Source organism: Brachycentrus maculatus, unplaced genomic scaffold (assembly GCF_059751285.1).
Source record: "Brachycentrus maculatus isolate JH-2025_06_01 unplaced genomic scaffold, ASM5975128v1 h1tg000186l, whole genome shotgun sequence".
NCBI classification, from domain to species: Eukaryota; Metazoa; Arthropoda; class Insecta; order Trichoptera; family Brachycentridae; genus Brachycentrus; species Brachycentrus maculatus.
This window is the reverse complement of record NW_028280937.1, coordinates 1,133,885-1,243,868: the sequence shown is the minus strand read 5'-3', so window position 1 is coordinate 1,243,868 and position 109,984 is coordinate 1,133,885. Positions and strand designations below refer to the sequence as shown.

Genomic DNA, 109,984 nt, shown 5'->3' with positions numbered 1-109,984 from the left:
TATATTATACTGCCAAGTTTAAAATCGCTTTGGGATTTTTCAGGGCAACATTAACAACGTCTCTTTCTCCTGTATAGCTACGATATACACGATTTAGTTACTAGCTTATATATTTATCTATAAAATGACATTTTAAAATGAAAATTTAACGCTCTATGAAATCCATAAAAACCGGGACCTCTAGAACGTTAGCCGAGCGTCCATGGAAGGGGGTCAAATAAATGTAAGTGATTTATTCGCTTTAATGTTTATTCAATATTACCCTGGACTGGTACCTGAAGCGGAGGGCTGATCACCTTTCCTTCATGTATTAACGATCAAGATAGCACTGCGTTTATATTATGCAGTGCCCTATGCACCATAGGGTGCGGATAAGGGTTTGAATATGAAGTAGAAATCGTGTGACGTAGCAGTCATTGCGTTTTATTCACAACACTGTGTAAACTCCAGACAAACTTATACGACGATGTTTTATATGACGGGGTTATCCGTTTCTTTTAGTCAGTAGTTTCAGCATAGAACAAAATGACAAAAATTAAACATTCCGATAGCAATTCGTGTTGTATTTCCTTATTTTTAAATTAAAAAATCATTAATCAAAATTCAAGTATCATCGAGTTGTTAAAAATATTATATTAGTTAATAGTTATGCATTACATACGTGACACGTCTGATTGCAGTTCGATTTCCAGTTTCCGGTTGGGTTAACGCTAGTTAAAGTTATTCAAGCCGAAATTCCTCTCAAACCATGGTACTGGAGCTTATCTCTCTCTATATCTTCCATCTCTATGTAATGTCGCCTTACGTCTGGTCACTGCTCACTGCCTGTGCATCTCTACAAGATAAAGTGCGTTACATCACTATATTGCGAATGTGAACAAGATATAAGGGATGCTAACCATGCTTTATTGCAGTGTCCTCTCACAATAAAAAATGGGAACTTCCTTAATAGTTTAATACAGGCAGGAATTCAACTCGCCGCCTGAGTATCCACAATTTTTTCAGATCCTTATTCTAAAATTGCTGTCAAAATCTCTACGCACTCAAACTATGTTTTTTTTTATTAACTCTCATTTTTAAATATTTATTATTATTATTTTATTTTTAAAAAATTAATTGACACTGGCAGAAGCATCCTTTCACTGGATGACTTCCAAATAATAATTTTTTAAAAAACTTTAGTAAATGAGTATGACTTTATCGAGCTAAAAATCTACTTTTGTAGACAAAATTTTGTGTGGTTTCTGTTCATAGACTATGGAAATCGTAAGCAAAACAAGTCCCACAAACTATTGTAAAATATAAATACCTAACGTTTTACTAAAAACAACGTGAATAATTTTGTATTTCTTCTTCTTCTTCTTTTTAATGGCTTTTCACCCACCTTGGGTGTTATAGCCAGTGTCGAGTAATTTTTTATTTACACTTTTTACATTTGACTTTCAAGTGTTAGTATTCCTATTATTGGGGTTAGTTTTATTAGTAATGTTAGTTTGTTTAGTGAGTTATCATACACCTTTACAAATTTATACAATTAATTTTAAGATATTTTAATTAAATTAAACACTTGAATAATCCACTGAATTGAGTTTTATTTTTATTTACGACTAGTTTCGAAAACGACAATTGTTTTCATCTTCTGGTACAAATTAAAACTAACGAATAAAAATATATTTATGTGTATATATAGGTTAATAAATATAGGTAGGGGGGTTAAGGAACAACATTTTTTGTAAAAGGAAACATTGATAAAAATGGTGACGTATTTTGAAACAGTATATTATTAATTATTGTTTTATCTGAATTAAAATTTTTATGTATTTCTAAATTTTCTAAATTATTCATGACTTGGCCTTTATTTGTAACAGAGTGTAATAATTTAAGTGTATGAGAGTCAAATGAGTGATTAGTTTCCATGATATGATTTGCAAATTCCGAAAAATAATTACTTGTTAGTCCACGACGATGTTCTCTAATTCTAATTCTTAGACTTCTCGCAGTTTGGCCAGTATATTTTTTATCGCAGTCACCGCAAGAAATTTCATAAATACCGCTTCTATCTAATATGTTTACTTTTAATTTTAAGACATTTACAAATTATTTTATAAACAAGTTTGTTAAGGGAGGTTAATAAGGTTAAGATGTTAGTGGGAAATGGAACGTTTATGCTGGAGAGGTCTGAAAGGAAGCTCGGGTAGCCGTCATTCAACGGGCACCCAAAGTACATGTGATCTATTGTAGATCCTCTTCTTCAAGACGACATTCACACATGACAGCATCCCGGACATGTATTCTAAACAAGTAAGCACTGCAACAGCAGTGGCTTAATGGCATTCTGCATATAGATGTTGTCTCCAACTTCTTTAGACTTATCCGGGAGAACCATAATTTGTATTTGAAGAAGGACAAAATTAAACCACTATACTTTATGATAAGAATCAACCATAAACTAAAATTTCAATAAATTAAACACGGTCGCTTTTTATTTCTTAATTATTTTTAGTTATATTTAAATTTATTAACTCAGTTTGATTGAATTGTACAATAAGTTGTCCCAATATTTCCAAACACATTATTTTCAGAACGCACCTAATGAATACTTAATAAAGTTATTTTTAGTTTGGTTCAAAGTTTTTCAATTTCATGTTATGATCGAGTCTTGCATATCGATTCCACACGTTCAAAGTTTTCGCATAAAAGATGTCTGAAATTATGAAGTATACTCAACGGTAAACTCGGTGACAGAGTTAATTGAAATTTATAATTAAATTATGACAAAAGATCTCAAGCTACGTGTGTTTCTTTTGCTTAGGAAATATAAAATTAATTAGCATCGAAGACGAAGCTGTTTCCTTCCCCACAATTCTACATTATATTTAGGTTGTAATAAGGTATGTCCATACTGAAGGTCCCGGGTTCGATTCTCAAAGGGGAGTCAAATAAATATAGGTGATTTTTTCACTCTAATGTTTATTGAATATTACCCTGGACTGGTACCTGAAGTGGAGAGCGATCACCTTTCCTTCATGTGTTAACGATCAAAATAACAATGCGTTTATATGATGCAGTGCCCTATGCACCATCGACTGCGGATGAGGGTTGAAGAAGACATTATTTTAAAATTATTCAAAGAAAAATCACATAATTTGATTTTTCTCTTTCGCGATTATTATAAATATCGAGTTAACATATATTATGTATCATAATTGTTCGCCTCCATAATGTAGTAGTAAGCGTGTTTGGCTATCATGTTGGATGTCCCGGGTTCACTTTCCCTGACGGTCACAATAAGTATTTGTGATTTTTCATTATATTATTAAATATCACCTTGAACTGGTACCAGAAGCGTATGCCTTATCAATAATCAAGATATCTTAACTTCTGTCGAAATAAAACAGTGCTCTTTGCACCATTTTAAGATTAGGAAAAATTAAAATAATGTAGCCACCTATCTAGCATCCCCACTGGTGAATTATATTATGTAAGTACAATAATTAATGTAACAAAATTAATAATAATACAAAATCTGGATTATCCCCAATTACAGGAGTTATTTTCATATTACTTTTTGACATCTCATCAAAGATGAAGAAGAATATGGAAGTCTGGACATTTACGGGGTTGACGACCGACAAAGAAAAAAAACAAATAACAAAAAAAACATAAAACAAAATTAATGTTTTATCACTTACCATAAATATTGTATAAGAAAAATTGAAAGAATATTGTATAAGTACATTCAAGTAGGTTCCCATAAACATCATACTTACGACGAAAGTTGGTATACAGAAATATCCTTGATTCAAGGTACCGTAGTCTGTGTTCGTCTCTAAGGTGATTGATCATCAGTAAAATAATACACACAGTAAAAACGTGATCTCTTGAATTTTATTTCAACTCACACAGCCATTAATAATTTTTAATTTCATTGCAATTTCGTATTTAATGAGATTCATTTTTCATTTTCTTGAGCCGGCCCTGACAAATGTGACATTTGTGAAAACAGTTTTTAAACCGTAGTTTAAATTTGTATTATTTTTCATGCAAAGTTGTCACGAAAATGTTAGACATTTTTATTTATCGGAACAGGCTCGCTTTGAATACATTGAACACCAAATAAAAGTTCCATTTGATTTTTATTATTTGCCAACTATATATATTTCTAATGATCTATATATTATAAATGTTTTATAAGCATTTATGAAGGTTTTACAAAGATATGTTCACATAGAAAGCCAGTGGTCAATATACCAGGACTCTCAAAATTACACGTATCCTACAGTTTTTTTGACAGAATTTATGGAGTTAACCATGTGATATTACATCTGTTTTTTTTTTCTACATAAACATGAAAAAAGGAACCAGAACATGAAATATACATATTAATACGTAATCATAACAAAACATACAATTAATAAATAATCTCGAACAAGCTTAGGAAAAAATGATAAATATAATCTTGTTTACGGAATAAAATGTGTTTAATGAATACTTATACTATATAAAATATTAAATTTGAAAATAAATCAGGATTTCCTTTGGATTTTATTGAAACTTTAATAATTTAACTTAACCTAGGCTTAAAATTTGACACATCGATAGCTATAATTTGACATATATAATATTATTTAACGTTCCATTATTTTGATTTCATTAAAATAATTATTTGATGAATCTACATATTTCTGAAAGATTTATAAAAATAAATATATTTATTAATACTGAGAATTGGTTAAGTATTCGTTATCAAATGGAATGACTAGAAATATAATTTGAACGTTAACTACACAGATTAACTGAAAGAAACGTCAAAGCAGTACACTTAGCAGTTATTTATAGTTAGGGTATATAACCAGTGGTGGGATTCACCCGGTTCGCACCGGTTCGCTAGAACCGGTCCCTAAAAATTTAGAATAAAATTTTTAGAGAGAACGTCGAACCGGTTCTTCACCCTTTGTTGTCACACAATATTCCGATTGAGGTCATGTATCGGAGCACGCTCGGGTTACTTGGTCCGCCACGTAAAAATATTTGAACCTCACGAAGAGAATTTTTTTGGAAAGATGAAAAAAAATTGTGGCGAAATTCAGTTAAGTTATTGCACTTAGTAAAAAGAATATCGTGAAAGATATACACTTCAGCATTTGGAGCATTCTTAGTTGTTATGTGAATGTTCTGTTTATGTGCAGAATAAAAAACAAATAGATGTAAAAATTATTATTTCTAAAGGGGGGAGGGAGGCAGAAGTAGTACCTTAAGGGCGGACCGAATCTAGAAAATTTTGAATCCCATCACTGTATATACCGCAGAGACACTGAGAAGAAAATATTTTCAGTGTTTACAGAATTATGTTTTTTTGGACAGTAAAATTAAAAAAAAATGATATTTTTGTAGATTTTACAAGGTATTGTATCACAACGCCAATTTATCTTGTTAACAAGGTACCAGCCTACAAAAGGCGTGTGATTCAATTAAAAAAATTAAAATTAGCAATTAATTCCAAATGAATGGAATACATTTTTAAGTGCAATGAATGTATAACTTAACGAAATGTATACTCAATTCAAACCAAAATATAACAAAGCGATTCAAAAATTTATTTTTAAAATAATTATATCAATGGGATGAATAAATTGATGTAAATTCAAATAAATCACTACTCAATAAAAGAATAATAAATAAAAGATTAGGAAAAAAAAAACTGAAAGAATATAAAATAATTTATCTTGCTTATTTAAAAAAAAAACAATACATATATATATTTTTATTTTTGTAAATCGCCATGAATAATTAAATTATTCAAAACGATTTGAAGATAGGAAACATAATAAAAAAATGTTAAAAATTCAATATACTCGTAAGTTAAAAGTCGTATCTGAGATTCAGAATTTTAAAATTATTAGTAAACGACGAGATAACAGTTGAAAAACTTGGACATACATTTAAAATATACGAAAAGTTAGATAGGCTAAAATAAAATTTACATTTTTTATTTTTAAAGCAGATATAATGAAATATATTTTAAAAAAATAGTTTTTAAAATATGTGCATAATGGATTTAGTAAGCTAAAAACCAGTTTTTTAACCCAAAAAAATATTTCTTGAATACACTGAGAATATTGTCTTAATATATATTATAATATAAAGTTAATGTGACTTAGTCGGGAAGAGAGCCTATCCAATACATAATTTACTTAAACCTTTATACACGTTCCTTATTCTAAGCGTAGAATCCTTATTCTTCTGTGTCGTTATCCATTTCCTGGTTAGCCCTGAAGTCTCTCTCAGCTTGCTGAAAAATAAAAAATAAAATTAAGGGTAGTTAATATAAAATTCAGGTATAAGTGGTCAGTGGCGAACAGAAATATTTAAGGTAAATAATCTTATTTGAAGAAATAAAATAATGCACTTTTAATTCTTATTTTAAGATTATATTGCACGATTAGTATAATTATATCGAACGTTATAAAAACGAAAACAAAAAAATCAAATATTACATAAATGTATTTATATATATATATATATATATATATATATATATATATATATATATATATATATATATATATATAAATATATATATATATATATATATATATATATATATATATATATATATATATATATATATATATATATATATATATATATATATATATATATATATATATATATATATATATATATATATATATATATATATATATATATATATATTTATATATATATATATATATATATATATATATATATATATATATATATATATATATATATATATATATATATATATATATATATATATATATATATATTTATATATATATATATATATATATATATATATATATATATATATACATATATATATATATATATGTATATATATATATATATATATATATATATATATATATATATATATATATATATATATATATATAATCTGCACGTGTATGTGTCACCTAATATTGTGATATTAGAGTGTTATGCTAATATTTAAATTCATATACCTTAAAGGAAATTGTTAAAATACTCGTACTTTTGATTTTTAAGTGATTTCATTAGATATCATTCATATATTTCACTCATATCTTATAGATTTATTCCTAGGTATTTTATTATTATTTTAATTTTTTTATTATTTCAAAGTATAATAATTATTATTTTTTATTAATTTAGAGAAATATTTGTGTTTTTACTATGTATTTACAAAAATACTTCAATTTCATACTATTTATGTGAGCCTAAGCGGCTCATTATTAGAAATGGTATCAAATTGTGGTAGATTGGGTTCGAACCGAGGAACTCAGACTCAAGAGTTTGCGACACTAACCACGGGACAACAACCCAACATTATAAAGTATTTTGTGCAAGAAGATGGTTGTTGGTTTGTGTTTTAAGATTGTACTTTGTACTAACCTCATACGGTATCATGAAGAGGTCTGACCTCCTGCCGAAACGCAGCCTCATGGATGGAGTCCTGATCTCCTTCCTCAGCGGAGAGTTGTCTTCCACTTGGTCCTAAAATTGCAAATTGAGAACATATTAAATTAAAAATGAAAATGGGTTGAAACAATAACTTAAATTCAAAATATATAAATTAATGAAACATACAATTACTATTAAATTTATGAAACGGGATAAGAAGACCTGTATAGTTTTTAATTTATTTATTATTTATGAGTATTTATTATTTATATTTGGCTCAATTAATGCGTAGACTGACGTCGTAAAACAAAATGTACTATATTTAGAAGTAACATGTCTGGATATCCTTCAAAATATTCACCTCCCCAACGCACACACTTATTCCAACCGAGTTTCCACTTTTAGAAACAGTTCTAGAGCGTTTCTTTTGTGATGCCCTTCAGCTCCTTTGTAGCATTTGCCATAATCTCAGGAATCAAATTTTCTTCTCATCAAAGGTCTTTTGAGTTTGGGGAACAAGAAGAAGTGAGATCAAGAGAGTAGGGTGGGTTAGAAAGAACAGTAATCTAGTGTTTGACCAAAAGCGAGTTCTGAAATCTGAATGGGTTGAAGCCCATGAAACAACAACTCTCACGACAACGCTCTAGAACAGAGGTTCCCAAACTCTTTTATCTCGTAGACCCCTTGCCTTACCTGATATTGATTTTTATCAAATTCATTAACTTCAAATGTATTTTTGACAGCCGGTATATGTAGTGTTACTCACTTTGAATCACACATGTTAGGTTTTATACATTTATATTTTAAATTCAAATTAAAACATAGACCCCTTGCAAGTTGTCATAGACCCCTGGGGGTCGATATAGACCACTTTGGGAATCACTGCTCTAGAATCTAGAGGTCGTCTAAAGTCTAGATTATATTTTAATATATAAATATATATATATATATATATATATATATATATATATATATATATATATATATATATATATATATATATATATATATATATATATATATATATATATATATATATATATATATATATATATATATATATATATATATATATATATATATATATATATTTTACCGTCATCGGGAGGATGTGAGGTACAGCCATTTCCAAGGAGCGACGTCCAAAGCGCATGCGCACAGGGGCACGGATCTCCCTCTCCGGAAGTAGTTCCTCCTGCAGATCATCCAGGTCGCGCATTTCCTGAAATGTTAAAAACTTAAATGAGCATTTGAATTCTGTCAATACATCGCAGTCGATGGTACATGTCAAAAATATTTGACAAGTGATCAAAAAGTAGGCAGGCTTTTTAACACAAATTTTCCTTTATAGTGTTTTTAATTTATTGTAATACTTAATAAAATGGATATCTCTAATTAACAGAAGGAGTTATTGACTTCATTTGCAATTTGATACAATTTTGTCATTTAATACAGGGAATAAATTAATTTCTCGAAGAAATTCGTACTGATTTGTAATTTTCCTTCAATTACATGAATTTTTCTGCACATTTTTAAGCTTATGTTTTGAATTGATATTTCTTGATGAACTGCATTTTTCAACTAACTAACCATCACGCCGCTTCCCCTCGGGGGTAGGCAGAGAGAATAGAACGCCACACCACTCTGTCTTTGCAAACATTCTTCGCCTCTTCCACGTTCATGCGTCTCCTCATACGTACCCGCCGATTTTTAAATTATTTCAATTAAAAAATTACATAAAGACTATTAAGTAATTATTTTAAATAACAACTTAACAGTACAGTAAATAAAACCAATGTCGATAAAGCAAATATATGTTTATAATGAAACGATATCAGGTTTCAGTATGGATTGAATTTCTTTTTATGCGTGTTTTTAAATATCCTTGAGAAAAGTCTTGTACTAATGATACCTTCATAATGGTCTTGGTATATTAATAATCGATGGCTTGTGTAGCAACATGAGAGAAATTCCAGATTTAAGGGGAATTTCAATGATACGTCTGTATTTGTTTTCAGGCGTGTCCCAATATGTGAAAATAATCCGGGATTCTAATCATGCACACAAATAAAAAGGTGTCTGCTTGATAAAAGCTTTCCTTAAACACAAAGATGGCTGTATGTACTGTCTTATGAAATTGATTAATAAATCTAGGAGTTAAAATTTCAGTATGTAAAGCGACCACTTAACCAGCCTTAAACAGGTCATAAGCCATGTAAATACCCAGACTTCTATATTCTTCTGTATCCATGTTTAAATGTCAAAATATGAAATTTTCACATCAGTATTCACGTGCATAGGTTTTTTTTTTTTTTTTTATGTATTACATATTTTTTTGAGTCTACTAAGTGTATTTTATTTTTAAAAACACATAAAAATTAATATTGTGACAATTGTTTCGCCTAGTTCGCCATTTTTAAACGAAAATATGAATATCCGTTTGAAAATGCCATAACTAGTACAATTTAGTGGACTCAAAAAATCTGTGTTTGATTTAAAAAAAATAAATTAAAATGGAGTTCCAATTACAAACTAAACGCCAAATCAAGAAAGAATGTTATTTTTATAACTTAATGATTTTTATTAATTAATTATAACATAACTCTAAGTTAAATAAAACATCCTTCAAAACAAACAAAAAACAAAGAATGTTCTTAGTTTTTGAGCAAAATTATATGCAATGTAACAAAATATTAAAATTTTTATACAAAGAAAAATAATATTTAGAGGAGACAATAGATAATATTGATAGTTAGGGCAAGTTACGATGTCCGATAAGATGTTTTATGTCATACCATAAAGGGTAATCATAAACAACTCCATTATATTTATGGTTATTAGTCGCACCAATTTATCCTTCCTTCGCATCTTCATCCTAACCCTTTAGAGAACGACGGAATTAAAAAAAAGTCCCACCTTTTTGATACCTAACTATAACATAGTGAGATTTTGAGCCACCTCAAAAAAACAAAAACATTTTACAAAGCACAAACGGTATATTCTGGGCTTTTTTTCATGTAACGCGGTGGAACAGAGTTCCGGTACCTTTTTTCAAGGACATATTTTTTTTCAATTGTAATATCAATAAGATTAAACAATGTCTGTCCTTACGTTATTACAATCAATATTTATATAATTCATCAAAATGATAAAATATGGTATTGTAATGAATATTAAATGATATTTGAATTTTTTATGTGAATTCCGGGACCTTTTTTGTTTAAAAAATCCCTGGTTATATTTAAGTTAACTTAGTTTACCGATGAGTGTCGCTTTTCAAAGCCTTTAATTTGTCAGTGGACGATCATAGATTTGTCAAATTTCTAATAAATCATATTTCTATGTAACACAGTTTTTTTCTGTCTCAAATTTTTGTCATCAAAGGTGTTTCGAAAATATTTTGTCGGAGTGCCAACTAACTAACAGTAGGCAGAAACAATAGTGCGCCTCACCAACCTGTATATGTAGCACGTATGTCTGAATATAATGATAGATGTATGAAAAAGGTGCTTGACTGAAGGCCAAACATGACGCAGAAGCGTGGGTAAGCCCCAGACAAGATGGTCCGATGCCATTAGGAAGAGAGTCGCGTCCACCAGAGAACTGTGGAAGTCCAAGAGGGAGGCTTTTGTTCAACACCGGACACAAGAAGAAGGCTGAAGTAAGTTTGTATAGTAGAGAAGTGGTAGTGTACTTACCGGCTGGGGGGGCATGAGGGGGTCGGATCGCCTGCCGAACCGGAGCCGGCGGGACGGGGAGCGGGCGGACTTGCGGGCGAGCTGGTGACCTGCTTCCAGGGCGCCGTGGCGGGCCAGCACCTCCCACACTTCAGGGAGCGAGTCTGGAAGCGAAGCAAGACACTCAAATAGTGAACAAACCAAAAAATATTTTATTTATTTCTTTAAACTTCATGTACAGAAAAGAAATAAATACATTGGTGGGCTGATTACTAAAAAGCAATATCTTCCCACCAACCAAAAACAGACTAGTGATATTGGTCAAAAGTTTGATACCATATCGCTCACTGCTTTCAACAACGTCATATATCAAAAATATTTAGGCTAAGTCTGGTAAAATGAAAAAAAAGAAAGTAAACATTTAAAATATGTTCAATTTCACAATGCTCGTTAACTGATGATGTCGGTAACGACGTAACCTAGTCACTGGTCAAATAAAATAAAAGTAAAAAAAAAAACTAGTTGTTGTTTTATTATATATTGATATCAACAACTTTTCTTGGATTATTCTTAAATACCAAGAAAAATAAACGAATACTATCACAATCGAGGAACTGAAAATCTTATAAAATTGTTCATATTTATAAACTGTATAGTTGAGATAAAACTTCTGGACCCCATACTCAATAATGCATTAGACACTGCATCGCATCTAAGCAATTTTAACTTGATCATGATATCAAGGTAACGAGTCCTGCACTTCAGGGTGATAAAATTAATAATAACAATAAAAAAATAATTAAATCAAAAACACTCTCTTCGAGAATCGAACCTGCGTTACATACTGCAATATGAAGGTGGACAAAAAGTTACTTTATTACATAGAATTACCAAAAAATAGGCTATGAATTACTACGCATTTAGTCAATATTTAAAAAATAAATAAATCAAAATGTTGATTTATACTAAACCATTATATATGAAATGATATTTGACACGTTCGCGTATCGCATTGACGAGATTAGCGTTTTTTCAGTGGACCTCAAAGTTATCTCGTTTAAGGAATATGTCACATCTCCCAAAGTTTGAGACCTCCCTTAGGGCCCCTTTCCAACCCTTCCCGAACTTGGATTCAGGACTGTCTCTCTGGACGAGATCAGATAATCCACTAATAATAGTACACCGGGACTTAAGTCAACTGGGCAGTGACTTTTGCCAATATACTTATGTACCCTTCATTCCGTTTTCCTTTTGGGCTATCTCATTGGCTGATTTTATCTCGCTGACTTTTAAGCTTTTACGGCTTGAAAATTTTGTTAAAGAATATGTTTGTTCTGAACATATGCACTAAATCGTTGGTTTCAAAACAAACATAGACAAATCAACAAATCAGTACTATTTTGATAATATAATGCACAACATTTTAATTCTTAAATTATTTTTGGATTCGGCATTAACTTTGTGGACTAAGAAGTAATTATTTTTCGGAATTTGCAAATTATATCTTGAAGACTAACCACTCATTTGACTCTCATACACTTAAATTATAACACTCTGTTACAAATAGGTCAAGACACGAATAATTTAGAAAACTTAGAAATACATACAAATTTAAATTCAGATAAAATGTTAATTAATAATTTACTGTTTCGAAATACGTCACCATTATTATCTTTGTTTCATTTTACAAAAAAAAATGTTCCTTAACCCCCCCTTCAGTATATTTATTAACTTATATATACTCCTAAATAATTTTTGTTCGTGGGTTTTAATTTTTACCAGATGATGAAAACATCTATGAGTTTAAACATTTTGAGTGTGTCCAAATACTTGTTCACAAAATTTTGATTATCTCCAATTACAGGAGTCCAATTACTCCAATTACATCTCATCCAAGATGAAGGAGAATATGGAAGTCTGGCCATTTATATTTATGGTCGTCAGCCCCGTAAATGCCCAGACTTCCATATTCTTCTTCATCTTTGATGAGATGTCAAAAAATTATATGACATCTGTAAGTTTTCGAAACTAGTCGTTTATATAAATAAAATTCATTAAGTGGAATATTCATGTGTTTAATTTTTAAAAAAATATTTTAATTCTTATTGAATAATTTATTTAAATCACAGCACAGTTCAGTACTATTGTTATTAAAATCTAATTCTTTATAAATTAATTTTAAGATAATATTTTTTTCGATTTTTTCACTCTCATCGAAAGAAAATTGAATCAAGTTTAAAGACGTTGATTGTTTGTTTCGACAGTACGTCACAATCGTGAAACTTCCAACCCCTGTTACTGCTGTTACAAATGTGTTTTAAAATGGCCACCGCAGCTTTCAACATTAGATTTTCACATAGGTTTATTCACATAGATTTCAACTTTTGGCATATTTCATTGAATTGTCACATGAATTTTACATGAATATTTCAATCAACACGAAAACTGTGATAATTCAAATAATACAAAAATCCAAATCACCTGTCTAACGAAGTACCTACCTATATAATAATATTTTTAAAATATATATCGGAATATTTTTAGGGTTGTTAGACTAGGATATTACTGTCAACAATAACGTTTCAGGACGAATGGCAACTTTTATTATCATTGTAAGTATTTACAATACTTTTCTTTAAAGTTAATAGTAAAAACACTAAAATGATGGAAAATACACAAACATAATACAGCACTTAGTGGTCGCGTTGAGCTGGATTTATCCGAACAATCTGTGTCTTTAAAATAATTTTCCTTTTTATAAAACCCTTTACTGCAAAGGGTTTTTTCAATTATAATTTTAAAATTAAACCCTTTTCACGTAAGTTTAAATTTTAGTCGCTAGTTTTTTTTTACTGTTTATGCTTCCCGGTAACTTGAACCACTCAAACTATTTCTATTTCACTGAAAATTTTAAAAACCATAAAATTACTAAGTCATCATAAGAATAAAATATTTCTGACAGATTAATCTAAGATCGCGATTAATAGTCCGCCTCCGTAGTTTAATGGTCAGCAATCTCAGCTATCATTCTGTAGGTCCCAGGTTAGATTTCCAGGGGGGGGGGGTGTTCAAATAGATATAAGTGATTTTTCCAATCTAATATTTATTCAATATTATCCTGGACTGGTACCTGCAGCGGAGGGCTGATCACCTTTCCTTCATGTGTTAACGTCAAGAAAACATTGCGTTTATATGATGGAGGGCCTATGCATCGTTAGGTGAACATGAGGGTTTGAATTGATGAATTTTTTTTATCTAAGACATTTATGAAGAATAATATGAATTAGTCAAAACGATGATTTATTAGTGTATCTTCTAGGAAATCTTAATTCTTTTAACATTGTTACAAAAATTAACCAAACGTTAACTTTATCTTCTATTAAATAGACTTTCTTCTACAGATATTGGAAATTGTCGTTGACATTTAAGACAAACGAATCTGTAGCAAACTACAAACTTTTACCCTTTTTAGGTCTGGAAAACTTGAACCGGTTAATCAGGAGCTGAGCGTAATAGAGTTATTAGTTGGTACCTTCCTTAACTACATCAGCCTCCTTCTCCTCCTGCGAGCCCACCTGAGATAGCCGATAGTCATTCATCAATACGTCACACGGGACAGGCGAACCAGATATTCCGAGACGAACTTCAAATATGTGGAATAATCTTGTTAGCTTCACCAATTTCCCAATATGAAATATAATTTTATATTAACTAACTTTTTTCTCAACCGTTGCTTTATTTTTCTAAATGTCTTAAGAGGAAGATCCATGGCGATTGCCTGGTTTACAATATGTTCAGATTTTCTACGTCCTATATGCCCAAATTATCTCTATTGCTTTTCCTCTAGCGTATTATTGATGTCGGTTACACTCAGGCTGGGCGGAGAGCATAAAACGCCACACCAATCTGTCGCAAACAATCTTACATGACAGCCAATTATTTCGACTCCTGACCCGACCACTTTCTAGTTTTTTTTAAATACTTTTTAATGCCAAGTCTCCCTCTGCTCCTAGTTTCAACAACATTTGCTTCTTAAATTTATTTTACTGTTCTTGCTTCGCTCACTCGATTCACATGCTCAAATCGTCTCAACACATCTTTCTTAATTTTATCGATAAGGCTTACCTTAGCCTTACATTATTTCTTTATATTGCCATCCGAGCATCTATCATACATCGTTTTGCCGCACATCTGAGAGATTGCATTTCGACTGCGTTGAGTCTACTTTCATCTTTCTTTTGCACCTCTATGCTTCAATTCCATACATTAGGGTTGAAACCAGGACTCTAATTTTGAGAATCGATTAGTAATTGTGTACAAATTATATATACCACAGCACTTATAATGATTTAAATATAAGGTATTATTCGGAAATATGGAGGAAAAGTAAGGAAAACCAAAATTATTTAAACTCATTCTTATAAGTCTAAGTTTTACTATGTAAAAGCCGAATCAGACAATGAAACTATTTCAATACGTTGATCTTTTATTCGATGTTGATTATTATTATTTTATGCTTAATTTCTGCTTCAATATCGCACATAAAATAGGTGTTAGCTTTAAAAAATACTTAAGTGCTTGTTGGTCTTTGGGTCGACCAAAAATGGCATTAGTTGAACATTTTGTGTAGTTTTAAGTGTGTAAATGGTGCTATGCTGGTGAAGGGTGGTATTGTTTGCATGCTGTAGTAGTGAATTTCCTGACGAAGAGACGGGTACGTCTCGAAACCGGTAGACATAAAAATCTCGGTGAGTGGTTATATACTAATATTATTAACTTTTTTGAAAAAAAAATAAGTAAAATAAATAGTTTGCTTTCGATATAATTAACGTCCTGACAAACACTAATCGACAACTGGTTTTAAAAATTTAAAGTCGTTAGAAACAAAAGGCTAGAAGAAAAGCTAACGTTATCTTCACTACCTATGTGGTTCACACGTTATCTTTTCACTTCGGTCCCAGCCCTGGGGCCTCAGGACGATGTGTTAAAGAAATGTTTTCCTGTAAACAAACTTGAAAAGAATGAAGAAAAGCGGTCGCAAATCTATTGCAAGCAGGATGAAGTAAATCTCGGAATTGAATTCTGTAAACTTTGTAATGAACTTCGTAACAGAAATATTTTACAGAGCTTTGAACGCATATAATAATGTTTTGTAACAAGAGAACTTTAAAAGAAAAGTTTCGTCTGTAATCAGTAAGTTGATTAATTAAATGCAATATGTAATTTTGAAATATACTTTGATGTATACTTTGCAATGCTTGAAATAAACTTCTTCTTCTTCGTCTGCTTATTGTAGACCTTGTGGCCAGATTTTAAGAGGGCTAAGCCTACTGCGATGTTGATTCGCAGCTGTCAATTCAATTGAAATATACGAAAATATATTTTAAACAGACTCCTTTATTTATATTTTGTATATTAAAAGTATTGTTTCCTGTACTCATTTGTTTTAACATTAATTTATTGAAGTCGATTTTATAAATAGCTGTTTTTTTGTTGTTGATATTTCTCCAAAATCTTAGTGTTGGATCAAACGTTTATGGTTTGTTGGTGCGGATTTTGGATAACCTCATAAAAATGCGAAAGAAAGAAAAGAGCTCAAAATATAATAGGATAAAAAACTACTTTATTAATAACTTTTAAGGAGAATACCAGTGGAATTTGTGTCCAATGATGAAAGTTTTTAACTAGTGACCCTAGAAGATGACGCCCAATTTCGTATGTTATTATTTTATCAATTTTAGTATCTTATATCTACCATGAATCGAATAAAAGATTAATAAAATGATAAATGTATGTTCATGATATTATTAAAACAACTATTCGTCAATTAACTATTCGTAATTAATAGTAAATAATATTCACGAAAGAGATATTTTGATTCGTTTTTGAAAATTGTGTCTGAAATTATGATCGTTTTGATTAACTTTCTTTCACTTTCTACTTCATAGCTCCTAGAACATTGATAATTTACTAAAAAATATGATAAATAGATTACAATTGATATACGTATAAAGTGCTGTGATAGCCTTTATCTCATTTTTCAATAACTTTCATTCGAATATTGAAATTCAAAAAAAAGTTTTGTGAATTTTAGCATATGACGACTGATAATATCACAAAGTACACAAAACTTACCGTACCGTTTTACACCCGTCATTTTATTCACAACATTGTTTTGTTCGAACAATTTTCCATTCACCAATGCTAGATTTTTTCATGTTTCATGAGATGTCAATAAAAATCAATAGTTTATGTATTAATTTTAAATCAAACACAGATTTTTTGAGTCTACTAAGTTGTATTTTATTAACAAAAAACACATAAAAAATTATATTGGGACAATTGTTTCGCCTTGTTAGGGCATTATCAAACGAATGTGAAGATCAAATGGACTACGGTCCTTGATCTTCACATGTGTTTTTTGTTAATAAAATACAACTTAGTAGACTCAAAAAATCTGTGTTTGATTTAAAATTAATACATAAATTAAAATGGAGTTCTACAAATTAAACGCCAAGTCAATAAATAAAAATCAATAGTAATAACTCCTAACGTATATCTAGAAAACTAAAATTTCTACAAACTAATTTTTTATTATATTTTATTGTTATTAGATTTATCGTTTAAATAAGGAATTCCAGACCACTTGCTGGAGTCGTTCGTCTTTAGACCAAGTGCGGCTTTTGTAAATTGACAATTGAAATCAGACAAACGGGAGAAAGGGGTGAGATATTGTTTAATTTAATTGGTCAGTTTGAGAAAATCCATTTCGTTTTAAGACGAATGAATCCAGCATATTGGCTCAGCCCATTTTATTTTACAATAACAAATATTACTACTTTTTGACATCTCAACATAGATGAAGAGGAATAAAGAAGTTTGTGTACATGCTTACAGGGTTTATGATCTCTCCTAGTATGTAAAATAATCCAGTCAAGATCTTCCGTAAATCTAAAATAAAGGGTCTCTGCCAAATAAAAGCTTTCTCAAATCAACGATATAAATCCTCGAAAGCCACCGCAAAAATCTTAATTCTTATATGAATGTGATTATACTATAGTCAATGATAACTGCAAATCAATACCTAAACCATTTAATTTCCCACAATGAATCTAAACGGAAGTTCCCACGGATTGTTTTAATGACAGTTCTTCCCACACGTACCTTTAAAATAGCCTTTGTTTAATCAATTATATTGTTCTGAACAATGATTTTATCAGAGCCTGGTAATCCTTTCAGGAGCGTATTGGGAAAATGGTGATTTGGATTACCATTCAATAAGATACCATTAAATAATACCGGAATACTATGGTTTTTATTGTGAAACTGATCACCGAAATTCATGAAATTTTAAGCAGATATGTAAATTATGCCAAATGTTTCTGCGTACAGGAGCACTGGCAAAAAAAACATGTTGAATAGCTAACAGCTTCTTTATGTAATTTTATATATTATTACTAATATGTTTAATTTTTTGAAATATTTATAGTAGTTGGAATTACGTACTGCTCTTCACAGAGGAATATCTCTACCAACTTCATAAATGACTTGACGATGAACAGTTTTACATTGTTATTTTCGATTTCCTTATTTTGATGCCAATACTCAACCACATTTTGTATTTTTCGAAACTTCTAGATATATTATCAATCTCATGACATGGTCCATATGATTTAGGAAGCTTTTATTTAGAAGAGACCCTTTCATCTGAGTGCAAGATTGGCTTTCGATCATGGGTAGAAAGATGAAAATTGGAATTGTGTAAAAGGATCATATTATGATCAGCCCATGACTGGTCATAAACCCTGTAAATATTAAAGACTTCTATATTCTTCTTCATTTATGTTGAGAGGTAAAAATGTAAATATTTTTTGCATTAAATGTATCATTCATTAGTAAAAAAAAAATTGTCCGCCTCCGTAGAAAAATTGTCCGCCTAAAAAAAATTGTTAAAAAAATTGTTAAAAAAAAAAATTGTCCGCCTCCGTAGTGTAATGGTCAGCACGCTCGGCTACCATTCTGGAGGTCCCGGGTTCGATTCCCAAGGGGGGTAAAATAAATAAAAGTGATTTTTTCACTGTCATATTTATTCATTATTACCCTGGACTGGTACCTGAAGCGGAGGGCTGATCACCTTTCCTTCATTTGTAAACGATCAAGAGAACACTGCGTTTATATGACGCAGTGCCCTATGCACCATTGGGGCGCGGATAAGGGTTTTATTATTATTATTATTATTCATTAGTTAAGACTTTATGGTACTCTGTCTCGAGTGTTAAGAAAATGGACGTCAGCGTTATGCAATATCTGAGAAAATAAACGGCAGAGTCAGTTCTCTTGGATGATTAGCGAATAATGGATATTGGTCTTGCAAATGAAAAATGCATTTGACAAGTAGACAGCATTGTTCGGTATTGATTTCTCAAAAACACTGACGTAATATTGCTTATGCATTTCCGTGTTCTGAAAGTAGGTCTCATTTTTAAGTAACGGCTTTAAAAGTTTTTTTCTAGAAATAATTACGAGGGACATGTTTTTATTCTTCAGAAAACGATTTTCAACAAAAGCTAGAACAAAGAAATCAGTACATAAATGGTAAACGTTACCGGTTTTATAAGAGTGACTGGTTTCTATATTAACTTTTTGATTTATTTCAATTCTTTATTATTTATTTTTTAATATTTAAAATAACGAAAAGTATGCTTAAATAAAATATTTATCATTTTGAATTTAAATATCACTTGGTAATTACCACTATTTCTTAAAATATTCACATACTGTGTTTGAAAATGATGCGTCATGCATCGAAACTCGTGTCACAACAGATTATAGGAAAAACTGGTATTAACCAAGTGAAATTTTAAGTAAAAAAGGATAGATATTGCAACATAGTGACTACCGAACCAATCAAACAAAAACATGTTTTTCAATGACGTGGTTTCACGTAATCATACACTATTGTTTAAATTTAAAAAAAATATTTTATAATTAAAATGTAACTTTGTTTTAAAATCACTATAAATAGTGATTATAAAAAAAGTTACTTTTTAATTATAAAATAGAAAATCACAAAGTTAGTGATTCAAATATAAATTATAATTTTATTTCAAATTTTAATATTTTCCGGTAGTTTCGCTATTTTAGTAATAAAACCTTTGAATTAAAATAACCTATATGAAATATATTTCAGTTTTTTTTTAACATTGCGTGGCTGGTAACTGTATCATTATGAAGTTTTTTCTTTTAAATATGTGTGTTTTACAAATATTTTATATCCCATTTAAAATATTAAATTGATAAGTGCATACTAGATCTTCAAAAAAATGCATATTTATAAGTATTTGTATTGACGACTGACAATATTTTACGTAATTCTCTACGTAAATCGTTCTAACAGTGCAGCAGACAGAATTGACAAGTTGACAAGCAGAATTATTATTGAAACTTAAAAGGGTTTGAAAATTTCACGTTGCACGTTGTATAAAGGTTCCGTTATTTAGTTTGCGCATTTCATTTATTCATTTGTAACAAACATTCTGACAGTGGATGTTATGAATTGTAGTTCTGCTCTCTCGTTAGTTTTAAATTAATAATTAATAAATTCTCCCTGCTTAAATACGAGCAGTTGTGAGGTAACTCGTTCCTGTAAAACATAATTTAACGGATTATTTGCAAATGTCATATATATCCAAGTTAATAAAAACAAACTTTACGGATTTTTTAACAAAAGTCGAATATATCCAAGTAAATAAAAACTAAATTTTACGGATTATTTTCAAAAGTCATTTACATCCAAATTAATAAAAACATCATTTTACGAATTAATTTCAAAAGTCATATATAGAGAGGCACAGCGATACTAGTAAAAGACATCTTTTAAGTAGAAATGTCCACACACAATATAATATAAATAAATATATATATATATATATATATATATATATATATATATATATATATATATATATATATATATATATATATATATATATATATATATATATATATATATATATATATATATATATATATATATATATCTCCAAGTTTGTCAAAACATAATTTTACGGATTATTTGTAAAAGGCAGATAAAAATATCCATGTTTGTAAAAATATAATTTTACGGATTATTTGCAGAAGGCAGACAAAAATATCCAAATTTGTAAAAATATAATTTTACGGATCATTTGCAAAAATCAGAAATATTCCTGTTTGTTAAAAAATAATTTATCTGATTTATATACTTTATTAATGCGTGGCCTTATCAATATAGACTTATTATTATTACATAATGCTTGATATTATCATAATTGTGACCTTTGTCGTATTGTTTGAAGATTTAAAAAAAACATTCAAGGAAATCTCTGACGTATAGAATGAATTTACGTTTATTTTATACTTTGAGGGAAATTTTAATTGACTTGAGAGTTGAAGTATTATATTTCAAGATGAAATAGAAACCAAAATGTATATTTTTCACATTCGTATTCCATCAAATATAATCCAACTCAGTGGAGAACATGGTGTTTCAGAAGTGACATTACCGCGTTGACAATATATTTTTATTCAAATAAATTAAATCAGGACATCCAATCGGACATTTAAATATTTAGTATGTATAATGGTATATTTGCAAGTTAAAAAATAAAAATAAAAACATACATCTGGAATGTAGACAAATGTTATTTTTCTTAATTTCTAATTATCCAGGATTTACACGCTCGATTTATATGCTATAAACTACTATTTTATTATTTATTTAAAATCATTATCATAATTAGCAGAATGGTGAACGTTTCATCATTATGTAATACATCAGTAATATAATAATCAGTCTTATCTTTGATTCAAAGAATATATAATATTATTCTTCTTCAAACCCTTAGCCGCACCCTTAATGGTGCATAGGGCACTGCATCATACAAACGCTGTGTTATCTTGATGAAGGAAAGGTGATTATCCATCCGCTTCGGGTTCCTGTCCAGGGTTATATTGAATAAATATTAGAGTGAAAAAAATATTTTTTATGTGACCCCCTCCCTGGGAATCGAACCCGGAACCTCTAGTACGTTGCCGAAAGTGCTGACCATTACACTACGGAGGCGGAGAATAAATAATCATTAATGAAAAATAAAACTAAGGTTTGAATTACGACTCATTGATTTTACGAGTAGTATTTTCTTCAACAGACTTAATTTTGAATTCATTCATTCTACACTTTCTGCCAAAGATTTCTAAGACTTCAAACAACACTTTCTGCCCTGCAGCGGGTAAATATTTAGTTAAAAATATGCCTCTGCTGCTGGGATAAAGTACATTTTCTGGGAATTCCGAAAACATGCACAGCTGAAAATTGACGATTACGAGTGAGCGACATGTCTTGTATATTTTTACCTTCATCTCTTTGTTATTCGAATACATAAAAAATTTCTTCTTATACTTCATGTAATAATAAATGCTACATATTGAATAATTTTTTTTAGAAGTCCTGCATCACTTCTCCATCCGTCAAGTTCTCTGATCGCCACACGTTATGACGTCAAAGTGTGTATAAGGTGACATGAATTGTCATGATATTTTCGTCTGTTCACCATAGATTAATGTTGAAGTATTATATAAGTACCATATTCACCTACTGTACCTACTTAAATTTTTCCCGTGTGTATGTTTTCAATGATAAAAAATAAATTTCGAAATCAGTCGAGTGTGAAACTTTTAAATAACGCCGATGTACGTCCGCCTCCGTAGTTTAGTGGTCTGCACACTCGGATACCGTACTGGAGGTCCCGGGTTCGATTCTCAGGCAAGGATCAAATAAATAAAAGTGTTTATTTTTCACTTTAATATTTATTCAATATTACCCTGGACATATTACAATATTATTTTATTCAATATTACACGAAGCAGAGGACCGATCACCTTTCCTTCACGTGTTAACGTTTAAGATAACACTACGTTTATATGATGAAGTGCCCTATGCACCATCGGGTGCGGATAAGGGTTTTAAAAAAAAACACCCAAAATTTACGAAACTTAAATCCAACATTTTATTTTTCATTTTATCAAATTATTGAGTAATAAAATCTGCCATCTTTGTGATATAACGCTTGATTCTATGGCGCATTTAGAAAGCGTCGACCAATTATTTTTTAACTTCTCAAAATACCTTTTACATGATACTACCTGATCATACCTTTATTTGACGATTTCTAAGACTGGCCTCTCATGCATACCCGGAGCGTAGGATTATTTCATGAATCGATTGGGTAGTCACTTTGTGTTAATATCTATCAATTTTTAATGTAAAATTTAATAAATAATAAATCCCTTACCGCACCCCAATGGTGCATAGGGCACTGCTTCATATAAACGCAGTGTTATCTCGATCGTTTACACGTGAAGGAAAGGTGATCAGCCCTCTACTTCAGGTACCAGTGCAGTGTAATATTGAATAAATATTAGAGTGAAAAAATCACTTATATTTATTAAACCCCCCTGGGAATCGAACCCGGGACCTCCAGAACGGTAGCCGAGCATGCTGACCATTACACTGCGGAGGCGGAGGCTGAGAAATGTAAAATTTACTTGGTATATACTATTTTCTTCTTCAAATCCATTTTAGGTAATATGAGTTTATACGGTATTTGAAAATGATACAGAATGGATCGAAATACGTGCCACAATAGATTTGAACAAAAAAATATATCTACCAAGTAAAATTGATATTGAAAAATATGGGATTTTTATTTTTTACATTATATTGTGACATCTCAACATAGATGAAGAAGAATATGGAAGCCTGGGCATTTACAGAGCTTACGACCGTCATATGCTGTTTTAAGTGATCACTTTACAAAGTGTAGCAGTCACCAATTCTACCCATGATTGACAACCACACTATTCAAATTCTTGGAGCTTCTAGATATATCGATTAAACTCGAAACACAGTTCTTAAATTCGATAGACTTTTCTAGAGACATCTATTGGTGATATGAAAGAAGCTTTTTATTGAGCAGAAACTCCGAAGATCCGAATCCTGGATTATAATCATATAGGTGGGTCACTTTCATTTTATTATTTTAGCTTGTAATTTGACCAGTTAATTTATTTACAACATTTTGAGTGTCCAAATATTTGTTCGCAAATTTGGATTATCTCCATTTTTATTTTTATTTTATGTTGATTTCAACACTCGTATACATTTTAAATTCTTTAATATGCTTTTACCTCAATCGTTTTTGATGTGTTACATCCTCGTTATATCCAAAATATTTGGTAAATAATATTCCGCAGTGTATACGAAGACAACGGGGATATGCGAGGTATGTAACGTCAAGAGGCAACACATTCTACGTTGCTTTCTGACATGCCTCGGTAGATTCGGGAATGTTTAAGAACGTGCTCTCGATTTATATCGACATCTTGACTATTAATTCGCGGCTTTATTAACTGCGTCATGCTGGAAAACTTTGTGTTTATTAAAATCAATTTTTTAATTATTGATTTAGCTACATTTTCCTAGAATATAAGTTCTAGTCTATATTTTAATGAACACTCTAACATTACATTTATAATGTAACTGAGCTAATAATGTAATACAAGCTTATACTTTTCTAGCATTTGATACAAAAAATCACAATGCAGTATTTAAAAAAAATACTTGGGATTTCTTCTGTTTGAACAAGTGACGTGGCAGCAGAGTTATAATCACTGTTTTTTTTAAGATTCATTTTTAAACAGGACCACAGGAACGATAATAAAAAATATCCTAAATAATTAAAAGGACAAAAAAAAACAGGTTTAAAAGTCCTGGGCACTGAATGCCAGAGACTAATTGTCCCTTTTATAAATAGGTTAGGGAAGTACCTATGCAGAAGATAAACGTAACATATTTGTTCCTCACTTAACGTTATTTATACTAGACAGTCAAAGTACAACAGTTTGTTTATTTTGGTTGATTAGCTAATGCTAAAGGCATGCTCCAAGCTTAGATTGGTAGGTTGTACTAAGCTTTATTCGCAAAATCCAACTATGCTAACTCCAAAGGGAAATAAAAAATAATACACTTTCTGGAACATAAAACAATATCTAAAAACGACAGTTTTGATTTTGATATACAATTTGTAGTTGAATTCAGAGCATGCAATGGAATCCGAATAAAAAGTTGTTGAAGGAGAGGAAATAAACACGTTACATAGAAAATCTAAACATAAAAATACAAAACTTATATATGACCACTTTTATAATTTTATTAACGTGAACTAGACAAGTTTCGAGAATATCAGTAGTTATCGAAACTAGTCGTGTTTACATTTAAAAAAATATGGATTATATTTGGACTTATAAGATTTTTACATTTTTTTATATTTAAATCATAATGTAATTTCACAAAGTTGGATTATATTTGGGCTTATAAGATTTTTACATTTTTTATATTTAAATCATAATGTAATTTCACAAAGTTAATGCTTTATCGACAAGTAATATAATCATAATGATGACAGCAGACAGAATTTAGTCGAAATGCAAACACGAAGAATAATATTTGGTAAAAAGATGAACGAATATAACACATGGTCATATGGATCAATAAAGTAAGAACGCTTGACTGAGATAAGCATTATAGATCAAATTAAGAAAGGTAGGTATATCGAAATGGTTGTGGCAAGTTGAACGAATGAGCGAGAAAAACGGCAAAAAAATTATACAAGGCGAATGTAGTAAAAAATAAAGGTAGAAGAAGACTGAAGAAAAATAAGTATAATTAAGTGTATCAAATACATAAAATATATAAAGTGGATAGGTCGTTAAGGAATCGAGATATATGAATATAGAAAGGCGAAGTATATTTTACAAAAACACAGTGGTGTGGCATTCTATCCTTTCTGCCTACTCATGAGAAGAAATAGTCAGTTTTTAAGAAACATTAAAAAAAAATCAAATATGTACATAATACTCGTATTTCGAATTAAAATAATAAATATAGATATTTTACATTTCTTGAATAAAAACTAAACATCAAAAGTGTATAAGAACATATCTGAAAAAATACTTGCAATATAGAAACAGGTGTTCGTTATACTCGCATATTATTAATCTCAAAATATATGACGATGGTATCCTTTAGGCTTTATAAATACGTTACCGGAGAAAATTTCTCTAAACAGAAGTTCAATATACGAAAGTTCAACTTTATCCGACAGTCCTTAAACTCGACACGGTAGTGAATTTCAGTTGAAATTAGTTATACTAATTTACGTTTTTTTCTCTACTTTCTAATCAATATTCGGAAATCACTAAAATACCGTAGCAATTTTTCTCGTAAAATGCTAAATTTCTTTTTCATAAAACAAAAGAAAAAGTATTAATATAATAGTATTATTTGTGTCTCGTAATTTAAGTGAAACGTCAATAAATTCCACGGGATACTCAATTAATTTAATTAGGAATTTTAATAACCCTTTTCTACCTAAATATTCGCTTCCTGCCCAGAAATGTATTTAGGGGTTGAAAAAAAATCATTAAAATATAATGAATTATCTCAAATTACCGAGTTTGAGAGAAAAATAATTACCGCAAATTAATGTAAAGCGATAAATATGCGCCAGTTGAGAACGTTTGGCATTTATGCCCAAAATAAAATTGGGATGAATTATTTCATAATGAAATTTTTCTAAATAAAATATTGGTATCGAGTATTTTTTCTTTATTTCCTTACATATAAACATAATATTTTAATGATATTTCTTTATATTTATTATTATTAATAATTTATTTATTATTATTATTATTATTTTACCATATCCGCTCCCTAGGTGGAGCATATAGAGTCCAATTAAGTAATTAATTAAAAAAATATTAATTAATCAACATAACTAAATGATACATTTATTGATTTCAACATTGAAATGTCTTCCTCTATAATCATATTTACGTACTGCTAGTGTATTCTTGAATTACATCTAAGGACAGATTTTTGGCGTAGCGAAATTCTTTCAAACGCATCCACGTTTTGTCATTTTAGCAGTCTGCTGATCACAACAGCCGTCATTTTTCGTATATTGTATGGTGGCTACCAATAATTGATGTAAATATAAAAAAGCATCGACTATTGATTAGAGACAGAATTGAATAAACGATCATAGTACTATCAAAACGAAAATAAGGGTTAAAAGTATTATTTTAGGATTCAACCAGTCATAAGAAAGTTAATATAAACTCTGATAAATTGAAGTAAATAAATCGATTGATTTTTAGCAAAATTCACCTGAGACGATTCATAAAATAATTAACATGTAGGCAGATACAGATGACTTAAGTGAAGGAGCTTAGAGTGTAGATGACTGTTATATTTTTCGTAAAACTAGGGTGTATTTATTAATAAATATATATATATATATATATATATATATATATATATATATATATATATATATATATATATATACATAAATATATATATATATATATATATATATATATATATATATATATATATATATATATATATATATATATATATATACATAAATATATATATATATATATATATATATATATATATATATATATATATATATATATATATATATATATATATATATATATATATATATATATATATATATATATATATATATATAATTCTTGTGTTTGAAGAGGGAATTACACTCAATGTTTGTTGATTTTAAGTAAGTTTAATGCATATTTATTGAAACCTTATTAAGGATAGAATATGTACAGTCTTTTTCTTTGTTTATATTTATATATTTATTAATATTAAAGATGCTAGCATACATCATAACTTCAAAGTAGGTAGGTTATATCTTAATTAACGAGCAAGGCATTAATAAGATACATAATATCCTATCGGAAACCTAGATTCGTATTATTTTCTGATATAATGTCGACTTAGATCGTATTCTCTCGTGGTTTACATCAGGATAAACCAAGATATAATAATAAGTTACAACATTAAGGAGTGGAGACATTTTGAAATTGTAATCAAATTACGCAATAGTTAGGCACGAGCATATTAAGTTATATACTTACTTAATCGTCAATTGGTAAGTTCCGTAATATGCAAAAAGGCCCATCAATTTCTTTAAATAATAATAAACATTTGGACTTCATAATGTTCGTAGAAAAATACATTTACTTCAAAATACACTTCGCTTTAAAAATGAAATATAAAAATATATAAAGTCCGCCTTCGTAGTGTAATGGCAGCACCCTCGGCTACCGTACTGGAGGTCTCAGGGGGGGTCAATAATATTTATCGAATATTACCTGAAACGGGGGTGTGATCACCCTTTTTTCGTGTGTTAACGATCAAGATAATACTATGTTTATATGATGCAGTGCCATATGCACCATCGGGTGCGGATGAGGGTTAAATATACAGTTTTAATCGAATTTTATTAAGAAATTTCAACGAAAAACGTGTCTTAATCTTTAATTTAAAGATTTTTGTAAGTAATAAATAAAACAATTTGTTTTCCATTTTTCATTTAAACGGACAAAAATATTATTCTTGTGTGTCAAAATGACAGAAATAGTACAACGTTTGTTTATTTTTTACGAGGGAGATATTTCAATTTTTTAATAACAGACAACCTGTCGACGAGTGTGCAAACTTTGTATGGGTTGAATAAAAATTGGTTGATGTATTTGTATATTTTTAGAAGTGAAAAATTTTTTTCACTAGAAAAACAGAAAATATTTAATCCAGCCCCTAATATGTAGGAATTGGATGCTGAATAAGCTCATTCTGTTTCATTATCAATAATATAATAATCAACATTTTGAGTGTGTCCAAATACTTGTTCACAAAATCTGGATTATCTCCAATTACAGGAGTAATTTTCATATTATTTGTTAACATCTCATCAAAGATAATAGATGTCTAGTGAAGATCTCACCAATAGATGTCTAGTGAAGTTCTAGTGATTCAAGAACAAGGTTTCTAAATTGTTTCATATATATAGAACTTCCTTCATATATATATAGAAGAATTTGAATAGTGTGGTTGTCAATAATGGGTAGAATTGATGAATGTTACACGTGTGTCAAGTGATCACTTAAACCAGCCTATGACGGTCGTCAGCCCCGTAAATGCCCAGACTTCCATATTCTTCTTCATCTTTGATGAGATGTTAAAAAATAATATAATAATCAAAATGAGACCAGTATTTTCACCTATTGCTAAGAAAATCTGTAGTTTTCGAAACTAGTCGTATTAACATCAATGAATAAACTCAAAATACTGTCTTATACAAGTGTTTTATATATGTTATATTTGAATTCATGCAAGCTAGCCAGCCTAAACAACCTACTTACGTACCACTACTGTCAAACAAAATATATAATTAAAATAACCCATGTCAATGAACTCAGAATACAAAAGAAATATTGCAATAAATGTTTTGTATTATATTGTACATTGAATTGTGATACACCAAATATTATGAAGGTACCTATATAACGCGAAAAAGAGATCTGATTACAAAAATAAAAGATTTTTGCAATCGATACTTCATACACAGCTTTATTCCGAAAACAAATTCCATCCTGAAATGAAATGAAATGAAGGAAACGTAAATAATATGCTTCATTATATCGACGTGCACTACGTAAAGTGCTCTAACTACATTTTTGTCAATTTTGAGATATTTGGTGTACGTTATCAACTGACCATTATCTACAAATATAAATAAACAAAAAAATGTATAAAATAAATTACGCCTAGTATTCAGGAGTGTAAGACGCTATCTACATCGATGTTTCGAAATGAACTGAACTCCGAAAACGCTAACTACTTAATTTTGACAAAATATAAAGTTATAAAACGATTTAATACATTATTTTATCGTGTTTTTAATGTAAAATACTAGTTTAGAATTTCAGATAAAACCGTAAATTTTTTTTTTTAAACGTTGAAAAAATCTTCTTAGCTCTCTCCTGTAAAGTAACAGATTTGCAAAGAGAGAGTAGGGTAGACTGGGTACGGTTGAAACACAGGACGGTTGAAACAGAGCAAATATCTTGCAAACCGTATGCGGTAGGGTGAAGGGTCCAAGGGACGAACAAAGTGGACAACAAGTTCAAACACAAATATCAGTGTTGCATCGCTCGCCGCGTGTTGCAGTTGCTTGTAGGAGGTCCTATTGTATTTTGATAACCAAAAGTAAGTATTTTTGTTCTGAGAATTTTCCTTTTATTACGGTTTCTATTGAAACGATATTATTGAGTATGATTTCATGTTTGAAATGAAGCTTATAGAACAAGATATAGTGATTAGTTTTAATGTGCCATTATTGTTAACATTACTATTTTCTGTTTTTCACCTAAAAGAGGGGTTGGGGACGGTTGAAACATTTTTTGTGGGTACGGTTGAAACAACATATTTTTTCAGTTTTCCTGTTTTCTAGATGCCGAGAGTACGCGCAAGAAAGACTTCGAGAGGGAAGGTCGACTTGTCGAGGTATACATACGCTTATGAGGAGGTTAAAGCAGGAGATTCACGGCGTTCGCTCATTAGATATATACGAAAGCATCTGGTGAAGAAGAAAATGGGATATGAACCCCACAACGAAGTTTTTAATAAAGAGCAGGAGCAGGAGCTTGCAAAATACTTGCTACTAAAAAAACAGAGAAAGAAGAGATAAGAAAGGAGCATGAAATAAGGTTGAAACGGATGAAAACTAAATAAGTCAAGAAAAGATTGGATGGAGGAAAAAGTAGAAGGATCGTTAAAGGAAAAAATTATCATAATACGCAACAGGAATCATCATCAGAAGAGGACGAGTGCTATCGTCTTGTTTGTCTGTCACTATATTCAGAGAGCAGATCCGGTGAAAAGTGGATACAGTGCACCACTTATAAACTGTGGGCTCAAGAAGACTGCACAAAAGGTGGTCTTAGCTATGTTTTCCACAATTGCGACTCGGAATGATCCCAAAGCTAGATTTTCGCTTGATTTATGACTAATCAAAATGAAGGAAGTGTTTCCTTTTAGTTTATTCACAGATTATTTTCGTTCGATTTGTTTTTTTTTTTTTTTAAATGCCATTGTTTTTAGTTGTTTTTGTTCATTACATATCTGAAGACAGATTAATATTGTCATGCAGTGCCATAATTATTTATAAAACAAAAATAAATAATGAATAAAACGTCTTCCAATATTAAATATTGATTTATTTGCGTGTGTTTCAACTGACCCCAATCACTGTTTCAACTGCCCCTGGTATGGGGACGGTTGAAACAAATCGGATATATTTTTTAAATTTGATCTGCCACTTAATATAACACACCGGGTACTGAAATAATACTTCCCATTAGTAGACAGAAACACGCTTTTGTATTTAATGCATCTTCATCATCGCTTGACTTGTAAAGAGCAATACTATGGAGAATATAAGCAAAATTGTTTCAACCGTACCCAGTCTACCCTACTTTACGTAGGGGCCGTCAATAAAATGGTTAAGCTTGTCTTTTTTTCTTTAAATATTTCACAAATTCTTGATTTTACCGTCTCACTCTGAAAATCCTCAACGCATAGAATCCTGGTCTACTACTCCCTTATGTTTCTGATGCAGGACCTCCTATTATTGGCCATGCCTTTTCATTCTTGTACTTTTTCAAAATTAATTCATGAAAAAATTGCTACTAATTGCTTCTGAAAAGTTTCATACAATATTATATATTGATTTGATATCAACGTTGTGGAATAACATGATGATTTAAATACTTATTCAAATATGTAAAACACTTGTATAAGACCATTTTTGGCTTTATGGATGTGAACACGCCGAGTTTCGAAAACATCTGATGTTCTCGAAACTGGTCATGTTTACATTTATAAACTCTAAGTGGACTAATACAAATGATTTATTTTAATATGAAAATTTATCAGTTTTCCTTTGCTTTATTGAAGTTAGTAATTTTATAGTTTTCCTGACTACCATAACCAATTATTATTTTGCGTCCGAGCGTCCGGCTGGGCTGAGGGCTGGTCGCCACTTCACGTCCGTTTTTTTGTGTTGTAGAATAAATGTATAATGCAAAAAAATCAACTCCTCGAATTTCAATCACTATTATTTTCCAAACCATATATTTGTTTCGAGAAAAAACTTATGTTTTCAAAACAAAAACGGTGTTTTTAGAAAGAAAAAAATAATAACGTCAAATGTTTCCTGGGTCGAAAGAAAATTAAGTTGCGATTTCACGTATGATAGGCCTTAATATATTGGGAATATTATGTATTTACCAGGTATCCATTTTCACTATTTTACTTTTTTCAAATTTCCACCATTTTACAACAAACAGGTGTAGAATATTGAAATGATGAGACATGGCAGAGTAAAGGAAGGTACGCCCAAAATGCACATAAATCTACGTAATTTTCAATCTCCCAAAATAATAATAAAATCCTGTATTTTATGAAGCCAGAATTTTTTCCCTGTATTTCCTGCCTCAGAATCTATTTGTGAACGGAAAAATTCTCTTGAGATTTTTTCATAAATCAGAAAATACATTCCACTGCTAGTTTATTTTCAAACCCTTATTCATACCCGATGGTGCATAGGGCACTGCATTATATAAATGCAGTGTTATCTTGATTGTTTACACATGAAGGAAAGGTGATCAGCCCTCCACTTTAGGTAGTCCAGGATAATATATAATAAATATTAGAGTGAAAAAACACATATATTTATTTTACCCCCTTTGGGAATCGAACCCGGGACCTACATCACAGGAGCTAACAATTCCACTACAGAGACGACTAGAAAATCAATATATAATATATTAAATATTCGTATTTGTAAAACAATACTCTATAACATCATAACGTTGAGAAAAAAATTGTCTTCATTCTAATATATCATAACTACATTGAATGGTGCAAAAATCATTTAAATGAATTGCTGCAGTGATATTTGATCGTTAATTACACTAAAACACTAGTTCGCTTTCAAAATAGAATAATGGTTTAAAGTAAAAATAATCAAATTCTTTCAAAGAGTCTCCGTTCTATGGAGGCGAAGAAAAAATATTTAATGGACTCATTTTCTAAATTGAATTTTAGGCAGATTGAATCGATCGTTTAAAATAAAAACTATATAAGAGTTGAAGGTGAAAATTAGAAATACGATATGATTAAAAAATTATAAAAATTTATTGAATTCACCAAAGTTTCAGAATAGTGACCGTCACATTGGAATTTTTTAGAGTTAGGGTGAGTTTTGCATAGTTTCATTCTATGAAGTTTAAGCTGCTAGTTTTCATACGTATTTTTTTAATCTTTTTTTTCATACATTGATACAAAATATTGTGTTTATTTGTTGTATTAAAAATAATATTTTCTTCACTTCGAGTTTGATAATTGAAATTATTATTCGTAAATTATATATTATTTAAGATATAGACTGGTCCAGTCTGATGATGTCGGGTGCGACGAAACCCGGTTGCTGATCAAATAAAATTCGTGTGGAAAAAATTACAAAGTTGTTAATTTATTCTATAAAATTCAATTCCACCAAGAAATGTCAAAAAAACACAAAACGAGTCTAATACAATTTTTATATGTTAAGAATGTTAAATTACATATTTCTCCCGTCTGACAATGATCCATTATAGTGTATTTTTGTGTACTATAATTTTTACAGTACGATCCCCGTCACTACAATGTTTTCAGAGAGAGATAGGTTTCCAGCGGCATCGTATGTATGGCCATTTTTAAGACGGGCGGGAATTTTCAATCGAACACTGGACATTTTTATATCAATTTTATTTCTGACTTTTGGAGTAAATTTTTTGAAGAAAAAACTGCGTCTCAAAGTCCATAAAATATGATTCATATAAAAAAAAATTGGTCTCACCGCCTGTATCGTATATTTAGGCCCTATCGCAAATTGATTTTTTCTAAACCCAGGGCGTAACATTTGACGCAAATAATTTTTATTCTTAAAATACCGTTTTTATATTGAAAAAATATAGTTTTTCTACGAAATAAATATATGGTTTTGAAAAGAAAAGAGTTCTTCATAGGTAAGGAGTTAAAAAAAATCAAACATATTTCCAAAAAAATTAAATTCCAATATATTTTTTTTAAATGAGCGTGAGCCCTCAGCGCGACCGAACACGTGTGTTTTGAACGCCCGAGATCTAGACCTTGATCGAAACCAGGACTTGATTTCCGCTGTTATGCTTTTGTTTACTATAGCTGATTTCAGTTCACCATTCACTCTATTCATGGTATTTACTCTCCTTCCCATATAGATATCAATTTTCCCATCCCGAGAACCACACTGCAACAGTAGATTCAATTGCAATAATGGGTTTGTTACAATTAGGATAATGCGTAGCGATAATGTAGATTACAGCGATGCAATGTGCCACAGTCTCGTCACTGATTATTCGCTCACTCCTTTCAAGAACGTCATAAATCAAAAATCGTCAATATTCAGTTGTGCATGTTTTCGGACAGTCCAAAAAATGTACTATATCCCAGCAAAAGAGGCATATTTTTGACTTAATATTTACCCGCTACAGGGCAGAAAGTGATGTTTTTGCATTTTGAAGAAAATGTGTTGTTTTATTATTTTTTTTTTAATATACTTAATAGTTTTCAAATGGAGAAAAAACCTTCAGGTTTTACCTAAAAAGATCTGTTGCACAGTAAAAAGTTCAATAAGTGGCTTGATATTTATTTTTAATTCATTGTATTATATTTTTAAACTTTGAAAACGTTCTCCTGAAAAATCAAGTTTTTTTGATTTATGACGTTCTTGAAAGGAGTGAGCGAATTGTGAAATTTTGCGTTTGCACTAATGGTCACAGTGACCATTTCAGTGGGAGTATATCTATCAAAATCACTGGCACCCTCCCTGTGGTTTTTCAGTCACACGAAATAGATCGCATCGAGCTCGTTGCATTAGTGAAAATAATTAACGTCGTTCGATCAATTTCGAATGCACTTTCATCGCTTCTAAACGCAATCAACTGATTGAATACCGAAGTCGAAATGATAACATATCTAAATCTCTTTTTTACATTTTTAAAAATATTAATAATATTAGTAAATAACCACTCGCCGTTTTTTCCCATTGCTGAGGTTTGATTATAAAATTTATTATTAAGTTGAAAGTAATTTTGGTTTAAACAAATGTTAAAAAGACGACTTTACTCATAAGAAATGCTTTCAGGTAATTCTGAAGTATGCAGAATATCTTTTCATTTCTCATATTATTCAGAACCTTATCCGCATCCACTGGAGCATAAGGCATCGCATCAGATGAACAAATTTAAACCCCATTTTCATGTAATTTTAATACGGTATTAAAACGCTTGTTATTATGTCATTAATAACACACATTTTTCAGATGTACTTGATGTTTCTAACGTTGCTTTCTAAACACCCTTAGTTTAATAGAGTTTTGAAGTATCTTAACTTAAGATGTTTTTAGATCACACTCAAATATCACTTTGCGATCTTCTTCAAAATGAACTCTTTGGATGCTCTTAAAAAAAGGCCACAAGGCCTACACCAAGAAGAAGAAGAAGAATATAAAAATAATTTCCTTTATATACAATTTACCATTATTTCTTATTTTATTATTTAAAAATATACTATACACTACATACTTGTTGCTTCCCACCGTATGAAAAATGTAAGTTTGTAATAGTAGTTAATAGTATGTCTACGTTATAGGCGGCAGCCGTAACGTCTTTTTACTATGTCCCTGTAGTACATTGTAGGCTGCCTAACAGCACCAAATAAAGTCAACAAACGAACTTTGGTCGAGCTTTGAGCTAAGCTCTGAGCTCCGGTACCATCACGCTTATATGCGCTCGTTCAATCCTCTGGCGCCTAATGTCAAAAACATTAAAAATATTTTTTTAATACATATGAGCGTTAATTTTCACTAGCACAAATATTAATATATCATTATTACATTCATCGTCCAACGTTTCTGCTACAATTATGAGCCCTTTTCTTCAGGGTATAAAAATTAAATTGTAGGTACCCTTTTTAAACGACTCGTAATAAAGCCACTTTTTGAGTTAGTTCTCAAAATTAGTCGTGTATACATAAACTTATAAAATAGTCTTAAAGTGTTTTAAATTTTTTATATATTTAAATCAATACGTTATTTCACAAAGTTATGCCAAGTTAATAAATACTAGAATATCTAAAAAAATCTAGAACAACAAATAAAAATATTTAGAATATTTATTAGTGAATATCAACAGATGAAAGCACTTTCACATCGTAGCTCGAAACGAGAAGTGTTTTTATTGATAAACTCAAAAAGTGGGTTTTAAACAATTGTTTAAAATAAAAATTAATGCCTAATAAAAAAATTGGACGTTAACAAAATAAATATTTAGTTTTACCCAAAAATGTATTGATAACAAAGAAATTATTTTGTTTTTAAAACATGTTCAATGGCCATTTGATTTTAGAAACCTAATCATTTCAATATTTTTAATAACACCTTGTATAAACCATAGTAATTTTTAATAATAGCGTTAAGTTATGATATTAAAACTTGATAGGAAAATAAAATATTGCATTCACTTTAAAATATACTGCTCTTGAATATTTTATTAGTTTTGGAGTTAAAATGGCATAGTTATATTTTTAATTGTTTATTTTGTGGTTTATGAAGTAGTATTTTACGTTGCAAGGGGTTTAAGTCTCGAGGCACCTTTAACCATACTTATTCCCTTCATAAACAGGTCCTAACACATACATATTATGTGCGTCATAGAGAAGACTTCGCCTCTGACCACCATCTATTAGAATGTTTCTGTTTTGTATCGAAATAAAAAGAATATAGCTTAAAGCTTTACAGTTTCTTATATTGTGTTCAATGTTTACTTTTACGATATATTATCTTTTTAATGAAAGCAATATCTTTAAACTGGCAGTGATTTCATTCTCAAACTCATATAGACGTAATTGTTACTTTTGTATCGCTAAAACGACTTTTTAACATAGTAAAATTCTTTCTAACGCATTCACGTCGTATCATTTTATAGTCAGCAATTGATTGCAACAGCTATGCAGCTGTCATTTTTACATGTTGTGTGGTACTTTTCAATGTTTGATGTATTGAGAGAATAAACCGTTTTTAATCGAATATTGGTCGGAAAAAACTTTTTTATTTAATGTCAAAGCATCCAAAATTAAGTGATTCTTGAAAAAAAATTGTACTGTGCCATTTAAAACATAATTTGTGTTTTTACGTATTTTATTACGATTCACCAAGTCACAATTTTATATTTTTTCTTTCTTCCATCCCTTATTAGTTGCACTAGTGGTGAATTGGGCACTGCATCGTTTTGACGCAGTTTTATCAAGAAGTCAAGATGATCACTTTTCAGTGACCCCTTCAGGGTTTAGTCCAGGGTTATATTAAATAAATATTCGAGTGTAAAATCCTTCATATTTATTTTCACCCCCCTTGGACCCGGGACCTCTAGGATGATAGCTAAATACGCTAACCATTACACCACGAAGGCAAACAGAATACATTTAGAGATGAAAAATCTTAAAATAAAGATCTTGTCACATTCAAATTTGCTTAGATTTTTAATCGACTCATAGAGAAGTAAATACAGCGGAGAAAATTCATGAAATAATGCACAGGATGTAAATTATCCTTGATAATCTTGTTGTGCTAAAAATATAATTAATTACTCTGTTAATTTGTGTAACTTTTTGACACATTAATGGGACAAGTGTAACTCTTACTGGTGATATTAAGTTACATGTTGAACTTTCTTCATAATTTTCAATAATAATTATAAGACACCAGTAAGCAGGTGTGTCACGCCTGCCAGGGCCATGTGACACTTCCGCTGAAAACTCTGTTTTCAGTAACGCTTTCAGTTTTCGATTTTTGAGCGACGTTCCCAGTTTCATGCGTGTCATAATGACATTTTGTACTCGTACAAGTAACAACAAAACACTTTTGTACAAAATAAAAGGAGAAAAAAAACATTTTTAGCATATTTCTTGGTATAATTATAAAATGTTTATTTTTTTACCTACAAATAAATGTCTTTATGGATAATGAAGATACATTAACGAATTGTTCGGGTAATTTGAGCTCAAACTAGACTTTTTTAAGGATTTTAAAATATAACGATTTGTTTATTACCATAAAAAAAGTGACCTGTTTCAAATATTTTGGGAATCAGTTTGAAAATATTAACATTTAAATGGAATTTGGAGCGTAAAACCGATAATTCATTTATGTTGCACAGCATTTTTATGATATTCTGTGCATAATAAAAATAAAAATGTGTAAATTTACGCTAGTTTGTTGTCTACTTGTTTCAAAATTTCTTTCTATACTACTGTTTTCCATCCAGATCTCCATTCATTAAAATCGACAAAATTCCAATAATTTTTCGATAAAATGGATATTTATTTATTACAATCTTGTATTTCTTGGTTTTTGAGACTCTAATCTTGCTACCTTTAGCTTAAAAATAGTGTTTAATAACACTAATACCACTAATATAACCTTTCACATAAAAAATATCTACGAGTATGTATGTTATCAAAATATATATGTTATCATATCATAATATTAACAATCATAATATTATGATTGTCTGCCTTCATAGTGTAATGGTCAGCACGCTCAGCTACCGTTCTGGAGGTCCCGGATTCGATCACCAGGGGGGGGGTCAAATAAATATAAGTGATTTTTTCGCTCTAATACTTATTTAATAATACCCTGGATTGGTGCCTGAAGCTAGAGAGGGCTGATCACCTATCCTTCATGTGTTAACGATCAAGATAACACTGCGTTTATATGATGCAGTCTCCTATGCAGTATTTGATTACGCATTTTTTTTCGATTGTTGCGCGGTATGATCGATAATCCTGAAATTATCCGGAGCATTGGTCTGTATGTTCCCGATAGTCACCTAAGACAGCGTCGGCATAGATTGTTTCACATTCCTATACACAGGACCAACCTGCCGATGGTTATGCCTGTAAGAAGAGCTACCGCTGTGTTGAACAATATCACATTGGATATTGATCTGTTCCATGTGTTCGAAGGAGTCTTCCGAAGCGGGATTCTCCTACACATTTAACAAGAGTCTTCTTACTTACTTTTTAATTTGTTTTTTTTTTTATGTATACGCCTTAAATGTTAGTTTGTAATGTATATATTAATTATTGAATAAATTGAATTGAATTGAATTGAATTAGAGAGCGGATAAGGGCTTGAAGAGGATTTTTTTTTACCATAACCACAAAGTTAACAATGTTTTTAGTATACAAAATACAAAACAGTGTTAACCGAACTTGTAGAAGATTTAATTCTTTAATATTTTTTTTTGTAAAATCAAAATTTTTCGACTAAAAATGTAGTTGATTTTTTGTCCCCATAATACTCTGTTTACAATATGGCAAAATATTTTTTATATCATTTTATCTGTTTGATGAAGATTTTAAACCGTTTTTTTTCGCATAGACCATTTTTAATATAATTATATTACGCCAAATTAAAAATGATAAAGACTGGCGACTCCTGCGCTCGGCTGTGCGCGGAGGAGAGTATTATACAGTTTTATTGCAGCAATTAAGTTAAATTTAAATACCCAGTAAAAGTTTACGGCAGCTCTAAGAGAAAGTGTCAGTGTAAGCGGTAAGTGGTGAAGGGCGATATTTGAACAGATTTTCTTACATTTACCGACTTTTTATCGTGGTGTTTATTGACTCAGATCCTGAACTCCTAAGATAATATTCTTGATACTTAACATTTTACACCCCCGTTTCTAACACGATTCTATTACTCGTATTATGTTCAAAGGTATATAATTTAAATGTTGAGAATATGATATCGTCAAAACAATTGAAAGCTTTAATTAAAATAAGCAGTTAAGTTTTTCGTAAACCATTTTTATACGTAGAATGTGTTTTAATAAAATTTGATAGAGAAAAGCAAAGTGAATGGTGCACTGAAATCAGTTAAAGTAAATAAAACCTGTCAGCGGAAGCTAAACTGGCAGTACACAACCTGGAGTCCTGGTTCCAACTCTAATGTATGGAAGTGAAACATGGAGTTGGCAAAAGAAGGATGAAAGTGGACTGAATGCAGTCGAAATGCGATCTCTCTGCAGAATGTGCGACTAAACGATGTATGATAGATGTTCGAATAGTGAAATAAGGAAGGAATGCAAAGCTGAGGTAAGCATTTTCGATAAAATTAAGATAGGTGTGTTGAGATGGTTTGGACATGTAGAGCGAATGAGTGAGGAAAGAAAGGTAAAACAAATTTATGTGGCGAATGTAATTGGAGTTTTTTTTAAACAACACCTTTTTAATCGCAATATTTATCATTACTTGTGGCGAATAAATTGCTTCTTGACAACTGGTAAAGTATTGTGTATAAATAAGTTTTTAATATTTTAGTTATTATACAGACCTGAATGATGGAAGTTTAACTTCCGAAACTAGTAGTCTTCAATAAAACTCAAGTGGTATAAAACAAGTGTTTTCTTGAATCATTGTATAAACAAGCATTGTAAAATTGAACATATTATAAATGTTTGTTTTCTCTTTTTTTCCATTTAACCTGACTGAGCCACACGATAGTGCGTGACCTAGATGCAGCTAGTATTAAAATAATATTGGTTTCAATTTGGGTTAGTGCGAGTTGATCTAATGATTGAAAATAAACGCGTTTTCGCCTAGCACAAAATCGTAATTTGATAATTAAATGATACGCGTATAAAAGACCAATCAAATGACAGCCATACTGCGGCACTGCTTTGTGGGCGATCATTTAACTGAAATAAATTTCCTACAGTATTGTGGAAAATGCTAAACAGTAATAGTGCGCCATTACTATGAGCGATAGAGGTTTGTACTATTAATCAAAATACGAACAAAAGTTAATTTTGACTATAAACCGGGAAAAATATTTTCAACTATATTTATATGCATTTAAATAAGAGATGACTTTGTCCGCCTCCGTAGTGTAATGGTCAGCACGCTCTGCTGCCGTACTGGAGGTCCCGGGTTCGATTCCCAGGGAGGGTCAAAAAAATATAAGTGATTTTTTTCACTCTAATATTTATTCAATATTACCCTGGACTGGTACCTGAAGCGGAGGGCTGATCACTTTTCCTTCATGTGTTAATGATTAAGATAACACTGCGTTTATATGATGCAGTGCCTTATGCACCATTGGGGTGCAGATAAGGGTTTGAAATGAGAGAAGGATTAAGAAGAAAATATAGAAAAATATGTTAATTTTTTAAAACATGTAATATCCTGTAAATTTCACAAAATATCGGTTAAGGGGTAAAAATAATTATAATACTCATTCGTTTAAATTATTCGTTCGTATCTCACACTATTTCAGTCGGAAATAGGAAAATAAAGTTTGATTGAAGTGACCCTAATACGATGGGTAGTTAATGTACAAAGCTCATCGCGCCCCCAAAGTATGGCGCATCCCGTTGATATCATTAGCCTCATTATTAGCTTTGAATCGGAATTTAATTGCAACACCGCGGATATAATAGCCTCAACACACAGTGGGACATTGAAATAAATTTTTGGCCATATTTTTTCATGAAAATTACAAGTTGCTATAAAATATTTATAGTTCTATTACCAAAAAGAATAATAAATTATTCATATCAAGTTAAAATACCTATAATATTGACACACCATCCAAAGAGGGAATAATCCAGTGAAAACTAATAAATAATATTAATTTTGTAATAAACGATGGTTAAAACGCCCTAATTTAACAGGAGGGCTTACGAAAACATACCGGCATAAAACGTAGCATTGAAATAATGAAATAATTTGCAAATAAGCAATATTTTGTTAATAATAGGAGAATATTGACTTATCAAAGTCAAGTATTAATTGGTTTCTCAACATAGATGAAGAAAAATATGGATGTCTAGGTATTAACGAATGTCAACGAGATGTGAAAATGAGAAAACTTTTATTTGCAAGAATTTTTCTTAAAATTTATGTTTGGATGCAAGACGTTTTACCCATGCAAAAGAACGAATAAACCCATTTTTGAACGAACTAGGAGATTATTTTGACATATGGATGGAAGTTTATTTGCATTATTTTCTGAACACCATTTAAAAAAATAAATAAATATGACCAGAATGTTGTGAAAATTGGCCGCTTTGCGATGCAGAGCTAACGTCATCGCCAATTCAAACGAACTGCCACAGGTGTTGTGTTATTACATTTCGGATAACGTCGAATCACATTACCTGCTCTGATACCCAGTGACGTAAAACTTATAGTACCTACTTAATTTAGAATAGGTTCCCGTAATAATCCACACATATCGTAGGCATACAGGAGAAAGTGACCAAGTGCATTTTTTTACAAAACCGCGGTCATTAACTATTTGATATCTTACTTGCTTAATATTACCCTCAAAAAAATCCCAAAGGATTTTAAACTTGGAAGTAAAATAAATTGATTTGTTAAAAATGACTAACTGCATTAATGTTTATTTTCTTGCCAAGCAAAAGTGACTTCAATGGGGCCTCCTTTACGTTTTACGTTTTGGTAGTTGGTCACTTTCTCCTGTACGACTACGATATTATAACAACGACGTGAGTTTTTTATCGTAAGCAAAAGAAAAAAACTATTTATGTTTACTTATTTTTTAAGCTCACCACAGATGACTTGTTTCAATTCTCAATACTTTAATAATGAGTGTTTTGTTGCCATTTTCCATATTCTTTTTACAAAAAAATACTAAAGGCAACTGTTTATTTGGTGATTTGAAATGAACGCCACTAATTCGGTACATACATACTTATATCGATTTCAAAAAAATATAAATCGCGAGTGTTTTTCCATAGAATTTTCACTCATTCCGTGAAATTATAATATTTTTTTTTAACATAAAGAGTGAATTGAGTCACGAGAAGGTATAGACTAGAAAACTTATAAAGTTGAAGCCTTAACTAGAACCATGATATGCGGTATTGCTTAACCTGTAGCTAGATTTCAGAGTTACTTGGACATAAGGTAATAAAAAAAAATCGGAATGTTTATTCCAATCGATTTTAAAATATTATTAAGTCATTTGAAATAAATTTAAGGTTATATTATAATAGCTTTAACTTCTCTTTGAAGTTTCGAATGGGAGAGGTTTTTTTACTCATATTGAAAAATTAATAATTGCTTCGCTGATTCATTTAATAATTTAAAAGTATTAGTTTTTTTTTCGTCCGCCTCCGTAGTGTAATGGTCAGCATGCTCGGCTACCGTTCAGGAGGTCCCAGGTTCTATTCCCAAGAGGGGGTTAAATAAATATAAGTGATTTTTTCACTCTGATATTTATCCAATACTACCCTTGACTGTTACCTGAAGTGGAGGGCTGATCACCTTTTCTTTATGTGTTAACGATCAAGATAATACTACGTTTATATGATGCAGTACCCTATGCACCAGTAGGGTGCAGATAAGGGTTTGAAGAAGAAGTTATTTTAACATTTTACAAATGTAATCCAAACCTATGCTATTACGGTTATACTAGTAAAATAACGATACTCACAAAAATATATTATTAAAGAAACCATTAATTGTGAATTTATAAATATATTCTATTAAATCTTAAATGAACCTCTGTGCAAAGACAGTGCATTCTTGCCGACTTCTTATTAAGTGGGTGTTTAGCGGGAAAATATTTAAATTTGTTCAGCAGAAGGGTTGGTCTGGCACATTAACATTCTGACCACAGTTCCTTGAACTTAATGACTTTAGCCTTATTTGTATTTCACCTCCCCCCCCCTCACTTGGCACCCTTCCCCTTATCGCCATTCCAGCACAATTTGTAACATCTGGAGATGCAAATTAATTTTTATATTTTAAATATCCCTTATCCTTAGACACTTATCAGTACTGAACATAGATACAAACGATAAACACGTAAAAAAAACTTGCGAGCAATAAAATTTTATTGGGTTCCTGTATAATATTTAACGAATGAAGATTGCAAATAATATGGGTTTAGATTAACTGTATACTGTAACAGTATATAAAACGTATACAGTAAATCGTCATCTTTGAGATCAGGTTCTTACTTCAATAATGCAAAAAAAAATTATTGAAAAAATGTTTGATTTCCAATTTTCATAATTTCATGGTACACGCATCTATTTATGTATATGTATTTGTTTAAAAAACATGAACCACATAAAATCCTCATTTAAAAAAAAGCTTGTGCGTGGCAATACAATCTAATAAAACAATGGTTTGAAGCTCTTCTTCATCTTGTTGTAGGCCTTGTGGCCTGTTTTTAAGAGGGATTAGCCTCCTGCAATATCGATTCCCAGCTATCGACCCATCTCTTTGATAGTCTGCCCGGTAGTCGTCTACCGTGGGGTTGGCCGTACAGTGCGATGTGGGGGGGGGGGGGGACTCTGGATGGTTCCATTCTCCTCACATGCGCATACCCTTGTCTGTTTCGTTGCCTAATGACATCTTCGATCTCGCATATTTCCCTGATCCTGGCGATTATTTTTCTATCTCGAAGACCCTTGCCTGAAATGCTTCTTACGGTCTTCATTTCTGACACTCTAAGCGAATTTTTCGTGTTTTTTTGTGGTTTGAAGCTAATTGTAATAATTTTAAAGCCGAAAATGTGTCTTTACCTACTTTTATTTTACTAGTGACCAGACTGACAATATTGGTAACGATAAAACCCAATCACTGATTCAAAATCAAAAGAACTACAAGAAATACAGTCTCAAGAAAAATCAGAACAATTTTTTATCCAAAAAAGGTCTAAAAATAAGAGATAGATAAAAGTAAGAAAAAAAACTAAAAAAAAACGTAAAGTAACAAATGAAATTAAAAGTATAAAAAAAAATCAAAGTTTATGTGATTATATAAATTGAGTTTCTTTGAGAAATTAATTTATACACGGGATGAACTCGGTACCTCTTTATTTATGATATTTTCAAATCTCTTTCAGTCAATGATAAAACTATCAAACAACGATAAAAGGGAAAACATATGTTTTAATGTAAATCATTGCTTTTCTACAAGATCACATAATATGTCTCGCATATTTACGGTTTAGAAATAAGAATACTTATTATTATTTCCAAACGGAAAAATCAAGTTGCAATATGATTTTTGCTTATTGTACTCGTCTCAAAAGCTTTACAGGTTTTCTTGAATGCGTAATATACAAAATATCAAATACGGATTACCTTTTGTACTCAGATCACAATGCAAAGTAAACTTTTATAGAAACTTGTATATTGTCAGGACCTAATGAAATACTCGTTCAGGTACTACGTATAATACTGCTTCTATATAGGCAAAAGTCTATGAGGGGTAAAATAGACTATTTTATTAAATATATATTATAAACATATATGAAATACATTATGTTACATAATCGATGGGAAGGAAAAATCGTCCAATCCCTTTATGTTACTTTAACTGCCACATATAATAAAAGCTACTACATCTGTATTTTATTAAAATTAAACACTTGAATAATCCACTTTATCGAGTTTTATTTTTATTTACGACTAGTTTCGAAAACGACAATTGTTTTCATCTTCTGGTACAAATTAAAACTTAACAATTGTGTATGTATACATCTAAACTATCAACTAAACATCAACTGAAATCTTTATAATGGTAACTATAACGGTATATATTTAAACAAAATGTAGGTACAGTAAGTTAATTAATTACAACTCATTGAGATTTAAATCTATCGGTTTCGAGCGTACCTGTTTCTTCGTCAGGATAATCACTAAACTGTTACGACAACATTAGTTAAGTAAGATTTGTGACCACGTACTTAACTTTTTGTTGTTGTTTTTTCCACCTTTTATTCTATTTTATAATCAATTTCATTCAACATTGCATATTGTATTTTATTTTTTACCCATGTAAAGACTTGAGATTTCTTCGTTAATATTTTTATTTGATTTGTTTAGGTGCCGTGGCGTAATTGGGTAAAGACGCTTGACTGCGAAACTGGCATCGCGAATTCGATTCCTGTTAATTGTAATATAAATCCAAGACATATTTAAATTTGATAAATGTGGATATTTGACGTTTTTTATATCTACCTTCTCTACCCTTACTATCTTACCTGCAGACGATCTTTTTAATGTTAACATGTTTTGAAACAAAGTGACTTATACCTCAATGAAGACGATAAAAACTCACTTGTCCCGGTGGAGTATTATAGGTAACTTTGGAAAAAATACTTTTATCATTTTAAAATGTTATAGCAAAAATATGCTAATACATTCAGTGAATTTTGGCTTTGGGTATCGTTAATACTGTCTATCCAGATGATATTTTTTCCATTCTTAAAATAATGTTTAAAAAATTATACCATTTAGAAAGTAAAACATTACAAAATATTTATAAAATCATCCTTTATATTAAGCAAATATGACATATTAATTAATTAAATTTATGAGACGAATGTGGTTAGAAAAAGGAGCAGAGGTAGACCGAGGAAAACTTGAAAGCATGATCAGGTATGTCAAATACTCGAAAGCGATCGGATCAGGAGTCGAAATAATCAGCGGGTATGTTTGGAGAGATGCATGTGAAAGAGGCGAACCTCGGTGTTGCATACCCGTACTAGAACCAATTACTAATTTGTATTATTTATTGATTCAGCATTAACTTTGTGGAAAGATATGTTGATTTTTTAAAGATTAAACACTCTCATAAAACCACGAGTTTTATTTCATAACACACGACTCGTTTAAAAAACTTCAGATGTTTTCATCAACAGATGAAAAGTAAAACTACATTTTCACTTGTAGATAAAAAAATCTGTTTTCGAAACTAGTCGCGTGTAATGAAATAAAACAAATTATGTGGTATTATACAATTGTTTAATTTTTTTTAAATACTTCAAATTTGTACTTAAATCTCAGATTTACCTCAAGGATTCCGATCCGCTTTTACAAATTTTATGCACATTCAAAATCAGCTATGATGTTGGCTGATTATGGGTATTACTTTCCCACAGCAAAACTAAATAATGAACACAGGAATATATTGGCATATTTCTTCTGCTTGGTTAATTGGCCCTGAAAACTTTTTTGCACCCTTCGCAATGGCCTTAATTTCAGATGATGAAGTTGATGAAAGGTGGAGTTGATGGTGATGAAACATCACAAGTTGATGAAGTGGTGAAAACTTCTTAGGCAGGATTCATCAGGGCAGTGATGAGAGTGGAGATTTATAGATTAGTGAATCAGTTAATTTGAGAAAGTTCGCTTAAACAAACTTGATATATCGCTCACTCATTTCAACAACGTCATATATCAAAAATCGTCAATTTTCATTTGTGTATGTTTTTTGAAATGCCCAGAAAATTTACTATATCCCAGCAAAAGCGGCATATTTAACTTAATATTTACTTGCTACAGGGCAGAAAGTGTTTTGCATTTTGTGCATTTTGAAGAAAAGGTATTGTTTAATTATTTTTTTTTAAATATACTTAATATTTTTCAAATGGAGAAAAAACATTCAGGTTTTACCTTAAAAGATCTGTTGCACAGTAAAAAGTTCAATAAGTGGCTTGATATTTATTTTTAATACATTTTATTATATTTTTAAACTTTAAAAACGATCTCCAGAAAAATTGTGTTTTTTGATATACTATATGACGTTGTTGAAAGGAGTGCTCACTCCTTTCAACAACTTCCGGAATTTCTTGATTTAATTAGATATCGTCCCAAAAAATACCGAAGATTCCACTCAATGAGTAACAATGAGAAAACACTAAAATATTGTCGAGTTAGGATTGTAATTATAAGCATCGTTCAAGAAAAAATCAAATCAAATAAAAAATCAACATGAGATTTTTCCTAAAACTTACAACATACAATTTAGTTTATATTATTATTCTGAGTTGTATAAAGTATTTTAGTATTCATTAAAACAAAACCATGTTATTTATTGTTTCAGTTTGACAGCTGCTAAAATATTGTTAACACACAAACACTGTGAAATAAAACATTAGAAATATGTGCTTTCTCTATTGTTTCTATTCCATTTGACCAGACTAGGTCACAGCAACCCGTGACCAAGTCCAACTAGTAATTAAGGAGGAACTTGAAAACATATAATCCAGTAAGCGACCGGCTGCGTGAGGAACCAGACGTTTCTTCGCGCAAATTAAAAAAAAATAAATATTGGTTTTTTGTTAGAATAAATATTTTGATATGTTTTTTAAACTCTTCACCTTTTAATAACCATTTCTTTTTTTTATATATTTAGATTCATATTTTGACTTTATTTTTATTTCGAAGAAAAAAATATCATTGCAACACAAAAACGGTGTTTTAAAAGCAAACAATTGAATTATGTTAAATGTTACCAGAGTTTAACGAAAATAAAGATGCGGTCCATCGAATATCCCGCCTTAAAGAAATAAACAGAAGCAATACACAGGCTACCTTGATTGATACGAAACATGAAAATTATTTTAACCTCGATGGAATATTTAAAATTTAAATAATTATATTTATGATATACCGTAAAAGGTAACTTTTGTTTCTAAATTCGATAAAAGTAAACAAAATACTATTATCATTTCGTTACGTCCAAAAACTTGGTGAAACTTCCCGCAAATTTGGATTTTGGCAACTGCTACAAGTTCGGTTGAACTTTTCAGCGGGGAAAACAAGTGTTGCTTATTATATAACTAAACAAAATAAGTGAACTGTTCCGTTGATAAATGGGCCCGGGAAGGAGAACGACAGAATCGCTTACTAAGCGTTTAAATTTACGTCAATACAACGCACCACGGCAACAGGGGGTTAAGTTACACAAACCCTGAAAAGTTGTGATGACGTCGTCATCCTGAAACTTTCCGTTTTCAGACTGGCCTATAAATTGACTTATTTTGAATCAATCTTTGAAAGTTTAGAAGCAAAAATAGGAGTAAAATCAAAGTTTTCCTTAACACGATTTTTACTCGAAAATATATATAATAAGCGGTTATAATAACGGTATAAATTTTGAGTACATCGTACAGTGCGATTTTTATGCATAACGTTTTGATAAAACAGAAAAAAATTCAGTGATTATATAAAATTGTTGAAGATATTTTGCAAACAAATGAGTAACTATTTTTTTCTTTAGTAAATTTCACTCAGTCAGCAAAGCTTTACACGCTCGCAAAATTCAGAGACAATAACATCACTTTACACGCAATTATTCTAGCGTTCTAGCTAAGTCGACAGAATACAGCTAAGTCGTCGGAAGTAATCACCGTTCTGTACCCGTATTTGCATAGATTTAAAATTTAAAATAATATGCATCAATTATTTTATATTGACGTAATTAAATAAACGTATGTGTTTTCTTTGCCACTCTAAGCTGGAACTCAAAATAACTGATCAAAATTATTTATTGATCAATTATACATAAAACTGCCTCAATACAATGCTGTCGATGTGGAGAAGAGAATTGTAACTTTTAAGATTCATTTCGGGTAGGAGACAGATCTCCTGGTTCCGGAAGATACGAGATTGGACGGGGATCAGGACCTTTGAGGCACTGTTTAGAGCTGCCTAAGACAAGGTCAATTACTCTTAACTGATAGTTGACGTCAGGTGGACCTGACATGACACACAGAATAGAAAAAGATAACAAATTGCGTCAATTTATTACTCATAAAAATACATTTATGCCGACTTAAAATACGCCTGTCCTGTTTTGTCCACCTCCGTGGTGTAATGGTCAGCGTGTTTAGCTACCGTGCTGGAGGTCCTGGGTTCGATTCCCAGGGGGGGAGGTGAAAATAAATATTAGTGATTTAACACTGTAATATTTATTTAATATTACCCTGGACTGGTTCCTGAAGCGCAAGAGTGATCACCTTGCCTTCATGTAAGTAATGATCAAGATAACACTGCGTCAATTTGATGCAGTGCCCTATGCACCATTAGGTGCGGATAAGGGTTATAAAAAAAATTAAATACGCAATTTTCAAACAAATATGCGGACTTTACATATACTCGTATTAATTGCACAGTTTACAGCTCAATTCAACCGTAATATATTAATTTTAAAGGCAATAAAAAAATCGTACTTTCTCAGAAGCCATTGATCAAGTACTTCCCTAATTATACTTAATGTTCATGGCAAAAATTTTAATAAAACTTCACAACATTAGAATAAATTATGACAATACTTGTAGGAGATAAAGAGAGATGATACACAAAATGTTAAATTACTTTGTAAACTTTTCGCGTTACAAAACATGTTAAGGTGAAAAAAATTGTCAAGAAAATTTGTTTCTCAGCATAGACAATGCTTTATGTCCTTATTTATTATTAAGTTTGAAACAAAATTAAAATATACACAGCTACATTTTATCCTTTGCACAATGTTAAGGAAAACAGCTTTATTTAAAATGTTTCTTCTTCGATAAACTTTATTATTCATCATACTTACGTTGATAAACATAATTATTTTTTATACTTTATGTTCTTTTCCCAACATTGTTATGTAAGGGAGAGTTTAATCGGTTCAATCAGTTTAATTCATGAGACAAGACACAAGAGTAGACGGTTTTTTGTTGTTGTTGATAAGACGAGATCCTATTTTATAAATTGATCACCTCGCTCATTGACTCGCTAGAATTTCCGGAACGTTTTTGAGTTTCCAGTCAAATCACCAAGGCGAGTGGCACCTTAGCGCTTCCCACGAGTAGAACGAACTCTAAATAAAGTTGCTATATTTATCGTTTATAAAAATTTGTATGACAATGGTATGCGCATGTGAGGAGAATGGAACCATCCAGACTCCACTCCATTGCATTGTACGGCCAAACTCAAGGTAGAAGACTCCCTGGCTGACCACTAAAGAGATGGATTGACAGCTAGGAATCGCCATCGCAGGAAGCTTATTCCTCTTAAAATTAGGTCACAAGGTCTACACCAAGAAGTAGATAAAAATTAGTTGGCGACGAATATGGAGATTTTGATGTGTCAGCGGTGAGGTCATCTCACATGGATATCGTGGTGAATTCCTCGTTTTATACAAATGGTCTTTGACTTGCGCTTAGATCTTTCCCCCTTTATCTTTGCTTACCACCCGTCTCTCTTCCAGGTATTTTTACAAATGTGGAATTCTATAATAATAAGTTACATGTTGTGCAATACGAGTATAACTTGATGTAACTGTTCTGTTAAATTATCAAATAAATTATAATATGAAATGAATGAAATCAAAAATATTTACAAGAAGTTAAAAAAATTAACTATTTTTTTCACCTTTTTTCCTTGTGTTGAGGTGGATGAACAGTGTTACATAAATGCCCCAGTATTGTCTCGGCGGATAATTATTTGCTTACGATAAACTGTTTCTGCATTAATTATTCAAAGGTAGCACATTGTGTGGTGAATGCTTCGAATACTGTAGAGCGTTAATTATTATCTGATCTGAGCTTATAATTAATTAGTGCTGAACGCATAGGTGAGTGGATCGATATGGTTGCCTAATGAAGTAACTGCTTCGATGAAAATGTCATGGAAAAATCCTTAAATCCATACATTTAAAATAATCCTAGCGCACATTTGAATTGTGTCTCAAACACAAAGAGAATTAGTAGGTATACAAAACAATGTGTACTAGATAGTAAAAATATTAAACATGTTAAGTAATTTGTTTATTTGGGCAGCAAAATTACTCAGGATGGTCGATCAAAATCAGAAATATTTAGCCGGATAAAACAAGCAAGAATAGCATTCAATAAAAATGAAAACTATTTTTGTATAAGTTTAAAAATAAGAAACAATTAGATTAAATCTCTAGTCTGGGGCATACTGTTATATAGAACCGAAACGTGGACTATCGGGCAGGCAAAACGGGCGGCTAGAGTGCTTTAGGCGCATATGTAGGGGATTCATTGGTCGGAACACGTAGGGAACAACGAGGTTTTAAGCAGGGCTGGGAAGTCAAGATGCTTTCTAAATAAAGTAACACAACAGCGAGCCAAATGGATAGGTCATAATATAAGACACCCAGGCCTTCTTCTTACGATTGCGAAAGGCCTGTGAGTTCACTACAGACATCTTTGTAATTTTTTATTGAGAAATATTAGTGTTTTTTTATTATTTACAAAAATACATTAATTTCATACTATTTCTGTGAGCCTTAGCGGCTCCTTCATAGAAATAGGTATTAAATTGTGGTAGAATGGACTCAAAAATCCGAGATACTAACCATGGGACCACAACCCGACACGATTTCGATTGTTGGAATCTTGGATTGAGAAAACTTCTGTTTAGCAGAGACCCTTATATTTGGATGTATGCAAGTTCCTAACCGGATTTTTTTCACATTCTGGGAAACGCCTAAAAACATGATTTTCAATATTTTACGCAGCTTATAATTTGACCAAATCATTTAATTAATTAGAATAGACTTAAATCTACTTTTGATTTTTTTAAATTAAAAATTTCACAATTTATACCGACAATTATTTCCTGATCCAAACGTATTTAAACCTAATGTAATGCAGTTATTCGTTGGAATTCATAAATATCCTCAGTGCTTTTCAGCTACATAAAGTATTTCTAAGGACGAAATAGGCTTTAAAACGTTACAAATTATAAAATTTATTACAGGCAGTCCTTTCTCGATACAGAACAAAAGTACATCCTTAATTTTAAATGTCTCGTGTTAAGAGGAGGCATTGTTCACCTTTGTAACGGAACGTAATGGAAAGGCTACAAAACCTGTTTTACTCTTTAATACAACTTTGCAAATGTAATAGAAATTCGGATTGTTTATTCAATCGTATTAGCATACAAACGCTTTCAATTTTATAAGATTTATATCAGCCCTCTGACAAAGATTCGCCTAGCAAAGGACACCCTCATGAAATATTGCCATAGTAAAATTAGGCAAGATAGCCCGCCTATATTCTTAGACTATAACAAGTCGAGGAATAGCATTTTATGTCGAATAGATATAAAGTTGCAGGTCTTTATTTGCTTACACAAGCTTGTACGAGTATGCAACCCCGAGTACCGCAGCCATTGCTGTTATTTCGTTGTTCCTCTTCAGTCAATTTTACTTTATATTTCATCTCCATTTCTTTATCCTTATAATAGTGATATTCTTCACCTAATGTTATTTACTTAGTCATCTTAATTAAAGAATCTGAAGCGTGATGTTGATGGCCATGCCTTCATATAATCAGCGATCTGATACAATGCCCTTCGCACCTTTGAGAGCGTAAAGGGGATAAGTAGAAATTTGACATCTAAAAGTAGATTTTTCTTTTTCTTCTGTGCATGTCATGTCAGGCCATCTTTACGTCGACTATCACTTGACAGTAATTGTCCTTGTCTTGGGCAGCTCTGAACAGCGTTTCAACGGTTCATATCCCTGTCCAATCTAGTATATTCCGGAATCAGGAGATCTGTCTTCTGCCAACATCTCGTCAACCTTCTATTTGCCGTTTATGATTAGGTGCAATAGCTTATACTTCTACGTTTTAGTTTTTTTATGCCTGGGTCAAAGAATTGACTTCATACTTATGTATAATAGTTTAAAATTACAATGTGATGTCAGATAGTGCATAGAGCGTCTGATCGACAAGGTATTGACTTGATTTTTTATCAAAGCAGGGTGATCAGTCGTGCCTTTTTTATTATAGTGTATAGAAGTAGATTAGATGGGATATGTATCCCATGTCACCTGTGTGATGTCAATAAAGGGGCTAAAAATGAAGAACATTACTGATATATGGGTTAAGAAATGGAAGAGAAGTAGAACCAAACAAAAGTAGTTCAGCAGCAAGAGGCAAGAGCTCTTGGAATCGACTTGTACAAGTTTATGTTTGACAAGCTAAAATATACGAGTCTCTCGAAGAAGTAACATTTAGTTTACTTACAGTGGGAGACACGATTTACTAATCCACAAACTATTATTTGGTAAAACTCGAAACTAAACGTATACGCAATTTGTAACTGAAATATGAATGTGGAATTTGACATTTCATCATAATAGCCATGGCCGATATTTTTTATCACGTCATGAATTTTATCACATGAATTTATGATTAAAAGAATCGAATCATTAAAAGTTTAAGCAACCATTATTGGAAATTGCTTGAAACAAACGAAACGATTTTGATAACTGATTTACAAAGTATCGCCATCCGGAACGTTATAGTTTCCTTCTAATTTACCTAACATAAGATTTTATGGTGATTCGCAATATGTTAATTTTCATGCTTTTTAACTCTTAAATACGTAAATATAAATAAGGGAATTTACGACTATCATAATGAATCTTTTACATCAGAAATTTAGGTATTGTTAGTTAAGAGAAGGCACTTATTTTTAACATTTACTAATAAAAACAACGACATCTGCTGCTTTCTTTATGTGTTGCGTTAGTATTTAAAATTTTAATATAAAATCGCAAAAATGATACGTGAATATATGGATCCTCACTAGAAAACTAGAATACATTAAGTGAAATCACTTGCAAACGAGTGGAGGACTAAAAAAAATTTTAAGCGTTCGGCTCCTCTGAGAACCGGTCGACACTTTCACACCCGATTTTTAAAACAAAATATATAAATTAGATTTTTTGTTTTTGTTTTGTAGAATATACATATGTACCTACATTGAAAAAATATTTTTATAATTTTTAACTCCTTACCTTGCAATAACTCTTTTGTTTTCAAAACTATATATTTATTTCGAAGAAAAATTATTTAATACAAATACGGCGTTTTAAGAAAAATATATATATTTACTGATAAAGTCAGCGAAGAACGGTAACAATTTAGCCAAAATTTTAAAATACGATGAAAATATGTTTGAAGCATTATATGCCTTGTATTATAGCAAATACGTTTATTATTTGGAATCTAATCTACAGCCCATAAAAGTTTTTAAGAGTAGTCAATAAAATAAAATAAAAATCTAGGTACCAAATAAAATTTACAAATAATAATTGTATAAATATAGGTGATTGAAAGTGACTCACTGCGCATGTAGCTTGGTGCATTTCCGGAAGAAGATGGTAGAGGAGCCGGTTCGGCAGATGACTGGGAAGCAAGAGTCAGGAACATACCCAACGCACCCAGAAACAAGACACTTCCGGACACCATGTTGACACCTGTGGAAGAGACATCAAAAACTTTATAATAATCCAAAAAATCTGTTAAAAATATGAAATTTCATTAATTGATTCGGCAGTCACTTTGTGGTAAAATCTATCCATTTTTAATTAATGTTTTAATTATTAAATACCACTTTTTCTTAAAATCTACTCTGACACGTGTTTCGATGCATGCACCACATCACATACGGTGTTGCCCATTCTTAAGATGAAATTAAGAATGGGCGTCTGTGTTAAAAATGCGCATGACTACGTCGCTGACTTGTTGGGTCATAGAAAGACAGTGGTAGAACACTTGGTGTGTGGAAAAATGGTGACCATATCCAATTGCAGCCTAATAATACGTTTGCTTCATTTTTAATATTTCCTAACACTTTAAAGAGTAATATACTCCCAATATTATTCACAAACTAAATGAATCAATTTATCTTGCTGAAAACTTTGTGTATTCTTTTTTTTTAAAGAAATGATGCGCGAAGTCTATATTTTAGAAGCTTGTCGGCTGGTAGGACAGACAGGAAAATTACAAACACTCGAACTTGCTTCAACCCTTCACTTTCATCAGGGGGAAAAACTTTCTTATCAAATCATTATTCAGTAATTCATGCACTACGCAAGGTACTGCTTTTATTTGGAATTAACTCCCTTTTCCATTAAAATGAATGTTTTTTTACCTTCAAAATTAGTTAATGAAGTACAAATTTAAATGTAAAAAGATGAAATCAGTTTTTTTTAGATACAGGTTGATAATGCCCTCGGAGGGCGAAACAGCTATCACAAAGATAATTAAAAATAATAATTTAATGCAGTAGAACCATAAAACGTGATATTTTTTATAATGAAAAAAAAATAGTATACACATTAGCAAATATTGTTAATTAAATTAATTTTATTAACAAATAGCGTCATACCTTCTACTAAATTATTTTATTTTATTCGTTTGAAATATACACTCACTAGTAATTTATTTAAGTACTTACTATGAACTAGTGTTTAGTTATCCATTTTTTATGTTAAAATAATAAACTTCATGTTACTTTTAACTTTACACAAAACATGAAGATTTAAGCTCCGTTAGGTAAAGTGGTCGATAGTATAACCACCGCTCCGGGCGTCATTGTAGCTAACGTTATCAATCGACTAACCAACCGTTATAGGATGACCCACAGGTGGGAGAGGGAGGGGGTGCTTAAAATAAAGTGATAACCAATCAAGTGGAAGGGAGATAGCGAGCCCTACCACGAGACTATCGGACCCCTTTATTTGTGTTTGCTGAAAAATCGGCTGGGATTTGCGTTTCGACATTTTTGATCGACGCTATCAGCAAGACCATAAATTAACTTTGAAATTTTACGTTTTTTTTCGTTTGCGTCCTAATTTTACGGCTTCATTTGAATTTAAGGGCATCAACCTGCTGAAAATGAACGCTGATTTTGAGCAAAATGATCACATCACTAAACATGAGTGATCCATTGTTTTCTTGTGAACGAAGAGTATCCTAAAAATTTAAAAATCACTCCAAATAGTATTTTAAAAAAAATCTATTCCTCGTCCACATAAGCGGAACATCGCATTGATGTAGTATTATCTTGTTTGTTAATTATGTGAAGGCAATGTGATTATTAACACGTCCAGGGAGAAAAATCGCTGATTTTATTATTTTGACTCCTTAAGGCAGAGGTTCCAACCCCGTGCCCGCGGCTGCCATGGTGCCCGCGGAACGATTCGTATGTGCCCGCCACTATTCGACGCAGACATAATTTTTTCATAAACATTAATGAAAAATGTGGATTATTTTTATTAATATGATCATTTAAATTTTTTGAGTACCTAGGTTTATTAAATACGTTCGTATGTTTCCGATATTGTATGTATGAGTGGTTCCTTTGCTGAGTACTTAAAAATAAGTTGATTTAATAAAGGTGGCGCCTACCACCCTACCGATATTTTAGACTGTGCTCTAGAGTACAAAAAGGTTGCGAAACCCTCCCTTAAGGAATCGAACAGGTACCTCTAGAACCGTAGCCAAACGCGATAAAAATTATACTATGGAGACAGATTATAAGTTCAGTATTTTTTTATTATCTGTGTATTTCTTCTTGTAAAATAGAACAGATATTGGAAAACTTATTGCTATGATGCAATATCTTTCAGTCCACTAAAAAATAACATTACAAGGTGGAGTTTTTGACCGATCATGCTTATAGAAGAAGTAGACTGGGGCAAGTGTTTTATTTTTGTATTTAAGACAAGTATATATTCTCCTCGTTTATTCGACTGGATGAGAACTTTCATCCCTATAAAGCAGCGGTCGGGGAACTTTTTAAACCATTACCCCAAAATATTTTTGCGTCAGTCGATTTAACCCCCTCCCCCCTTTTCGAAAATAACACAATTAATGTGTATTTAAAATAAAACTCAAATTAATTTACACGAAAAACAAAAAAAAGTTGAAAATAGTAAATATGTAATAGACAAATAATAGATTTATATTATCCACTGACACTTCGTGATGGAATTGCATTTTTAATTTATTATTAGATTAAAACCAATATTTTTAGCTTTTCCACTTTTTTTATTTGACCAGCGACCGGGTTTCGTCGTTACCGACATCATCAGACTGGTCTGATGATGTCTGATGATGTCGGTAACGACGAAACCCGGTCGCTGGTCAAATAAAAAAAGTGGAAAAGCTAAAAATATTGGTTTTAATCTAATAATAAATTTAATAGACAAATAAAATAAAATTCTCAAATAGGATCAAACGAAAATTCAGGTTTTCAGGTTTCCTTTTCAGTTTTTGGAGACATGATGTTGCTTCATGTTCGATACAATTACTTAAAAATTGGGACTTTTTGATGTAAGAGCAATTCGAATAGTCTTCAGCGTTTAATCAATTTCTGAATTGTTAAAATTTGTAAAAACACTAACACGTTTATGAAATAGCAAATTACAAAAATTTCCTTTTTACCCCAAAAAAACATTTTACCCCATTCGGGGGTAATTTACCCCGGTTCCCCGAACGCTGCTATAAAGCATACAAATAAACTATAATTTACTTTTTCATACTTCCCCTCAAAAATGGGACTAAACTATTCGAGAGCTACGGTTTTGAGGTTATTTACTCGCCTTGTAATATATTGTAGTTTATTTTCGATTGATAGTCTCTTAAAAATATCTTCTCTCTTCCTTCTAACCTACTTACTTACATTCTGCTATCATCGTTTCTAAACTTTCTACCCTTTGACTTACAAAACTTTTTCTAGCGTCCCGCATTTCCTCATTTATTACTTCGTGTGTTATTCGGCAAGCTATTCGTATATTTACTTACTGCCTTATGACATACTTGTATATCCAAACATATACAGTATATACGATATAAAAACTAACTAACTAACTAACGATCACGCCGTTTCCCCGCAGGGGTAGGCAGAGAGAATAGAGCGCCACCCCACTCTGTCCTTGCAAACATTCTTCGCCTCTTCCACGTTCATGCATCTCCTCATATATACCCGCCGATTGTTACGACTCCTAACCTGACCACTTTCAAGTATTTGGCACACCTGATCGTGCCATGTTTTTCTCGGTCTTCCTCTGCTTCTTTTCCCACTAACATTCGCCTCATAAATTTGTTTTACCATTCTTTCCTCACTCATTCGTTCTACATGTCCAAACCATCTCAACACATCTTTCTTAATTTTATCGATAATGCTTATCTCAGCTTTGCATTCCTTCCTTATTTCACTATTCGAACATCTATCATACATCGTTTTGTCGCACATTCTTCTGAGAGATCGCATTTCGACTGCATTCAGTCTACTTTCTTCCTTCTTTTGCCAACTCCATGTTTCACTTCCATACATAAGAGTTGGAACCAGGACTCCATTGTACACTGCCAGTTTAGTTTCCACTGATAGGTATTTGCTATAACTGATTTTAGTGCACCATTCACTTTGTTCCATATACGATATAAATTTAAAAAAATCGATTTGAAGGAAATACAGTATGTATGGACGGAACTGATTTTTTTTCAACTAAACAAGCACGACCCATATTTTATTATTCACCAGGTAAATTTAATATTTTTACGGAAATATTCAATACGCATTCAACTTAACCGCTATGAAATATTGTCAAATAATAATTATGAATTCTATGTGATATTGTTTAATACTAAAAAGCCAGTTGTCTAAGCAAACTTTCTTTTCAACTTAACTTCAAGAGTCGTAAATAATTGAGTGTGAACGAAGTAAAGCCCTCAACATGGCTTTATTCTGTTTTATGTACCGAACACTTTTGATAAATGTATTTGACAAATAAACTTTAATATTACTAAATCATTTTCTCACTACTTTATATGAGATGCGTATTCTCTGTGTACTTAAATGGGTTAAAAAATTAACGAAAATCCATGTTTTATTTTTTATAATTTAGATGTACTTTAACGTATCAAAAATCGTTATTTTTGTAGTAAATTGCGTTTTTCACAAATCCAAACCAAATGCCATCTTTCAATATTTAATTCCACCTAGATTTCTTCCATGCTGGAGGTCCCGGGTTCAATTCCTATGGGGCGTCAAATGAATATAAGTGAGTTTTTCACTCAAATATTTGTTCAATATTGCCTTCGACTGGTGTCTGAAGCGGAGGGCTGACCACCTTTCCTTCATGTGTGAACGATCAAAATAACTCTGCATTTATTTTATGTAGTGCCCTATGCACCATCGGGTGCGGATGAGGGTTGAAAAAGACTTTTAGTTTTGCTTACCGAGATCTTCGATGATAAAGTGTATTAAAAAATATATATATTAGCGTCAGAGTTTTGTTCATTCTTAACAAATGAATAAATATACCCTTGGACCAACAGAAACAAGAAAAAGGTAAGTATTATTCCGACGGGTACTAATATAAGCCTTGCTTGAAACGTGTCTAAAGTATAATGAGTACTCGAGGAAAATTTTCAGGGGACACTTGTTCAATTCCCACAAACGTGGCTTTCAGCCATCTGAAACAACACGGAAAATAAATATAAAATTACACCGTCGAGCACGGTTCTACGAGTTGAAATGTCACCCTGCTTGAAATATTAATTATATGTATAATTCACAGCTAGAAGCATGTGAAGCTTTATGTGCTTGAGAGTTAAAAATAACAGAGTACGATACGTAGTGAAGGGAAGACTAGAAGCGGGAGAGCCTACAAAAGTTTTCGTTTTTCACATAGAAACTTTTTCATCTCTGGATAAAATGCTATTCTTCTTCTTCTTCTTCTTCTCTTATCTCAATGGTGCATAGGGCACTGCATCATGTAAACGCAGTGTTATCTTGATCATTAACATATGAAGGAAAGGTAATCAGACCTCCGCTTCAGCTACCAGTCCAGGGTAATATTGAATAAATATTAGTGTGAAAAATAACATGTATTTCCATTATTATATTTAAATATATTTAAATCCATATATATATATATATAAATATATATATATATATATATATATATATATATATATATATATATATATATATATATATATACATATATATATATTTATATATATATATATATATATATATATATATATATATATATATATATATATATATATATATATATATATATATATATATATATATATATATATATAATATTTTCGTTACATTATTGGAATTTTTTTTCATAACTCTTTGTCTCATATGATGCAATCCTTCGTCCTGTATCCATTAACATTTATTGATCCTTTATCTAGAACATTCTTTCAGTCCTTTGTCTCACCCAATATAAATGCGGCATGTGCACTAGATACACATCGCTATTTATTTCTGTTTTCGCTTAATATCACATGTTTTAGGCGTTCGTAATTTTAAATTCTGGAAATAGTTTTTTGCAATCCATTGATATTATTTTTTTATTTCTTTAGTTAGGTAATAATATTAAGAATTCCAGTTGTTTTTTCTCTGTTTTATAAAGAAATAATTTAGAAATTATGCCACAGTTTCTGATTTTTTACGTTATTACGGTTTAACCGATGTATTTTTAAAAGTTTGAATGAATCAAGGTACACATTTTTTAAATAATTTTTTGACAATATTTACTTTATTCTCTTGTGAACAATATTATTAGTTTGTAAAAACTGTATTTAAAATGCATATTTGATTTAATTTTTTTTACTGACATTTTTTGGAGGAACTGCATTTTTGTAACAATTTTTTAATCCACTGATATAAACCGAAAACTAAATAGCTCTTTAAAAAAATATTTCATAGCTATTAAGTCGTTATATTTTTTTTTGTTTGTTTAAATTTTACTTGGTAAATACCTCAATTTCTTAAAATCCTTTGTGCCGTGTTTCGATGCATTCCGTATCGCTTTTACCTACTATCGATAGTGCGGCGCGTTGTTTAGTGTTTGATAGTGATGATGAATGCATCGAAATACGCGACACAATAACCACTTTTTTTAAATACTTTTTTTTGGCATAAAAAATACAAATTATTAAAAAGTAACTACAAAATCCATTAATAAAATTGTTATTTCATGGTTATACGATTATACGTACATTCTTCTAAATATTCAGACACCAGTATCATTCATATGAATCACTTCCATTCTTCTCGATCTCATGAATGTTGTCAAACAATTATATTTTAAAAGAATCAAAATTCGTGTTTTGATTTAAAATAACATTCGTTAGTCATTTGATAATGTCTAGAAGTTAGATTTAAAAAGACTTGTTCAGTGATCATAAATTCATAATGCATGGCGTACTAAATCTGTTGTAGCTGCCTGCCGATGGTCTGGTCGACCTTTAAGGGAAGCTAATCGATAGCAACCCTTAATAGAAGGGTCGCATGAGTGCGCCTGCGAGACGACATCAAAGCGTAGCACAGGTGAAAGAACTAATATTACCCCAGCTTTACAAAAGACTAAGGGTAGGTTCTACACGGTATGCGATACAGCCTCTTTTTGAGTTTCCTGAAGTCTGTAGAACCTTTTCAATAACTCGTATGACATAATGACGTAAAATCAACCGTAATTACGGCGAGCAAAAGGAAACTGTTTTTCACAAATTTCCCAGATCAATGGGTATAATTTCTGTTATATTTTGTATTCACTATCCATCGTGAAAATAATTCGAGTAACTATTTATTTTCCCTTTTCGGTTGCTTTTTTGTACCCAAATTCAATCACCACACTAACTTTCTTTGACATACATAATAGTGGTTATACACAAATTTGTTTCATATTTGTTTTTAGGTAATCTTGAATTTTGATTCGTAAATGTTAATTTTTCCTACTAAATGAGACGACTTTTGTAGTTAAGTATTCATTTATTGCATTTTAAACGATACTGTTATATACTCATAAATGAAAGAACATTCTTATAATATTAAAACGCGCTGATTTATAATTAATATAAAGTATCTTCAGTTTCTAATCCGAACGACTTTAAACAGTAAAACATGTAAACAATTTTCTTTTTAAATACGAATGTGTATACTAAAAAAATACAATAGTTTTAAATATTAAATACATAAATACAGAAAAAAAACTATAACTGTATTCCATGAATTATATAATATTTATGTAATTAAACTTCAACATTGCGAAGCAGCAAAAAAACATCATAGAATATTATACTTAATAAATAGATATTATCAATTACTGTGTGTGTTGCCCTACACACACTAATGTAAAAAAAAAAACAATTCTTGAAGTAAAAAAAAAACATTGATACATTTATGTATATATATATATATATATATAAATAAATTATATATTTGATGTAAATAATTCACATTTTTAATTAATGTTGATGAAAAAATTATGTCTCTATCGAATAGTGGTGGGCACATACGAATCTTCCATGGTGCCCGCGGGCATGGGATTGGAAACCTCTGTCATAGAGCATGTTGAATCCGATATTCCTTCCCAGTGAAAATAACCCATTGTTTACATTTTCCTTTTCAGAAAACGGGAATCGGAATCATCGAGATAATATTTCGAAGCGATGGATGAGAAAACAAATATGTTGTATTTATTTGATAACAATCCTCAGTTTGCAGCTATCCTAAGTAAACATTCAGATTGTTATACATTATTCCAAACTCATATTATTTCAAATACTATTTTATTACATTTTACTCATTTCATTATGGATTCGGCGGTCACTTTGTAAATAAATACCATTATTTGACCATGACACGTGTTTCGATATATTCAGCATCATTATCGAACACCGTATGTGAAACCTGGTTTAATTTTTAGAGATTTGCCCTTGTATATAAGAAATTATTTCTTATATACGGTTAATTAAGAGGTTTGTTATTTTTCTCATTATACGTGTGTGTGACATTTTTTCGGCATCCGCCAAATATCATTTCGGGTGTCCGACCACGAATACGCGTAATGTGTTATTACAATTAATCGAATTATTAAATGTTGAAAGAATGATCAAATCAAAACTAAATGAAAAAAAATTATCAAATCGAATCATCGAATTGAACATTTACGACCATCGCATAATACGTACATATGGTAAATGACTGCTAAATGGCGTTATTATAAAACAGTGGTGCGCCTGTTAAAAGGTAGATTTCTCTTGAGGTTAAACGTTTAATGTCGAAAAGGTTTTAAGCATAGGGGAGTTATTTGTGGTGTACCTATTTTTAGAAAGCAAATGTTCACCTACGCAATATTGTTTTTATTCCAGTGATTCCAACCAACACTGATGTAAGTGATGTAAGTTCGGAACTGGGTCTATACGGGAGCTAACATTTAACTACATAATGTAACCTTATCTTTGATTTGGTAAAAATTAAAACAAATATTTTTTATCGTCAACCTTGATTTTTGACAATACGGATCGAAAACCGGTTTAAGAATGAGTAGGGGAGAGTGCCCACGAGTGGGACAGAGGATGAATGGGACAATCGTCCTCCAGCCCAAACTATTATTACAAAAAAAAAAAAAAAATTACCCAACATTAACGCTACGATATAAGACAGATTAATCCTCAAACCTTAGTTCTCGACTGACAGTAAAGCGAGTAAGACGTGTTACAATTTTTTTGCGTCAAAAAGTAAATTATATATTGCAATTTGATTTTGTTTGTACATATAGGTTATGATAAGTGCTGCAATTGATAAATACAATTATTTAAGTTGGTTCTCTCAGGATATTATAATGTATGTTTCATCAAATTTACTTTAGAATAAATGTATCGATTTATCTATTTTTCTAAAAATCACGCATTTCCTTGAATGGGACGCGCGCAGTGATCATGAATGGGACGGTCCCACTCAAGGGAAAATTGCCCCATTCATGGCGAATACTTTTAATTTATATTAAAAATCGTTTGTACTCGTTTGTATTACACGCATTGTAAACATTATATTGTTTTTAGGTTATAATGCCAAAAACACGGCATCGTTCACCAACCATCAATCACCAACGTTCTAATTGAAGCTGCTGTAGAAGAGGTTTTAAATAAAAGCAAAATATTAGGTCGGTTGCAAAGACATATGCAATAGGAAAATCTTCTCTTTTTGGACATGTCAAACAAGTAAAGGCTGATAGGAAATAAAAAAGCCTATCAGCGGAAGCTAAACTGGCAGTGCATAACGGAGTCCTGGTTCTAACTCTAATGTATGGAAGTGAAACATGGAGTTGGCAAAATAAGGATGAAAGTAGACTGAATGCAGTCGAAATGCGATCTCTCAGAAGAATGTGCGACAAAACGATGTATGATAGATGTTCGAATAGTGAAATAAGGAAGGAATGCAAAGCTGAGATAAGCATAATCAATAAAATTAAGAAAAATGTGTTGAGATGGTTTGGACATGTAGAACGAATGAGTGAGGATAAAACGGTTAAACAAATTTACTAGGCGAATGTTATTGGAAAAAGGAGCAGAGAAAGACTGAGAAAAACATGGCACGATCAGGTAAGCCAAATAGTTGCAAGTGGTCAGGTTGGAGTCGTAACAATCGGCGGGTATGAGTGAGGAGATGCATGAACGTGGAAGAGGCGAAAAGAATGTTTGCAAAGACAGAGTGGTGTGGCGTTATATTCTTTCTACCTATCCCTGCGGGGAAGCGGCGTGATAGTAAGTTAGTTTTTTTTGTTAGTTAGTTCAGTCTGAAGCGAGAAGAAATACTTTCCACGTATTTAAATTCAGCTGGAAGAATATGTTCTACAGTACAGAAATAAATCAGTAAGGGGAAATCAAGTATAATATCTGACACTTCAGAAAAGGACAAGTTTTTGAAAATACAATTATTGAAGAATGGAAAATGAAAACCCATAGATAGACCATAAAATAAGCCTAACGCTAAAAGAGTTTAAAAAAAAACTCAGTTTTCAACAAAATATTTCAATGAGTGATGACAGAGATCAGTTCAGATAAATCAGTTGAAATAGAAGGTGTATCACTGACAAAAACAAAAGGAAAGGAGGATAATAAGTGTCACATATGTGAAGGAGAATATCAATATAGTTTTATGCAATGGCTTAAATGTAAATTTTGTGGCCCATGAAAAAAAAAAATGCCAAAAATGTTGCAAAAATGTTAAATAAAATTTCTTTTACATGTGTCTACGTATTATACGAAAGTGTCTACAGATGATTTTTGTTTTAAAATAGAATTATTCCATCAATCTAGCATTTTAATTAATGTCCTATTCATGGTATACTGGTGTCCCTCTCATGGGAGGGTGTTTATGAATGGGACATTTTAGGACATGATTTGAAATCGATTTTTCAGGCAGTTAGGTTAATTTTTTTAGAAAACAAAGTATGGCATATTTGTAGCTAAAAGATTGAATAAAGAGAAACCACGTTTACTTTTTGTGATTTATTTTACAGAGAAGAACTAGAGAGGCAAAATCAAAAACGTCCCATCCATGGGCACTCTCCCCTAATAAGAAATAAAATAAAAACCCGTATTTTGGTTCATGTTAACTATACTACGTCGCCAGATAGTTAACTTAACTTTTATATAGAATCCCAGACCTAGCAAGCAAGTAGTATAATGATACTGCCAAATTGATTGAATTAATATGTGTTCTTTATATTATTATTCATTAAAATACTCTCCAACTCTTTTTATGCATTTTTATTATATATATTTTATTATACTCCCTCTTCGTAAACGGTCTGAAAATCATCTTTATTTGTACCCCAAGGACGGAGGATCAACTCCTTTATATCCAGTACCTACCTACAATCACATATTCGATTAATGGAAATAATATAAGGCTCACAGTTCAGAAATGACGTATAAAAACAAAAGAATGTAACATTCAAAATATAGCCCCTTTTTCATAATATTATCAACTTGTTGTGTTAAAAAAATATGAATTAAAAAATAAAATAATATTATAACAAGCTTTCCTTACAAAGAAATTTCCTTTAGAAAGCCTTTTCCTGTGCAAACTTTTGAACTTTGTAATTAATTACGAGTTCTCTCTCCGCGTAAGATGCACCTCCTTTTTTTACTTTTAAAACAGTTAAAACATTACGACACATATTTTATATCGTTAACTTTAAATGTAAGCCAATACGAGCCAATAATTTATTTAATGAATTTAGATTGTACTACAGGGAAAATTTATTTTAAATTCAATATGATAATTAAATTACTATTTGAATAACACAACAGGTGGAATTCAAAAATTTACAAGGTCGTCGAAAAAAATGAGACATATTTAAAGTCATTTTAAGATAAAAATGGGAGTGTTTGTAGACCAAAACATCATTAGATTAAAGCTGAAGGGACATCACCGCGAAACCATTAACACTAAATTTCATTCGAACTTCCAAAACAACTTAATAACAATACTGAACCCTCGTTAACCCTCTTAACAAATGATACCATTTGACATACATACTTTACGTCATTGCTCATTATCTTAAAAAACACTTATTTACTAACTAACCATCACGCCGCTTCGTAAATAAATACTAATTTATGTATTTTTTGCTGTGATTTTCACAGGGAACGTATAATTGATATTAAGAAAGCAAGATTATTGAATCATTGTTGATCATTATTGATCATCACAAGATATTCTTTATCTGGTGTTGGTATGTCCATTTTTTTCAATAAAGTTTTAAATAAGATACAGAATATGCGAAAGAAGGTATGTAGTTGACAGCATAAAGATCTATCAGATTAAGTGGTGTCTTATATAGATATATTATTTCGAGAAATAAAAATACTTTGTGTTTTGATTCACTCACATTTTTATAAACCAACTAGTTTCGGCAACAACCTGTTGCCCTCTTAAGGGTTTAATTTATGACTAAACCCTGAAGAGGGCAACAGGTTGTTGCCGAAACTAGCTGGTTAGTAAAAATGTGAGTGGATCAAAACACAGAGTATTTTTATTTCTCGAAATAATGTATCAATATGATCCACAAAGTTAATGCTTTCAATATTCAAAACATCTTATTTAGATAATGTAAAAGGACGAATAAAACAAATGAATGAACAAATCGAACGATTGTGTGACAAATCTTGATTAAAATAAGGTATTGTATCTATTGAATATATTGTATTGTTTTAATGGATCAACCTTATTCATTTTTTATTTTTACATTCACTTTCATTTTTAAGATATTTAAACTGAATATCCTATAAATCCTTCTACCTAAGACGCATGGAGAATTTTCTTAGAAAACAAAAAATATTATTAAAAAAAACGTAACTCGATGGTTTAACAAAGGAAATAAATGTATAATCACTTACTCACTTTAATAATTATTCTTCTCCAAATTCTATTATAATCCACACACCCAATAAATAAGTTTGAACGAATAATGAAATGGCTAAAAGAAAAGTTCTACACCAGAAAAACTTTCACAAAGGATAAATTTAATCAAATTATACTAAACGTGTGTGATTAATATCGAAGATTTTTTTCCTTTAAGTCCTTTAGAAATTAATACATTAACTCAGCGGTGGAGAAGAAGGATTGAACGAATTATAATAATTTCACGCCGACTGTCTTATATTAGGTAGATCTATTCACCCGACATCTATTCATTATATGTATATATATATATATATATATATATATATATATATATATATATATATATATATATATATATATATATATATATATATATATATATATATATATATATATATATATATATATATATATATATATATATATATATATATATATATATATATATTTATATTTATATATATATATATATATATATGTATATATATATATATATATATATATATATATATATATATATATATATATATATATATATATATATATATATATATATATATATATATATATATATATATATATATATATATATATATTATATATATATATATATATATATATATATATATATATATATATATATATATATATATATATATATATATATATATATATATAATTAAATATACATTTACAAAAATTTACAAGTCCCGATAAATTACACGTTGAATATTTTATCATCGGGTTCTTAGAATGTGTTCCAAATGACATGTCATAGAAAGATATAAATGCGGAAATGGAGATTGGAAATATTTAATTGGACATAATCATATAAACGATTTCATTTAGATAAATAATTCAACGTTTCTGATGTCTTTTTCCTCTTTTTTTGTAAGTTAAAGCCAGCTGAAATAATTCAGCATTTTGCAATGTTTTATAAAAATGGAAGCATTTTCCGTATCAATTATCACGTTTTCAACTTGATGTTTAAAATATTTTAATGATACGTTTACACATCATTAACAAACGCGTAACAAAAAAGTTTGATGCGAATTATATTCAAAACATTTTTTTATCTTCAAATTGTGTAATTTAAAAGCAAATGTTACGAAATATCAATTCGATTAAAATCAGAATAATCTCATTCATCTGAAAATATTACATTATTAGCAACGTATTTGTGTTGTTGTATTTTTCTTAAAAAACGGCAAAAGTATTTTATCGCAAAACTTTTTTTCTTTATTTATATGTATCAATTTTTGAACACATTGAAGGACATTAAAAATCCACTATATTATTTTTGTACATAATAAGCAAGGTAAATAATTAATTCAACTCCCATCTAAAATTAAAGGCCTGTAAATAAATATGCCTTCCATTTCCGCGAGTAGGAAAAATTGATGTCCGACTTTCTCTGGCTGTTTTTACATGAAAAAAATTTTTTTTCATGAAATCGATGTTTTATGAAGATAGAAATTATTTATAATTATATTTTTTAAAAACCTCATCGTAATATTTTTCAATTATAACAAAATTACACACCTTCATTGCTATACAAGTTACATTATACTAACTGACAGACGGACTTCGACGTTCATTAACGTCGATACTCTTTTAAGGAAAATTCGAATACTCCCGAAAAGGTTAAATTGTAATCTGAACCATAATCTTATTTTCATTTACCATTCATTTTGTGTAATAATACTTTTATAAACATTTATTCGTGACTACCGGTTTCGGAATAATCATTCCATCATACCGCCATTAAAATAAAATAATAATACGGTTTGACATTTCGCTCACTCCTTTCAAGAACGTCATAAATCAAAAATTGTCAATTTTCAGTTGTGCATGTTTTCAGAATGCCCAGAAAATGTACTTTATCCCAGCAAAAGAGGCATATTTTTAACTCAATATTCACTCGCTACAGGTCAGAAAATGTTGTTTTTGCATTTTGAAGAAAGCGTTTAGTTTAATTTTTTTTTTACTAAATATTTTTCAAATGGAGAAAAAACCTTCAGTTTTTACCTAAAAAGATGTGTTGTATAGTAAAAAGTTCAATAAGTGGCTTGATTTATATTTTAAATACATTCTGTTATATTTTTAAACTTTAAAAACGTTCTCCTGGAAAATCAAGTTTTTTGATTTATGACGTTCTTGAAAGGAGTGAGCGATTTGTACAAAAAAAAATTGAAAATAAAATTAAACAAAGTGAACGATGGATGACAAAGAGTATTTTATTACCATACCGCAAAGTTATTAATGCTTTTTTATATAAAATATGAATCTTAATAGTATGAAAATACGTGGTATGCAAAATCGAATGAAAAATATAAGGGTGGTTTAGCAAAACGCATATTTAAGTTATCTGGGTTATAAACATAAATATTTGCAAAGTGAGATTTGAGTTATTTTTAAGCGACTTCGTTTTGTCGGCACTACTTTTCTAATATTAACGGTGTTTTGCGGGTATACAGCTACTCTCAAAGACAAATAAGCAGCTTTGCTCTTGATGCCTCACAAATATTTGATTTCCATTTGGGTGACATTTATTCCAAAACGAGAACTAACTATAAAACAAATAAACCAGATTTGGAAACACCTTAAAATCTCGTGAATAAAATAATCTGGACAAACTGAAAGCTGCATATAATTAAATAGATTGCCTCGTAGTGTCAAATTCCAAAAATTCAAGTAGCCTAGTTGTCAATCATGGGTAGAATGGTGATTGTTACACGTCATCACTTAACCAGCCAGACAGGTCATTAGCCCTGTAAATACCCAGAGTTATATATTCTTCTTCGTATCTGTTGAAATAACTGAACAAGGATTTGGACACACCCAAAAATGTTGTAAATAAATAAACTGTTTGATTATTTTACATTATTCGTAATATTCTAATTTTCTGAAAAGTTGTCGATTCAATATATGTATATACATATATGTATATATATATATATATGTATATATATACAACGTGGTAATATTTTTCTTTATAAATTGGGTGTAAATAATATGTAAAGTGGGTGTATAATAATAAAATAAACAATGTGTTGCTTTGTAATTAAAGAAACGACAATAAAAGTTTATTCTTAATTAATCTTTACAATAATTTTTATATCTATATGATTCTGACAGTTAATAATATTATCGGAAGTCTTTTGTTTTCTTCTGAGCGACGCATGCGACATCTGGTGGTAGAACTGTTTTATGTAGGTACTATTTGTAGGTACTTAATAAAATGTATAGGTAGGTACCTAGTTATTTTATTACATATATATATATATATATATATATATATATATATATATATATATATATATATATATATATATATATATATATATACCAATAAACTATTGTATTTTCGATAATTCCTTATTATTTATTCATTTTAAAGAAAGTTCTACTGATCATTGAGAGAACTCGCATTGAAAAGTTTAATTGCTTTCCCCATAAAACTTTCCTTACACGATGTTAGAACAGTTAGTTCTGCGTTCATGTAACGAGATATTTGTATTAATATTCTTCTGGTGTGAAGCTTTTGGATAGTGATAGATTTGTAATGTTAATTATAAAAATGACTTCAAAATTCCCCTTTGTAATAAACTATAGCTATTTCTTTCGCTAGAGGAAGATGCTTTTATATTACGTATCTTACGACGCTGTATCATAGATACTCGTGCATATAATTTTATTGAAGTTCTTTCATAGATTCTGCTTTGTATAAGAAAGGAGTCCTTTGAAAAGCGATGCGAAAAATTTTATTGCGCTAAAATTCGGAATTCCATGTTATATGAAACCTCGAACAGGAAGACATTCAATTTAAAGAGAGATAATTAATGGTATGAAGGTAGATTTTACTTACCCTCCATAAAAATGCAGTTATCCCAAAAACTTTGTTCTGGTCAAGAGAATATAGTGCAAGATGTCCCAGATTTAAAAGTTGCACAAAATTTATTTTTATGAGTTATTTAATTGTAAAATAAAATTTAGTGGACTAAAAAAATCAGTGTTAGATTTTAAAATTTAATATATTAATTAAAAATGGAGTTCCAAAAATTAAACGCCAAATCTATAAATATAGGAAGAGAATATGGTAATTAAGTCTTTTGACATCAACAGGGTTTACGAAATGCAGTCGACTGACTTAAGTGATCACTAAAACACTTGTGTAACGTTAAAAATTCCTCAGTTAACGTTAGCAATTTAAACAGATAAGTTCTAGCAACCTCTCATTGCAAGTCATACATAATTGAATTTTCCCCTAGCAAAATATGTATTTCAGTTTTTTATGTTTACTATCTGGCTTTAAAGCGCCAAGTCAGTTTGATCTAAAATTATTTTCCGTGGTTATTAAAACCGACTCAATACACAACCTTAAATACGATGAATTTCAAAACCCAGCAATGAATTTTTTTTTTTTAATTTCAGCTCTTGAGTTCGTATGAAATATCTCATTCAGTATTCTCTTTTGGCGCTCGATTTGATCTGAATTGCAGTATCCTGATCAGAAAGCAAAACAGCTGTAATGAAAATAAAATCAAATGATCTATTTTATTTTAATAATAATAACACTGTTCCGTGTCTGTCTGCTGTGCTGGTCGGGGTTGTGGGCGTCTGTGTACCGGCCAGCGTTGGGTCGGAGTTGAATCTAGCTGACTAATTGAACTAAATACTAATCCCTTTCACTCCCTGCGCCGGGGTACCTACTTCTAGAAAATTTGGTGACGGATTTACAAACTTGTATTATTTAGATTGGCAGTGACAGGTATATTGAAAGCTTTTATTGTTTCACATTTTCAATAAATTTAGCAACTTATTATTTTTTTAATTGCTTTCGAAGAGCAGATTTGTCAGGAAGCCTAGATGTTTCTGTATCAGATCTGGGCATGCGGTGGGACAGCTTTCAATAATAATAATAGTAATAATAAATTACTGCTGGTAAACCGTGAAAATCATAATATTGTTTAAAAAATCTTAATAAATGTTTTTTTCTGTCTTATTTTTGCTGCGTATTATCACCAAATAGGTAGAGTATTCTAACACAAAAGACGTATGAAGTGCACTCGCCATGAAACATAATTTAATTTCTCCTCAGCCACATTTTAATCTAAAAATAATCCTCCTTCGACCATCCCCGTTTATACCATAGTACCCTCAATGACCTCAGAGCCTTTTGAAGTGTGGTAAACCACCTTTTGATACATTATGCGCTCCGGATATGAAATTTTCAAAGAACCAATCGGAACTTGTTAAAGACTGACTTCGTGGCTAAATTTTGGTCTTTTCGGCCAGTAACCCTGTTTCTCTCGAAAAATATTCGGTTCTTACATAGGTATATGAAATGTTTTTTACAGATAAGTGTCGTATATTCATTTTTTATTTTATTCATAAGGATTCATATGAAAGTTAACGAAGAAAAATTCATTTACAAATTTATAAAGTAGATTCTGTAGAGTGCTGAGTGAATTTATCTAGGGTATTTTTTTTATTTATTAACGGCATTACTGCCTTTTACAAATAATTTAAGAATATTACATAGAAAATAATAATACATGATATATTTCTAAAAAAATCAAAGATAATTATAAGTAATAAAAAATGCAAAACTTTAAAAAAAGGTTTAAAAAATTGGTACAAATTAGGGAAGCTAATAATCACTATAAAATTCATACCAAGAGATCCAAAAAGTGCTCTTTAAATTTTGAATATATAAATATTATAATGGATATACAATAGTGTACAATTCGGGGATATTGTGCAATCACATAAAAGTTTACTACATAATAAAAAAATCAGTCTCAGTTAATAACCTGTTGTACAAATTTGTACTTAAAAACTCATATTTGGTATGTCCAATACAATTTCATGATACCCTTGCATGACGAGACAAATTTCACGAAAACAAATAAATTGAAGAAACGTAAATTAACCATGAATTTCGCTTTGATTACATATAGTATGAATAATAATAGATCACGGAATACTAAAAAGTAAAAGATAAATAAATAAAATTTTAAAAAAAAACAAATATTAACATATTTATTTAATTAAAATGTAACTTTGTTTTAAAATCACTATTTATGGTGATTTTAAAACAAAGTTACATTTTAATTATAAAATGGAAAATCACAAAGTTAGTGCTTCAAATATAAATTATATCCGAACGTATTTGTTTCCCTCACAGTAAAAATCTGATGGCAAATATCAAAATAGGGACAATGTATTCGACTCATTGGAATAAAAGACAAGAAAAACTAACAGGTCACATCCCAATTATTACGAGTATAGCAGTTTTAACGAGCTGAAAATAACGAAATCCTGAAATTCGGATGAGAGTGTGCAAGTCACAAATTGTACTTGAGAATTAACTTAAAAATGGTTGCACAGTTTTGGTGATATCGACATTTATTATTGCATCATAATAAATTCATATATGATTATCCTATTACACATTATTTTAATTTTATTACTTTGTAAACAAAATAATGTTCATATCTTAGTATAAGATTTTATCTCAGTATATACATATATCTTACTCACAATTAACTAGTTATTACATTATATTTTTTCTTTGTTTCAAGTACGGATTACAAAGTATAATTTGTAGGGGATTCAAGACCTATTGGTTGCAAATCGTTTTAGCGTACAATATTGAGTAATAAACAATTTTCACATTATATTGTCAAACAATAATGCAAAAAGTATTTTTATAATTTAAAAGCTTGAATAATAAGGGAAATGAAAATATTTAAACTAGCTTTATTTCAATTGAAATGAAAAAAAAATGTGACGTCATGAAGTATGACGCCATTATTTTGACCGCTAAACTAAGACCTTTTTTGCCGTACGTTACTGATACATACTGTATTATGAGTAAAGAACTGACAAATTTTACGCCCTGTTTTCAACGGTATTGCTACCAACCTTTCTAAAACCATGCATATGGGTAGTCGGGTAGACGCTTGACTGCGAAACTGGCGTTACGAGTTCGATTCCCGCCATTTACAAAATTAATTCAATAAATATTTATTTCCAATTAGTCTGGGTGTTCCTTGTAATCTGCTCGTACTAATAGCTTCGAGTTCCGTAATTTGTTAATTAGGTTCCTACATATTACAAAACAAACAAGTTAAAAGATTTTTGGAATATTTTAAGTGTTTGCGGAATGAAATCACCTCGGCTGTAGGATAATCCTTAAAATTGAAAATGGTCCCATCCGCCACCCAGAAAATTTAAATAAAAACTAATCCCAAACACTCTCACAGCGAAAAAGATTAGGCAAAGCTTATGTTAATCAGAAAACCTCTTTATGTATTAAACGACTGCTTTATTTCAAAGAAAATGGACGTCTAAAAACGAATTGAATAAAAACATTGCTAAATTTGTAATAACGCTGATTTCGAGAGATCATTTCTAACGAATGAAAATGTCATTCGCGACTGAAGAGAATGCATAAATTAATCAAACTTTTTGATAAGATTTCCATCGCTGCGAATTAGAATCAAAGCAAGAAAACTTTTAATTTAGATTTGAGTTTAATATTATGTATTATTCGAAATAATAATATGAAAAATCTCTATAATTTGGGGTTGCTTTGCACAAAATATGCATACTTTACCAGGTATACTCGTTTCATTTTGTCTAAGTAAAAATATTTTTTTGACAATGTTTTGAATCCAAATTTATATTTACAATAACTAGATTTCACTTCACATAAAGAAGTACTTTCGGCATATTTTATATCCACTTATATAAATGTAATATTCCTTAAATAAACAAAAGGATTTTTTTCAATTAGTAAGAAAAAAGAAAAAAAAACAAAAATTTGCAAAAGGCATTTGGAATTTGGAGTTATTGTTTCCAGCGAAGGATTAAAAAATATTCAAGTTTATAAAAGCTTTCAAAAAGTTAACTATTAAAAATAATAGAAACAACAGAACGTTTGAAAAACGCTTTTGGAATTTTGAATCATTGCAGCTACGAATCAAAAAATAAACCATTTTTCAAAAACTCTTATTTCGGTTACATATGGAAAATTTTAAGGCACTTTTTATTTTATAACTCGAATAATTAAGATAATGTCTTTTCACGTATTAAAAAAATCCCGGTAATATATGACTTGTAACGAAAAGTCCATATAAAAAGAGTGTAGGCCCTTATCCATTTCAAACGATAAATATTTAGTAAATTACCGACAATTTGTAACATGTGCTTATAATCAATGTTAACGCGTCCCAGTATTTTTAAGCATAATGAAATTTCCAACGAAAATAGGTTCACATTTTATTTAAATCATTTTTTCACGCCTTCAAAAAAACGTTACTTAGACTGTTGGTTTTAGTATTGTTGTATAACTACTATTTTCATAATTCACTTCTTATTTTGATCACAAAAGGAAACTTTTGGGATTCCCTCTGGTTTGATGACCCTTATTCACACCCAATGGTACAAAAGGCACTGATTCTAACAGATGCAATGTTAAGTTGGTCGTTATTTATATGAAGGCAAGGTGATGAGTTCTATGTTTCAGGTACTAATCCAGGGTAATATTAAACAAATATTACAATGAAAAATACTTCTGCCTTTTGAACTTCTTGAAACCGATCCTAGGACTAGCATGGTAACCGAGCGTACTAACCGCTACACTATGGAGAAGGACCCTTTTCCTTTGGTTACTGAATTTAAATGATGACAAACTTGACACACCTATATAACCCTCATAACAATGAGTCCTCTAAAACTGTTTTAGACAACAGTAACTGTATATATTACACTGATAACATATGTAATAGGTTATACATGTGTATTATAATAACACAAGTAATATGTTATACAATGCATACACAGATATAACGGTTATCGAAGTGATAGAAATTTAAATTGTAAATTAACAAGATGCTAAATGGGGCCCAACAACACACCCTTTAGAGAACATATTCATCGCATATTAAATTGTAAATACATTACATCCGTTTGATGAATATTATTTATATTAGATACCAAAACTCTGATTGAATTACCATACCCCTCTCGCTAATTTGTTAACTTATTATTCAATATGCGGCATTTAGGTAAACTTATCTTATGATTAAGACCTGACTCTGATTATCTCACACATCATTAATTCAATAGTTTCATTATTGAATTTCCGAGGCAAGGGTTAACTTAACTATTTTAAAAGTACTTTATTATTTTAGATCAAAGTTACCACCAAAATGTTGTCAATAGAACTATCACTTTTCGTATTATATCATTTATTACAGTTGATTTATTTTAAAACGTAGTTAAGATTACATTTTGTTTATGTATAAATTTTTAAATCAAACACAGATTTTTTGAGCCTACAAGTTGTATTTTCCTAAAAAAACACATAAAAATTAATATTGTGACAATTGTTTCGCCTAGTTATGATATTTTCAAACGAATGTTCATTGACATTCATAAATGACATTCGTATGAAAATGACATAACTAGGCGAAACAGTTATCATATATTAATTTTTATGTGTTTTTTTTAATAAAATACAACTTAGTAGACACAAAAAATCTGTGTTCGATTGAAAAACTAATTCATAAATTATAATGAAGTTCTACAAATTAAACGCCATATCAATAAATGAGATAACATTACATTACTTCAATTCTGTAAAAAACAAATGTAATTTTATTTGTAAATTGTTTACTTTGAATTTTATCTCTTTCGCGTGACTCCAACTTATTACAAAGGAGTGTTATTATGCATGTCGGTAAAAGATATTGTGACAAATATATCTAGTTCATGGATACCTCTCCAGGTGATGTTTTGCATCTTGTTAGTGTTGCAAGTCATCCGATACGATAGCTTCACGTGGAGTTATAATTCGAATCATTGTTCAACGAAACTTATTCAGCAATATATCAAAATACATAAGGTGTCTGATATTTATCGCTGTATATCAAAAAATATATCGTCATATATCACTCACTCCTTTCAACAACGTCATATATCAAAAAGCGTTAATTTTCAGTCATGCATGTTTTCGGAATGCCCAGAAAATGTAGTATATCCTAGCAAAAGCGACATATTTTTACTTAATATTTACCTACTACAGGGCAGAAAGTGTGGTTTTTGCATTTTGAAGAAAGGGTATTTTTTAATTATTTTTTTAATATATTCAATATTTTTCAAATGGAGAAAAAACATTCAAGTTTTACTTAAAAATTTTGTTGCACAGTAAAAAAAGCAATAAGTGGCTTGATATTTATTTTTAATACATTTCATTATATTCTTAAACTTTAAAAACGGTCTCTTGCAAAATGAAGTTTTTTTATGTTTGACGTTGTTGAAAGGAGTGAGCGATATGTCAAATATTTTTTATAGATAATTATTAAATTTATAAGTCAATGTACGTTTTAATGGTCCGTCCTAAGGTTTACATAATGTACTATATAAATATCTTTAAGTAATATTTTGACCGTTGGTCGGGCATCTTGTAGTTACTTAATCATATCGCCACCGTGGCACTGATACCTTGGTCGGTCTATTACATTTCACCCCTATTTTTCATGAAAACTCAAACAACGCATAAAAAATATGCTTAAAAAAAAGAAACATAGAAATTCGAATACCCGCCAAGCGCTACAATACAAATCACTGGCGAAACCCGATCAAAACGCCTGTTTGCATAATATAACATCGCTCAGAAAGTGAGCATGATCGACGCAAAAAATATTAAACTCCATTTTCTTCATCTGCTTGGGGCCTTGTGGCCTGCTTTTAAGAGGGACTAGCCTCCTGCGATGTCGATTCCCAGCTTTTAATCCATCTCTTCGGTGGTCTGCCCGGGACTCATTTGCCTTGGGGTTGGCTGTGCAGTGCAGGGAGTCTGGATTTCCATTCTCCTCACATGAGCGTACCAATGTCTCTTTCGTTGCCTTCCCCACCTAACGACATCTTCGATCTCGCATATCTCTCTTATCCTGGTGTTCCTTATTTTGTTTCGTAGACTCTTGCTAGATATGATTATTAAACTTATTTTTTATTTTTTTTATTTTAACTTCATGTACGGAAAAAAATTTGCATTGTCGGGCTGAATTCAAATTTTATATTCAAATTTATATTATTAGAATTGTATAAATAAGTCATTTTGTACCTACTTTGTACCTACAAGGCTTCGCTTTTCAGCTTTTAAAAGCAAATATATTAAAGCGAAAGTCCATAATGTTAGAAAAAAAGCATAATACTATTAAAGTATTGCTTTGAAGCAAGATTCCCATTGTGTCAACCTCGGTAAGAGATTTGCGAAAAAATCTTTACAAATTTTCCGCCATTTTGAGTAAAATGTGGAATCCTTACATGACGATTGTTCACCACCACTTGAAACACCAGTCAAATATAATAATATAAAAACACTTCAAAACAACACAAGCCCCATTGTTCCTCCTTTGTTAGCAAGTGTTTGACATTTTACCGAGGCACTGCTTGGTATTTTTTTAGCTTTCAAACGCGATCCATGGTATAAAAGCTTTTATTCCTTTTTGTGTAATTTGTATAATACTACACATAATTTGATGAAAGACTTCACTCGGATTACTTCCTCGAATGTGATATTTTATTTTTCTGTAATATTAACACATCTGCGTCTTCATCAAGGCTCTTTTCATTCATTGAATGTTCTGTATTTTTAAAAACCAAAAGAAAAATCGAAGAAAATAGAATTTCTGTTAGATTCTTTCAGATTTCAAGAATATTATAAAAGAAAATGAAATATTTTATGAATATGTTTTGATAATATTATACCAAAAATATGTAAAAAGAAATAAATTATATCGAAAACATAAGCATTCATTGTGTAAACTCGTCCTTGAAATTATTAGTATTTTAAGCAGTTTATCAAATACAACAGCAAATTATGAATAGTTTTGAAAAAAAGATTAATTTTTTGTTCTTAAATGTTAACATTTATACCATAAATACGTAGGCGAAGAATGTCTGGGCCCTTCGTTTAATTTAAAATTTTTTTACGTACCTAATAAAATATCCTTACTGAGTAATAATTACTCATCATCATAATGACTCATCAGCTCTTTAAATGTATCCAAAATTACTCATAAAAAATAGAAGAAGCCTTGAAAACTTCTAAAAAAATATATTTTTAAACTTTTTTATTTAATTTGTAAAATAGTAAATGAATACATACTGTGTCATTAAACAACTGAACGAACTATTATAAATGAGAATTATTGATTTTCCTATGGGTAGGTACTGTTTTTTTCATATATTTTTTTTTTCATAATTATTATATGTTACACAATATATACATACATATATGCCTGTAAACTTCACCTCAAGGTTTGATTTAAAAACAAAATTAAATTAACATGTTTATCTGTTTTTAGAAATCATATTTCATTGAAGATTGAAATATTTAGGGGATGAAAAATGTAAATTTTCTATAAAGTTGTGTTTTTTCAAAGTCAAAAGGAAAAGTTTCTTCTCAAATACCTACCCCTAGACTTTACAGATGGATAAAGAGATCAAGGGGGTATGCAAACACCACAATATATGCTAAAATTATTATAAACAAAACGAACAAATGGCATTGTAACCCAGAAAAACTAAACAACAATGCAAACGACGCGAAGAAAAAATTCTTATGTAAATGATCACCCAGAAATTATAGAATGAACCTCTACTTTATTACTGTGTAGCTGTTACCTATTATAAAATACTTGTTTAGTAGTTTTGACATTAAAGAAAAATGGTAATATGCACAACATTTTGAGTAGGTATACTTAAATACTTGTTTTGCTAATTACTTAAATCTGAGTTACTCGACTTTTAAACACAGATTTTACTTGAGAAATACCAATTATTAAACTGTATTGTCACACATGTTTTGATATTGACTACATCACCAAGTAAACGTTACGTTTAAAGAAGTTTATTTACTTTAAAATGTTTTTTGCAAAGAATAATTACATATCGTACCTAACTTCTTAAATAAAATAAAAATATTTTGTCAGAAAGCTTACAAACCGGCTTATTCTAATATTTCAATACACTTATTTATAGAATCCGTTTTGAAAAATTATTGTGAATGTAATTAACAGTTTTAAAGAGTATTGTAGGTATGAAACATAGTCACGTAATTAAAAAAAAAACTTTGTAACAGAAATGTGACTGAGTCTAAATAATAATACAAAAATCAACGTTCGTTTTTATTTCATCTATTTTTTTTTATTTAGATGAAAATAATAGTTTTTTTATTAATTTGACACAATTGCAAATCTGTAATAGAGTAATTGTTATTTTATTTAATAATTTGTAGGTACAAAACATCTATTTAAGGTGATCTGGTAATATTTTTTCTAACAAACGCGTGGTTGAGTTAACTTTTTCTAATTATTATTTGTACATAAGTTATTTTTAATAAAGTTTTATTTAAACCCGTTAAAATCACTCTAAAATTACAAAAAATAATAACATTGTAACGATCAATTTAGTGGATTAAAATGGTCGCTTACGACCTATGTCCGTTAAATTTGATTTTTTAATTTCACAAATCACTATGAAATAACAAACAAAAAAATCACTTTGAAATAAAACACCTCACTGTTTTCCTCCTTCTGTTTGATTCCTTTAATATTCTTTGGTATGTGTTATGTAAGTGACTTTAAATAATACAATATTATGAAGTAGAAATTGTGGCAAACATCCATCACATAGCCGCCGGGAAATTACTTTTTCCGCAAACGCAACAAAAAATTCACGACATCTAATATTTATTTTTCTCTTACTGCAATATTTAGAATGAAAAATGTCTGCGTGATTCTGCAGGCAATTTTTCATAACATTGCATAATTCATAGTTATCATTTGAAAATTTGTTTAGTATATAGGGATACATATTATTACTGGCCAAAAAATAGAGATCGCATCATTGAGGAGTGGGTATCCAAAAAATCAAACATATTTTTTTTTAATAAAATGAAATAAAGAAAAAGTGGAAGTTATAAAGTCGATAAAATGAACTTTTCGAGATCAAATCAAATCAGCAGATATTCAATTCGATAAATTAATTTATTCTCATCACCTACCGTTATCACTTTAAAATAACCATTCATCAAATAACAAAACGCTTACTTAATTTTAACATGATATTGGTATTAAGATGAAGTTCAACACAATTTATCTACTAAGTTAGTTAAGTTTATCTCCAGAATTTCCTTTATTATAGCAACAATTACACGAACACACTGTTTCTTAAATATTTTTCAATTGCGCCCACCTTAAACCATATATTTATAAAACCATAATTTAATTTATTTATCAAAATGCACATCGCTGGAGCATCATTTTCGTTTATTCCTTTTTTACATTTCTAGTGATACTTTATTTTAAAAAATACTCGAAATATAATACGTACCTACATAGGTTAGTAATCAATTTTTTTTAATTGACTTAATGATATTTTATCAAGTGTAAAGTGAAACAAAAAATTAAGAACATAATTAACGAATAATATTTGCCGCATTTTTTCATGCATTTATTCTATTATTTAACATATTTATAAAAAAAAAACTTCTGTACGAGTAAGATTTAAATTTTAAAATCTTGAAAAGTACGCAAATAAATTATACTGATTTTTTAAAAATAAATAACCCGCAAATCGTCTATTTTAGATATTTGTCTGCAGGTAGGATAGTAAGGATAGGAAGGTAAATGTGAAAAATACATCACAAACACCCAGATCAATTGAAAATAAATATTTCTCGAATTCATTTTGCGATTTGCGGGAATCGAACCCGCGACGCCAGTTTCGCAGTCGAGCGTCTACCCAACTACGCCACGGCGCCTGTCAAATTATATAAAAGCCAGGCAACACATACCATTTGTTCTTCTTAAATGCAGCACCAATTCACCGATGATAATGGCAGTGGAGAGGATAATTGGTATCTTAATTAACATATCCAGAGAGATCCTTACTTATTTGTTAGCTATGTATGCTAAATTTATTTTGTAGTTTTATTCTGAAAATTTTCATTGATTTTTTTCTATTCAACGCGTAATAGGTTATTGGTGTAGTGTGCATGTTATGTTTTGTTAAGTAATAACAAAAGTTGTATCATCGACCGAATTGCCTAAAATATGACCATATTGACAATTTAGACAAAATCGACAACATTGGCGAAATTGCTTGGAATTCACAAAAAAACTATGTGGATTCATTGACAAAATGCATGGGCGTGTGTGAGACGACCTATGCTTTCAAAGATAGAGATGTTTGGCGAACCTGACCGCTGTGCTACCTCATAGATAAAACACCATAAAAGACAAAATCACAGACTTTTCTTATACAATTTTACAATTTCGCCTAACAGCAATCGTCCTTCACTTAAGGTTGAGAACCATCGCAGACTAAAGAAATGGCGAATAATCAAAATATTTACTGTTTGTATTTATTGCAAGTTCATCGCAACTTAGTAGTCAAATATTTGAATTTAACAGGAGTAAGAAGATGAGTAATCTATTGGTTAGGTCTTAGGTAATTTTCTTCGCCTCATCAACCCTTAATAAAACGATGATCTTCCAAAATATTCAATATTAAAGCATTATATTAGTTTCAAACAGTCGATAGAGATGGGAATATACAAATTTGGGGAATTGCAGAACTTACGACCAGTCAATAACGTTTATGTATTCAATGTTCTGGGTTGATTATTATTACTTATTATTTTTTTAAATCTCTATCTGTGATGAAAAATTTTACGCAGCTAACCAACTGACGAACTAAAAATCACACCAGTTCCCTGCAAGGGTAGACAGATAAAAATAGAACGCACACCAATCTATATTTGCAAACAATTTTCACCGTTTCCACATTCATGCATCTCTTCATACATACCGGCCGATTATTCCAACTCCTGGCCTGACCATATTCAAGTATTTGAAATTCTTGATCATGACAAGTTTTCCTTGGTCTTCCCGTGCTTCTATTACCAACCACATTTTCCTCATAAATTTGTTTTACTGTTCTTTCTTCACTCATTCGCTTCATCAAAAATAATTATAAGAAAAATTAATTATATTACCAACAAACATAAACAACAAGTAATAAGTGTAAGTCCCTCTCCAAGCACAAGAGCTTAGTCTCTTTATTAGAAAGAACTGCGTTATTAATTTAAAGATTGTAAAAGTAGAAATGTCTAAAACATTAATTAAAATCATTTTTATAAAAATACTTTTGTGTAACCTAATTATATTTTTTTTAATATTTGCTCAGACTATCTCAGTAAACCCTTCTTAATTTTATCGATAGTGCTTATTTTTTACAGCATTTATATAAAAATAAAATGAAGGAAATACAATATAACATACATAAGTCAGTAATGTGTGTAGGATTTCTGCACATTTCCACGAAGCTCATTGTACTATGATAAAAATAAGTGATTTATTCTTCGAATACAGGTAATAACAAAGAAAAACGGGTAAATCCGTGTAAAGCAAGATAAAACCGAGTTTGGCTCGTGACTCGTATCGAAGAATGATTTACACTGCGTTTGTGTTTCGATTTTCTAAAGAATTGCGATCGTTTATATATGAATATTACCAATATTTCACATTTAACCTTTCGGTGCCTAAATTATTGGACAGGATATGAACATCATTTTATATTTGGTCTTAAATTATGCATAAAGGAAAAATCGTATTCATGACGCCGTTAGGAAAATATTCACTCAAATTATTTTACAACCTCATTCATATATTCGTAATATGATGTTATTAGTACCCACAATTATACTAATTTCTTCTACTTCTAACTCTTATCCGTACCCAATAGTGCATAGGACACTTCATCGTATTGACGCAATGTTATCTTGATTGTTACTTACACGAAGGTAAGGTGAATACTCCTTCGCTTCAAGGACCAGTCCAGGGTAATATTAAATAAATATTAGAGTGTAAAATTAGTAATGTTTCTTTTTACCCCTCCTGGGAATCGAACCTGGGACCTCCAGCATGGCTAAACACGCTGACCATTATACCATGGAGGCTGACAATATTTTATATGAATAGATCTTTTCAGATCGTCTTTTTAGAAGTCATAACAATTAAAACATTTTAACAGTTTATTAGCAGTAAAATTAAACAATTATTCAGGTTTTGCTTAGTAAATTCCACTACTTCTTAAAATGAATTGTATGCTTTCCGCATCATTTTCAAACACCGTATAAACTGTGTTTTTAAATGACGCGGAATGCATCGAAACACGTGTTACAATAGATTTTAAGATAAAGTGGTATCCACCAAGTGAAACATAAATTAAAACTGGATAGATATTACCGCTAAGTGACAGCTAAATCAAATAAGTCATTTCATCTGAGATATTTGTAAATGCGATTATTGCATTACTGCATATATACAAGTTTTGAATATTGAATGATCAATTAAGCCCGTCAAAACCAGGTCGTAAGCCCTGGTAATTCCCAGACTTCCATGCTCCCTCGAAGAGAATTGCTGGTCACAGTGAATACATCCAGAGGCCGTATCTTGGTCACACGTAATATTTGACACTGAATGTGTCGCAATAATCATCATTGCATATTCCCAATGTCATCTCTCTCTTCCGTTGCAACCTTCCAATACTTTGTTCCATCCCCATCCGATATAAAGTTCAAGTGTAATTTAATTATTCATGAAGATGCAAATGACCACATTCTCCACACGCGCTTGCGAAACAAAATACGAAGTTGTTTAGAATATGTTTTATCGTATTCTGTAAGGGATGATCTTGAACTAGATGGTACTCGTGATAAAATGACAATATATATAGAGAAGGCTGCAGAGATAGGTGATAGATACAGCGGAATGCCTTAAAATAGATGTGTAGGATTGAATGTTAATTACTTAAGTGGTCAGGTGTGACAATGTAAGAATATTGAAGTAATGTACGTGTACGTTTTTATAGCGTCTAAATGTAGCGATATTGGTTAGTGACAGTAATAATATATTAAATTAATTTTCAATAAGAAGGTTCAATCCATTTTAAAATAAAATTTGACTTAATAATTCGTCACTAAAAATATATTTATGTCGTCGTACTTAATTCAGTCCTTCAATATATTGGATGAGAATGTGGGTAGAGTGATGGCTGGCAATATGCTAGAAGGTAATTGGGAGTTGGAGTATCGGCTCTAGCAATAACTTAACTCAGCTAATTATAATACCGTAAAGTGGGTATACTTTGCACCATGGGTGATACTTTGCACCACCTTCTGTAAAGAAATTGTAGAGCTGGTCATCTCTGATACATGTCATTTTTCATTTTACTTTCTATTGTTTCTGATAGATGGCACTTCAATCTACTTTTTAGTTTACGAAAGTAACAGTCGGTCGCTATTGCTTCAATGCGTTTTTCCTGTCCGAACGTAAAGAAAGTTTTCTGTCTGAAAATTGTGTCCGAAAAAATCGAGTGGAATCAGTATACTGAAACTAGTTACAACAAGCGAGTGGTCTCTAAATCGTAGGTAGATAGGCCCTGCTTTTCTCAAATGCTGTATTTTTTAGTTACATTGTCAAGTTTTTGTAAAAATAATATTTTTTTAAGAACTGACTTGTATTGACCACATTTGGGGTAACATTGCACCAAGTGCAAAGTATCCACAAAAGGCCATAGTTAATTAATTTGATGAAAAGTCTTAAAACGGCTAATACAACTTGACATGTTTGCTAAATATCTATAGGTTTTGTGTACTTACTTAATTCCTGATGGTATATTTTTTTCAAAAATGTCAAGAACACACAAACAGCGGCCTTATGCCAGACGATACTGCAATTTTACACCGAAGAGAGTGGAGCAGTGTTTGGAGGCCATTCGAAATAGTACAATCAGTCAAAGAAAGGCTGAAGAAAATTCCCAGAAGGACGATTAACTATAAGCTCAAAGGTCAGCACACAAAACCTGTGGGAAAACCTCCGATATGTGACAAGGGCGAAGAGCAATCCTTCGTAAACTGCATAGTAGACATGAGTGAGTACGGTTTCCCAGTGAGTGTTTTTTACATTCGCTACATTCTAATAGCCTATTTGGATAGATTTGGCAGAAGAGTACGAATATTAAAGAACAACGTACCAGGCTCTGAATGGATAAGATCATTTTTGCAAAGACATAAAACCTTGACTGTTGCTAAAACTAGTCAGTTGCTTAATCGGTTGCCATTAAAAGCATATGACGATGACGTGCGCTAGAGTTTTCAACAGTTTTTGGAAGAAAACAGATTCAACCCAAAGAATTCAGTCTTAAAACGCAGGAAAACGATACCGATGGAACCAGGTAAGAGCATTGCTCACGATCCAAATGTCGAAATGAACGTTGACGAGACACAAATGCTACCTGAACCAACTACATCAATGATCCCACCTTCCGCATCGAAACTTCCAGCATATCTAGCATTAACTGATTATAGTTACCAAGGAAGCTTTGAGGAAGAGGGAGAAGAACAAAAACGATGACTGAAACCAGTTATCGTATTTGTTCTTCCGTTTCATTAGGACCAGTAAAAAAGAAGGTGGGAGAATATGTCGTATTTCATTATGAAGGAGAAAAATTTCCGGGACAGATTTTGGAAATAAAGAAAGACAGAGCTGTTAAATCCATGCAGGAGAGTCTCAAATCGTGGAAGTGGCCGATGAAGGATGACTTTCTTCAATATTCTTGGAAGGGTGTAGCGGGTTCCATAAAAGAACCGAAAATGCAATCCAAAAGAGGTTTCTTTACCGTCCCGGAACTTGACCATATTTAGACCTAATTTAATTTTAATTCCTATTACCTATGTAGTACGATATGTTTTAATATCCACTTTTTATTTTATATCATTTTAAACCTTCAGTATTGAAAAAAAAAACATTTTTGTTAGATTTTTCAATATTTTTTTTTTAAAAATTCTATCAAGTGTCTTATTTTTCCATAATTATACAATATTATAATCTGCATTTAGTGAACTGTGAGCCAAAACCCTTCATAAGGTGCAACAAAACTTGTAGGATAGCCTTAACTTTGCATCAATTTGGATTCTAGTACGAAAAGTGTAGAGAAAATATCATGGTGCAAAGTTGTACTTTACCCCGGGATACTTTGCACCAAAATATAAATATTAAAAAAAAATATAGGCAAAATAGATAAAAATTTAAAAACATATCAGACATGTTACAGGTATATGTGTTATTACATTGCAATAGTTGAAACCTCAGAAAAAGTAAAAAACCTGATCTGAATAGACAATTTTTTGAAAAAATGCAATATTTTGGTGCAATGTATACCCACTTTACGGTACTTATACAGAAAAAAATATTCTGAAATCCACATAACCTTTAACCCTTTAAGTGCGAGGAGGTATTATTTAGGCTGTTTCCGGTAGGCCGTAACATTTTAAGAAAAATGAAACTGAATTTTACATTTTGTAAAATATATATTTAAAGGATATTACGAACCATTACCAAATATATACTGTATAGCACCATAGCGTGCAGATAAGGGTGAGAAGAATATATATTTCAATAAATATATATTTTTAAATATATATATATATATATATATATATATATATATATATATATATATATATATATATATATATATATATATTTATATATATATATGTAATAAAATACCTAGGTACCTACCTATACATTTTATTAAGTACTTACAAATAGTACCTACATAAAACAGTTCTACCACCAGATTTCGCATGCGTCGCACAGAATAAAACAAAAGACTACCGATAGAAAAAATATAATATTCTGAACTGTCAGAATCAGATAAATAGATAGAAAAAATATTATAAAGATAAATTAAGAATAAACTTTAATTATAAACTTTAATTACAAAGCAACACATTGTTTATTTTATTATTATACACCCACTTTACATATTATTTACACCCAATTTATAAAGAAAAATATTACCACGTTATATATATATATATATATATATATATATATATATATATATATATATATATATATATATATATATATATATATATATATAAATATATATTTATATACAATAAATGTTTGAGTGTATATAACAAATATTGAATGTACGATGATATATCGATAAAAAGTGACGAAAGTTTCGTTATATGAATCAACGGAACCGTCTTAAAATAGCGTACAATCCAATTGACGTCATTTGCTGTTAATATTTACAGTCACCATAGACTTGTCCTACTTACTGTCAACCAAAAGCCCCATTCAACTTTTTTTTTGTAGTTTTGAGAGTCATGGCAATTAATGCATTGATATCCTAATATATGCCAACGAAATCCGCAAATCGCTCACTCCTTTCAACAACGTCATATATCAAAAAATTTTGAGTTTTCAGGATATCGTTTTTAAAGTTTTAAAATATAACAAAATGTATTAAAAATAAATATCAAGCTACTTATTGAACTTTTTACTATGCAACAGATCTTTTTAATAACAATATTTTTTCTTCAAAATGCAAAAAACAATACTTTCTGTCCTGTAGCGGGTAAATATTGTAAATATTAAGTTGAAAATATGCCACTTTTTCTGAGATATAGTACATTTCCTAGGCATTCCGAAAACATTTACAACCGAAAATTGTCGATTTTTGATCTATGACGTTGTTGAAAGGAGTAAGCGAAATGTAAAACACATTGAAACGGTTGAAACGTATTTTCCCCAATTTCGCTCCAAATGTAATGTAATAAAAAACGAGCTAAACTGCTTTAACTCACACCACAGGGAATTAATCCGGAAATCTGAAGTGTTATAAAAATAACACTTATATGTAGGTAACTTTTAAGAGAAATAAATAGAACATTCTCGATACACTCTTTTTACTGACACGAGTCGTCCCTCGTTATCTCCATCCCTTATGCATATTATCTTGAGTAGAATCGTTTTACCCTTTACATATTGCCCCTGAAACAATGCTCGTAGAAGGGAAGAGGCTCTCAGAGGAAATTATTGCAAAATAGACAGTGAATCTATTTGCATTCTCAAGATATGCGATTTCGTTCTCTGGAAATGATTAAACCAATGTTACATCGACAGTATGTTCCTTGAACACACTCGTATAAAATATATTAGCTTTCATCACACAGTAAAATCAATGTATTATGCAACCTTGATTATATTTTCATCCAGAAGTATGTTGGTTTATATCCGTTATGTTGTGTTTTTATATTTCTTACCTTATGTTTTTCTCATTTATTTATTTTAAATATGCTTCTTATGCCTATTTATTATACCTGTTTATTGTTTTTACAATTTGCCATGTATTACTTTTGTTTTTTTTTAATCTTTTTTGTAACTTTATTATTTGTGTTCCAGTCTTGTTAACCTTAATCCCATGTCCCAAAATGAGAAATATAAATTAATCATCGGAAATATTATATATATATATATATATATATATATATATATATATATATATATATATATATATATATATATATATATATATATATAAATATATATATAATATATATATATATATATATATATATATATATATATATATATATATATATATATATATATATATATATATATATATATATATATAAGACTTATGTATGTAGTATTTAAATTTTTCAAATGCACATATCGCTGGCTCATAATGCTAAAGGGCCACGACATGACGTTAAAAAAATATTCAAATTTTTTTATCTAAAACGTCAACATTTTCATATTCGAAAAAGACATCCATGATTCTAGCGTTAGAAACGTCCATTTCATTCAGAATCATGGGTGTTTTTTTCGAATAAGAAAATATTGACGATTTAGATACAATTTTTGGAATAAAGGGTTTAATTGTTTTTTTTTGCGTTGTGGCCCTTTGTTCGAATTTTGATATAAAGAAAGAATGCGAGGCTTCTTATGACGTGATTTACGTATCACATACGTAGGTACGGACACGAACAGGAAGAAACGAAAATCAAAAGTACTTTTTTGACAAATTTCCGTTTCACCGTAATTTTGGAATGAAATTTAGTCATCTTTACCCGTAGTACATGTTGTACTTACTTTTTTAGCCAATAACAAATTTACTAAAATATTTTTTTACAAAAATGTTAATAATATTAGTATATAACTACTCTATACTAATATTATTAACATTTTTGTAAAAAAATAAATAAGTAAAAATGACTAACCACAAAGTAAATGCTTTAAATGTGAATAATTATGAGAATATAACAAATCAACCTTCAGACTTAGAACACGCAAGACTCTCATTAAAAATGACAACCGCAATGGTAGACCAAGGAATCCCATAAAAATATTGATATTATTTGAATATTAATTTTTCTACAATATTTTTAGTGCTTCTTTTTTGTCACTAATATAGAAATTGATATAGCGTTAATCCGGCGTTAATCCTTGGCAATAAATATTATTTAAATCTCTTGGAGCTGCCAGATAAGTCACCCTTGTCACGTTGGTTTCAATAAATCATTATTTAGTAGCTTTGTTTAGCAATCTAAATCTTGCCAACCCTCCGAGCTATGACAACTGTCACACTAAATTTGCTGTCTAGTACTTAATCTCTACTTTCTAACAAAAAATCATTGAAAGTTATAGACAACATTTTGAGTGTGTCCAAATACTTGATTATAAATCTGGATTATATATAATTAGGAGTTATTTTAAAAATTATTGTTTAACATCTCAACATAGATGAAGAAGAATATGGAGGTCTGGGCATTTATTTAGTCCTCACATTCAAATGAAAGAGTTTCCGCTCAATAAAAAGCTTTCATCTCACCATAAAAGAGTCTAGTAAAATTCTACTAAATTCAAGTACTATGTTTCAAATTTGAACAATATACATATAAAAAACCCAAGACTTTAAGCAGTGTGATTTTTAAATCATGGGTATAATTGTTCAATCTTACACGTGCGCAAAGTGATCACTTAAACCGGCCTATGATAGTTATAAGCCCTGTAAATGCTCAGACATTCATATTCTTCATCATCTATGTTGATCAAAGAATAATATGAAAGTTATAGATTTAAATACAACAATAATTTTATATATGTGAGCGTGTGACTACTGGATTTGATTAAGAATAATTACTGTTGATTTGATAACCTTCCTGATCATATTGGTTAAATTATCCAGAATATTCATGTTAAAAATCCAAGGCTAATGATGTAATAAATAACCGGAATTTCCATTCCCTCTGAACGAAAGGCAATTATAATCCAATAAAGATGCACTACTTGCATCATATTTATGAAGAAAAAGCTGTTCTATTAAACTATTAGAACTATTAAACATTATACAAAATATTTCAGTCCAATGTAAATACCAACAGTAATGCAAAATAAAATAAAAATATTTGTCTTCCCTATTATGAAGTCACTTTATCCCAATAAAAGATAAATGAAATATCTAACGTATATAAAATATATTTGTCGTTGTTACAAAATCGATCTCACGTGTGTGATTTCTAGTTGAAATGGCGAAAAATACGTTTTTTCCTGATAAAATATATTTTATTTCGCGATAAAAATAGAAACATCATCTGTATTTTTATTGTTTCCGTTGTGTTTAATAAATGCTAACAAAAACAATCGAGAGTCTCAATGATTGAAAAAAAGTCGTATTTTTGATATAAGAATCGTTCTTAAGGTGATATGGACATGTAGAGCGAATGGATAATGAGAAAATCACTAAGAAAGTATTTTTTGGCAAATGTGAACGGGAGAACAGAACGAGGACGACCGAAAAAGACTTGGCACGACCAGATCCATCAGAACCTAAAATCTGGTGGTGTCAAAATTCTACGTAATCGGAGGGCATAAATGACAAGATTTATGAATGTGAATGAAGCTAGGTCAGGACAGAAGAATGTGGCGTTCCATCCTCTGTGTGGAACGGAGTGGTGTGATATATACAATATATATATATATATATATATATATATATATATATATATATATATATATATATATATATATATATATACATATATATTATATGCATATCCATATGTTTGCATCATATTGTGAAGACGTTTAAGCTTCACTTCATTACTTGTTTTGAACTGATAAATTGGGTAAGTAGACAAGATAAGAGGGTCTAAAAGCCATTATGGACGAGATTGGGATTCATTAATTTCGCAGTTTAATCAGACTGTTTAGCTCAGTGAATAGGACGCCTGACCGAGCATCAGAAGGACCCGGATTGAAAACGTGGAACAAGCAATTAACGCAATTATTTATTGTTGTCGTATTTATCTGCGTATGTAACTTTACAAATATAAAATATTATTTTTTCTTCGATGTATGTGAAGATAATAATTTCATTATACATTATCAAACTATTGACGTGATGATATCTTGGATTAGGAGTTTTTTTATTAAAAATTACCGAAACTTATTTATTTATTTTAAGTTTTTACTATCAAAGGTAACTATAATAGGAGGGCATGTATGACTAGATGTATGAATATGAAGGAAGCTTAGAGCATATCGCTCACTCCTTTCAAGAACGTCATGAATCAAAAAACTTGATTTTTCAGGAGAACGTTTTTAAAGTTTAAAAATATAATACAATGTATTAAAAATAAATATCAAGCCACTTTTTGAACTTTTTACTGTGCAACACATCTTTTTAGGTAAAACCTGAAGGTTTTTTCTCCATTTGAAAAATATTTAGTATTATTAAAAAAATAATTAAACAATATCTTTTCTTCAAAATGCAAAAACAACACTTTCTGCCCTGTAGCGGGTAAATATTAAGTTAAAAATATGCCTCTTTTGCTGGGATAAAGTACATTTTCTGGGCATTCCGAAAACATGCACAACTGAAAATTGCCGATTTTTTATTTATGACGTTCTTGAAAGGAGTGAGCGATATGTCAAAATAGAAGTGTGTGGAATTCTGTCCTCTCTGCTTACCTCTGCAGCGAAACGGCGTGATGATAGTAGTAATAGGAAAATACTTTTGCTTTATATATATTTTTATATAATGTCAGTTTTAAGATACAATGTACCTAACTAAAATATCTGAAATAAATCATTTATCAAAAGAAAACTACAAAATTAATTCATTTAATTAATGTGAATTATCTAATAAATTTACCGCGTCAGAGTTTGCAAGAGGAAGTCATTAACATTTGTGCGGTGAGTAGTCCAGAGTATGAATGAAATTATCAAATAAATTCACGTTGATTGATGATGTTATATTTTTTACTGTTTTTTTTTTAATTTAGACTCATTCTTTTTTTCAGTTAACTTATTTTTCCGTCTATTTTTCTTCTTCATTTTTAAAAAATGCTTTTAACCATATTTTGAGATTATTGCATTTAATTTTACATAATTTTGTATCACGTTGTGTATTACGTACAGACTATGCCTCTGTGGGAATTCATGTTACGATTTGAATATATATAAAATGAATGAAATTGAAGGTATATAAATAAACAAATATATATTTAAATTACACTGGCCAACAATTTATAACTTTTATTTTGTAACTGGCATGAAAATACCTGATCTTTATGCAATTTACACGATATTAGGAAAGCACTTAAAAATAATATTCCTCTAATTAACAACCAAATAAATTTTACATATAGTCCATTGTTTGATTCGACATCGGTTAAACACGATTCGTCAATATCCAATTCGACCCCCCCCCCCCACTCCTTTCATCCTACAAGTATATAAGTAGATTCGATTCCTAGTCTAATTTTAATGTACGTTTAACCTCGGCTCGTAACGCATGTCTGAATTGAAAACTATAGTGCATGTTGGTCTTCGGGTCGACCAAAAATCGCATGTGTTAGACATTTTGTGTAGTTTTGAGTGTGTAAATGGCGCTATGGTGGTGAAGGGTAGTATTGTTTGCATGCTGTGTTAGTGATTGTCCTGACGAAGAGACGGGTACGTCTCGAAACCGGTAGACGTAAAAATCTCGGTGAGTGGTTATATACTGATTTTATTAACATTTTTGTAAAAAAAAAAATAAGTAAAAATGACTAACCACAAAGAAAATGCTTTAAATATTAATAATATTGAGAATACCATATTAATAAATTAATATGTTTCCACCGCTACTCCATAATTATCAATACTTTTTTTTAATCCCTTAGACCTTAGACTAAAACATGTCTAGATACCAACCACTATTACGGTTTCAACGTATGGGGTCCATACAAACAATAATATGACTATTACATATAAAAATTGACGTGATACAAGCTTGTCACCGTATAGACTTTGACTAAGAACGATTAACTTGGTCCAAAACAGTCATCAAAATTTCAGTTACAAAATCATTGTTGGCCAGTGTTATTAAAGGAATTATCAAAAATGTTGCTTTGGTCCCTGCATAAGATAATGCACCACAAAATTAACGAAAAAGAAGAAGAAAATATGTACAATATTACCGAAGACCATTAAGGGGGTCGTAATAAATTCTCCATTTCTATATGTGATGTTGTGATATTTACGACATCCAATTGACCGTCTAATTAATTCTCGTATAGAGCAAGGGTGGGGGAGTTAAGAATAAAAAAGAGCTGAAAGTTAATCCCCTACTCGTTAATTTAGTCTATTCACTAAACTAATGCGGAATTAATGGCACCGGGCTAATATTTATTCAGACCTACCCTGTATCTGAAATAGCGAATAGTAAAAAAAAAATCATATTACCGGTCCATATTAATTTTCGTCTCCTTTTAGCGAGCTATTTATATACTAACATTTTACCATTTAAGGGGGTACTCGCAATCAAAAATTCGGTAAACGACCGGCTGAGTGAGGGGCCAGACGTGTATCGGCACACAATTTTTGGAGAGGCTCAACTTAACTATAATTATGAGATTGTACTAGTATTAAGTAAAAATGTCTAGAAATTGTATAAAATTGTATAAAAAATGTAACAATAATATGTATACATAAAAAATCTTATGATTTATACTTAAGCACTAACTTTGTTATTTTCCAATTGAAAATTAAAATGTACCTGTGTTTTAAAATCACTATAAATATTTTATTATAACTTAATTATAATGTCTACCGGTTTCGAAGCTAACCTCTTCTTTATCAAGACTGATACTTATGAATCAGTAGTATTTATCAGTCTTGATAAAGAAGCGGTTAGCTTCGAAACCGGTAGACATTATAATTAAGTTTTAATAAGATATGAATAATGATTTTAAAACAAATTTTTTTTTATTATTTAAAAAAACAAATTTTTACATATCTACCTACCTCGTTTATCAAATCATTAAGAGGTCTCTTGTAAAAATTTCCATCATTTTATAATCTTACGCATTATGGGAGTTATTTTGAGCTAGGAAGGAGATAATTAATATATGATTAATGTTTCTAACGAAAAGACGGATATATATCTCGAAAACGAAATACAAAAATCGCGGAGGGTGGTTTACAACTAACGAAACTAGCAACATGTGTTCTATTTATGGTAAATATTAATTCGTTTTATTCATAGAAATGGAAATAAAACTTTCACGTTATATTTCCACTTTAAGAACGTCTGAAGATTCCCATAATTCTACGAATAATTTTGGATAATTTATACGGCACCATTTTCGTATAATATACTACCTCAAGAGCGGTCGCCATAATTAAATTGCAAAAGATCTAATTACTTCATTAAATTGGAAAATGTACAACATATGGTAAAAATATGTATTTTTACATATACTCGTATATTTCTTAATGTAAAATAAATATTATAAATAAATTAAAGTAACTATTTATAAATAAATAAGTTAAATTAACTAACCTTAACGCCGTTTCCCAGAGGGGTAGGGAGAGAAAAAAAACGCTTCGCCATTCTTTGCACACGTTCTTCGCCTCTTCCACATTCATGCATCTCCTCGTACATACTCGCCAATTATTCCAACTCTTGCCTGGCCGCTTTAAAGTATTTGACATACTTAATCATGCCAAGTTTTCAAAGGTCTTCCTCTGCCTCATGAATTTGTCTTCCCGTTCATATTTTACTAATTCGTTCCAAATGTCCAAACTATCTCCCCATACACCTTTCTTAATTTTATCGATAATTTTTATCTCAGCTTTGTATTCCTTCCTTATTTCACTTTTCGAACATCTATCATACATCATTTTGCCGCACATTCTTCTGAGAGATCGCATTTTGACTGCATTCGATCTTCTTTCATCCTTATTTTGCCAACTCTATGCTTCGCTTCCAAACATCCATATTCCATACATACAAATAAGTCAAATCAAGAAAAATCAATAAAATAGCCTACGAGTATATCAATTTTTTTATTTTTTTTTAAATAATATTTTTTTAATTAACGGTAATAGGATACGTTACCCTCTGCAACCGTTTCAGCTTATTTGAACATTCAGAACTCGAATATAAAATAACAGATTGTTACACATTTTCTACCACCTGTTACATTTTTTTATCTACAGCGCGTGCATTTAGCATAAACTCGTTTACGTTTTGTTTATTATGAAATACATGTATTTTTTCCTTCTGTAACGGAAAACCGTAATTTTCTGCCAACCATTGCAATGCTCATTCTATATTTGTAGAGGATTTTTTGTTGGTAATAATAATTATCAAAACCAAAATGATTTTTTTATTGAAGTCATTATAAATATGATTCGCTTATTTTTTCAAACAAAATATCTTTGAAAAGGGGTTTTCTGCAAAGCTGACAGTTTTTAGTATTAATTAATCTTGATGAAGATGCTATTTGGTCCTTAATCTGTCGATATCACTATCAAATTGAAGGAAGATACCGCATAATAATTTTAAATGTAGTTTTTTTCATAATTTTTTTTGACATTTTAACAAAGATGGGGAAGAATATGCAATTCTGGATGTCATAAGCTGGTTTTATAATCACTTTACATAAACATTCTCTATTCTATCCATGATTGACACCACTCAAATTTTGGATATATGATCAATCTCAGGACACAGTACACATGAGTTTATAACAGCCATCTTTGTTGGATTGTAAGTTTTTTTATTTAACAGAGTCGTTTTTGGATGCATGCAATATGTATGTATGTAATGATTGTAATTTTAGAAATCTAATTTTCTACTAATCCATTTATTTCGCATGTCCAATCCACCTCAAATAACCTTTCTGAAAATGTTCAATAATCTCCAACTCAATCTTCATTCCTTTTTAATACAGTTTGTCAAACTTGAATTTTTCCACACATTTGTTTAAATGATCGTATTTCCATGGCGTTCACTTTGCTTTCCCGCTTGCACCGTTTGTTGTTCTATGCGTAATCTAACCATAACGATATTGAGAAAGCTTACTGCCGTTTAAATAAATAATATTTATGTTTAGCAATTATATACCATGTATCGATATAATCTTGATTTACACACAGTTTTCAGAATCGCACGATTTAAAAAAAAATTGTTATCACTAAGTCCGATATCGGACAGCTACAAACTAATTACTTTTATTGGGAAATAATGGATTAATATAACGACTATTAAACTGAATATGATTCACATGAAGACCCAAAAACATAATAAATGATTCAGTAAATATAAAAGTATTAAAATATCATTTTATAACTAAAAAAAGAACGCTGTTTTTAGAATACGACAGAAGATAACAAATAAAGGACTAGTAATGATATCTGCACAGTACATGCGATCTGTTTTTTTACGTATTTGAAATAACATAAAATAAAAACTAATAAATTATCAATAGAGCTGTGATATCCAGGATATTTCCAAACCTATGCGTAATTTTTTGATCAGCAAATTCACTTAATTTGGCAAGCGTGTCTTAGCTGTTGCGGTCCGATAGCATGGAATGCTATTCCACCAGCAGTTAGAAACAGTAAGTATGAGATGATCTTTCGAAGAAAACTAAAACACTTTCGTTTGCTGAATCATAATTTTTATTCACCTTATGAAACATATATAATAAACAGCAATGCGCCCTTGAGGTTTACGAAAATGGAGGTATGTAAATTGTACAAAAATATTTTATATGATAAAAAAAATAATGTTTGAATCATCAGAATTGTGATTTTACAATTTGTTGCTTTAAAAAATATATTTAAATTTCAAATTAGTACGAGTCTTGTTATAAATTGATTCTTGTCATAATTCACATTCATATAATATATACATGTCAATATAAATGAATAAAAAGTGCAGAAACCCAGATTTGTAAACAACGATTTGAACATACTCAAATTGTTTTCAAATTGAGGAGGAAGCTGTTTGCTTCGAAATCGGCACAGGTTATTTTTTAAATTATTACTCCATACGAGATTTAATTTTTTATTAGAAAAATAAATAAATGTACTTACGATAACGTTGATGTTGTTAGCGCGAAATGGGTCGAAATCGGACTGAAGAGAGTATCTGAAAAAAGAAAAGTATATATCGCATTATCGATCATGTCGAAGTAACCGTCCTGAAAATCAATTTATAATAGTAAACCAACTAGTCTTTGATTATTTGAATTTCAACTACCTACAAATGTGACATAGACCATCAACTTTTAGGAAGTAAAAGCCTCTTTGACAGGGACCTTTTACGTAATGATGTCCATCAGGACAAGAAATATCCGGTTTCTGGGATTAATATAGCCACGGTCGCTGATCACAAGTCAGTAATATTAATGTCATTGTAGTAGTAATCGATCTGTCGTGAGCGAGGAAAGAACGGTTAAACGAAATATAAAATACGAGTATAATAAAACTGGATCTTTTTTAAGTACTTTTATTTTTCTTACTTATTTTAAAACCGGTTTCTAAAAGAATCTTGTCACCTTCAGGGATAGACATGCACTATCTATCTCAGAAGTACATATCTATCCCTGAAGATAACAAAGTTCTTGTCGAAACCGGTTGGAGAAAAGTACTTTAAAAATAAAAGAAGTTAAAAACAAAGTTTTCATTTTATTTTATGAAGAAAAACATTCAAGAAAAGGTGATTATCAAAAAATAACAACGAAATATGCTACTATAACAAGATATAGGAATTAATTCATAAATCTTAAATTATGGAGCAATAAACGTTTAAGCCGTCCCAAAAGGAGAATTTAAAAATCGATTTTTTATCTCTCAACTCTATTCTAACTTCCCTCAACATATTTTTACAATACAACCTTCTCGTTTTTCATGAATACTTGTATTTATTGAAATTTATGATTCCACCTTAATTTTTTTTTATAAATAAGTTAATTCAATCATAACAAAGCTGCAAGTTAAAGTGAAAAAAAAACTGGAGAAATTGTTTCATTTTCTTGGATGTAAAAAATTTAAGTGTATAGAGTACCTCTTGTGACATCGCTTAGTCAGCCGTTAATTGCACTAATTGTTTAGTTATCAGGGATGTTTTTTTTTATAAACGAAGGTGTGCATTGTAAAAGAAAATTCAAACTTAACAACCCTATGACAAGTCATTAGCCCTGTAAATACTCAGACACCCATATTCTTCTTCATATTCTTCGATATTCGTCGAGATGTCAAAATGAAACAATAACTGCCAATTGGAGAAACTCAGTTTTGTATACAAGTATTTGGACACACTCAAAATGTTGGGAGGATTCAAAAAGACTCATAAACCGAGAATTCGAAGATAGTATTAAATTATCATCATTGATTACATTATAATAGTGTTTATTTTTAACATAATCCTATTTTAAAATAATTACCCTACTATGCAACTGCAATTATATTACTAAAAAAAATACATAATTATAATCTGGTACAAGAAATAAAATATTAAGCTAAGTTAGGTTAGGTTAGGTTAAATCACTTTAGGTCATGTAAGATGATGGCAAAAGTCGAAAATTCATTACCATTTAAGGCAATTTTATTTAATTTTATGATATCTAATCTACAAAATCTGTAATCGAAACAGTCATTTTTAACATAACGTAAAAATTAATTATGTTATGACCGGATTTATTTGACCGGAAACCTTCTGTTAGTTTTTGATGAAAAACTAAGAATGAAATTATCTTTTATAACTATGTATAACGAGCCGTTTCTTTAGGAAAATGTCAATACGACAATTTTTCAAGTAGACAGACACCCTTTGAAGATTTAATTTATGAAGAGTTTAAGGACATAATGATCTAAAAATAAGCAGGATAGAGAGATTTAAAACGACCCTATTTATACCCATATAATGTAATATAACTTGTATCAGATGTATTTTTTTAATTTGCACGAACGTTTATATTGCAACTATTTATTTTAACATTTGTTTTTATTTTTTTGTGAGAGGTGAAAAGTATGCCATCCTACAACTGGTCATAAAAGGAAAAATTGAGGGTCGCAGAGGGGTTGGAAGAAGGCAGCTTTCCTGGCCTCGGAACATTCCAGAGTGGACCAGGATGAGAGGTGTGGAGGAGCTGTTTCCTGTTGCCCAGGACAGACAAGGTTTCTCCCGAGTCATCGTCTGGGGGGCCTGGCAGGACACATGAAGAAGAAGAAGATTTTCTTGTGGAAGCTTCTGTGTACTGGCCAACGTCGAGTTGGAATCGGTTCTAGCTTACTAACTGAACCAATCAACTTCTAAACTCTTCCAATGCTTACACCGGGGCACTTTTAGAAACTTGGTGGTGGTTTTACAAATTTGTATTTATTTACACAAACAGATCCCTAGGATCTACAAAAAGAAGAAATATTAATTTAGAGGAAAAGACCTTTATTTTATTGGAGTTTATGTAATCTCCAATAAAATTTATCAAAATGTAAAGTTACGAATTGCTGAATCAAATAAAAATAACCTCTCAACTATCAATATTGTTGTGATAGTATTTAGACCATTTTTTATTTATTTAAGTGATCACTTTACACGCTGCATAACATTCACCAATCTACAATACTCTAATCAAATACTCGTCATAACGAGTTGATCATCTATGCGTTATTAAAATATCAACCTCAAAAAATAATAAAAATTCCCAAGCGGGGTAAAATGTGATATTTGTAAACAGCAATTTAGACACTTAAAATATTGTAAAAGTAATCGTAGTTTTAATGAAATAGCTTATTTTAATTAATTTTAATTTTGTATCAATTATTTCATACATTCCCTGTGTTATCTTTGGATTTGTATTCATATTATCGTTATCTCTGGAACATTTTTAATAGAATCCGAGAATAGATGGACCTAATGACCCTTTAGCTTCAAGAATATATAAATAAATGGAATCGTGTTTATGTTGGCCTAACAAAATATTTATTTTATGGTAAATTAAGGGCTGCTTTTCTGGGAATGATTGTATTACTGAAACACGTTCCGAGCATGATTTTAAGACATATTTCGGTAAGTTAATTTGGGAGAAATATTTATTTATATTATTTCTATTCCATTCTATTAAAATAAATCTTAAAATAGGATACAAAATCAATTCATACATGGATGTTAAAATTTGGTAGGATATCTCTCCGTTATAACCAAAACCAGCCAATGATAATTTTTTAATGTATATTAATAACACAATAAACTGCATGACATATCGCTCACTCCTTTCAAGAACGTCATAAATCAAAAATCGACAATTTTCAGTTGTGCATGTTTTCGGAATGCCCAAAAAATGTTTTATATCCCGGCGAAAGCGGCATATTTTTAACTTAATATTTACCCGCTGTAGGCCAGAAAGTGTTGTTTTTGCATTTTGATGAAAAGGTGTTGTTTAATTACTTTTTTAAAGATATTAAATATTTTTCAAATGGAGAAAAAACCTTCAGGTTTTACCTAAAAATATGTGTTGCACAGTAAAAAGTTCAAAAAGTGGCTTGATATTTATTTTTACTACATTATGTTATATTTTTAAACTTTAAAAACGTTCTCCTGAAAAATCAAGTTTTTTTTATTTATGACGTTCTTGAAAGGAACGAGCGATATGTACGTCGCTAGGTTTTTTACTTTATTTTATACACTCTGCTTAGTGTGGTTGTCAATCGTGTAGTCACTAAGTAGTGTGGCTATCAATCATGGGTAGAATGGTGAATGTCGCACGTGTGTAAAGTGATCACTTGACCAGCTTATGACAAGGCGTAAGTCCTGTAAAAATACCCAGACTTCCATATTCTTCTTCATCTATCTTGAGATGCCAAAAATTTTGTTTTTATTTTACTCATACGAACAGCTTCCGTACTAACGTTCCGGCTTAAAAAGTTAGGATAAACTGAGGATAAGTTTTAAACCGCTAGATCAGGAATGAAATCGCAATTGAATAAAAGTTGGGATTTAAAATTCAAAACCTGAATTATTTAGCGCAAGCTTCCGGATTATCATTTAATGTTTTTAGTTTTTAATTAAGTGGCTCAAAGAAATTTAGAAATCTCAAAATTTTGTAGCAACTCCTGGTTATCTATTTTTTTTTATCAGTAGATCGATTTAAAAAAAAAAACAAATAGTACTTTACATTGCACAGTTGCTCACGACACGACAAAAATTATAAATATCTATTCTTTTTTTATACGGAATTTTTAAATTAAAAAATTAAAAATAATGCTCGTTTGTTCAAAATCTCAATTCTCCTATAATCAAAAATACACACGTATGTATATATTTTTTTGCGTAGACACACCAAGCCACATAATGTGTCTCGTCTTGTACTTTTTTTGTATTTGAAAAATTAATTTTACAATTATTGTAATATTTACTCTTGATCGTTTACCCATTCGTTTTTTTTTACTTAGCTCTATATTTTTTGTTTTCTCTCTTACCTCTGCCGGCAATTAAAAATGGATAGAAAATTTTTCACCGATTGCTATGAAATTTTGGCACTACGTTTAATTTACATCATATTGAGATGTTTTTACCTGATATATTTTTTACCACAGCGGCAGTGCCATCTGTTAAAGGTTGCAGCAACACACGCAATACTAAGCATTACTCGTGTTGGTCAAAGTGGTTATCTCAGCCTTGCATTCATTCCTTATATTACCATTTGAACATCTCGCTTGACATGAACTTGCTTTTTCAGGAGATCGTTTTTTAAGTTTAAAAATATAATACAATGTTTTAAACATAAATATCAAGCCACTTATTGTACTTATAACTGTGCAACATATCTTTTTAGGTAAAACCTGAATGTTTTTCTCCATTTAAAAAATATTTAGTATATTTTAAAATATAATTAAACAATACCTTTTCTTCAAAATGCAAAAACAACACTTTCTGCCATGTAGCAGGTAAATATTATGTTAAAAATATACCGCTTTTGCTGGGATATAGTACATTTACTGGGCATTCCGAAAACACGCACAACTGAAAATTAACGATTTTTTATATATGACGTTGTTGGAAGGAGTGAGCGATCTATCATAGATCATTTTGCCGCACATTCGTGTGAGATTTCACATTTGGACTGCATTCCGTATTTTTTCATCTTTCTTTTGCCAACTCTATGCTTCACATTCATACATTAGGGTTGGTGGTATGACTTCTTTGTCAGAATCATAATCATATTTTAATTTTTATCTGTATTTAATAATAAATAAAATTAGAAGGTGAAAAAAATATAATTATGCATTTTGATAACAGAATTCATTTTATAACCGGTAAATGAATACCCTATCAAAAAAACATTTTTTTTGCGTTATAAATATATATTTTTTTTACCTTTCGTACAATGTAAAAGATGCACTGGTTGTCTAAGCTGAATTATAAATATGCTATTGGTTTGAAATATTGATACCTTCGCGAGGGTGAAACAGGTGTCCATATTTTTTCATACGTAATCCAATGAGGTGTATTTTTTATTTTGTTTTATCATATTAAATTTGCGACGTTGAACCATTATTAATACGTACCTACGCATGGTTTTGCTAACGAAAATAAATTGATGAATTGTAACAATAATTTAAATGTAAAATCACATTTTGGCTGAGAAGGTATCCATCACTACAAAACCATTAACAAACTTACTTAAATGATATACATTAAAATATATACTCGTAGCAATAAAAATTCGTTAACAATAAAAATCATTCGTTCCATATGTTTTTTGATTTATTGAATTTTATTTGAAGAACATATTTTTTAATATTTAATATACTAGCTGTACCCGAACACGCGTTGCTGTGGCTCAATCTGATTAACAGAAAAACCAAAAAAATTGCATAAATTAATTTTATGTTTTATTCCACAATGCTGCTGAAGCGATGAAAATATTGAAAAACGATGAAACGACAGTCCAATATAAAACAAATAAAAATGTAAAGTGATGAAAGCTGTTAAGAAGCATGATGTCAGCCTAAAAATGTTTAGAATTACGTAAGCTGCAGTTACGATCAACAGATGGCGCTGTCATTTCGTACAAAAAAGGTGATTTTAAGCAAAACATGTTTTTACCTTTAAGAGATAAAATTATTATTTTCAAAGTATACTTTAGGCATATATTGTATAAATACACACGCATATTCGAATCCAATATTGTCATAAAATTTCAAATGACATGAATTACAGTTGGAGATTTAAGATTTTAAACATTATTTAAAATCATTTTTATAGATTTATCAGAACACGAATCACGAATCCTCAGATTTTTTTATTATTATGAAAACTGTTCGGCTAACGAAGCATTATCACATAGTGATTTCTCATTTTTCATAGCTCCAAAACCGTTCGACTTATTCCACAAAGACTATTTGTTAGATGTTAATTCCCTAAGTTTGTGTGAATTTAAAAATTTGCTTCGATTATTTATAGAAGAGTCAGATTTAAGCTCCTTTTTCTTGTAGTACATGCTCGCTAGCTTTTTACTTTTTCATCTTTTTTATGTTTTTAAGTTTTTAATTTAATTTTTAAAAAAATGTTTTCTGAGAGACAAGTATTTTTGGTATTTTTTATTTAACACTAATATTCTAGTTCTACTTAAAAAACCTATACCCTTATACCCTTTACCATGACTAAATTATATTGTATACCCACACACAGGCCATGCCTTTGTGGGATCCTTTTTTATGTTAATTTTTATATATTTTTTGTATTTGAATTTATGTTTATGTAATGCAAAAGAATGTAAAATAAAGAAAGAAAAAAAGTGTGTCTGTAAATTTAAATGAAAAGAAAGAAGAAAAAGACAAAAATGACTGTCATTTTACTAGTATAAGTATTTTATATGATTTTTTTGTAAGCATGTAAAATTTGTAGCTAATATTAAGTATTTTTTAGAAATATTTTTATATAAGCAGTAAGTTTATTTTTCGCTGTTAACGAAAGTGCTTCGTTACATGATTAAAAATTTAATCATTTTTCATATTGTAAAATTGAGGGTATGAACTGCTTTTAAGAGGGGTTGTTTATATTTTCACTCCGTTTTAAAGACCCTTAACTAGTTATTACAAGTTGTTAAACTTGAACGTTTCAATTTGGGACTTATGGAGCTTTATTTATAATCTATTTATTTATAAACATTCTGACTTGATTAATAAATAAATACTTTCGAAATAAATTTATCTTGTATATATTTATCCAAATATATGTAGAAAAGAGCCATTTAAAGTAATATTCTCAATCTTTTTTTCTCAATCTCTTTTTTTTAATTCAGAGTTATTGAGACCTTAATTAATTATAAGAAGAAAAGGTAAATACTAATAAAGGCTTCTCAATAATAGTATGTTAATAAAATTTGATTTGCGATATTCTATTTTCATGTATATATTCTTTTGATTTAATTTATAAAATAAATTTAAAAAAATATATACGTTAAAATAAATAAAAAGAAAAATACTAAATTTTGATTCTCCTTAAATGATATATCAATTCATGAAAAATTATGTTTTTTTATAAGTATTTTATTTAAGTATTCTCATATTTAAACATTAAAAATGTATAGTTTTTTTTTTAATAAATTTAAATTAGGAAAAATGTTTGTAAATGGATATAATAATTTCAAACGACTTCCTCCGTATTGTAGTGGTTAGCGCATTTGACAAATTTTCTGAAGGTCTGGGGTCCAATTCCCAGAAGAGTGAAAATAAATATAAATATTTTTTCACTGTAATATTTATTTTATATCATCCTGGAGTGGCACCTGAAGCGCAGGACAGGTCACTTTAGCATCGTATGATTGACGATTAATATAATACTGCGTTAATGTAAGCAGGGCACTTAGCACGATTTTGTGCGAATAAAAGTCAAAAGAAGATTTTTTAAAATACAAAGCAAAACATATTCAAATCACTCCACGATTTCGTATTGTATGATGTATAAATACAATCCCCTAGTTTAAACAAAATTTATCGAAGGGGAAATACTCCATTCAAAAACTTACCTCATTAATACACGGCGTCAATTTGAAAGTTAACTCTTTTAAAGTATTGACTTACATTTATATTTTATATTTTACACTTATTAACTTACGAATGGTTAATTATAATAAACAATTTTGGTTTTAAAATAACCATACACTTTTGTTTAAAAATTACTGTTTGTATATGGTATATTATTATAACTTAATTATACTGTAGACCAGTTTAGCAAACGGCTTCTTCCAAAGACTACTTAAAAGTCTGGAAGAAGACGCTTTTCTATTCGAAACCGATCGACATTAAAATAAAGTTTTATTAATATACAGGTATATGGTATGTTTACAAGAAAATTCACGTCGTATATGCTCTAGATATGGATTAAATGTGTTTTTTAAAAATAAGTATCCAAAACTTTAGATTACACTATTTTTGACATTTGTTTTCAATTTATATTTTATTTTTTATATGTTGACCGCACAGATGTTAACAGAAAATAAATACACTTTTTTTTTAATTGTATAAATAAATAATACATAGTATGAAAGTAGAACAAAGTGTTCATAATAAATATGGGAGTAGAATGCTTTAATACATTTCTTCTTTTATTTATAATTTATTGCCGGCGGATATAAGGGGAGACCAAAGTATGGATCAAAGTAAAAATTATGAAATATGTAAGCGATTAAACGTTCATAAATTAAGAATTGGTAAAAAGTTTTTTCTTCTTTTTGTGTGCATATATTGTACATTTTTTATCGTTATTTAATAAATTCGATGAATACAGAAAAAATATTTACTAAATTCAAAGAATTTCACCAACAAGCTACATCAGATGACTTAGTGGGTTTCAGCAAAATTAAAAGATTTCTTGAATGTGATTAAACATTTTTTTTATTATTTAATAAAAATTAAACATTAAAACATAACCAATAACTTAATAAATTGACCGGATATCGGAAGTTTCATGGTTTGTATCAAAGAGCAACCAGTTGAATTTTTAACTGTGAAATAATAAATTCGTATAATTCTAATTATTTTTTTTGTACATTTTACAAAAAAAAATATTCATTGATTTGGAGTCCACTTTGCAAAACACCATTTAAATTATATATTAAATGTTCTGATTTTTAGAGTGAACTAAATTGTATTTTATTGTTTAAACACATAAAAATATTTTTTTTGGCAATTGCTACGCCTCGTTATGGCATTTTCAAAGTAATGTCTTTTATTTTAACCAATGTCTTAATCTCACACAAAATTGTAATAAAAAAGCCATTGTTGAAGCGTTTCGTTCTTGCAATTATACTTTATTTAAATTTTTAGTATTATATTGCTCTTTAAAAGTTTCTCTTGTATAAAACAAATTTGTAAGCGATTATAAAACGTTGCAAAAAATGCATCCACGCACTTTTAATAAGCAATAAAACATAAATTTTCCATAAGTAATTTTTAAAAAGCTTTATTTAAATTAATAGTGGTATTTATGAAGTTAAACCTAAATTAAACATTGAAAGATTTTACCACAAATTGACTCCTGAATCAATTAATGAAACCATTTTAAAATGTTGTAAAAAAAATGCATTCAAGTACCTTTAGCAATAAAACCAAATTTATTATTTTTTGTTTCCGCATTCACTTTGTAGTAAGACATGATGAAAGAAGAACACTCTTTTTTATCGCTCGAGTTTATTTTATTAAGACTAGTTTCATAAGACTAGTTTTTAAGATAGTTCCATCTTCAGGTCTAAATATAACAGTTTAGATTTAGACCTGAAGAATGATTGAAGCATTGCTTCTGAAACTAGTCGTCATAATAAAATAAACTCAAATGGTAAAAAAAACAAGTGTTTTTCTTTTACAGTTTAAACAAAATATATATGTGAGACATTTAAAAAAAAGTTTTTTTTTTTAAATGCATTGACGTACCTTTAGCAATGAAAGTGAATGTTTATGAAAGCAATTTTAAAAAGTTACAAAAAATGGTTCGACGTACCTTAAGCAACCAGCGGGAAGTCACCGTGGACGACAACTTCACTGCGGAGGTGACGATATTCAACAGGACGAAGGCTCCGCGGGTTTCCTCTTATATAGGCGGCAGGGCGGGTCGGGTGGGGGCGGCGCGCGGGCGGGCTGGGGGCGGAGGGCGGCGCTAATACTACCCCTTGTTGCAAACGGCCAAATAACATTTTAAACGGTGAGGTTATTAATTGCAGCCTAATGAGCCGGCAGCGGTGCGGTGCAGCCGTTATACGTAATTCCAAACGAATCATCACCTGACAACAAAATGTTTCACCTGTGAAAACTCAGACTTTTTACAAAATTATCAGAGTTTAAACGAATCATCTGACAACAAAATGTTTATTGTGAAAAATGATCTGAAACTTGGTTTTTGTTATAAAAGCATCAAAGACAGGCGCCATGGCGTAGTTGGGTAGACGCACGACTGCGAATCTGGCGTCGCGGGTTCGATTCCCGCCAATTACAAAATAAATTCAAGCAAAATTTATTTTGAAAGGGGCTGGGTGATTGTGATGTATTTTTCACATTTACCTTCCCTATCCTTACTATCCTACCGGCTGACAAGTCTCTAAAAATAGAGGCTTTGCGCGATATTCTTTTTTTTTTAATTTATCACCTGACCACAAAATATTTACTGTGAAAAATTATTTTTTTATAAAATTATTGAGTTCAAAACGATGC

The 109,984-nt window shown here is 30.2% G+C and overlaps 1 protein-coding gene across 1 annotated transcript; it reads right to left on the bottom strand.

Annotated features, from left to right (window-relative positions):
• Positions 1 to 5,874: 5,874 nt before the first annotated feature.
• On the bottom strand, positions 5,875 to 109,329 carry sNPF (short neuropeptide F precursor). The gene is made up of 7 exons (XM_088262651.1): positions 109,278 to 109,329; positions 99,368 to 99,422; positions 55,153 to 55,284; positions 11,130 to 11,272; positions 8,528 to 8,653; positions 7,423 to 7,524; positions 5,875 to 6,292 (listed from the first exon to the last, which is right to left on the bottom strand). Exons 3-7 carry the CDS (start codon positions 55,274 to 55,276, stop codon positions 6,236 to 6,238), a joined length of 552 nt encoding a protein of 183 aa, XP_088118777.1. The 5' UTR covers positions 55,277 to 55,284; positions 99,368 to 99,422; positions 109,278 to 109,329; the 3' UTR covers positions 5,875 to 6,235.
• Positions 109,330 to 109,984: the final 655 nt, after the last annotated feature.

Coding starts and splice junctions, on each gene's coding strand:
- sNPF (XM_088262651.1), bottom strand. CDS start 55,276: ATGGTGTCCGGAAGTGTCTTGTTTCTGGGTGCGTTGGGTATGTTCCTG. Junction 11,273..55,152: donor TGCACCAAGCTACATGCGCA/GTGAGTCACTTT, acceptor CTTCGCTTCCAG/ACTCGCTCCCTGAAGTGTGG. Junction 8,654..11,129: donor CCCTCATGCCCCCCCAGCCG/GTAAGTACACTA, acceptor TTAACATTTCAG/GAAATGCGCGACCTGGATGA.